The 133,260-nt window shown below is 41.3% G+C and overlaps 1 pseudogene across 1 annotated transcript; it reads right to left on the bottom strand.

The window, feature by feature from the left end:
- Positions 1-68,563: 68,563 nt before the first annotated feature.
- On the bottom strand, positions 68,564-133,015 carry LOC308513885 (mitotic spindle assembly checkpoint protein MAD2A-like; annotated as a pseudogene). The gene is made up of 2 exons: positions 132,917-133,015; positions 68,564-69,153 (listed from the first exon to the last, which is right to left on the bottom strand). The product of its transcript is annotated as a mitotic spindle assembly checkpoint protein MAD2A-like (transcript).
- Positions 133,016-133,260: the final 245 nt, after the last annotated feature.

Below are 133,260 nucleotides of genomic sequence, written 5' to 3'. Positions count from 1 at the left end.
GCAATCAGGGCATCCTGGGATTGGTTAAACCTATGAGGAGAAGAATAGACTTTGCTGGAAGATTCTCTTGTATTTGTAGCACTTTTCCAATTGTGAGCTCTCCACCATGGACCATGCTGCTTCAGGCCAAAATATTTTTTCTTGTGTCAGAGAATTATCTGACTCACCACTGGAATATTTCTAAATTCAAATAATTACAATGTCTATATGGCATTCCATAACCCCAGTCTAATCATGAGAGAAAACATCAAACAAATCCCAACTGAGGGCATTCTACAAAATGCCTAATCAGTGCTCCTCCAGATAGTCAAGGTCACCAAAAACAAGCAAAGTCTGAGAAACAGTCACGGCCAAGAGGAGCTTACAGAAACAGGATGACTAAATGTGATGTGGTATCCTGGAACTGAAAAAGGGAATTAGTTAAAAACTAAAGAAATCTGAACAAAGTATGGATGTCAGTTAGTGATAAGGTACCAATATTGGCTTATTTATTGTGACAGATGTTCATAACGGTAAACTGGATATGGGGTTTGGTGAAACTCTGTGTACTAGCTTCACAAATTTCCTATAAATCTAAATCTTCTCCAAAATAAAACACTTAAAAAAGTCAGAAAGAAAAAAATCCATTAAGAGCTGGGCTGCAGCACCAGATCCTGCCACCAGGTGCCATTTGTGATAATATAGGATAAGTTCAAGCCTGAAAATAGGTATTTTTAACTTCAGGCCAAACTATTTTATTTCCCTACTTTGCCAATTATTTGTCATATTCTGCATATCAACTTAATTAGTTCCCAAATATCATGGGAAATACTATAGAATTATAAAATAGAAATATATGCATACTATAAAATATATAATCATATAATAAAGATAATTAGAATTATAATAATTTTTATGAGTTCTAACAGAGGAACTCAGACAAAATTTTGAAAGCAGTCAATTTTTTTTAAAACAATCAAACCACAAAAATTCACTTAAAACAATCAGCATGTGTGTGTTCAACCCTACAGCACTTTTAAACAAAATAATTTTGTAGTGCTCTTAACTTACTTTTTTTTTCATTTTTTCTATGCAATTTTTGGATTTCACTTCAGTGGCAGATTCCCAACATTACATTGTTTGAATCATTAAACTAAAGATCTCCAAGAGAAAAGCAAAATGGCAATTCTTTAGCAGTTTGCAAAGCACTTTCATAAGCCTCCTCACTGAATTCTCACAACAGCTTTGTGAGATTGGGAGTGAGAGGAGTTATTCATATTTCCCCATTCTACAGAGAAGGAATGGAGGACAGAGAGATTAAGCAAGGAAAAGAGGTGAGCCAGGCTTTCTGGTGCTAAATTATATCCCTTTCCACTATATTACATATCTTCTTTAGTGTGGCTGCCATAACAAAATTTAAGAGCTGATGGCTTAAATAACAGGAATTTATTTCTCACTGTTCTGGAGACTGAAAGGCCAAGATCAAGGTGTCATCAGGCTCAGTGCCTGGAAAGGGCTGTATCCTTGAGTTGCATACAACAGTGTTCTCACTGTGTCCTTGCATGGCCTTCTTAAAGCGCAGGCAGGTGGAGAGGGAGATGAAGGGAGGAATCAAGTTTCTTGGTGTCTCTCCTTAAGGGCACTAATCACATCCTGAGGGCCCCCTCCTTCCTGACCCCATCTAAACCTTACTACCTCCCAACTGCCCCATTTCCAAACACCCTGGGGACTAGGGCTTCCATATATGAATTTGAGTAAGAGACAATTCAGTCCTTAGCATTACATCACTTACCCTTGGAAAATTTTTTCCTTTCTTTACAACTCTTTGTAACTTTTGAGAAACCATCAACTCAGATATTGACCCACCAAAAGGGCACTGTCAAGTTAATGGCTCTGGTAAGTGATATTTACACGTACTAGGCCTTGTAAACTGGTAGGATCTGTTAGAGGTCATTTAATCGAAATACAGAGCAGGTCGAGGGACAGAGATGAAGGGATCTCCAGTCACCAGTCACTAAGTTCCATGTGTTTATATTGCACCAGGGCTTAAAAGCTCATGTAAGAATGCTAAAAATCAACCTCACTCCGAGGAACACTTCAGCAAAATCCTCACTTGGCAGAGCTAAGAGTGTTTTGGCTTTTATTTCTTCAGGGACATGTGTCATTGATTTTTGTGTCTGAGGCTCAAGAGCCAGTTGAGCTCTTAAGAAGCATCCAAAGATTCAAAATCTAGTGCATTTCTGATGAGCGGTTGTTTAGAGCTTGCAGAGCACAGCCTGGGAGACCTCCAACTTACCAACAATGCTCGGTATACAACTTCATCTTTGCTTGGCGGTGTTCTGTGAATGGGGACGCTTTGTTAGGACTTAAGACATATAATTGGAGGAAGAGATGGGTGCCAAAAATCATAGTCTCAATCCTTCCATTTCTTTATGGCCCCAGACAAATATAAAATGAGGTCATATTTTAGAAAGACTCTTGATAACATGTCTTTGCCAGAGTTGAGTTCCCAAGCCATTTTTAGCTGCACTAGTCTGACCTCCTGTTTAAATGCGAATCACTGGAAAAAGAACCAGACTCAGAGCCAGGAAACTTGGTCCGGTTCCTGGCTCAGTAACTCGCCATTGGTGTCATCTTGGATCCTTCGCTTCACTTTCCTGGTTGCAAAATTGGGTCCATAATGGTCCTGCCTATATGAGATGTTTATGTGAAAACTCTAAAGTGGATGGTGCTGCATGAACACAAGAATTTTAAGAATGGCCCCTGGGAAGACATTATTTTGAACCAGTAATAAGGAGTTGGAAATTCTTACTTCTTGTAATGAGTTTCAGTCCATTATGCTCAGGGTAAGTTACTTACATTTTCAACCACCAACTTCACCTGGAAGATAGTTGCTAGCACACAATAGATGCTCAATCAATATTTATTAAGTGAAAGGTGGGTAATAGGAACACTCTTATTTACCAGGGACTGTGGCACGATGGCGTACTAAAACAAATTTGAGTTCTTCTCACTCTGCCACCGTGAATTTTTTAAACTGGTATTATTTGGAATATTGCTATTCTTCTTCTCTCTCTAAGCACATTTAAAGCACCTCTAAATGACTTCCAATAGCAACTAGAAATTCAAATGGCCTATTGTCTGGTAGAGGATTCCAGACCCGGAGAGTCAGCTACAGCTATTAGTCATTGTTGATACTTACACTGCTGAATTTTATACAGCACCACTGCGTAAGGATCTAACTTAAATTGCAGATTGGTTATAAATAACTTAATGAACGTCTCATAATATATCCAAACACTGAATGCATTATGACAGTAATTAGGCTGCTGTAATTTTCCCCTGAAGTGAATTGTAAGTACTTGTCATCCTATACAACTACTGAAAAACAATGTGTGTGTTTTTAGTGTGGATATTCTAGGCCAGGGGTGGGCAACCTTTTTGTGAGTGCATGCCAAAACCAGCAAAATCTCTGACTCAAAATTCTTCTGCGTGCCAACCCTAATTTTTTGAGAACGTTACGCCTACTTGATCTCTCTTAAGGAGTACGTATGGGAAGAACCTTGAAGAAATAATAAAATTCATTCAAGCGACAAAAACACAGTATGTGGTGATGAAAAATACATTTATTTTTTAAGGTATACATGTTATGTAAAATTGTTTATTTATCTAAGATGCACCTACACTGAATTTATCTGAAAAAATAAAAAAGTTGATATTAAGAAAAAAAATGTAAATGGAAGATTATAAGAGAGAGTTTTGCGTGCCAGCAAAAGTTACTGGCGTGCCATGTTTGGCACGCGTGCCAGGGGTTGCCCATCCATTCTAGGCTCTCAGGAGCAGCCTCTGGAATCATCCGCAGTAGAGAAGCTACTCAAGATTATGTCCAGAAGGAAAAGGCACTCAGTTCCCTTTGCCTCCAAGGAAACACTCCATATTCAACCGCAGAGCTCTGTAGTAGTCTGTTCATTTTCACTCACTCACTCACTCACTTAAGCCTTGGTGGAGGGTGATCTATGTGCCAGTGCGTGGCATCATTCCTGACCTTTTGGAGGCGTCCACCATCTGGTGCTCTAGCAGCACAGACACCGTTAGCCGTCACACAGTATGAAAAGCACGGTAACTGTGGCATTGGCATTGTGCCGTGGAAGTACAGGGAAGGGGTGCTAAGTCCTGCTCTCAGGGGGATGAGAAAGAGACTGGAGGTAGAAAGGGGGAGGTTTCAAGCAAGAAGAGACATTGGAGCTAGTTGGATCTAAAAGACTGATAAGTGTGTGTTGTTTTTCTTTGTGTGTGTATGTATTTAAATAGAGAAATGGACAAAAGGTAAAAGTGACATATGAATCCATTTTTTTTTTATAAGGAAGAATCTCATTTCAAGTGCCCCAGGACCTGCAAAGTGAATCATTACTGCCCTTCCCCGCTGGAGGCAGCTCTTCCGCTCGCTTTGCTTACAGGAGAGGCACTCCTGTCTCTGGGAAACACCTCTTACCTCAGCTCCAAGAGCCTGCCGTTTGTCCCATGAGACTCATGGAGACTGTGGGAAAAGCAAATCACACTGGGTGGGGCCTGGGATGACTCAGGAAACTGGCAAGGAGCTTGTGGGTGGGGAGGCTGAGCCTCAGGACAGGGACTGGCGCATCCACAGGTACCTGTCTCTTTGTGGCAGGGGTTTGATAAATATTTGTGCCGTGGGTGAGAGTGGCTGTCTATAGCATACACCTACTAGTGCAAGTTTTTTCGTCACTCTGACCATTTTAAAATAAAAGAGGTTTTCCATTCTACGGGAAGTTTACTTCTTATTTTTCAGTCTCAGATGTTCATGATGAGAAGAGCTGGGAGTATCTCTTAAAGTCCTCCCAGCAGGCCTTCCTCATTCTTCTGGTGTCAGCAGCCCCTGATTTTCTTTTGGCAAATAATCTGGCCACAGCTCTCAATCTCTATGAATCAGGTGAAGTTGACACTCCCTCGCTCCAGAGAGCACGTGACCCGATTCTGAGCAAAGAAAACATTGTGTGCCTTTGGCAAGGGTGGTTGGTTTAGGGGTAAGCATCAGATCCAAACCAGCCAATCAGAACCATCCCTGGGAGTCTGGCTGAAACTTAAGCAGCAACGGACTCTCTGTGGGAGTCATTAAGCTGGTGGGAGTCAGCCCGGGGCTGCCAACTTACCACCATGCTGATCGCCTGCCTGAGCATGAAGCTAGCACAAGGGAAGCAGAGATAGGACAGATTTCCAAGCCAGATATGCTCCGCCTCCCTCCAGGGACTTAGCAGTTAAGTGGGCTAATGTATTTCCATTTGGCTTTAGCCAGATTTAATTCGGATCCTGCCCCATAGCCAAAGGAATTCTGATGAATACCAGCCCTCAGCAAGAACCTTTGTACGTCCTCATTTGGGTACTGCACGGTGTCTTGCCTGCTTCTCTCTGCAAGGCCGCTTCATTCTCCCTCCCGTAGCTCAGCTTCTCTGTTCACTCATTTGCTTGCACCCATCATGGCTCCCCCATCTAAGATGTAGTCTTAGACCCCAAGCCTCCATCAACTTCCAACTTGGTCCTCCAGGCCACAGGACTCAGTCTCTCAAATTTCCAATTCCTATGAAGGAGATTCTGACTGGTGCAGCCTGGCTCAGCTGTCCACCTGCAATTTATTCAGTTGTTGCAGGTAAGAGGGCTGGGTGGTTTGTAGGGGTAGACGTGGATAGATTCTTTTTAAAAATATATATTTTATTGATTTTTAGAGAGATAGGAAGGGAGAGGGAGAGAGAGAGAAATATCAATGTGACAGCATAACAGATCAGCTGCCTCCCACACACCCCCAGCCAGGATCAAGTCTATAACCTGGACATGCATCCTGAATGGGAATCGAACCAGCAACCTTTTAGTGCACAGGATGATGCCCAACCAGCTGAGTCCCATAGGCCAGGGCTGGATAGATTCTTTAAGAAGGGGATGTGGAAGGGAAGGAAATGATGAGCATATTCAGTATAGCCTCTTTATCGCACTTGATTCCTATATTTCCGAGAGATATTATCATCCTCATTTCACATAACTATGGACCTCGAACAATGTGCTGCTATCCGTTAATGAAGAAGCCAACGAGACTGAGAATATTCTGTTGGGAAAAGTTCAAAGGAAAATGCAGTTGGAGAATGGCAGCCCCTGTGCGTGGGGCACCCAGGTGGCTCCTCAGCAGCTGCAGAGGTTTGGGCAATAGCCAAGGTGGTTGAATGTTTGATTTTTTTTTTTCCTTTCACATGATAATACTATATAGTACTATATTTTTTTGATAATATCCATTTTATTTCAATTTAAATTTTTTAAAATTTTATTTACTTATTTATTGATTTAAACTGAGGTGTAATTGACAGATAACATTATCCCTGAGGTAAGCTGTGCCATGATGTCTGGAGGAGAAAGAGAATTAAAAATAAAACAGGGCACTCTCCCTCCTGGGAGTACACCCTTGCCTCCCCCCGCCCCCCCCCCCAAAATAGAACTCAACCACAAAAAGTGTATACATAAATTTATAGGTTTAAGTAGTAAATGCCACCAACAAAAAGTGGCGCCTTGTTATGAAGTGCCCGTCTGGGCCTCCTATAAGCATCGTGGGTGGCTGAATCTGATTTATATTATGCTTCCACACATTTAGACTTTTCCATTCTATCCTTTCCTTCCCATATCCCACTAGGCTTGGGGTGGGGGGAGGAAAGCTAGCGTTAATTAATACAATGGCAAAATTATACTTCTTTGCCTCTGCTGTAACCAGCTGTGCAGAACTGACCCCCTCCCCCCTACCATCAATCCCACCCTCTCAAATTCTACCTCAAATACTTCTCAGCGTCCCTAAGGGTATGTCAAGTGGGCACAGCGGCCGCCCTTAGTTGAGATGTGACAGTTGCATTCTCCTTTTCGCTGTTGTGGCTCCTTGGGAAGGTCTCTCTGGTCACTACCGCTCACAATCGAGTGACCCCCACTGATACCGGCGAGGATGCCACAGCAGGTGCTGAAGGCGCTGCTGTGACCGGCCGGCAGCGTGTGCGTGCTGGCAGCCTCCGCGGGCCTGTGTGGATGGCTCCGCCTGCGCCGCCGCCACCAGCGCTGCTGGCTCTAACCAGGCCAGGGCTTGTCCTCCGCGGAGGCAGCTGGTTTTGGCAGCCTCCTCTGCCAAGGAGTTGGCCTTGTTTGAGTTCATGCCTCTTGGATCAGAGGATGATCTGAAGTTGGACTCGACGTTATTAGAGACATCTCCCAGGAGGCTGCATTTGCCCTAGAGGCCTCTACTTGCTCCCTCTAGGATGAGCCCCTTGGTCTCTTTTAAAAGGCCTTGGGGACTCACTCCATGGCCAGGCATGCTTGCATCGTGGGAGAACGTAGACGTTAGAACAAAATGTATATAGATGGATACAAATGTACGGCCACCTTCTGGCAGACTGTCCACTGTTGTCGGAGTGCTTTATGTAATCCCACCTCTGAGGTGGAGTAAACCCAACTCATACTGAACCTTTGTATGCAAATGCAGCTGCAGCCCAGCACACACAGCTGTCCTTCAACTCCCGTGTTCCTGGGCCCCGGAGGATGTAGATGGCCGGGTGCTCCCAGGCAACTGTCTACGCTTTGTACCAGGCAGTTGGTGCTTGGCAGCTCACGTCCCAAAGAGAGGGTGCTTTTGGCCTTTCCAAGACGACGGCATCCCTTCTCTCTGTGGCAGGAGCAAGCACACACAGAACACTTAGAATAGCCTACTTCTGAGGAGCATAGAACCCATCCGGGATAGTGTCCAAGTGAGGCGTTCTCCCCTCCCCTGACCCACTTCCACTCCGCGCGGACCGCTGCCCTTTGAAGTTTAGAACAATGCACAATTACTTACGTCTGTGCACTAATACCGCTGCAATGTGGTTTAGTTTTTCATTCGTTAGTCATAGACTTTCTGGAACAGACTGTTTCTTAAACAAACCAAATGTAAGACATCTATTTAAAACACGTTTTAAATCCAAATAATTGTGGGGGGCGTGTAAATAATTATTTACATATGGAGTCATTCCATTTCCATTAACACTTTGACAGGTTATTAATTAATTTTTGACCAGGAGAATGGAAGATGGAGAAAATGATAAGAAGGAATGTACATGTGTGTCTGTACATGGAATATGAGTTAAGCTCATGTAAGGGAGGGAAAAGTTTTCCTCCACCCTTTTAGGGGTGGAAAATGAAACTGACAAAGACAGATCACCAAGAGAAAAGCATACGTATGTATTGAGCGTAAGTGTTATGTGACTGGAGAGCCTTAAGGAAATGAAGACCCGAAGAAGCAGTTAACCCTGAGCATGTTTGTGGTGAAGAGCGGACAGTTGTGTAGAAAGGAACAGGTCCGAGTCCAGCAGTGTGGCCACCTGGGGAATCAGAAAGGCCTGCTTGCTCAGGCTCCTCTCAGGGTGTCCCTGTCTTCAGAGATAAGCACACTCCTTTCCTGCGGGTGCAGGAGGCACCTTTCACGTGGGAGTTCCAGAACCTGTTCAGACGAGAAGAGCCACCGGGGGGGCGGGGATTGGGGAACAGGTCCTCTTTCGCTGTTTTCTCAAACTCCTTCAGCTTAAAGTATTCAATGTACCCTATTTTGGGGGAAGCATGTCCTGAACCTATCACTTGCCAAATGGAAAGGGTCCTTCCATGCTATCTGCCCAACCCCTGGTGTTCTAACAGGTTCTCAGTTGTATTAAAAATCTTTTAACAGTTCAGAACTGATAGATATTCGGCCCCGTTTAACAGTGATGCGGGAAGCACCTACTATGTCTCACACAGCAGGGAGCTAATAAGCGATCTGTTTCTGAGAGGAGCCCCCCCACTCTGAGTTGCGGTCCTCAGGGGCCCTGAGCAGGAAAGATAAAATCTACTTCAACTCTACCTCGGTGGCTGCTTACATTCAGTCTCATATTTACCAGTCCTTCCCAAGGCCGGGACAGTTTCGTGTATGTGGGTTTGCCTCTTGTTGGCTCCCCTACCACAAAAATGGCCAAGGATTTTAGCAGGCAATGCCTCTCTCCAGTGGGCCTTTCCTGAGCAAAGGGAGCTCCTCTTTGGAAATAACCTGCTCGGCCACACCTGGCGCACCACCGGGACCCCGGGCAGGAGGATGTGGAAGCCCCTGAGGAGGCCCAGCCCTTTCAGTTCCATGTTCTAGGCCATTGGCACCATAGGAAAGGAAAACAGACCCCAGTGACAACAGGATGCCTTTGTTCCCAGCCTCCGAGCAGGGCTTCTCGGACTTGAACATGCAGACCACTACCCTGGGGACGCTGGGGAAATGCAGGTTCTAACTCAGCAGGTCTGGGTGGGGCCTGAGAATTGGTCTTTCCATCCAACTCTTGAGAGACGTTGATGCTGCTGGTGCGGACACACACGCCGAGTGCCAGGTCTTCAGGGTTGTTTTTTCCCAGGTCATCCCATTCAGTCCTCATGACAAGCCGGGGGGTACTTGACACATCCCCATGTTACAGAACTGAGACAGGCTGGGGAGGGAAACAAACCTGCCTACGGCTGTGCAGCCGGTAAGACCTCCACTCAGCCATCAGGACCCAAGTCCTGTGCTTTTCCTCCCACGTGACCGAGGCTCCTCTGCATCAGCCCAGGGCCTGTGAGGCCACTCAGGGAAATCGCATATTAGGGCTTTCGCTCTCAGAGCCGATCGAGCAGCACCCTGCTGAGTGTCCGCCCGTCCTGGATCACGTTAGATCTCCTTTGGGTTGCTTGCAGCATGTCTGGGTTGGTGACTGGCCATCCAACTTGCTATTCCTTCCTTCCCACTTCATACTTTATCCACAGGCAGGTGTACAATTCCTGGTTTCTCATCTTGAATGATAAATACAGGCTTTTCAATGATGATTGGGGGCTCAAGTATTGATGGACACATGGAGGACTGATCTATGAGAAGTAAAACAGATCATTGGAATAAGAGATTGAATATCTTCCCCTGGATAATAACAGTTAACAAAGTGGGAAAAGTGATAGTATCAGCCAGAAGTTGACAAAACAAAATGGGTCAACACAAAAGCTTGGGAGTTTTGAACCCAGGCTCTGCCTCTTACTTGACGAGTAACTTTGGGTCAGTTACTTAACCTCTCTGTGCGTTGATTTCCTTGCATGTTAAAAGCAGATAATGTGCGTTTTGTGACAACCAAGAGATTTTGTTCATTCACAACAGTGCCCAGCATGTAGTAAGTGCTCAGTAAATATTGTAAGCATCATTATTATCAATCAGACCAACCTCTTTATGTTTAATATAGAGCCATAGAGGCTCCCAAACCCTTAAGTGATTTAAACATTCATTAGCAAACAATTATAGAGCTCTTGCGATGTAGCCGACATTGACTAGTTGATAACTAGACCAACGTTATGAGATGGAAACTAGCAGAGCTGATAACTGAACACAGACCCTCCGATTTCTAGTCCATTAGGATGAGTGCAAGCCCATGTTCACCCCACTCACTGCCACTCTGGGTCTGAAAGAGTTCTTGGATATTTCGAACAGTTCCCTGGGCAGCATGGACGCAGTAGCCACCAACTGGAATCTCCTTTCCCCATTGTCTCCCTGGTCTGGAGGGGCCTGGAGTTGGACGGAAAGGCAAGGAGCCTGGAGTTGGGCCGCCGGTGTTGCAGAGCCCGCGAAGGGGGCGCCTGGCACGCAGGTCAGCGGAGCTCTCAGCGCCAGTGCTTGGTAGTGCGCTCTGCAGGCGTAATTTCCAACCGCACCCGGAGACTGTAGGTTTTAGAATCAGCATTGTTTCCCGGGCTGAAGTTAGTGCTCTTGGCATCTCTCTCCCAGGGATGATAAGGAATCTGGTTTCTCTGGGCTGGGGGTGGGGTGCGGGTGCGTACCTGACCCTCTGCCACATTCTGCAATTCTCTTTTTCAAGAGGGATTTAAATGTCTTTGTCAAAAAAAAAAAAAAAAAAAAGTCTTTGTCTCCAGGGAACTCTCTGGCTCTGAGCTATTGGTACTTTTGTTCGGAGCAGCCTCTCCCTAGTGTTCAAGTTTCAGGTGAGGCATCTGGTGTACAACTAAAGGATAAGCAGAGAGAAATAAAAATCTTTTCTTATGTCTGTGAAGCCAGGTATGTGCACATAAACAATGAAGAAGTGCAACTGAATTCAAAAGTGGGATTCTATGAACTCCCAAGGGCCTATTACCCATCTTTTCAAACCAATGGCTGTCTAACGTCTCACCTCGTTGTTTTCCTCTTCATTTAGAATGTAAATTTATGGTCATTGGTTGCAATTGAAGGAGTACATTCCCTTAAAAGCTAAGCTTCTTATTGCAAGTGCTTGTCTCGTATTGCAAATTGTTTCAAGGTTATCCAATAATTCTGCCTTCAACAATACTCAGTAACATCTCCTGTATGTGAGGTCTGTGTGCGCTGAAACCCAGAAATGTTGAAAACAGAGCTTCACAGTCACTTTAGCCCAGAGGAATTCGCTGCCCCAGTTACAGTGCTTTTGGCTTGCACACGATACAGGGCTCTGAACTGCGGAGTGTGCAAGATGGGCGATGCTGCGATCCTTTGCCTTTACACAGGGACTGAGAAGTTAGTAATACTGAGTTCCCCATGCACAGTATTATGAAATTGGACGAAGTTCAATGTCTTAAAATGTTCTTTTGTTGGACTAATACATGCATGTGATTTCAAAAATTGAATGGGACCTGTAAGGTTGTCACTAAAGCTATAGTTCTCTCCTGCACACAGTTCCACTCTCCAGAGCGGGGGTCCTCAAACTTTTTAAACAGGGGGCCAGTTCACTGTCCCTCAGCCCATTGGAGGGCCGGACTATAGTTTAAAAAAAAAACTATGAACAAATTCCTATGCACACAGCGGCGGCAAAAACACCCGGCGGGCCGGATAAATGTTTTCGGCGGCTGTAGTTTGAGGACCCCTGCTCCAGAGGCAACTACTTTCTACTTATTTAGATCCTTATTCTTGAGCTGAGTCCCTGTGTCTAAATACTATGCATAGGCTGCTATTATTCATCAATATTAGACATTAAAGTACATGAGGATTTTAGCTCTCTTGCCTTCTGTCCTATCCTGTAATATATTTATATCAAACTTTGTTAACAATTCATATTCTGTGTTTTCATTAATTTGAATGCAAATGTCATTCATAGGTGAGCCTAGAAGCATGATTATATTTTCTGAAAATGCTTCTTATTGTTTTCTGGGCTCCGTATCCTGCAGCTGTTGGGACATTTTCATCGGCCACATGTTCTCCTGACTGTATTAGGCTGATGATCAGAATCTGCCAGGTCTTGTGGTCCATGTTTCCATGACCAGCCCTCTTCTGGCAGCACATTTATAGACTGATTCCCTCCAGCTTCAGCCCAACCTCACTGGGCAGCAAAATGTGAGGCCCACAATGGCCTAAGAGTCCTAAGTAGGACTTAGAGGTAGCAAGAAGAGAGAACAATATGTCATATTGTAAATCAGAAGACACCTTAATCAATAAGCCATATTTATTTGGAGTCCTTTTCATTTCACTAGCGCTAGCGGGCCCAGAGGAAATATTGCTTCTCAAATTCTGGGGCCCAATATGGTGGAAGTCTCCCTTATTTATACGTTTTTTAGCTCTTTGTTTTCCAAATTTGGAACAAGACTTCCGGACCTTCTGAGAAAAAGTCCTGTGTGCTGGAAAGGGGCCATGAGACCACATCTCAAGGCCTGGTCTGGTGCCAGCACTGACAACTCTGTCTGGGCATAGTTGATGGCCTCTCTGGAATGGGAGTAGTCTTATTTTTCCCTATTATTTAAGCAAGCAAGCGTTTACAAAAGCCAGAATAGCAGGGTTATAATTTCAAACAGAAGTTTTTACCCAAGATAGAGGTTACTATGCTTCAAATATAAATAAAGGCAAGAGGCAATCTGGAACATGAAACTGTGTAGAAAGAGCTTTCTGAGAGCTTTAGATGTGTGCTATAAAATTTTCCCATGTGTGTATGTGGACACCGCATCAGGAGTCACAGTGGGGGTTTCTGTTCTGTTTATAAATGTGCTGAGTGCATTTAAACAGCCTAAATATTGAATTCACTCAGAAACATATTATTTGGCTCACAGAACTTGAAATCACTCACCCCATGTCTAACCATCAGGTCCCTTTTGACCGTGTCCTCCTACTCCTCCTTTTCTTGTCACTAGTTGAGAAAAGTCAAGCATCTGTCTGCAATTACCATCTAACCTCTGTCACACATCCCCGGAAGTGCCAAGCACAAAGGGAATCAAAGCCCATGCACCCACACACAGGTGTGCATGCACTTACAAACATCCACAGAAGTACCAAGCACAGAGAATCAAAACGTGTGCATGCATGTGCACACACGTGCACGTGTGCACACACGCACACACACTGATCTTTTCTGGATTTTTATTTAATCTTCTCTAATTTTTTTTTTTAAGACACAACAGAACACATTTTAAAACTTTGAGATGGGAATATGTGAGGAGACATCACACGACATACATTATTTGCCAGACTATTTTTATTCCTGTCTATGAGGATGAGAACCACTCCAAAATGCCTCTTCCTTTGTTTCTTTGTGGTTAGAGACATAGAAAAGATAATAATGGATGGAGAATTGGCAGGGAAGGAATGACGGGAAGCTTGAAGACCATGCCTGCTACATTTTTGCTTTCAAGCCCAGGATATAGAAAAACATCATTTACCATAACCAATGCAAGTTACTCCAGATCATAAGCCAAGAATGTTTTTTAAAATGCTGGTAAGTAATTTTAATAAGAACTGAAAATGTCTATATTTCAGTTTCCCTGTTCCAGGTCCCTGCTAAGGATGGAAATAACTCTCAAAAAATTAATGAAGTTGCCAGTCTTCTATGGACAATGGAGACCCCTAGACTTTCTTCTAGGCTCGTTACTGATATCTAGTCCAATATAGCATCAACTGAGATTTTTACTTTAAAAGACATGAATTCTGAAGGGGGAAAATAAAGCCTAGAGTGCATTTAAATTTTATCTAAAAGGAAAAGAAATGTTTGACTAGTCATTGAAATTAATATATGTGACGATAGAATTATGATTCATAAACCAAATGGAGGTGGTCCACGAAAGATCCAAAGATTGAAAAATTGTCAGTGAGTGTCTAGCATTATTCTTAAGAGAAACTACTGATAAGCTGGCATTGTAAGCACTAGGTCCACTTAGCAGGGGCATCCCCAAACCTGGAGATGGGCATCTGAGGATATCACTCTGAAGCATGGACCTTGCTCTCTTACTCCCCTTCCTCTGACTCCATATTTAACAAGAACACATCTGATTACAATCTGGCTTTCCATGTAGAATTTCTTTTGGGGAACAAATATTTGATCACCTGTCATGAACATCCCAAGCCTGGCAGCTTGGTTCTCATTGCAAATGAACTGGCCTTCTGTTTGTGCACCATTTGCTTGAGAGGTGGGTTTGCAGGAACCTCTCCACCAGAGAGCTAGTAGGTTATGCTGCATTAACAAAATCAATTTAATTAATTTGCAAATCAACTCACTTCCTTTTCCCCATACAGGCCTGTTCCTGCCATTTGCAGAGCCCAAGGCAAAAGTACAAATGGAGGATTCAAGCCTGTGTCTTACCCCTGCTTTTCTTCCCATAGATGGCTCTAATCTCCACATCGGGGGCTATGTGAGCATGCACAAGGATACCTCCATTGTCTATCCCGTCCCTGCCTACCCTATAGACACTCCTTGGCCCTTTCTCAGGCCCAGGTGTGTTTATATGAAAATGGCTGTTTTGGGGAAAACATACCCAAGGAAAAGCCCAATCAGGGCCTGTTGGCAAAGATGATTGGGGTGTAAGGGGTTGACCTTCGGGCAGATGCACTCCTTGGCTTTATGACTCCTCACTGTGTAAAGAGGAGTTTGGCCAGATGAAAGCTAGAGTGAGGCCCAGGGAAGCACTTAGCCCAGTTCTAAGAGTGATACTTCCCACATAACCATCTTTTCCCCACTCTGGGGACATTCGGGAGTGACTGTGTTACTCCTGATGTGGTCTTTCTATCTCAGCTCTCTAAAACGGCAATACTTCCTAGTTGAATGTAATCTGCCCAATTGTGGCCTAAGGGGGATCTGACCTAAGCAATAAGCAAAGCCTGTCTTGTTTAAAATTGCCTTCCAAATTTTCTAGAAGAAAATTTGGGGTCCTCTGTTAACATTTGTAGAGGTTCCTCAGGCAATCACACTAAATTCTGACCTAGAAATGTAGTCCCAGTCACAGCCTAGTCTGTCTTAATTACAGCGTCAGACACAGAGGAGACTTTACTTAACTGCTTGCTAATGGAAGTCCTTAATCTAAGGATCCTGAACCATTTGGCCAGGCATGAGAATTTGACAGGAACAATGTGGAACTTGCATGTAAGTGTGCTTCAGGGCAGAATAGTTTCAAAAAGTGATCATGTTTTGTTCCAAGAGATTTCACTGCTATTCTATAAACAGTTCATTCTCTAGCTTATAGAACAAAGCCACAGAAATGCATTAAAACTGGAGCAGGAGAGGATTTTAATCTGCTCAGCCAGCTGGTCTATCATTTAGATTATACATAGGGAGGAAGAGAAAAATTTAAAACGTAATGTGACACATATTTCATGTCATTATCACATAGAAGATGCCTTAAAGGGAAATGAATGGGAAATCAATATTTAAAAAGTTCTGGGCGGACTGAATTATTGGCCCTTCCTGATAATATTGAAATGGTTAAAGAGCTGTGTCCAAGAAGCAGAATGGCTTTCATGGCTGTTCATTTAACTTTATTTCATGTAGACCATTCATTTGGCAAATATGTAAATACTAGCCAAATGCAAGGCATTGTTCAACAAGAGACAGATTCTGCCCTAGCCAATTTTTCTCAGTGATTAGAGCTTTGGCCTGTGGACCTAATGGTCCTGGGTTCCCCCCAGGGTTCAATTCTGGTCAAGGATACATACCTTGGTTGCAGGTTTGATCCCAGGCCTTGGAAATCAATTGATGTGTCTCTCTCACATCGATGTTTCTCTCTATCTCCCCTCTTCTTTTCCACTCTCTCTAAAAATCAATGGAAAATCCACAGTGAAGATTAACAAAACAAAACACAAGAGACTGTTTCTATGGATTCCTTTCCTTCATGTCTTTTCCAATCTTCTCTTGTATTATATGTCTTCATCTACATCACTGGGGGGTAATATAACATAACAATTAGCTATGCAGGTCATGTAACCTTAAGGAAGTAATTTCACATCTCTGAGCCTTGGATCCCCCATCTATAAAATAGGGATAGTGATAGGGTTTAGCTTACACTGGTGGGTCAGCACACACTAAGCTACCACTAAATGTTAAATATGAATAATGCTGTGAAAAAATAATAATAATTTGCTTCCTAGGCTGTTGAGCTTATAAGCCACCTTTAGGAAAAAGCAGCATTAGCCAAAAAATAAATTAAGGATAATGTTTTAATGTGTTTTATATTTCTTGGGCATGAAGAAACCACCAACATTTGTTAAGCATGTACCATGCTAAGACATAAGCAAAACTTTTTGAACATGGGATATTTATGGGGAGGATTCTTTTCCTTAGAGTCTACCCTCTTAGGTTTAGTGGCTGAGACCCTGAAAAATAAGCTGATACAAGACTGATTACTGGGAAAAAATATTAATTTATATGAATACTAGGGGCCCGGTGCACGAAATTCGTGCAGGGGGGTGGGGAGTGTCCCTCAGCCCAGCCTGCCCCCTCTCACATACTGGGAGCCCTCAGGCATTGACCCCCATCACCCTCCAATCGCAGGATCGGCCCCTTGCCCAGGCCTGAGGCCTCCGGCAGAGGTGTCAGGCCTGGGCAGGGGACCCCCAGCTCCCCGCAGTTGCAGGCTCCGCCCCTAACCAGGCCTAACGCCTCTGGCCGAGGCATTAGGCCTGGGCAGCGGGGATCACCAGCTGCCCGCGATCTCCCGCTCTGCCCCTGCACAGGCCTAACGCCTCTGGCCAAGGCATTAGGCCTGGGCAGGGAACTCCCAGCTCCCCACAACCTCCCGCTCTGCCCCGCACGTGCTTCATCGCACATTTAATGGCACATGCAGCACAGAACACAGATAAACACGCGGGTACATGTCACAGTCACCCACACTGGCACCCGGATGGGCTCACCGCACTATTTCCACTGTTTCCGGGGCCACCAGAAGCTGCCAAGCGGCCTGCAGTGGCTGAGCCCTCCTGGCCTGGCTCGGGGTGTTGCTGGATTGAAAATGCATCGATGGGGGGGTGTCCGAGCCGGTGATTGGGGGTGTGGGCCACGGGGCCTGAGCTCAGGTGGTGGACTGCGCAGGGCGAGGCCCCCGCCGCCGGGACGTAGTCCTGACAACTTTATCCAGAGTCGTCTGGGACCCCTCCCCACTCGGGGCCAGGAGAGGCTCTGCAAACAGGACGCAGACCTGGCTCGGGCCCCGGCTCCGAGAACAGCGCTCACCCGCCTCGGCAAGTCCTAAACTCACGCATGAGGTCTCCTCCGTCCTGGGTGCCTCAGCCCGGCCGGCCGGGGCGACAGTGGGACCAACTGGCACCTGGCGAGTGCCCCAGACCCGACAAAGGCTTTCCAAGACAGGTGAGCGCCCGCCACTCCTGTAGGTGGAGGTCACCTGCAGGCGGCTCCTCCTTCCTGGGCGGCCCTGACCTGGAGCATCTCCCACAGGACCCCCTGGGGGTGGGGCCCTCTCTTCCCTCAGCTCTCGCGGGTTGAGGACGTGAGTGCGGGCGGACACCGCATCCGCCCCGCCGGCCCGCGTCCGGGTCTGCTGGCGGGATCAGGTCTCGGACGACTGCTGGCACTCATACCCCCAACCCGATCTCGGATGGCGCTGTACCATCCTGCCTGCAATATGCAAATTAGCCGCCATCTTTGTTGGCGGTTAACTGCCATCTTAGTTGGCAGTTAATTTGCATATCTTGCTGATTAGCCAATGAAAAGGGTATCGGTCGTTCGCCAATTACCATTTTTCTCTTTTATTAGTGTAGATTGGAAGTCTTCCAGAAATGAAGTAGTACCTCCAAAGAAAAGGTCATACTTGGAGGTTTATATACCACTTTAACAAAAAGTGAAAAATGTGGAGACATGAAAAGACAAAAGAAAAGGGATTTGAGTTTCTTAGGGGCAGTAAACTGTGGGAAGGTAAATATATGGGGGGAAGCTAAGGATTGTTAATTTTAGCAAGGTTTGTAATGAAGTTCCTCTCAAGGCCACCTCTGAATTGAAGGGAGTCTAGAGTTGTCTCCAGTGATTAAGAGTTACTCTGCTCTTCTTGATATAAGAGAGTGGGGCAGGGGGATACCTGACCAAAGGGAAATTTATGCCCTGCTTTTCAGTAAATAGGGCAAAAGTAGAGACCTTTGTTCTGCATCTGTTGTTTCTCAATTGACTTCAGCTCAAAATAATTCTTATGCCCAAGTGGCATGCCTTGGGTGGCATATTCTTATCCCCTTCACATTGTTTGATATTCCTTACATGACACCCTACAATTTGGGTACTAAACTGAGTTTAGAGGTAAAATACTTGCCATCTTTACATAGCTGGTAAGTGGTGGGACTGGAAATTAGATCTGTCTCCTGGAGTCCAGAACTAGCGCCCTCAGCTGTCACCTCCTTGAAACTCTCTCTAGACACAGAGATCATGAAACAGCCAGAATTACAAATAAATTTCAGTTGTAACTGTTAGATGAGGGAGAAAACTGTTTGTTCAGGAATTGGTCATTATTTAAAGGAATTCATGCTATAGTACCAAATGACAGATTCTTAATACAGTTAGAAGGGAGGCATGTTCTGAGATTCTGAATTAAGCCTCTGAAGTTACTCTTAGCAGTGCTTCCATAGTGACCAATTATTCCTTATCCTTGGTTTGCACCGGTTGGAGATCAGGAATTGTGTCTTTGGCACTTGGCAGAGTCCTTGTGCATGTAAGTGGCTCCCTGTTTGTGGAATGAGAAAATTTTGGTAGACTGGTGCTCTTCTCTGTAGATGAGACAAAACTACTGTGCAACTAGAGAAAAAACAATTAGGGCCATTAAAAATCTTTAAGGTGGACTAATCTGGCTTTATTAGCTAATCAGTGTGTACAAAATGAGCAAATAAAAACTAGTTACAGAATCTTGCCATGTATAGTGGTGTTTGTTTGTTTTTTTAAAAAAAATTCAACAAATCTAAATGCTCAAAGCCTAACTTCAACTCATCAAACTCAATTCTCAAGCAATTGGCTCTATTGTTTTGCCTGCAAATTAATCACAAGTCTTAATTACTTGGTTTGCCTTGCTACCAGAGGACCTCCAGGGTTCATTGATAGGCCCTTTGGTTTCCCATTAAATAGATCTAAACATTTTTCCTCTTAGAGGATGGGATTCTGAAATCATTTTGGGTTGGTGAACCGTTTGTAGATCAAGGCCTGGTCAAATAAGGTCAGTCCTCACCTACCAAAGTAGCTTGAGGCTGAAGCAAATGTAAAGGTAAGTTCAGAGTACTGAATACAGGTATCCTAATACTGAGGTACAGAAACATACGCTCAACTGATCTGTTACTTCCACACAAAAACTCCTCTCCTCGGGATAAAGTCCAAGCTCCTCGAAGTCTGGTGCCGTGGGTCAGAGTGCAGTGCCCGAGATTGCTGGCCCAGCCCCAGTCCTCAATGCTGCAGCCTCTTGCTACTAGGAGAGGGCCAGCCTGAGGGCGGGGCCAACTAGGCAGAAAGCAGAGCTAAGAGATAGTGGGAAACCAGGTCCTGAAGATGCTGTGGGGGCTCAAAACATGCTCCCCCAAAGTATGCCACTTTGGCATGAGGATTATTTTGAGTCGGAGGAAAGTAAGAATCAACAGTTGCATAAAGAAGGTTTCTTGGCGCTTTCCTTCTCTGACTCACAGCAGGGACTTCTGAGAGATGAGGACTGCCATCCACTCCCTCTCCTGGGGACGTTTTATGAAGAAGATGGAGAGCTGGTGCCGAGATGGACCTGCACACACCTTCCTCTAGCATTCTCCCCATATGTTTACTTAGCTTCCCACAGTTTGCTGCCCCTTGGAGACCTAAAACCTTTTCCTTTGTCTTGTCACTTCTCTAGGAATTTACTGTTCTTTGTTAAAATGCTATTATAAACCCCAAGCTCCAACCACCCTTTTGAATTATTCATCACTGAGCTTCTCCTATGTACATAAAAGCTTATTAATTATTTTTGTTAGTCTAATTTGTAGGGCTCTGGCTAGGGTATTGAGACGGGCAGAGAAAAAAGTGTTTTTTTCCTCCCTTACGATGCTCTTAGAGAGCCCCGATCAAGCTGAGCTCAAAGCCAGAACTATCCCTAGATTTTTCAGACATGTAAGCCAAACATTTCTATTTTCCCTAAACCATTTTACGTGGATTTTTCATCATTCACATTCTAGTCTCATGTATCAAAATGTCCCCCAATATCCAAGCCCAGTTCAAATGCACCTCTCTGTGAGGCCTTCCTTATTCTCTGAGGCTTTCCTTCTTCCCTCCAGGCAGAATGACATCTGCCTGCTTCTCACCCTCCTCCTGCTCCCAGATGGTATTCAGTTGGCACTTCCCTCAGTGCCCTTACCAATTATGGCTGGGGACTCTGGAGTAGATTGCCTCGGTTGGAGTCCTGGCTATAACACCTACTAACTGTAATGTCTTCCCTAAGAGAATATAAGGGGTTCGAGACAGATCTTGGCTTGAGTCATTTTCCTGTTGGGCCACCATCTTGCTGTCCCATCCCTGATGCGCAGGGACTGTCTGTAGACCTACTTTAGGATTCATGCATTGCCCTTCTGCCCTCCCTCTCATCAGAAGACTGGTGTTCCCTTGGCCTCCACAGTATGCTCAGACTCCAGGTCTTTGGCTGGCCCAGCATATATGTTGGAGTCCGGACTTCCTAAATCTTCTCCATTCTGTTGATGCCTAACCAGGGTTATGATATAAACACATGATCTCAGTGACTGACTCCTTCTCCTTCCTGGAATCTGGAAACCACGGTGCTTAAAGACAGATGAAGGGTGTGCTGATGGTCTATCTTGACTGCAAATGATTCATTCTGCAGAAATAAAACTAACTTCTATCCCCTGACTACTAAAATATGTGAGTTTCAAATCTTTTCTGTCTTGCTTTTGCCTTCCTTAGAGGCAGTCCAAAGGGTTAACTGTTGGCAAAAACCCTTCAAACGAACAGACTCTGAAGAGTTTGTGGAAAGAATATTAAATCCAGATGTTCTACTATGATGCTGTCCTTGAGTTAATGAGAAAATAAAAACAATATAATTTAATAGAGTCAAAATGCATATAAACAGAGAGCAGAAAGGATTAAAGGCTTTTAGACAATGGCCTGGGTTATGGTCCCATTTCTGCCACTTACTAAATATGTAACCATGGGCAAGTCACATAAGGAATCGGTGTTCCCTTCTGCACAATGGGATTACCGTAATAACAAGGTGCTTCATCTCTATTACGCTGAGCAGTGCTCATGATCAAACTGCCTGGTGGGTAGTTGCTTTGCTACATAAATAAGATATTGTTGCTAGTATTACTATTACCAAGTGATCCAAAATGTGGATTCTAATTTCTTAGTGAGAATTTTACACAGCAACATTTGGTAATCATTGAAATCCAACATCCTTGGAAAACTCAAGTTTAATTCTTTATGAAATCACCACATTTATTTTGCGGGTAAAGAAAGCAATGTCTGAATTTCTGACATCTATTCCTGCTATTTTCATGTTTAGAACTGACAACTGTCACTAGATTAGGTAACAATAATGTGTATAGCTACATAATTATGATTCATATGAAATAGAACAGAAAAGCAGATGGGAGTGTTGAACTGGAGGAGTCCAAGTTTGGGTGTTGGGTTAAGGTTCTTTAGGCTTGCTGTTGTACATTGGGCTTGTGCTTACACCATCCTAATCAGCATTGGGTTTCCCTGCTTTAACATCACAGAGCTTATACTCAGACTCCTTAACATGGTGTGAATTTAGATTCTTAGGTTCTATGACACTTGTCTCCCTATAGTACCCCTTAGCAAGACCAGTTTAGCTGAGGTTGGCTCGTAGACCGTCACTACGCTGACATTTGCACTGATGTTGCAAAAGCAATCTGGGTAAACCTGACAGTTCCTTAACACTAATCCAGGGATTAACACCACACCTTCCCAATAGACATTAATTCTATTCCTCATCATTAGTAACTCCAAATCTTGACTCCCTGAACACCTGCATGTAAGCAAGACCTCACATGGGATAGTCAAGAAGTGTGTTTGGGAGGCTGAACCACGGAGGCACTGAGGGCAGGCAAAGATGCCCTGAGCACAGCATGACAAGAACATCCGAACTTAGGTTTGGGCAACAGGGAGCTCAGGAGGAGCCAGGACACAGTAGAGATTAGAGGACCTTCTCCCAGTTCTGGGTCCCAAGAATTCTCCTGCTGCCTGATATTCGCTCTGGAGCAGATTCAGGCTCCAATAACCTCTAAAATGAAACCAGTGAGATGGGAACTTAGAGAAAAAATGAAGTTAATTTTAAAAGAAATGATAAAATACTTGAATTTGTAGATGGAGATGAGTATATGCTGCTACAATACCAGGCACTGCATTTGTATTCTCCCATTTAGGGGACTGCTCAGTTTATGGAAAATATGTCATTGAAGTGTATGTCTAGTTGGCATTTCTTTTGTCCTCAGGCCAAGCTGAAGTTTATTATGCTCTGTTGATCCACTAATGACTTGCAGGGTAGACCTGCTTTTAAGGCAATTGATGACACCACAAAAAAGAGCAGGGTCACAATTTGGAAAATCTTTGGCACATTCTTTGAAGAATGGACAAATATAAGCAGAAAGGAATCTAATGGGGAAAGAAGTGATTTATTAAAAGAGGAAGAGTAAATTGGGCAGGGAAGATTGACTTTACATACAACATTATCCACTTAGTCACTGGGTCAGAGGACAAACACAAATCAATAATTCCAGTTGACTCCTTGAATTCTAAATAGCACTCCTCTCACTTTAAATCTACTCAAATCAGAACTTTCCTTTTTGCTGCTGGAATCCACCTCATTCTAATGAACACACCTCATTTATTTTCTTCATTTGGAAAATATTTATTGAATACTTCCAGGTGCCAGCCATCATGATAACATTACACGATGTTTATTGTCATAATGAAAATAACCCAGTGTTGTACCAACCCCTTTTTTTTTCTTTCTAAGCATATGGTTAGATGGAAATAGGCTAAGAAAAGGTTAAATAAGTTGCCCAAGATCACACGGCAAACTTCAAATGTAGATGACAGGCTCAAAAACAGACCATTCCCTGTATTTAAATCCCATGTCTATCTGAATTTCACAAAAGACTTCACTAAAAACTACAGTTCATGAGGGCTGGCAAGCCTCTCTGCAGTTAAGTAGGCCACATGACTGAGTTCCGGCTAAAAGGATGTGGATGGAAATGATATGATGTATCACTTCCAGGCCCAACCCCTGGGCTCACCATCACCATCATCCATGGGCTCTAGTTTCCCTCATCTGCCAACCAAATGCTGATGAATTAGGAAGATCTGAGAACCTAGTGGATGAAGACATCACAGGATGGGAGGAACTGGGACCCTGAATGGAGTAAACCGCCCCCAACTAATTCCCATTAGACCATGACACGAGTGCTTCTTATACATATGGTGCTTAACAAAGGAGCAAAACACAAATGTATCAGGGGCCAGGTTTCTCATGCATAAACATGAGAATATGTGAAAAGCAGTCGAATGTGAGACAACAGGGAGTCATGGGAAGTGGGTCCAAACTAGAAAATGGCATGTCCATGCCCCCCCAAAATCATATTGACTCTTAAAAACTTTACTGGCTCAATATAAATGTCTACAGGTAAATTTGTCCATCAGAGCCATAATTATCATGTGGGAGATTTCACCACATGTCCATCGTGGCCCATTCTAGCTCTGATTGTCAAGAAGTTCTTGGGCGTATAAGTGTTTTTTAATTTTCCCTTTGGACTACCACCTTAAGGATAACCTTCCAGTCCAAGATGCTAGTGTTCCTGGATCTTAGCGCTTTATTACTTTGAGACCTGAAAGTTTTGATCTCTAAGAATCCAAATTATTAGCCAAATACATAATGATTGGCAGGACTAGTTACCTAATTTGTGGGTCCTTTTGCAAAGTGAAAATGTATAGTCGCATTCAGAAAGCAGGAAAAAAATGCAGTTAAAGGTACTGAAATATTGAACTTTTCTCTTTTTTGTGTGTGATTTTTCTCTTAATATGTCAAGTTGTTTTGTATTTGATGTTCATTTAATTATGTTAATTTAATTAGCTTCATTTTGCTATTTAATATCATGCTCCTTCAGGTATAGGAGTGTTCCTTGGGAATGCGGATCCTCACAGGTGCCTGGGGCTTGCCGATTTCAGGACTCGCTGTGTATCGCGATGTGTTTGGCCCTGGCTGGGAACGGGTAAGTCCTCCACATAGTAACCTCCACAGCAGGATGCCGTGGGCATCTGGATCACATATGGATGAGAGGCTTGATGTGGAGGCGCCCACTGAGTGCTCATGGAGCTGCCAGCCCAGGGAGCGCAGCTGCTGCCGTGTCCTTCCAAGAGATGCTGCGGACCCAGCCTCCACCCTTCAGCACCCAGGCCCAGACCCAGGCTGGAGTCCGAGTCCTCTTCACACCCACCACTCAATGTACTTGCCACCCAGGCCAGGACAAGTGAGGAGTGGGCAGCCAGGAACCCAGGGAGGCAGGAAGTACAGAGGTGGTGGAAAGTGGAACCGACCAAGGCTCCAACTATCCTGCCATGCCCCATTATCCCATCAGACTTTTCCTACAAAACACAAATTCAAAGATAAAATTATTAAGATGACAACAACAGAGCATTAACCCCAAGTGTGGTCCACTTCTAAAGTGGGGGCACTGTGCCACTGAGCTTAAAGCTGACCTTGATTATAGACCCTCTGCTCTCTGCCAGGACGAGGGGTACAGTTATGATAAAATAGACCAACTCCTTATCCTGGTGGAGTTTACATTCTAATAAAGGGGCAATTTACTTAACATTCCCTAAGACTGTGTCCTCACCTGTAAAACGGGGATTAGTAATACCCATGTCTATAGGCAGAGCCTAGACAGGCACATGTTCAAGGTCACTATTGTTATTTTGTAATAGTAGTCCTGGTTGTTCTAATAGCCATTAGCTTTAGCTAAGTGAACAGAAATAAAAGGTGTGGGATTGGAGACATGGGCGGGAAGGAGACTATTCAAGCACAGGAAGCACTTTCCTTATCTTACTGGAGCTAACTGAGCAGACTTCAGGTATTTGTGCTTATATGAAGGCAGCTGAATTCGACTGTCTTTTTTTCTTCTTCATTGAATTGAGTGATTGGGGGCTACACGAAAAACAATCTAATAGTATACCAGATAGCTTCCTTTTATCAGTACTAAAGAAAATTTAGGTTTTAAAGTTAAGTGAAGCACAGTTTATTTCTGATTTCTCGAGGCAAAGAAATGATCACGTGTGATGGAATTCCCACTAAACTATGAGTCATGAAATTCCACGTTTATGCTCAGGTCCCCAGGGACCTGTTAAGTGCATTCTCTTTAATCTCTGGAGAAGTGTGGCGGTAACACTTGCCACAGTTCCTACTGAAGCATTTGGAGGATTAGGTCAAATTCTTAAAATACTAGCCATTTAATGAAAGGCTCTTACTCAACGAGGAGAAAAAGCAATGCAATGCAGGAGCTCTGTTTCCTGATGTTAGAAAGAATCCAGAAATTGTTTGAAATACAGTTGGATTTCTATACATTTTGATGGTGACCTTCCAGAAAGGCATTCATACATCTGGAATGTCCCAGGATACTTTGCCAGGAATTAGTGTTGAGTTACCAGAAAATCAATATGACACTTTGTACGCACTTATCTAATTCAACACACACGTACACACACACCTTGCTCCGATTTTGGAGAAAAGGGAGTGTCCTAACCAGATTCATTTTATAAGTAGTTCCACATCTGGAAACATAGCTTTATCCTATCTAATAAAAGAGAAACATGGTAATTAGCCTACGTCCGCTACCCTTCCCATTGGCTAATCAGGGTGATATGCAAATTAACTGCCAGCCAAGATGGCGGCCGGCAGCCAGGCAGCTTGAAACTAACATGAGACTTGCTTGCTTCAGTGATGGAGGACTCCAACGTTCCCCGCCTGCCTTGCCGGCCTCTGAGCTTGCAGTTTGAAACATTGTTACAAATATAGAAGCTAAACAAAACCCCAGAAACCTGCTTTCAGCCAGCCAGGATCTCAGAGCTAGAGTTGAAAGAGTGTTTCGATTATAGAACCCAAACAAACCAGATACCTGCTTTCAGCAGCTGAGGCCTAAGAGCTGGAGCCAAGCCTCAGAGCTAAAGCTGGCCCAGAATTGAAAAAAAAAAGCAAAAAAGGAGCGGTTGGGAGCTTCAGTCACCCATCAGCCTGAAAACAGCCTCAGCCCCTCACCCAGACTGGCCAGGCACCCCAGTGGGGACCCCCACCCTGATCCAGGACAACCTTCAGGGCAAACCAGCTGGCCCCCACCCGTGTACCAGGCCTCTATCCTATATAGTAAAAGGGTAATATGCCTCCCAGCACCGGGATCAGTGGAGCCGCGAGGCCTCCCAGCACTGGGATCAGCATGACAGGGGGCAGGGCCCAAAGCCCCTGATCGCCCTGCGGCTCTGTGTGTGACAGGGGATGGGGCCACAACCTTTCTATCCGCCCTGCTCTGTTCATGACAGGGGAAGGCGCCTCAACCCCCTGATGGGCCCTGCTTTGTGCGTGACAGGGTACGGAGCCCCAACCCCCCTGATGGGCCCTGCTCTGTGAGTGACAGGGGGTGGCACCGCAACCTCCCCATCAACCCTCCCTTGAGTGTGACAGGGGGCGGTGCCCCAACCCCCCAATCGGCCCTACCCTGAGCATGACTGAGGGTGGCATCGCAACCTCCTGATCCGCCCTGCTCTGTGCATGACAGGGGCAGCCCCCCAACTCCCCAATCAGCCCTGCTCTGAGCCCGACCAAGGGCTGCACCTAGGGATTGGGCCTGCCCTCTGCCACCCAGGAGCAGGCCTAAACCAGCAGGTCGTTATCTCCCGAGGGGTCCCAGACTGCGAGAGGGCACAGGCCGGGCTGAGGGACCCCCTCCCCGCCAGTGCACAAATTTTTGTGCACCGGGCCTCTAGTTCATGATAATACACAAACTCCTTAGTATGCCTCCTCTGAAAAATAGGTTCTGTGTTTGCTGTCTGATTATTTTATTTTAGACTTATTTTTATAACCTGTCATGCAAGTCCCTTAATCCTGCCTAGTATCTCACTAAGATGAACCGCACCCAATCTAAATCATCTCCATTTCCCCTCCATCTTTTTCTCTCCCGTGTGTGTGTGTGTGTGTGTGTGTGTGTGTGTGTGTGTGTGAGAGAGAGAGAGAGAGAGAGAGAGAGAGAGAGAGAGAGAGAGAGAGAGAAAGAGAGAGAGAGAGGTTTCAGCATTTCCCTTGAGCATCAGTCTTTGTTAGAGGACCAATGTATAGTCCTTCCTGAGAGCATGGGGGCAGTCTCCACAAATCTGGTCAGGAATCACTCCATACTGTGTGTGAGGATTTCTCTTTCTTCCCTGGGTCTGCACATTTCCTCGTGGTCAGAGTCCTTTCTGTGCCTGGCTGAAAGCCCAAGACATTTAGACGATCTTGTAAACTATATCCTTCCCATCTATGGTCACTACACTCCCTGAAAACCCATGTGCTAGGAAGAGATCATAGGGTTAAAAACACAAAAAATTGGGGGGCAGGAGAGAAACAGAGAAGCAAGCAAGCAAGCCTGGGAAAAATGGATAGAGAATGTTTGGCTCTTCATCAGGCTGAGTTACTTAATCTCTGTACCTTCAACCAGATCCCAAGAGAATTCCTAGACTCTCTCAGGAAACAGACTACTCCATCCGAGGGAAATCTTCCTTGGAAAATAAATTGCAGAGAGAGAAAAAACAATGTTTCAGACTCTCATATGTCTATTTCACATGATTTATCCTCTCTCAGGGACAGTTGCGCTTCTTCATGCTTTGGGTTTATTTGGTTTAAAATAAAATTCCAGTGATTACCCGGAATTCAACCTAGATTCTGCCTAATTTTGGATTCTTTTAGAAATTAAATTCTTAGTAGTTGTCAGATACCACAATGGAATTTCCCTATTATGATTCAGTATCTCCTAATTTAAATTCCCTCCTGTTTTAAACAAGGTTTATGAAATCCATGTCTGTTTGTTATAAAGGTTCAGAGTGTCCAGAAATAAGCTGGGCACATTTTGCTGTGTCTGTTTAAAATACTTATGGCCTGCCTTCCACATTTGACAGATATGTACACACACACACACACACACACACACACACACACACAGGTCCATTTATATGCCCTCAACCATCACTGATGGTTCTGCCCACACTTGAAGGCCTTAATGGGGCTCCTCATTGCTAACTAGTCCTCAAGCGAGGAAGGTGGGAAGATGGGAGGTAGATGGGAAGAGAGGCAAACGTATTTATTTAGGCACTTCCCTCAGCATAAAGTGGGGAAGCTGAGGGTGTGCTTGACCCTGCACCTGCCACTTAGTAGACATGTGGCTTTGGTTCAGAGATTTAACTTCTCTCAGCCCCATTTTCCTCATCTGTAAAATGGGAGTACTTATGTGATACTAGCTACATTTTTTGAGTACTTTTTGTGCCAGGCACTGTTCTAAATATGTACGTGCACACAAAACCCAAAGAGGCAGGGACTAGGGAGGAAAGACAGAATTTAAGCAAAGTGTTTAGCAAGCAAGTGTCCAGTAATAGTTATTATCATGATAATAATACACGGTGTGGCAAAAGTAGGTTTACAGTTGTAAGTATGCAAAACAGAGTTTATTCTTGTATTATTATTAATTATTGTATTGTTTTCTATATGAACAACTGTAACCCTACTTTTGCCACACCTTGTATATCTTATTATATATCTTATAGATATATGTTTTATTTGGTTTTCTCAAAAGTCCTATAAAGTTCATATCATCATTGCTCTTTTTTACTCATGAGGAAACTCAAGGAGGTTAGGTAACTTGTACCTGGCTGCTTAGTTGCTAAGAGACAGAGCAAGGGAATTAAAATTAAGGTCTTTCTGATTTCACACTTGTTCTCTTTTGAAGATGCTGCAATTTTTGTTTATTTTTTACAAATTTATGATCTAGAAACACTGTTTCCTGCTCTGTGGATGAAGGATTTCTTATTGTCTGTGACCCTGCTTCACAGGGTTGAACTTAGTTCCAACAATTTATTGAAAGGACTGGCATTCCCCGGCACATGTGTCTGAGGTGACACGTGAGAAACTTTCCGCCGGTGAGTTTAGTTTCTGTCATTATACACCATCCCCAACCCCTTACCTAGGAGGGCGTCTGGTACCACCAGCACCCACCCCCCACTCCCACCACGCCCTGACTAACCCTTGCTCATCTTCTAAGGCTTGGATCAAACATTATGTTCTTATGGAGGCCTTCCCTGAACCCTGACCTTCCATTCTTTTAGTCATTCATTCAGCAACTATTTAACAGGGGCCAGTGGTGTAGCTGGTACTCTTCTAGAAGCTGGAGTACAGTATTGAAAACTCCCGCCTTTGTGGTGCTTTCATTGTTGTTTAGGTAGGGTTCCCCAGAGCGTCCTGAAATGCTCATTCATAACATCGCATGCTTGTGGTTATTTTTCTGCAAGAATTGGAATTAATGTCATTTTCCTCCACTAATTTCTAAGCACAAAGAGGACATAGACCACATGAAATTTTCTCCGTTAGCACAGAGCTTTGCTTGCACTGAGTAGGCACTCAATAAATATTTGTAGGATGTCTGACTAGCAGGGGAGCACATCAATCCATCCTTCTCTAGAAAGTCTTAGCAATGGGCATCCTCAGTATCAACTCCCAGGAGTTCCTCAGGCTCTGTGAGCTCAGGCATCCAGACTGGGCACAAGACCCAGAGGCCCACAGTCTACAAGTGAAGGACTCAATACGGTGACATACCTCTTGTAAGTGGCTCCGTTCTGGGGGTGTGAAGACAGGAGTTTTCACACAAGTGCACTTCACACAAGTACAGAATGGTGCAGCCATTCTTACAGGCAATCTTGTAGAATTTAGTCAAATTAAGTATACCCACATCCAATATTCCAATGATATAGCTCTTGGGTATATATCCCAGGATATTCTCATTTAGGTCAAAGGAGGACATATACACCAATGCTAAGTGCAGTTTTATTTGTGAGTGTCTCTTCATCACTGGGAAGACAGATGGGCGAAATGTTGTGAAGGCACATGATTGGACATTACTCAGCAGCTAGGAACAATGGGTTAGGTCTATGTGGAATCTAGCAACATACAGACATGCTCGTGTTTAATGGAAAATGTCGAAAACAGCATGAGATGTTTAGCATAACTATGTATTAAGTTAAAAATCCATGAACACAAAACAATGTTTGCAAAAACACATGCAAATAAAAATATTCACATGAAACCCATTAAAATGATTGCCTGCATGGAAAGGAGCATGGGGGTGGGTAGAAATGAAAAATTAATTTACATAATAATTATATAATAATGTAAGTTATTCCATAAAAATTTATAAATAAAATAAGGGAGAGGACTTGCACCGACTACTATTGTCCCTGAACAGAAAGTTCAAAAGCAAACAAACAAAAAATGTTTTCCACAGCGTCTGCCCTGCTCGTGGCACCGCTTGCTAGCTCTGTCCGTCGTGTCCATTCCTGATGCCACCTGAAGGTCATATGATTTGCAAAGTTGCTTGAAGTGTCTTAAATTTTTTTCTCCTTTCATGATAGTTGTTCTTGTTCATATTTTAAAATATATATATATATATATATTTATATATATATGTTCTTAATAATTTTTATAGACAGAGGAGAAGGGAAGAGAGAGAAACATCGATGAGGGAGAAACATTGATTGGCTGCCTCCTGCACGTCCCCCACTGAGGATCAAATCTGAAACCTGGGCATGTGCCCTGACCGGGAATTGAACAAGCGACTTCTCGGTGCATGGGATGATGCTCAAACAACTGAGGCACACCAGCCAGGATGCCCCATGGTAGCTCTTGAAGACTCTGAGTTCCCAATGTCTGCTTTTGTCCAGCTTACAGAGAAACTTGACAAAGCAAAGAGCATCATTGACGTCGGCTCACTTGTTTCTGCTCCAGGAAATTGATGTGAATGATCCCTCGCCCTCTGCTGAGAATGCTGAAGCCTCATTGCTGTCATTCAGGTGTGGCATCTGGCAGGCCTGATCCCCAGTCATGTGGAAATGTTGACATGACTCCTGCTTTTAGTTTGGAGCTCGATGCCACATCAATGCAGCTGCAGTGTTGGGCTCTACCTGCAGTACAGTCAGGTGTGTCCTTGGTCCACCCTAGCACTGTGGTTCCCCATCATTGACACCTTTGACTTGCCACAGCTCCTGAATCTGTTTCCAGAACTTTGGTTCTCCAGGCAACAGAGAAACCACAGCACCATGCGTGATGTTGGGCCGCCATATTTTTCACACAGGGCTTGACAGGCTCTCCAATGAGAAAGGCATTGGGTTAGAATAAGACTGTGAAGCCCTTCAAATGTATTTTGGGAGATGTAAGACCAGAGACTCAGAGTGTAGCCTAGGAAAGCTAGGATGAGGAGACAGTGGGGGCTGGAGAGAAGCATGCCATTGTCCTGAGCTAGTCCAGCATGGGACAGAGACAGAGCCTGCTACAGGAATGTACAAAGGCCCACGGGCACACTTCGCAAAGGGCCTCAAATTTTCGTGGATATTTTTATTTCCAATATTATCTCTAGAGGACTATCTCCTGCCAGGCCTAGAAACACGTCGACAGGACTGGAGAGGAAGCACTTCATCTTACCACTTTAAATGGTGGCCCAGTGGAGGTCTGCACCATCTGTAGTACCCAGCAAATAACACTGACCCCATGAATCCTATTTATTACATAGAATTACATAGGATGCTTTCTTGATGATAAAAGCATTAATTTGTTAAACATAACTAGTTTTAATAGAATAAATTTTGTAACCCTCTTGTCATTTCTTCTTTAAAAATATGTATAGACTAAGAGCCTCAAAAAAATAAAAATGGCCTTAATAGCTCAACCTCTGAGAACCTTATATCAGTGGACCAACTAGCAGATGTAAAGAAAAAAACTGTATTAGAATTAACTCGTGCTAAAACTGAAGGAGAAGGACAACCAGATACCACTGGCTAGTTTGGGGGAATTTTAGTTTATGTAAATATTTTTCTAATTAAGAAAATAATAATGCTTCTCCCTGCAAATTCAGAGAATATAGAAAAATGTAAAGATTAAAGTTATGCTGACACGACTTAGAAATAACTGCTATGGAAATTGTGCTGTTCATATTTTTGTCTGTGTCCTTGTGAATACACACACACGAACACACACACACCCCAACAGAGTCAGAGAACACATCATTTTTTCCCACCTAGCAACATGTGAATATCTACCTTTTTATGTCTATAAATATAGACCCAAATTATTCTAGTTAATGGCTTCAGGGTTTTCATTGTGTCATAATTATTTAATAAAATTTCTACCAAAAATATTCAGGTTATTTCAAATTTCTCAGTAGCATAAACTCTCCCATAATTAACACCCTGTTTGTTCATCCTCACACATTCATTCAGCTGTTTACTTTGGGTAAGGTCCTAGGAATGGGACTTCTGTGTCAAAGACTTTTAAAGAGGGCTTGTCTGCATGTGGCCAAGTTTCCCTCCAGCAAGGCTGCGTTAACTTACACGCCCACCAGAAGTGCATGCATGTGCCTGCTTCCCCAGACTCACCAGCCCTAGACACCATCCGTCTCCTGGATCATCCCATTCTGACATCTGGTTCTCCTTTTGAAGCCTGGGCTCCATCACCAGTAGCTTGACCTTTCTCAAGGTTAAGCAGGCATGGCCCTTGCTTATTTAAAGAGCTAGCTTCCCAAGGGGACAAATCAGCTTTCTCCACCAGCCAGGGAATGTGTATTCTGATCTTCAAGGTAGAACTAACCTTTCATTTAGAGGTGTGCCTGGATTTCTGAGTCTGTCAAGGATAGATTGAGCTTCTAGTATTTCAAAGCTGAGTAAAATTAATGGCCGAGTGTAGGGATTGCTTGCCGTGAGGGCTGACCTAAGTTGGAAAATCATTGTCAGGATAACATCCCCGACCACCCCTCTGGTTTATCTTAGAATTCAAGCTAAACAAAGTTATTTATGTTCTTAAAAATCTATCTTTTTTTTCTTCATACTATTTGTCGTAGGCATTTTTAAAAATTTGCTAATAAAAAAAATCTCAGATTTAACAACACAGGATTAACAGTTTACATGTGTTTCATCATATTTTTTATTAAAGTATATAGTAAAATTATTACAGAAATTATGACATTTTATCTCCTAGGATAATTTAACCTTACAATTTATGTGTAGTTGTTTTTTCATGTCTGAATATTCTGAATACCATTCCGTTCACACACACACACACACCAAACGCAATTTTATCCTGCTAGGAGTCACTGTGCTCCCAGAAATTAATTTTCTGCGCCTTATTTTTTTATGGTCTGAAGCAAAACTCTAGCCTTGTCCTGCCAGCTCCGAGGCAGAGAGGGATTTGTTAGCTGGCATGCACCCTTGTGTCAGTCAAGGGCAAAGCCCTGCCCGGGGACTCCTGTGCTGCTCAACCTGCTTCCATATTTTATGGAGCTCTTTTAAAAAGATAAAGTTGCAAGTGTGCCTTTACATATCTTATTATTCTTCTGAGGTAAGTCTGCTGAGGCTGTGAATTTTCTAGGGCCTGTGAGTGGGGAGAAAGTAGGCAAAGAGGAGCTGGCTGCACGTGGTGGTGGGAGGAGGATAGCTGAATGGGTTGATGACAAATGCTCAAGATTATTTCTTGAACACAAGACCCAGGATATAAATCGGTTAGTGTACAAGTTAGACAAAGTGAGCCCGACCCGAGCCAGCTCTGCCATGTTCCCACTGTGCGGCCTTGGCCATGTTATATTTCCTCTCTAAGCCTCAATAATGGCATTTATTTTGGATTGTTTTAAGGATTAAATGAGTGAATGTATATAAAGCTTTGGGATAATTATTGGTGCATAAACTACTCAACAACGAGAGTTGTTACCTCTATTCCCTGAGACATGGGGACCATCTATCTTTCCCATCTTTGACACTACTCGATACATTACACTCCAAGGCAGTGTTACGCAAACTCCAGCCCACGGGCCAAACCCAGCCCACTGCCTGATTCTGTAGAGCAGGGAGCTAAGAATCCTTTTCACATTTATAAATGGTAGAAAGATCAAGAGAATAATAATATCCCGTGACATGTGAAGATGGTATGACATTCAAATTTCAGTGTTCACAAATAAAATTCCGCTGGAACACAGCCACAGCCCGTGTTTATATATTGTCTGTGGTTGTTTCTGTGCTGCGAAACAGAGCTGAAGAGTAGCAGCAGTGACCAGATGGCCTGCAAAACTGAAAATATTGACTAACGGGCCCTTTAGAGAAAGTTTGCCGACCCTGCCTTAGGGAGTGTGGAGCAAGTGAGGACTTTCGTTCCTGCTCAGGATCAAGGAAGGTGTTGCTTTCTGTCCCCATCCACATGTCTCATCTCGGTCAGAACTGTCCCCTGCAACCAGAAGGATCACCCTTTGCAATGGTGGACTAGTCAGTGCTTAACCCCCAGCTCTACAGAAGGAAGGGAAGCCCTGATGTGTACCATTGGCTGATTTCTATGGTTTGAATCTCACACCATGATTTTTTTTTCAAACTACCAATATGTCATCGACAGCCCTGCAAAATTCTTAATACTTTCACCACTGGGTCTCGTGAGCCAAGCCAGCCAGCATCGCCCTTGATCTCCACTGAGAACCTCACCACGGCTTTGCAACCTGGAGCTCCAGAGGCCATGTGTTTACTACACAGGACGTTGTGACTGATTATTGAGCCACCAAGTAGGGGGTTCAACTTACATTTCTCTCAGGGGCTTACCTCAGGATTCATGTTATTCAGAAATGCTGATCGCCTAGGAGAGGTTTAGCACAGAGGGAAGCTGACACACATGTGGAGAGAGAAAGTGCTGTGAGTGAAGAAGTCAGTGAGTGATAGGGTAAGATATTTGGTACTTACTCCAGTCTTTGATTGGAAGATCTCAAGGATAGCATAGACCCTCCAGGCTCACCCGTCTTACCCTGTCTCCCTGATGCTGGCCCTTTCTGAGCAAGGCTGAGGGAGGGAGCCATGAGGATATCTCAGGAGAGAGCTTTCAACCAGACAGAACAGCAAGTGCAAAGGTTCTGGGATGATGGTCTCTTAACTCACTTCCTCCTCTGTTATTCCTGTCAGTCCTGACCCTTCAACGCTGCTTTTACTTTTGGAAAGTAAATGAGTTGCTTGTTTACACATGAATGAAACTGTGAGCTTCTAGACCAGTGGTTCTCAACCTTCCTAATGCCACGACCCTTTAATACAGTTCCTCATGTTGTGGTGACCCGCAACCATAAAATTATTTTCATTGCTACTTCATAACTGTAATTTTGCTACTGTTATGAATCATAATGTAAATATCTGATATGCAGGATGTGTTTTCATTGTTACAAATTGAACATAATTAAAGCATAGTGATTAATCACAAAACAATATGTAATTACATATGTGTTTTCCGATGGTCTTAGGCGACTCCTGTGAAAGGGTCGTTCGACCGCCAAGGGGGTCGCGACCCACAGGTTGAGAACCTCTGAGAATCTAGAGGCTAGAACTCTCTTATTTGTTTTTGCATCCTCAGTGCTTAGCACAAGGCTAGTCACATAGTAAGTGTGCAAGGAACGGGCACATCATCTCCACACCTGCTGAGCCCAGCTCCCTCCGCATGCCTTCTCTCTGTGACCTTTCCGGCAATCTGCTTAGGGTTTCTGAGGGAGAATCTTATTTCCATGAAGCAAACACTTCATGTGTCCCACTAAGTCCTTTCCCCTCCTCCGATTCAGCCCAGACCTTCCCTTTTCCAACATTCTTACATGTTGGGGCTGAGTTTTTCTCTTCAACCGCCCAGGCAAAGATAGGAAGTGCAGACAAAGGCCCAGCAAGGGCTTGGGCAGTGCTGCCAGCAGTGTGTGCAGAGCTTTAGGAGAGGCTCCAGGCTCCACTGGGGTTTTCCGCCTTCAGATAAAGTCAGAGGATGGAGGCGGGAAAGAGAGGGACTGCAGTACCCTCCGTGGCCATGTGTGAAACTTAAAGAAAACGATCCTGGTCAATGAAAACTGTCTAAAGATTTTTTATTTCGTCTTCGTTTCTTCAAATTAATTGCCAATCAGTTTCACACTCATCCCCTCTTGCTCCCTCATTCCTTCCCTCCACCAGTGATCTGTATGGCATGGAGTCAATCCCAGGCTTTTCCCCGATGCGAGCAGGGCTGTGCAAGGCCAGCTCTAGTAAGGACTCATTTGGGGCAGGGAATACACTGACTCATAAGGTGTTATTTTTGTATCGCTTGTTTTTCTGATTACAACCATACTCCAGAAACGTACTTGGATCGAAGCTGACGCGTGACGCATGAAAGCCCACAGAGTGTTCTGAACGCGGGATAATTTTAGTTCAGACCACTGGTCATGCTAACAAGCAAGGACACTTTCTACTTTGGGTTCCCATTCCTGCTGAGTTGGATCAGAAAGCAAACTTCTGACTTACCCGTGGTTTGTGTGTGAGATTGTTTTGCTCAGAAAACTGGAAGGCTTTGCTGGGTGAGGGAGGTAAGTAAGCCCTTGGTTAAAACAGGCCGACTAAACCAAATGAAAGATTTATTTTGTTGAGGTCAACTTTCAATTGTTGGCTTCTGCACAGACACTCTAACAAGAATCCATATAGGGCCAGGAGAGCTTTTCTTCATCATCATCATTCCCGTGCGTGTGTGTGTGTGTGTGTGTGTGTGTGTGTGTGTGTGATGTTGGTACACTAGAGGAAGGGATAAAGAATGGCCAAAGATCCACCCAAGGCTTACCTAAATTCATGGTTCAACGTCAATACTATATTTCATACATTCTGAGGCACACATCTATTTTCACATTTTGGTATTTCTAATATCAGAATGAGCTTCACAATCTGTGCTTGTCCCATCGCTTTGTTGGTAGTGATTTTTCACTTTCTTAGTGACAGTCAGTGGTGCCTTAGACTCGGTGACATGACATCTGACTTGGAAGCTCTGTGCCTGCAGCTGTAAAGGCAGAGTACACCCGTCAAAGTCTTCAGAAGACGTGAAGTCAAGGTATTGCTCTATGGACACTAGTGGTGTCCTCTCCAGGATGGCCTCTGAGTCCTGCTGTGTCTTCACACTCATGGAGCTCGCAGTTATCAAGGTCTTACAACAGTCGGGCAACTTTCTCAGCTCTTTACACATCCAGTCTCACGACTCCATGAGCAGGTGTTTTTATCCTTTCTTAGGCAGGGTCCAGGCCTGAAACAGAAGCCATGCTAGCTGTTTGAACAGAAGAAATGCAATAGGAAGAATTGCTAATCAGGTACAAAGCTGTAACTATGAAGTAAACAAGTAAAGGGGAGCTCTGAGGCATGGAGGGGGCAGCAGCTGCAGGAAGCAGTTAGCACTGCGAGGGCTGGGGGAACAAGGGGAGGAGGCTGGACTTACTAAAACCTGGAAATGCAGAGGAGGGGAGCTCCAGACCTGAGCCTGGGCCTCGGCTGGTGCTGGGGTCTCCAAGGAGGGCCAGGGAAGCTGGCTCTGCAGGTGCTGGAAAAACTGCAAACTGGGTTTAGTTGCTGCTGCTGAAAAGAACTGCGGGGTCTTTGGGGGGAGTGATGCTCCGAGGAGCAGGGGGCAGGAGGCAGGAACAGGCCCAAAGGTGGTCTGCAGAGTCGCAGCCCCCGCATCCCAAAGCAAAGTATGGGAGTTTGGAGGTACGAGAAAAAGAGCCAAATATCTAGAACATAGCCCTATTTTCACATGTGAAGAAGCAGACACAAAAATATCAAAAGTAGTAGGTACATTACCCCAAATCACACACATCTCAAGGTACAAAGCCAAGATCTGAATCCAGATTTTCCTGATTCCATATTCTATACTCTTAATAACTACACAGGCTTCTTTCCTATCTGGTGCCTTCTATGGGTATCTTTGTCTCGCTTTTCCATTTTTTCAGCCAATAGTTATTTCTTGAGCATATATTCTATGTCAGGCACAGTGTGTGACTCTGGAAAAAGCAGCAAACAAAACAGACATGGTACTCGTCCTCAGGGAACTGACAATCTAGCTCTATTTCTGAGGATAGTTCTTTCTCTCCTCTTCTATTGATCTATCTATCTATCTATCTATCTATCTATCTATCAATCTTTCCATCCTCCCTCTTCCCCCCCTACCCCCTGACTTTCTCTTTTGTCTGCCTGTCTATTTCACAGGCATACTAGTATATTGCTTTCTTTTTCAATTACTTAATGCCTGCCCTTCTCTGCCTTGCTGTCTCAATCTCTCTTATATCTTTGTAATCTGTCCTAGTCCCTTTCTCTTCTTATGTTACCTTCGTTTCCTCTCCTCACATTTCTCTTCATATTAATGACCAAAGCATAGACCCAAGTGTAGGTTCTATTTACATTTTCTTGTCTTTTGACAAGTTGTATAAGCTTTGTTCTCAAAAATGTTTACGTGAACGAGCAAAACAATTTGTATAGTTCTCTATATTAAAACAGACAAAATAAATCTAACTTAGTAGGCTTTTGCTTATTGGCCTTTCATTTTCTTATGCATCTAGCTCCTCCAAGGTAATCAGTCATTGAGAGACTAAAGCAATAGATCAAAGAAAGCACAACATTTATATTAGCTTATATAAGCACGATTTCCAACACATCTGTCATGAAAGCAGAATCCTTCCCATTAAGGAGTGACTGTGCATGGTGGTTAAGCCTGGGGGACCAGATTACCTGGAGTCTGACCCCCAAGTTTTCCATTTCTTAGTTGTACAGTATCAGGGAAAGTTATTCAACCTCTCCATGCCTCAATTTCCCTCCTCTACAAGATGGGGACAATAACATTAGCACCTACTTCATTGGGTTTGGGGGAAAATTAAGTGAATTAATATGTGAAGGCATTCAGAAGTGTATCATGCTTGTAATAGATATAATTAGCTATTATTATTATTATTATTATTATTATTATTATTATTTTTAACACAAATTTCATCATGGAAACAATGCCCTCACTCCCATAGTCCTTTTGTTCTGCCTCTCTATACTCCAGACTACTGTTCTCCAGCTTTTAAAAATATATTTTTTATTAATTTCAGAGAGAAAGGGAGAGGGAGCAAGAGATAAAAAACATCAATGATGAGAGAGAATCATGGATCAGCTGCTTCCTGCACGGCCCCCAATGGGGATCCAGCCTACAACCTGGGCATGTGTCCTGACCGGGAATCAAACCATGACCTCCTGGTTCATAGGTTGATGCTCAATCTCTGAGCCATGCCAGCCGGGCTGTTCTCCAATATTTTTTAGTGGTGAGCTCTCCTTTCTGTGGTTCTTCTCACACTGTACTGAGGAAATACATAATGTCAACACTATTGAGGCTGTCAGTTCATGCTGGTTGTATATGACAGAAAAATCAACTCAGTTTAGTTCAAACAGAAGGGTTACATAACTGGGAGGCCCAGGCGTAGAACAGGGCCTTCAATAAGCTCGTCAGGCGGTTCTCCCATTATTCTCTCACCTTGGTGGCACTGGCTTCATTGCAGTCAAGGCTTCCCAGGTGGGGACAATGTGTCCTCTGGTTCCATTTGCCTGGTAGCGTCACATTCTACTGAGAGTCTGTGGATATCTCAAGGGAATCCTGTCCTCCTGGGTAACTCCTATCCCTGGGGGTTGGGGCATCTAGGCTCTTGTTTATCTGGAATGTTGAGCCCAGTGTTCTGGCCCAGATGGCAATGTCCCCTTCCCCATTTCTCTCAGGCAGGTTTAGGTGTCAGCATACATATAGGAAGGACTCTTGGTGGCAGGTTATGCTAACCCAGTATTCCCAAGACTGGCCTGCGTGTTAGGCCCGCACCATGGCCCACCCACACAGCACCGGTACCACCTGCCTAATGGCTGACTGCATTGAGGAGAGGCTCCACGGGGCCGCATGGGCAGGGAAGAAGTGCAGGAAGGTGAGAAATTAGCAGACATTGGGCAATTTTTTGCCAATTCAAATTCTAGCATCGACAAACATCAGATCTCATTTCTTTCCTCTCCTCACTTCTCCTATCTGTCATTTTGCCTTTTTATGAAATTTTTTCCCCAGTGAAGCAGATACTGGGCCTTTGGTGAACATATTTTCCAAAGATCTGCTCTAATCTCTGAAGCTTTTGGGTCACTGAGTGAAGCAATATGAAAAGTTAGATTAAATGCCCAAGATGTCTAAAACTGGATAGAGATTTGCCATGGGCTTCAATGGTATCAATTGTTCATTTTAAAAAGTAGTTATTAAAGGGCAGGGGTTCGAACATAAGTCTCTAGTCACACAGCTCTTTGTGCTCATAAACATCAGAGAAGTTAATGAACAGGCCACTACTGTGTTTCTAACCCCAAAGGGCTGCTTGGACTTTGTGGGGGCGTGCGATGCTTTTCTGTGCTGTGTTCCCCCCTGGTCTTCATGGACGCAGCCTGCTCCCACCCTGAGCCACAGTCCCACACTGGCCTCACGGCAGTGCTCAGGGCCCTAGGGAAGGGGAGAGGGCAGATTCGCTGGGAAGGATGAGGCTGGAGTCCACGGAGTAGGACCAAGCACTGAGAATCTGGGTGGAACCCGAGGAGCTTGGCAAACCCCCCTCCCCCAGCCCCCCAATTTCCTGGTGGGGTTCTAGGAGGGAGGGAGGCTGTGACCTGGCCAGCAGGAGTGGCTGGGCTGGCTGGGCGCAGGGGCGTCTGGTCCTTAAAAGGCTGGGAGCTGGGACACCAAGGGCAGGGAGTTCTGTGAAAGGCCTCGGGCCAGAGGCAGCGGGCCTGGTGGCCGCACAGCTGTTCCCCAGGCTGCAAAGCCAGTGGCCGAGGCCTGCAGGGCGCGCTGGGCTGCACACGGGGCAGGCCTCCCACTGGCCCTCTTGCGAGGCTGTTTGCATGACTCCTTGGCCCTGTGTTGGTGCTTCTGTGTTCCTTGCCCCAGTGACTCTGGGCGTTTATTTCCTGTGAAGGTGGAGACTGACAAAGGCTGCTTGTCCCCAGATGGTTGCCCTTGGGTGGGGGGGATGGGGGGGTCTGGAGCTGGGAGCCCTTGGTGCAGGAAGAGGACCGAGGGGCAGAAAACCCTGTTTGCTGACCCGCCTCGGGCCACGCAGGCTGCTGCGGTGTTTACACACTGGGTGTGTGTGTGTTGGGGTGGGGGTGGGGGTCCGGGGGGGGGGGGGCGGCGCGGGGTGGTGGTGGTGAGGACAACGCCTGGCTCTCTGAGTGCCTTCTCAGGAGGTTGCAAAGGTGCCTGAGGAAAGTCATGTTTTATTTCTTGACAGAACTTGGCCGACAGCCACAAAAGTAATCCATTTTTGGTGGGATCTTTTTGGAAGGGAGAAATACAAAATGTTCTAATTCATCTGCTTTAAACTTAAAAGCAAGAACTATAGGAGAGTTCAGGAAAAACAACAATTCATTAAAAACACATATAGCAGTTCCCTCATCTATTAAACTTTGGACAAGGATGATATGTCCAAAAAATGATTTAAATGTTGCATAACATTTATTTTTGAGCTTTTAAAAACATGATGCATTTCTCTGCCTGCTGAACCGGAGTCTATGGAGGACACTGTGACTCTGCAGTGTCCTTACAGACATCAATTTCAGTAAACAGCTCCACACTCTCACACTTTCCTAATTTTCCTTCCTTGTGTCTGTTAGACATTTACTTATGGCTGCTATAAACGTTCTCTTTTAGAAGCAGTCTACATCCCCTCTTTTTTTTTGGTTCCAATGTTTTTGTTCTCAGGAGGCAGGAAACTAGATGAGCTGGTTAGAATCTGACCTAAAACAAAAGGCGGAGCAGGGTGGCCGCTGGAGTCCTTGGACCCCGACTTTTAGCTCTAGGTACAGAGACACACAGGTATGCACTGTGACCTGCCATTTTTTAAAATTGAGATTAATTCATTGAACATTTATGGGACACCTTCTGTATGCCAGGCCCTAAGTTAGACACTGGAAGGAAAAGGAAATCAGTCCCAGTATTTTTCCTTGAGACACATGTAGTTCATGGGGAGACAGACACCTATGACGGCCCCTGACAAGACAATCAAATGTTGTAAGTTCCAACACAATGCTACCGGTCTGCCACGAGGGGCTCTAGCACCCGGGGAGGAGGAGCTCATGGAGACGGCCTCCTCAGTTCAGGTCTCAAAAGTATATATTTATAGGACCTGCAGACCCTCCCTCCCTTTCCTCCCTGACCACAGCAATTTAATTTGAAATTCTGTAATGGAATTTTCTCCCTTTTGCCCCTAAATAGTTGAAGTCTGCTGGCTTTAAATGAAAAACAAGCTAATGCATTTTTAATATAACTTGACAGTTTGAATTCAGGCACAAAGGCCATGTTTGAAAACTGAGAGTGGAATCGGCATTTAATGAGGTGAATGTAACCACAGCCCTTGTAGAGAAGGGTTAATGATTAAAGGACCAGGTGCTCAGACTGAAGAAACCCACCAAACCCATAAAAACGGTATTGTCAGATGCTGGTTCCTTTTCCCTCCAGCCCGCTTGTCCCAGTTCTTTCCTTGATTCCGTGATCCCCACAGTATGAAGGCGTTCATGTAAATTCCAAAAACACATCACCAAATACTGTATATCTGTCTTGGAGCACGGTAATGGAGCAAAAGATATAAGTGGGATGGAGACACAACAACTTTACAATAATAGTGATAGCTGGGGAAGGGGCAGGGGAATAGGACTAGCAAGAGGTTTAAAGGGGCCTGTAATTCCACCTGTAGTCTTTATTTCCTTATTTTTTAAAACAAGAAATGATGTAAATATGCCAAATGTTTAACAATCACTGAATCTAGGTGGTGTGAATCAAGATATTTTCTATACTGGTGTCCATACTATTCAAAATGCTTCATTAAAAAAAAAAAACAACAACAACAAAAAAACACCTTTCTTTGAATGTGTCTGTTCTCCTTCCACTACCAGGGCCCTGGAACCTGCCATGTGTCACACTCAGCTGAGCTGTTGTGCGATGTGGCAAGCACTGTTATACGTCTCTGGTGTTGCGGTGGGTTTATTTTTGCCTGGACCCTCTCTTCTCTCCCATTGGATGGAAATCCTTCAAAAGCCAGAAGGAGAACTGTTTCTGCACATAGTAGATGGGCTCCTTCAGAGCAGGTCCCCCTGTTGTCCCCAGAACTAGCAGAATCCTGCTCACAGTCGGAAGTGAATGAGTGAGTTCAAGGGGACTTTCATTGAGCTCTGCTACTTCGGGACACTACCGAGCTCACACACTTGAATGGAGAGAGACACAGGCACGTAACTGGACTGGGTAAGAGGATGACCTAGAACAGCAGGGGCAGAGCCCAGGTGATTGATTCTGACCAGGATGGCAAGGGGAGGGCACACTGCGAGGAGATGTCCCACATATCAGTGTCCGTATTTGGGCTAAGAGGTTGCTTGCCCTGGAGGCTTGGTTAAAACAGAAATCTCTTATTTGGAGGGAGTAACTCATCATCCTCCATCACCACATCGGCAGGATGACTTTATCAGGTTGGCCCCAAGACTGAAACAAAGGAAAAGTCTGGATGTTCGAATAGAAGCTGGGAATACTGGCTAGGGGGCAGGCTTTGGGAGGTCCTGCCACTGAAAGGCGCTGTGAAGGCACCAGGTAGAAACCTGAGGGAAGGAGTGAGAAATAAGGTAGACAATAACAAGATGTCTGGACAAGGCCGCACATTTAGGGAGCAGGGTGGGAAGACAAGCACTGGCTGCTTTACCCTGAGCCTACGCCACCTGATCCTGTGATCTTTGTACAAAGGCCTCCGCAGTTTATAAGACAGTAAACTAGTAAAGGCCCACACCCTGCCTGAGGAAGACGCTGGTGGCAGTGATGACAGCGCTGCCCGAGGAAGCCTCTCAGTGTCTGTACTCCTCCCAGTGGCGGAGAGGGTGTCCCTGAGGTGCCTTGGCCCTGCCTGTCCACCCTTGGCTGCTCAGGCTCAGACCGAATGCTCTGGTTGTGTCTCCAGTCATCTCGTTCCCTCTGATACCGCCCACCTTACACTGTCTCGTCCACATGGTGGGTAAAACAGCTCTGTTGAGGATCAGCTAGAAGGGAATATAGTCCTGCTCACACTTCGTAGAACACCACAGATACACTCTTGATCCTTCCTTCCTTTCTTTTGTTTTACTCTTCAAGTCTTGGAGAGTCAGGTCACCTTCTCCAGGAATCTTTGCTGTGCCCCTTCCTGCTTCCTGGGCTGGGTTAGGAGGAGCCTTCCCCAGGCTCCCCACAAACCGTCTTTGTATGCTCTCCTTCCCCTTTCAAAGCTGTAGAGCAGTGGTTCTCAACCTGTGGGTCACGACCCCTTTGGCAGTCGAACGACCCTTTCACAGGGGTCGCCTAAGACCATCCTGCGTATCAGATATTTACATTACGATTCATAACAGTAAAACATTACAGTTATGAAGTAGCAACCAAAATAATTTTATGGTTGGGTCACAACATGAGGAACTGTATTTAAAGGGCCAGAAGGTTGAGAACCACTGCTGTAGCGTATTGACCTATTTGTGTGTCCGGCCTACTGAGAGCAGAGCGGCCCTCCCTTACTCATCTTCATCTCCACTGCATTTAGTGCAGTGCTTACCCTACCAGCTCAATGGAATCAAGCTGAGAATTTGCTGGAGATGCCTGTTCTCTGTGTGTTATACTCTGACCCACTGATTTTCTTTTTTCTGTTTGTTTTTGCTAAGCAATACTTGAAAGCATTTTTCTTATAAAAATTCAAGGAAAAAGTATATATATAGTAAAAGAGACAAATCTACATGTATTTAACCCCACTCACTGCCCCGGTCCCTCTCCCCTCCCCAGAGGCTGCCGCTATTATAACTTGGGTTTGTAGTCTCTCAAAAGTTACCACGCATTTATAAATATATCCATACACGAAGAAATATGCTATTTTGTTTGGTGATACTGCATTTTGCTATTATCATGCTATTATCATGTAACAGTGTTTTGGGCATTTCATGTCAGTGTGTATTACCTGTCCAATTCTTTTTAACTGCCACAGAGCAATCCACAGAGACGAGGTAAGAGACTAGTATTGGTTTAAAGATGAAAGAAGCAGCCCTACCTGGTTTGGCTAGTGGAAAGAACGTCGGCTTGTGGACTGAAGGGTCCCGGGTTCAATTCCAGTCAAGGGCACATGCCTGGGTTGCGGGCATGATCCCCAGTAGGGGATTGCAGGAGGCAGCCAATCAATGATTCTTTCTCATCATTGATGTTTCTATCTTTCTCTCCCTCTCCCTTTCTCTCTGAAATCAATACAAATATATTTTTAAAGATGAAAGAAACATATTAGCCAGTTCACAGAATTTGTGGGAGGGCAAGAGAGCTAGAGTCTTAAACCATATAACAAAGAATGCCCAACATCACTGTCATAGAGTGAACCTTTTGAGCTCAGCGTGTCAGCATTTTGAAAAACCCTAACTTAACTCTGGTGCCATGTCACATATAGAAATTTTTTGATATTTGCAACCATAGTAAGACAAAGACTTATATTTTTGATATTTATTTTATATATTTAAATGCCATTTAACAAAAAAAAAATCAACCAAAAAAATGAGTTCACGTGTCACCTCTGACACGCGTGTCATAGGTTCGCCATCACTGCTCTATGAATATGGGGATGGGGGGAGGTTCTGCAGTGAAGATCTCACTGCCACCACCTCCCAGTCCCAGTGGTGCTCAGGCATGCACTCCCAGAGCTCCTCCAAGACCACGTAGAAGGACCCAGCTACCTCTTCCCACACTTGATAAAAAATTACCACCCCCCATTCCTACCTTCTCCTCTGTCACCATCACAGTCACCATTCCATCCTCAAGGGGATCTAGCCTTAGAGCGATCTTTAAGAGAAGATCAAATATTGGGTTGCTGAAATAAGCCATGAAAATGTAGTGGTATAGCAATAACCAGTTAACCATTAAATAGAAAAATACACAATAGCAACAAAAACTGAAATATGAGGAAGGAGCCACAGGACTTAATTAGAATCCTGGCTTTCGGTACCCAGGTGTCATATGGAGGCAGAGCGGGTAGAGTCGGTGTCTGCAGAGTTCGTCCTTTTTGTTAATATGCCGGGAAAGGTGAAATATAATTTCACTTTAACACCTTTTATAGGCACTAAAATTTATTGACAGAATCATAATTAAAATGACAGGTAAGCTCTTGAATTAATTAAGTGCTACTTTTATGGTAAATATACTACAACATAGAACTTATTTTACTGTCTACTGCTCATGCTGGGTATCGCTCTACTGTCCTCCACCTCACTTACACACAGAGAAACTGAGAGAGAGAGAGAAACTGGCATATGGCTCTTCCAATATGACAACATGAATAAAAGTTCAGTTGTAAGAAGCATTTTTGCTGACTTCTTATTATCATATTATATTTACAGTCATTTCTTTTCTGAAACCTAACTCAAATGTATGGTTTGAGTAAAATATTTTGAGACGTTTACTCTTAATTTCATTGGTCCTCCTTTCTCATAGCCCTGAGCTCAGAATTTGGTCAGGATTATTTGTATTGAGTGCATTTTGCTGCCATATGCATACCTTTTTCTCAGAGCTCTTTATTTTTTTAAATTTCTTTATTGATTAAGGTATTACATATGTGTCCTTATCCCCCCATTACCCCCCAACCCCCCACTCATGCCCTCACCGCCCTGTTGTCTGTGTCCATTGGTTAGGCCTATATGCATGCATACAAGTCCTTTGGTTGATCTCTCCCCCTTACCCCCACCCTCCCCCACCTTCCCTCTGAGGTTTGACTGTCTGACTGATGCTTCTCTGTCTCTGGATCTGTTTTTGTTCATCAGTTTATGTTGTTCATTATATTCCATAAATGAGTGAGATCATGTGATATTTATCTTTCTCTCTCAGAGCTCTTTAATCAAATAACCAAGTCCACAAGTAGAAGCAAGATGGAAGAGCAGGAGAGGGGGAGGGCTGGGAAGCAGGCTGTGCTGGGCAGAGGCCAGATATTGGGATGCCCTGTGGAACAGAGACAAGAAGCTGAAGGACAGAACACACAGACCTGTGCAATGCCAGCCAGTAAACACACTGCATATACAATTGCACAGCCATCTCAGAGGCTTGGGCCCAACAGAGCAACCCATCAGTCCAGAGGTCAGGGGCCTCATTCCCTCACCTCATTAGGGACCTTATTGAAAAGTATTTTTCTCTCCTCCCATTCTTACTACCTTCCCATCACCTGTCACATAGCCAGCTGGAAAACAGGTTTGAGGTGGTGGGCCAGGTCCCATATAGGAGTGTTATTTTCTCCTGCATAGGCTGCCACAGGCCACTGATCTGCCTAATGAGGGAAGCACAGCTAAAACAAGTTCCTGCATGAACAACAGAGAGGAGCAGGCTCACCTTGCTCAACACATTACTTACCAGGTCAATTAGATGGAAGGGGTTCCTCTCTGGCCCAAGCTTCCCATGTAAATTTCTTATTAAGGTTCCACATTTAATCCAAAGACTCCACTGCAAGTATAATGCTCATTATAAACTTTGGATTGAGAAGATGACATCATGGGTATGAATTTTTAAAAAATTAAATCTATTCTTAGAAGTGGAATCACTGGGTCAAATGGCAGTTCCATTTTTAATTTTTTGAGGAAAATCCATGCTGTTTTCTATAGTGGATACACCAGTCTGCATTCCCACCAGCAGTGTAGTAGGGTTCCCTTTTTTCCATATCCTCACCAGCACTTGTCATTGGTTGATTTGTTGATGGTAACCATTCTGACAGGTGTGAGGCCATACCTCATTGCTGTTTTAATTTGCATCTCTCTGATGCTCAGTGACTGAACATTTTTTCATATGTCTCTTGGCCATCTGTATGTCTTCTTTGGAGAAGTGTCTTTTTAGGTCCTTTGTCCATGTTTTAATTGGATTATTTATCTTCTTTTTGTTAAGTTGTATGAGTTCTTTATATATTTTGGAAATTAACCCCTCATCAGATGTATCATTGACAAATATGTCCTTCCATACAGTGGTTCCATTTTCATTTTGTTGATGATTTCTTTTGCTGTGCAGAAACTTTTTATCTTAAGAACCCAGAAACACCAATCAGAAAGAATATACACACCCCTATGTTCATAGCAGCACGATTTACTGTAGCTAAGATCTGGAAACAGCCCAAGTTCCTACCTGTAGATGAGTGAATAAAAAATACATGGTACATTTATACAATGGAATACTCTGCAGCTGTAAAAAAAAAAAGAAGGATCTCTTACTCTTTGAGATAGCATGGAGGGATCTGGAGATTATTATGCTAAGTGAAATAAGCCAGTCAGTGAAAGACAAGTAACACATGATCTCACTTATATGTGAAATCTAATAAACAAACTGATGAACAAAATGGATTCAGAGACATAGAAGCATGGAACAGACTGACGAATCTCAGAGTGAAGGCAGGTGGGTGGGAAGAGATTAACCAAAGAACTTATATGCATATATGTATAACCCATGGACACAGACAACAGTGTGGTGAAGGCCAGGAGTCAGGGTGGGTGTGGGGTAAAGGGGGTAAATGGGGAAAAAAGGGAACATCTGTAATACTTTCAACAATAAAGATAAAAACTTTTAAAAGTTAACAATTTAAAAAAATTTAACTCAAGAATTTTCTCATGAAGAACAATCATATGGTTCCTTTTTTGAAGTTAAAGCATTAAATTGTTAAATATAAACAATTACAATATGCTATACTACTAAAAATCTTGTTTTGGCATTGTTTCTTTTTTTAATACAAAATTCTCTCTGAGACACTCAGCACATACTTTGGCTAACATCACTGTTCACTTTAAAATTAGGAAAGCAAGGAGATTGTTCATTTGTTCCTTCACTACTCTTAATTTTTAACATCTCTTCTATTTTCAAAGTCTATAATTATTTTATTATTTTTTACTTTGAATGATTTTTTATAATTTTTCAATTATAGTTGACACACAATATTATGTTAGTTTCAGATGTACAACCCAGTGATTAGACATTATATAACTTAGTAAGTGATCATCTTGATTAATCTAGTACCTATCTGACACCGTAGATAGTTATTAGACATTATTGACTATATTCCCTATGCTGTACTTTACATCCTATAGCTATTCTGTAACTACCAATTTGTACTTCTTATTCCCTTCACCTTTTTTACCTATCCCTTCACTCCCCACCCCCAATAGGGCAACCATAAAATGTTCTCTGTTTCTGTGAGATTGTTTCTGATCTACTTGTTTGTTTATTTTGGTTTTTTTTAGATTCAATTGTTGATAGATATGTATTTTTTGCCATTTTATTACTCATATTTTTTATTTCTTCTTCTTCTTCTTCTTCTTCTTCTTCTTCTTCTTCTTCTTCTTCTTGATGCTTTAACATTTTATGTAATACTGATTTGGTGGTGATAAACTTTAGCTTTTTCTTGTCTGAGAAGCTCTTTATCTGTCCTTCAATTCTAAATAATGGCTTTGCTGGGTAGAGCAATTGGTAGTAGGTACTTGCTTTTCATCTCTTTGAATATTTCATGCCAATCCCTTCTGGCCTGAAAAGTTGCTGTTGAAAAATCAGCTGACAGTCTTATGGGAGCTCCCTTGTAGATGGCTAACTGCTTGTCTCTTGCTGCTTTTAAGATTACCTGTTTGTCTTTAACCTTTGGCATTTTAATTATGATGTGTTTTAGTGTGGGCTTCTTTGGGTTCATCTTGTTTGGGACTTTCTGTGCTTCCTTGACTTCCTTGACATCTATTGTCTTCACTATGTTAGGGAAGTTTTCTGTCATCATTTTTTCACATGGGTTTTTATTTCCTCTCTCTCTTCTCCAGAGCCCCTGTGATGTGTATGTTGGTACACTTGAAGTTATACCAGAGGCTCCTTATACTATCCTCATTTTTAAAAATTGTTTTTTCTTTTTGCTGTTTTGATTGTGATTATTTCTGCTTCCTTGTCTTCTAAATCCCTGATTTGATCCTCTGCTTCATCTACTCCACTGTTGATTCCCTGTAATGTATTCTTCATTTCAGTTCATGTATTTTTCATTTCTGACTGGTTCTTTTTTATGGTTTTTAGTTTCATTTTTATGTTTTCTATCTCTTCGTTGAAGTTCTCACTGAGTTTATCTATTCTTCCCCTAAGTTCATTGAACATCCTTACAACCAGTGTTTTGAATTCTGTATCTACTAAATTGCTTGTCTCCATTTTGTTTAGTTCTTTTTCTGGAGTTTTGTTCTGTTATTTCATTTGAGACATGTTTCTTTGTCTCTTCATGTTGGCAGCCTTCCTGTGCTTGTTTCTATGTATTAAATAGAGCTGCTATGTCTTCCAGGGTTGGTAGAGTGGACTGATGTAGTAGGTGTTCTGTAGGGTCCAGTGGAACAACTTCCCTGATCACCCAAGCTGGGCTCTCCAGGTGCACTGGCTCCATGTGAATTGTGTACACCAAGCATGTACACCCTCCTATAGTAGTTGAGCCTTGATTGTTGTTGGAACATCACTAGGTGGGATTTATCCCTAGGCTAATAGGCTGCAAAGACTGGTTTTGATCTCCATGGAGGATCAGCTATGCAGGGCTCCCCTCCCCACCCCCCCGCACCCCCAAAGGGCAGGACTAACTTAAGCAGGACTCTGGTGTCCACTGAGTCTTCCCTTAAGTGTATCAGTTGTAGAGGTGGTTGGGTTGTGCTTCTACCACATATGCTGGCTTTAGGGCCTCCAGGAGGTACAAGCCAAGGTTAGCCACCACCTCTGTTCTGCTTGGGACCAGCCTGCATGAACTACAAAGTGATCTACTCATGGCTGCTACTTGTGCTGGGCTTGGAGGCTCCTAGGGGGTCCAAACTAGGAACCAAGGCCAGCAGCTGCTAGTGCCAGGCCTGGGGCTGTTTAGTGAGAACCACAGGGCACACTGAAGCCAGGTGCTGTTTGTTTGAGAGACTTTAGGAAGTCTGAAGCATGAGTCAAGGCAGGCCATTTGTATGCACAAGCCACTGGAAACAGCTTGGGTGGGCTTGAAAGTTGGGTGGTGCAGGATCTCAGGGAATCACAAGGGCAGGCAAAAGGTGTGAGCCAGGCTGATGGAGATTCCAGTATGGTGTTGGCCTATAACGACTGGTGGTTGGGGTCTCAGAAAAGGAACAATGGCCTCTGCCAGCTGTCTGGAAGAAAGCTGCTCTCCCTCCCTCTCTCCCCCAGCTCTGGCCCTGATGCCAGACAATTCAGTTCCTCCTCATATGTTCCTGGTGCCTTTCAAGCTGCTGCCCCTGAGTTGGAGCTTAGAACAAGTGAGTCCAGGAAGACTGTGCTCGAGCCCTTCAGGAAAAATGCCTGGAACTCCAGCAGCCCTCCATCTCACTCAGCCACAATCCCTGCTGGTTTTTACATCCAGAAGTTATGGGAACTTCTCTTCCCAGCACTGGAACCCTGGGCTTAGGGGCCTGGTGTGGAGCTGGAATCTCTCGCTCCTCAGGGTGGACCTCACAGTCCTGATCTCCCTCATAATTTTTATCTGCCACATGTGGGTGTGGTACCAACCCTTACCCCGTCTCCACCCCTCCTACCAGTCTTGATGTGGCTTCTTTATATCCTTAGTTGTAGGACTCCTGTTCAGCTAGAATTCAGGTGGTTCTGAATGATGGTTCTGTAGTTTAGTAGCAATTTTAATGTGCTTATGGGAGGAGGTGAGTACTGGGTTTACCTACACCACCCTCCTTATCTCTCCCTTCTTATCTCCTTATTATTTTTCCTTTCCCACCTAAAGCTATCCCAGGCCATTTTCACATCCCACCTAGTTCAGGTGTGTTCTCAGTTATTAACTAGACTATATGTATTTAACTAACTGTTTAATACTCCCCCAAATCTTTTTGAGGTGTGGAGTTTCTCAGGGGTCTTTGGGCTCTCACTCCATATACAGCCAGGAGTCCTAATTCTCTCCCCCGCTCCCTCTTTTCCCACAGTCCCACTGGCCTTCCTCCTCTGGAGTCTAAAACCTAAGTGAAGGGGAGAAAGTTATTTAACTTTGATTTTACTGCTTGTTTTGCCAGTTGAATAATCCCACGATGCTCAAAAGCAGCTCTGTCCAATATTTAGAAGCCATTGCATCATTCTTCTAGGAGGAGCAATCTGAGTTAATTAGCAGCAGCTGCTGCTAAACTGAGTGTGAGTACAAACATCTCTCTGGAAAGCAATTCAGGAGCCCTCAAGGAGAAAGGTCAGTGGAGCTGTGGGGAAGGAGTGACTGGGAGAGGGAGTCAGAACCCAGCTGTCTGTGGAGTGAGGGCTTAGGGTGAGACAGCCTAATGGCCCTGCAAGATTTCATATCTCACAAAGGTTTGCTGGAGCATTAAAAAGCTAAATACCTACCTCCTAATTGGCTTGCCCAGGACATAGCTGGAGTGGGTGGGATAGAGAAAAATGGCCTGGGCAGCCCTCAGTGGGAGGAGATTAATAATAAAATGCTTGCAGATCTTGAAAGAAGAAGATGTGTTAAAAGTTAAATAAGAGCAGTAAACAAACAAATGGCAGTCCTTCCTTTCCTAATTATAAAGTGGACAGTGATGTTAGCCAAAGTGCATGGCGCTTCTCAGAGAGGCTTTTTGTATAAAAAAAAAAAAAAAAAAGTGAATTAATGCCAAAACAGAATTTCAAAAAGTATAGTGTATTGTATTGTTTACATTTTAAAAATGCTAACCTAAACAGGATGGCTACCTGCACAAAAGAAGATTAAAGAGGAAACAGAGTCTCACAATGCAATAGTCCCAATGTCCAGGATATAATTGAAATCACTCGTCATTTAAAGAACCAGGAAATCTCAACTTGAATTAGAAGAGACAACAAACACCAACAAGGAGATGACACAGGCTTTGGAGTTGTTTGACATGATTTTAAAGCAGCCATCAGAAAAATACTTTAACAAGCAATTGTTAACATACCTGAAAGAAATTTAAAAAAAAATAGAGAATCTTAGAATGAAATAGAACATATAAGGGAAACTAAAATGGAAACTTTAGAACTAAAAACCACCATAACTAGTGTGTGTGTGTAAATAAAACCAATATAGCAAGCCTATTTTCTTTCCTGAGGATATGCATTCATGAATACACAAAATACGAAGACATAATGGGGAAGTAAGATGTACCAAGGCAATTCAAAGAATTACAATGGAATTTTACTAGCTTTGGCTAGTATGAAACCCAAATAAAATGGGTTAGTTTCTACGAAAATACAAGTTACCAACATTTTTCGATTGAAAAGAGATGGAAACTCTACAAATAACATCAGGGAAAACTGACAATTGTTTCAGATCCGAGAAAAAAAAATTGCAATCAGCTTCAGAATGTTTCGCTGGTGAATTTTTTTTTTACCTTCAAGGAATAGATGTGACTGTAACCCCCACATTATTTTAACTATTCCAGAGTATAGGAATGCTATAAATACTTCCAAAATGGTTTTTTTGTGGTAAAATATACACAACATAAAATTTACCATTTTAAAATAAATTTTATGTTGTGTATATTGTTCAGTAGCATTAAGTACATTCACATTGTTATGTGTCATCACCGTCATCATCCCAAAACTTGTTCATCTATGCAAACTGAAACTCTGTACCCATTACTTCTTATTCTCCCCACTGCCTAGCACTACTCTACATTCTGTCTCTATAAATGTGACTACTCCAGGTATTTCATATAAGTGGAATCACACAATATTTATATTTTAAAGTCTGTCTTATTTCACTTAGCATAATGTCTTCAGGATTCATCCTTATTATAGCAGGTGTTGGAATTTTGTTCTTTCTTAAAGCTGAATAATATTTCATTTCAGGTATATACCACATTTTATTTATCCATTCTTACATCAATGGATATTTGGGTCATTTCCACCGTTCTGCTACTGTGAATGCTGCTGCTATGAACACTGGTATACAAATATCTCTGAGTCCTGCTTTTAATTCTTTTGAGTATATACCCTCCAGATTAGTTTTTAATATATTTTAAAACCAATGTCATGCAAAATACTTGAAGAATTTTTATTAAAGCTGGAGCAATAAAAGGGTGGCCACGAACAAATTTATAAATTATTACTTTTCTGAAAGTACCAGCCAAGGCATCTGGACCAAAAAAAGAAAAGAAAGGAAGTGTAAATACCAGAAAAGAAGAAAAATAATTTGCTAAAATTGTCCATAAGTGTAATTATTTGTATAACTGAAAAACCCAAAATTTATCCAATAGGAATTATTACCGAAAAAAATAGTAGATTTTTAGTATATGCAAAGGACAATAAAATATACAATGAAAGAAAGTAAGCTCTGGTCATTAACAATGAAAATAGGGGGGGGGGGACTTGAACTATACTTAAGAAGGGGATAATTTACATAATAAAAGGTAGAACTCTTGATTGAGTGTTTAGATAATACCCTTTTCAGGATCTTGGCTCATCTTGACTAGGTAGTGACCTGTGCTCTCACTGCACTGATAAGCTACCCTCTACCAGTGCAAAACCTATGGCCTTGTAGCTACTTACACGTCTATCTCCTTCAATAGTCCGGGAATTCCATGGATAGAGAGGGAGTGATATTAGTACTTGAATCCTCTGAATCCAAGATCTCCAACTAATTGAAAGGCAAGATTTGCTTAACAAATGTGTTTTATTTGACCTGCACATTCTTTTACATTTAAATTTTAATTTCTTTGGGTAAGGTATGCACTCTGTATTTTACCATAGTGCCCGCCACTCTCTATTATTTTATTGCAAGCCCAACTCATCCATTTATATTATCAGTCTTATCTCTTTCAAAATTTTATTTTTTACCATTACACAAATCTAATGCATTCTTTTATGTTTAGTAAACAGTAAGTGTTCAATAAATATTATAAAAATAAATGAATTAATTAATTGGCCACTATTTTCAAATAGAGTATCTCACAAACTAATTCTACTACTCAAATATGTAAATTAGACTTGGAATTCTAAACAAATTGTTTCCAGATCAGTTTTTTGGTTTGTTTTGCATTACCAAAAAAATGAGTAATTTCTACTTTTTTTGTGTGTTCTTTTCCAAGTCACATTTGTGGGAACCGAACACCACGCTAAATGAAATAAAACACATAGTCTCAGTCCTATTCCCCTCTGTTTCTTAGCAAATTTTTTTCTTTCATTATATTTCTCACATTTAATATAGCTTTAATGTGATCAAAGTTTCTACAAATCTTCGTTAGTATATCTGTTATATAGTTGCCTTGGAGTTAAAACATAATTGATATGAAAAATTAATTGTGAGATTGCTAAGCTTGAGGGGATCTAGCAATTTGTCTTTTTGGGAGATTTTTCCAGGCTCCTCTAGCCAAAGAAAATCAACTCCTCTGAGTTCCCAAAGCAATCTTTATACAACATATATTATAATATATTACTATAATTTTTTCTATACCAGTCTTCCCTTTAATGTCCTTTTTTATATCCTAGTATCTAGCATAATGCTTGACATCTAATACATACACAATATCTGTCCAATGAATAAATGAATTCATAAAATGGATGAATAAAAAGAATCCTTTAAGTATGAGAAAAATGTGACATTGTTTTTTTCCATTTTATGATCTGGTTATGTAGCATATTATCTCTATATTTGTTATGGGGAAAGTTTGTCACACTGAAAAGTTAATGGGGTCTTAAATCCTTCCAAAAACATGAGATTTTAAAAGGCTGATAAATCTGAGTCTTGTTTGGATTAATAGTGGCTTCTCAGCTATTATTTCCAGATATGTTACTGCCACACAAGTGCATTGAGGCAAACGTCTTCATTAGCCTGAATCCTATGGGAATTCCTCATAGTGGGAACAGCTTCCGATGTCCCCTAGGTTATTAATGAGAAAGATTACTGTTAGTTTTGACAGGACCCACTCAACAAGGCTATGAGAACATTCTAGCAAACATGAGGTTCTCTATTTTCAGTTATTGGGAACAATATATGGTAGTTTTACAAATGACATGGGTGTTGGGTTTCAGGTCAGTGAGAAAACCAACCAATATCAAAACTGTTCTTGAATCCCTTAAGTCACCCATGATTTGGGATAAATCTCTCTCTCTCTCTCTCTCTCTCTCTCTCTCTCTCTCTCTCTCTCTCTCCATATATATATTTTATGCTGTAATTTTATGGAACAATTACATTTCTTCTTCTGACTTCAGAGCCAACTGAGAGAGAGATACAAAGTCCCTTAAATGGATATCAATCATTACCTTACTATTAAATAGATATTTGAAAACAGAATGTATGATTTCAATGAACTTCCTAGTACATTCCCCTTAATTAGACAGTGGACACACCTAGTCACAGGCTGGATAAACAACTGTAGGCCTCCGCACTGGGATAAGCCCCTAAATACAAGGTGGAGATAATTAATGAATTAATGCATCCCTCTTATAGTCAAGCTACAAATAAAGAGAGATGCCAGAATGTACAGAGCATGCTCAGTTCCTACAAATAAAATCTCCCAATCACATTAACTATCTTCCTCCTAAGGGAAGAATAAGTAAGCAGTGAGAAGAGAGGCCAGAAGTATCACTCTAGCCGACATTCTGTACATGGGAAAATTAAGCCAGGAGAGAGTTGGTTAGCCTTAACGGTGCAATACTAATATATAATAATTTCCCAGGTGGCTTCTTAAAAAATGAAATAGCCAAAGCATTTGATGTTTGCACCGCTTCAGGAAATTGCTTACTGTTTTAACTTGCTGATTCTACACATTTACAGTCATCATTGTTATTATCTGTAGACAACTAGTCAGTCCTCTAAGTTGTCCTTAATGTTCCTCTGGTATTCCACTAGTACTTTAAAGACGTCTTCCTGAAACACAGAATACAAAAACATTTCTCAGGGCTGAAGGAGCCCGAGATTCCTGATTGAAAGAGCCAACGGCATGCCCAGTGCAAAGGCTGGAAGAAGACACACAGCAACATGCATCCTCGTGAAGACACAGCGATAAGACAGAGGTCTTACCGTTCCTGATGGAAATGATTTCTAAGCTGGAATTCTATACTTACAGTGGAATTTTCAGACAGCAGAAATTCAGTACTTATCTCCCACGCATCATTTTTCCAGAGGCTGATCAGAGCATGAGCATGAGCCCCAGCAAAAAGAGGAAATGCATTAGAAAATAAAATAAAAAAACATGGTCTCCAGGACACAGGAATCCCCAGTGGAAGCGTACGAAGCCCATGGCATTAGCTCTGCAGCGGACCTGGAAGTCCAGACTGGAGCAGAGGGAGGGAGAAGCTGGGTGTGAGGTGCACGGAACAGATACTTTCTGGCACGTACAAGCACTTGAAAAATTATATATTCACGTATGTGACAGACGTTGGAATGTGTGGAAAAAATTAAGGTCCATAAAAACTAAATAAATGAATTTGTAAAACATTTATTAACTACCTGAAAAATTAAAAGTTGTACAAAACTGTCTACTCCTTGACTCAGAAGCAATTGCCATTTATATTGTCATAATAAGAGAAACACTAAATGTTGAGTAAATTAAAATTACAATTATACTGTGACGATAAGAGGAGGAGGAAAGGGAAGAAAGTTTCATCTTCATCTTCCATGGTAAGCAGTTAGTAGATGATGTCTAACTCCAGCAAATCCAACCTAACAACAAGCACATAATATTTAGATATATGGAGGGAAATATCCCGTTCACCAGCTGGGAGATTTCATTGTGATTATTTTGAAAATAAAGCAGTTGGAAAAAATACAATGCAGGGCAACACTGTGCAGGCCAAACAAAATACATGCACAGCCCTTTTAACCTGTGGCCTACCGTTGTGACTCTACCCTCTTGAAACGGGCACACTAGGGCTTCCACCAAGGCCTTTGGGTGTGCCCCTGAAGAGGGGGCCGGGGATGAGGAGCACAGAGCTGCAGGGCTCCAGGCCCTATCCCCCCATCATCCAGAGCAACTATCCTTTTATCTAGTTTACCTTTTGTTCTATCATGTAATAACATATCCGAAGAGTCTTATACTACCCCAACAAATACATGTTTGAAAAGTCCTGGCCATAAATGTGGCACTGGAGAGCACTTCCAAAGCAAACATACAAGCCAATACACCACCCCGCGTGGACTGCTGCTTCTGGGGCGTAGCTTTAGCGTGGCTGGGATAGCAGTGAGGAGAAAACACGGTCAGCTGCAGACAACAGCCCCGGCATTAGGCAGGAACAGTCGCAGGACATGGGGCTCTGGCGAAATAATATACCAGCCCTCAGCGTTATCACCTCCCCGCAGGTTTGGAACTCTGGCTTTAGAAACATAACGGAAGCAAAAGCCTCAGGCCCTGGAAGGCACATTTTAAAAACAGGGAAAGAACACACCCACAAAAACCAAGCATCCGCTGCACCCGGGTGAAAAAACTCATACATATAAGGGAAGCTCTGGGCAAAAAGAATGACCTTTGGAATCCTAACTCCAAGGGTAGCGGGAAATATTTATATTCATGGTATAAATAAAAATGTTTAATGTAGTCAAAAGTATAAAAGGCCAATGTTTATATGGAGGTTAAGCCAGAAATGAATTGAAAGCCTATTTGAAACTTAAGGTAGAGGATTGGAAATTTTCTGAGATACTTGCAGTTTCATGTATTTAATTTACTCTTTTCTTTCTTTCTTTTTTTTTTTTTTTAGCAAAGGTGGTTTGTTAAAAGTGACAGAACATGATTTAATTTTTATGCTTTTATGGGACTTTTCATATAAATAAATTCACAAATTTTAGGGGCAGTGTTTTTATCAGACTAAAGGTTGGGATTTGGAGAAACTGGAACTTGAACATCTCCCATGCATACGAAGGGTGAGATTCCACAAGGATGGGCAATACAGTCAGGTACTGGTAGGGCTGCCAGATTTAGCAAATAAAAACATAGTTAAATTAGAATTGCAGACAAACATCAATATGTCCCAACTGTATTTTATCTGGCAACCCTAATGACGGGAGAATTGACCAAACAATTACCAGAGCTTGCATTTGGCTGCGAGACAGATGTTTCAGTTCCAATGCATCTGAGTGGAGAGGCATAGTGGATACCCGGAGAGTCAGTCAAGACTCCAGAACATCCGCTCCCTAAAAACTGAACTGGTTTTAGAGTGTTGGTCCATCCAGACCACCCTAATGAAGCTTACAGAGACCAGATGAGACCGCGAAGGCAGTGAGCACACGTAGGACAGTGAGGAGGTCCCAAGACTGAGCCCTGGAGCCTCAATGGTAAGAAGTCTGAGAAAAAAGATGGACTCAGTGGAGGATAGTGCGAAGTGACTAGCGGCATGTGAAGAAAACGAGAGTATGTGGTGTCCTGGAAGCTGAGTGAAGAAGGTACATGAGAGAGAAGCATGAGGATGACTGTCAAAGGCTCCCGAGAATGAGCCACTGAGTTTAATGATGTGAAAGTCACTGATCGAGTGACGTTGATCAGAGGCGTTCCAGTGGAGTCATGGGGTCAAGAGCTTGACTGCAGTGAATTAGCCAAGACAGCAGTGGGCAAGTACAGACAACTATTTTGAGGAATTTTGCTGCTAAAAGACAGAAATGGGGCAGTAGCTGTAGGAGCGATTGAGACCAAGCGAGAGTTTGTTTACAATGGAAGAAGTAATATAATGTTTAGCAGTTTATGGGAATAATCCAGTGAGGAAGGAAAATATAATGTTGCAGGAAGAAGAGAAGAAAGTTATTGGAAGAAATGTACTGCAGCGATGTCTTTGCATAGATGTGACAGGGACTAGAGGTTCTGGCCTTCGATAGGGGTGTGGATAGCTCATCTCTAGTAAGAGGCCAAAGGACAGTGTATGTGGGTGCAGATGCTGCTAAAGGGTAAATGTGCAGCAGGGGCCTGAAGAAGTACTTTTCTGAGTGCTTCTATTTTCTTAGGGAAGGAGGAAGAAAGGTCATTGTCTGGGGCAAGGATGAAGGAAGGAGCAAGTGTGTCAAGGATTTGAAGAGATAGGAGACGGTAGAAAATAGTGTAGCAAAGCTGAATGGTGAATAGACCAGAGAAATATAGTGAGATTGCCAGGCAGCATTAGGCCCGTTTGATGTTTATAATTATAAATTTTAAATGGGGCTAATCATAGGGTAGTGTGCTTTCCTTCAGCCACAGGCCTTGCTGACTAGGTCTGTGGTTGGCAAACTGCGGCTCGCGAGCCACATGCGGCTCTTTGGCCCCTGGAGTGTGGCTCTTCCTAAGCCTTAGGAGTACCCTAATTAAGTTAATAACAATGTACCTACCTATATAGTTTAAGTTTAAAAAATTTGGCTCTCAAAAGAAATTTCAATCGTTGTACTGTTGATATTTGGCTCTGTTGACTAATGAGTTTGCCGACCACTGGACTAGGTGGAGAGCTAGATTAACCAGGGTTGTGTTTTTCTAAATCGATACAAGAGAGAGGCAGAGGAATTGAGGGTCTATACACAGAAACGATGATAGTGGTTGAGACAGTTTTTAAGAAGGCAAGTGAGAGAAGTGAAAGGGGATGACAGACAGGGAAAAGGTACCAGGACCCAAGGACTAGAAGTCCTGATGAGGTCAAAGGATTGTTAAAGGTGAACTTTAACAGGCCATCGGAAAAATTACACATGCTTCTAATGGAACTACCAAGAATTAAGACAGGAGAAGTGGAAAAAAATTACTCTGAGCCATGAAATGAAAGCCTTTTTAATTTGACCAGTTTATTATGAAAGATAGGATGACGATATACTAGTAAGTACTAGAGGCCAAGCCACTTGATGTGTTGGCAAAGACCCAGCCAAACGTATTCTGACAAGATGTTCTCAATTCTAGCTGGTTCTCGGGGGCTTCAGGTTTGCAGCAGTGAGAGGTACAGGTTCATTTATCTGACACTACCCCCTGGCAGGCTTCCTAGAGTGAGAGTTGGCTTCCTGCAGGGCAGGACCATTTGGTAAACATCCCAAGAGAATACTCAGGTGGAGGAACAGGGCTAGAGGCCTGTTCCTGAAAGACTTGGACCTGAAGCTGGAGGACTTGGACCTGAGCTCCTGTTCAAATCAGGAATGACCTGGCACTGTCCCAGCCATGAACACTGAGATGGCAGAAAAGGGAAGTCCATAGAGGTTCAGACCAAGGCACTTGTTACAGCTGAGCTGATGCTGGCGCTTCCTGAAGCATGCAGCGTATTAGTGCACAGTTTGGCCTACATCCTGCTGGGTCGTATTGCACTGTCCCAGAGAGCAACAAGCAAAGGAGGAAGTACATACCTGCTTCTCTTCCTGCCTCTGTGAGTTCCCCTGAATTAATGCTGCTGCAGGTCCAGTGTGTGTGGAATCAGGTCATTCATCCTCTGTGTGCTTCATCAGCAAACATTATTAAACTCCCCTCTATTCTTCTTCATAGCCCTATATTTCAAGAACAAAAAAAAATAAAGAAAGAAAAAGGTAATGCTTTTATCTTAATCACACAGCCAGTATCCTATATTATAATGACCTGTTCTGTAAGGATTTGAGGAACTGGCCTGGGAAGTCCAGTAGAAGAAGGAAACTCAGAGTGTTAAGGCATTTTTCAGTACCAGCAATGGGTTATAAGGCAGGGATGGAGAATATAAATTTCCCTTTGCATACATCATACTTCAAAGGCATAGCAGATGTCAAGGCTCTCTTTTCTGATTCACTCCCAAAAGAATTTTGCACAGTACTTCAGAGAACCACTGCAGTTAGTTGGAGTTAGCACTGAACACCCTTGTATGTGCCTTTTGTGATGAGGAATGAATTGATCATAATACAGGGTGGGGGAAAAGTAGATTTACAGTTGTGAGAATGCAAAACGGAATTTATTCTTGTATTATTATTTATTAATTATTGTATTATTTTCAATATGAACAACTATAGATCTACTCTGTCCCAGTCTGTACTCAAAGAGGATGGATTCTGGGCATCCAACACCAGCTAGAGATTATTGCAAGTCATCTGAATTTTTATTTAAAAACAACAACAAATTCTTGAAATTCTGTTTAATTCCCCGATAAATGCATCAATCAATAGGATCTAATAGCCTCTTGCTTCTACCTCATTGCTACTAGTCACATATCAGCAGTCTTGGCTCAACTACTGATTTATATTTAAAGCTCAATATGATCCAAACCATAGATTTGTAATCCACCATGAAACTGACCTATTATGAGATTACTGACAAAAAAAAGAGATACGATAGCATAGGACAATATTGTGAATCTCAAAGTCTAACAGTTGTGAATTTGTATCAAATTACAATCTCTTTGACCTTAAGTTTCATAATATTCCCAAGCCTCAGTTTCTCTTCTACAGAGTGGAGGCGATAATACTAACAACCTTGAGAGTAATTTTTTATACTTTCTTATTGAATTTATTGGAATGACATTGGTTAATAAAATTATATAGCAGTGATGGTGAACCTTTTGAGCTCGGCATGTCAGCATTTTGAAAAACCCTAACTTAACTCTGGTACCGTGTCACATATAGAAATTTTTTGATATTTGCAACCATAGTAAAACAAAGACTTATATTTTTGATATTTATTTTATATATTTAAATGCCATTTAACAAAGAAAAATCAACCACAAAAATGAGTTCGCGTGTCACCTCTGACACGCATGTCATAGGTTCGCCATCACTGTTATATAGGTTTCCAGTGTACAATGCTATAATACATCTTCTGTATACTAGAGGCCCAGTGCACGAAATTCATGCATGGGGGGGAGGGGTGTCCCTAAGCCCCGCCTGCACCCTCTCCAATCCGGAACCCCTGTGGGATTGGGCCCTAACCAGCAGTTGGACATCCTTCTCATAATCTGGGACTGCTGGCTCCTAACCACTTGCGTACCTGCCTGCCTGATTGCCCCTAACCACCTCTGTCTGCCAGCCGGATGCCCCTAATGGCTCCCCTGCCGGCCTGGTTGCCCCTAACTGCCCTCCCCTGCTGGCCTGATCCTCCTAACTGCTCTCCCCTGCCAGCCTGATCCCCCCTAACCACCTCTGCCTCAGCCCTGCCACCATGGCTTTGTTCGGAAGGATGTCCAGAAGGTCTCCTGGTGTAATTAGCATATTACTCTTTTATTAAAAATAGATTGTATTGTGCATTCACCACTCCAAGTAAAGTCTCCTTCCATCACCACTTATCCCCTCTATACCCTTTTCTTTCTATCCCCACCCCCTTTTCCCTCTGGTAATCACCATACTGTTGTCTGTGTCTATGAATTATTTGGGGTTTTTTTTGCTTAATCTCTTCATCTTTTTCACCCAGCCCTGAAACCTCCCTCTCCTCTGACAGCTGTCAGTCTGTTCTCTATAAGTCTATTTCTATTCTTTGGGGGAGGGGGGGTATTTTGTACATTAGATTGCACATATAAGTGAGTTCATATGTTGTTTGTCTATCTGACTGGCTTATTTTCACTTAGCACATTACCCTCTAGATCCATCCATGCTGTCACAGAGGGTAAGATGCTCTATTTTTTTTTTATGGCCAAGCAGTATTCCATTGTGCCATAGCTTTTGTATCCATTCAGCTACTGATGAACACTTGGGCTGCTTCCATATCTTGACTAATGTAAATAATGCTTCAATGAACATAGGAATTCATACATTCTTTCTGATTGGTGTTGCAGGTTTCTTCAGATATATTCCCAGAAGTGGAATTTCTGGGTCATAAGGCAGCTCCATTTTTAATTTTTTTTTAAATTTCTTTAAACTTTTTTTTAATACTCACCCAAGAATATGTTAGTAGTTGTTGTTTTTTCTTTTGTTATTATTATTTTTTTATTGATTTCAGAGAGAGAAAGGAAGAGAGAGCAATATCCATGTGAAAGAGAAACATCAATAGGCAGCCTCCCATACCTGCCCTGACCAGGGACTGAACCTGCAACCTAGGTATGTGCTCTGACTGGGAATCGAACCCACAACTTTTCCATGTATGGGACAATGCTCCAACCAACTGAGCCACCTGGCCAGGGCTCTTTTTGAATTTTTTGAGGAAATGCCATACTGTTTTCCACAGTGGTTGCACCAGTCTGCATTCCTACCAACAGTGCATGAGAGGACTCCCTTTTCTTCACATCCTTACCAACACTTACTGTTTCTTGATTTATTGATGAATGCCATTCTAACAGGTGTGAGGTGATATCTCATTGTGGTTTTAATTTGCATTTCTCTGATGATTGGTGATGCTGAGCATATTTTCATATCTATTGGCATCTGTATGCTCTCTTTGGAGACATGTCTCTTAGGTCCTTTGCCCCATTTTCTAATTAAATTGCTTGTATTTTTGGTGGTAAGTTGTATAAGTTCTCTATAAATTTTCGATATAAACCCTTTGTCAGAAGTATCATTGGCGAACATGTTCTCTCATTCGGTGGGTTGTCTTGATTTTGTTGATTGTTTCCTTTGCTGTGCAAAAACATTTTAGTTTTATGTAGTCCCATTTGTTTACTTTTGTTGTTGTTAGCCTTGCCCGAGGAGATATATCAGAAAAAAATATTGCTACGAGAAATGTCTGAGATTTTACTGCCTATTTTCTGGTAGGATTTTTATGGTTTTGAGTCTAACATTTAAATCTTTAATCAATTTTGAGTTTATTCTTGTGTGTGTAAAAAGGTGGTCTGGTTTCATTTTTTTTGCATCTATCTGTCCCAATTTTCCCAACACCATTTATTGAATAAACTGTCTTTATCCCATTGTATGTTCTTGCTTCCTTTGTCAAATATTAATTGACCATATGGACATGAGTTTATTTCTGGGTTCCTTATTCTGTTCCATTGATATATATGTCTATTTTGATGCTAGTACCATGCTGTTTTGATTACGATGGCCTTGTAGTATAGTTTGATATCAGGTAATGTGATTCCTCCAACTTTGTTCTTCTTTCTCAAGATTGCTATCGCTATTTGGAGTCTTTTGTGGCTCCATAAAATGTTTTGGAATATTTGTTCTAGTTCTGTGAAATATGCCATTTGTATCTTGATAGGAATTGTGTTGAATCTATAGGTTGATCTGGGTAGCATGGACATTTTAATTATATTCTTCCTATCCATGAACACAATATATACTTCCACTTATTTGTATCTTCTTCAATTTCTTTCTTTAGTGTCTTATAATTTTCTATGCACAGGTCTTTTACATCCTTAATTAAATTTATTCCTAGATATTTTTTATGCAATTGTAAGAGGGTAATTTTAATTTGTCATGAAAGTGTAAAGTATCTAGTACAGAGCTGGAACAGAATTAGTGCCCAATTAATAACTATTACTATAAATATATAACTTACTTGCTATAGATCTCATGCAATTTTCCTATGCTAAGGGTAGACTTTTCCACTCACTATCATTAGCAGAAAAAAAAAAATACAGGCAGCTGCTTCCATGTGGATTTCTGATCATGTGAGTCACTGTTAAAAACCTTGGCTCCCATGACCAAAAATTTGATAGATTTTCAAGCTGTTCCAGAAATGGGTCACAGTATTATTTTTCTCTTTTAGTGGGAAGATAGAAGGATGAAGCTTTTATGTGTGAATTTGTTAACCTCCCTCCTTCTTATAAACTTAAGATCTTCTAGAAAGAAGGAACTATGTTGATTGTAATAATGACCACATTCCTGTGTACAGGAAAGTGCCATTAAACTGTAAAGAATGTCCCCAGCCAACTATCCTAGTTCCAAAATAAAGGAGGGGGTTGTCCTCATGTTTGCCCCAAAGCCAAAAACCTAAAGTCACAGAGAAAACATCACCACAGTGGTAGACGCTCTCCTGAGTCAGAAAAAAGGGGGAGATATCCTAGCTTCTTCCTTTTGCTCACCTTCTAATCTCCTACCAGTCCCTTCTGTTGGCCAAACATGGAGAACCACCTGACAAGATAGCTTGACACAAGCTACAGGGGTAACACTGGCATACCGGGCCCAGGGGCAGGGGCAGGAAGTAGCCTAAGGACCAATGGGAAAACAGCTGAAATCTTCTTTCAGTTTCTTGAAAAGGCCAAGCTCTTTCCAATGTCAAGATATTTACATATTCTGTGCCCTCTGCCTATTATTCTTTTCCTACCACTATTCACCTAGCTGCTTCTTTCTCATTCTTCAGGTCTAAATTTAAATGTCATTTCTTCAAAGAGGTCTTCCCTGATTATCAATCTAGAGGAGCTTGCCCTATTATTCTTTTTCTAAAAAAACCTTATGTTCCTACAAACCTTATAATTGTATAGATACCTGTGTGATTATCTGTATAATGTCTATTAATCCAGGGGCAAGACCTATCTGTTTTGCTACCTACTATATTGCCAGAGTCTGGACAGTGCCTCGCATGTAGTCATCAGCACTCAGTAAAATTGCTAGCTATAATTATTACTATCTATTATTTTTTAGCAATAATTGAATAATCAAAAGGAGATATCAGCCCTTTGGAATATATATTAATTTATTTCTGATGCTTCTCTCTATTTTTTTCTTCCTAATATTTAGTTAACACAAGTTATAAGTTCCAGTTCTATAAATACTTTTTAAGCATTGTCTAGAATATCAAATTTCTACTTCTTGAGGCTTCAAAGTTCATTAGAGGAAAGTTGCTACATTCCTTGAACTGTCAAAACAAAAACTATGTTGGCAAACTTGGAATACATAAATTCTTTTCATCAAATTATCTGTAACTGAAATGAGAAGAATCTGTGCAGGAGAGCCATTTATCATCTGCACAATCTGTTTATGCTTCATACATTCTGGTTGGGATCTTTTGATTTTTGTTCTTTAAAACTATTGAATGATACATTTTTGGCACTTCCCAGAAGATCTTTATTTTTGTTCTGCACTCATTTTTTTTTTCCTCAATAAAATTGAGCTCCCTTTTCTTTCTTAGCGTTTTGTTCTAGTTGCCACATGTGGAGTGGAGGAATGCCCTACCCTTTGTAGATGAAATAAATCTGGACTCTACATAAGGAGGGGCTGTTTTGTCTTTAGAGACTTTTTAAAAAGTTGTTGACAGTATTACAGATGTCTCCCCCTGCCCTCCCCTCACCCAGCCGGTACCCACGCTCCCAGGTCTTTACTACTCTATTGTCCATGTCCATGGGCTTTGTATATAAGTATAAAGTTCTTTGGTTTATTTTTCCTTGTCCCTCCACCTTCACATCTAGGTAGAGACTTTGTCTCTAAGATTCCCAGGCTTTCTTAACCCGGGCTTCTCAACCCCATCTGCCACTATCTTCCATGTTATCATTTGTGTGTGTGTGTGTGTGTGTGTGTGTGTACGCACGCGTGCACACACACATACACTCACACACACACACACACAAATACACACAACTCTTGCAAGTTCAGGAAGGGAGGAGCTGGGAAAGTCGACAGGCTGGTTCTTTAGCCAGCAGAGGGGACTAAGGTGACCATCTTGGGCAATCGGCATATATGGAGCTAAAAGCCCACTTACAGGTTCATTTTTACCAACACTCTAAGATTTACCCATCGAATATTTATTGAATGCCTATTACGTGTTGGAAACCATGCTAGGGCTAGAGAGTCAATTAGAATAAGATGCAGTTCTTGCTTTCAAGGAGCGCACTGTGCAGCACAGGGAGTCAGACAGGTAACAAACATGTATGCATGCATTTCAGCATGCACATTTAACTTCATTTACCAATGCCATTTAGAGTTCGACTTTATAAAACAAAAGGCACTAAGAGTTCTGTATTACTGGGATTTAAACAGTACAAATAGTGATAGCTTTGTAAGTGTAAATTATATACATTAAAATAAAACAATTAGAGAGTTTTTCAATATGGGAACTATACAAATGAAATAAATGGCAAAAAGGACCTTCTAGGAATATTGTGGGTTATTAGAAACTTTAGGACGTAAACAACAAATCTGAATATTCAGACTTCTTTTGCTGTTTCATATTTACCTATTTTCTGAGTCAAGCTACTTGACCAAAAGGTCTGATTTAGGAAAGCACTTAGCTTTATAGCAAAAGGTTCCCATCTCCACTTACTACCTTCAAAGGAATTGACATTACAGTGCTGATGTAATCTGCTGGTTCTCTCTGAACCGTGTGCAAAAAATGTCAACCCTATGGAAAGTCAAACAGGTACCAAAAAATGGAACAAAAATGTACAGTTCAATAAAGTATAATGTTAGATTTTCCCAATCTAAAATTAATCAGTGAAATGAAACATAAACTGTAGTTACTTGGTCTCAGGAAACACATTTGAGAATTCCATTATTATTCTCTGCTCATCTTCAGCCACAGACAGGGATTTTGTCGGCCACCATGCCGTTTACCTTGTGGATGGTAGCAGTGAAATAACGCAGATGGACTTGCTCAGAATTGATAATGAACTGTGGTCCCAACTTTCCTACTTTTCAGATACAACCAAAACTTTGTCTGAATAGAGCAATAGATCAAATGAATGAGAAACTTCCAAGAGTGGCAGGAATGTCACCGTAGCTGTGATCTGTCTGATCACCCAGCGGATTTCATCTTGGATAGCTTTCTGAGACTGTTCTCTGGATGTACTGTCATCTTTGGCGGTCTGGTCACAATTAGCATCGAACTGCCATCTTTCAAGGACCTCACCACTTTCAATATTCGAGATGACTACCACCAGTTTCCGCACTGCACACTTGTATAACCAATCTCTTAGTTGTTCCACCACATTGCTTAGGTATTTCATGAGCTCAGGATCAGTGGTTACAAGCAAGGTGAGTCCACATTTCTGCACTCGAGTAAAGGTTTCAGATGGATAAATGCCACCCTGATGTAAAATGCTGTGGATGCCAAGTGAGAAGAACTCGGGCCCGATGTCGGCGCTCCAGCATAGGATGAAGCCCTACTCCCCAAAGAGCTGCCCCAGGATGCCAGGCCAACAGCCACAGTGCACGCCCACTACACACCATGACCGCAGGCTCGCAGCAGCTACCCCCCACCTCGTTTCAAAAGTAACCAAATAACAAATATTTAGAATTCATTATGTCAAATTCTCTAAGAAAAGTAAACACAAGGCACTATGGGAAAAGGCCACTAACCCAATCTTTGGGGTGAGGAAGAGGTAAGAGTAGGGATGCCACAGCAAATGTTTCAAAAAGGTGGTGCTTGAGCTGAAAGATGAGTAGAATTTTCCTGGACAAAGAGTAGAAGAATGTTCCAGAAAAAAAGGAACAGTATGTGCAGAAGTTCATAGCAATGTGTTATGAAGGAATTATTAGTAATTTAGGGCCAGGGCCAGGTCAGGGAAGGGAGTATGAGATGAACTAAAGAAGTCAGCACAGAACAGGATGTTGACAGGTTTTATATCCGGTAAGAATCCATTTTCTATGATCAGGTCCTTCTGAACGAACTCAAGTTAAAAGGAATTGATGATCTGTATGGAAAGAAGACAGACTTTTGGAGTCAGGCAACTTGGGTTTGAAACTTGGTTGGACCATTAGTTTTCGTCCTTGGCAAAATTACTTAGCCTCTCGAAGCATCAGTTGCTTCATCAATAAATGGACATCATATCTGCTCTAAAGCATTATAATTAGGGTTAAATAATATAATACATATAGTATCTACTGCAGTACATGATATAAAGTTAAATCTCAACTATGATAGAATAAACCTCTATAATCAAGAATATTCAGCCCCTGCTGGTATGGCTCAGTTGGTTGGGCATCACCCCATGCACCAAAAGATTGCTGGTTCAATTTCTGGTCTGGGCACATGCCCAGGTAGAGAGCATGCAAAAGGCAGCTGATCCATGTTTCGTTCTCACATTGATGTTTCTCTCTCTCTCTCTCTCTCTCTCTCTCTCTCTCTCTCCCTCCCTCCCTCCCTATCCCTTCCTGTCTCTCTAAAATTAGATTTTAAAATCTTAAAAACAACAACAATAACACAGTATCCATGGAAAGCCTTGAGTCACATAGTTAAGTGAACACAAACTAGTTCCGGTTTGTCTCCAGCAACCTAGGAGACATTTATCCTGCTTGGACTATTTGTATCCTTTTTGTCTGGGCTCTTTGTTTCTGTGCTTTTAAAAAATATATGTTTTTATTTATTTCAGAGAGGAAGTGAGAGGGAGAGATAGAAACATCACTGATGAGAGAGAATCATTGGTTGGCTGCCTCCTGCATGCGCCCTACTGGGGATCAATCCCACAACCTGGGCATGTGCCTTTGACCAGAATCAAACCAGGGACCCTTCAGTCCACAGGCCAACGCTCTATCCACTGAGCCAAACCAGCTAGGGCTGTGCTTCTTAAAAAGATATATTTTTAGTGATTTCAGAGAGGGGAGAGAGAGAGAGAGAGAGAGAGAGAGAGAGAGAGAGAGAGAGAGAGAGAGAGAGAGAGAGAGAGAAACATCAATGATGAGAGAGATATATCCCAAACTAGGGAACAAACCCATATCCCAGGCATGTGCCCTGACCGGGGATCAAACTGAGACTTCCTGGTTCACAGGTCGATGCTCAATCACTGAGCCATGCCAGCCAGACTGTCTCTGTGCTTTTAATGGTAACATATATATTTCACAATTGGGTGCTATTTTACTGCCTAATAAATGAGTTCTTTGGAAGTGAACTGTTATATCCTCAGACTCATTTTCATTTCCTTTACGCCACAGATTTTTGGGAACAGACTCCTATGTTGAAATAGAAACATGGCTTAACAACAAACAATTTGAATACCCCTCAGTCTGGAACTGGCTAAATAAACTTGTATCTTTATGCTGTGAAATACTATGCAGCAGCTAAAAGACATAGCTCTCTATGTACTAACATAACTAGGTCTCCAAGACTTAGAGTTAAATGGAAAAGCAAGCTACATGAAGATGTTTGCAGAATGATACCATCATTGTTTATAAAAAAATATACACATACATAATTAAACAAAATTATACGCTAGGGTTGTGTATGTAGTGTATAAATGTATAGGAAAAACTTTGGAGGGATACACACTAAAATGACAAGGGGTTATGTATGGTGACAAGAGAAGGTTTGTCAGGATGGGGAAGGGTGAGGAAGGACAGTTGTCCAAGGAGACATTAGCCTTTTCAGAAACACTTTAATTTTTTACAAGTAATACTCCCATTGTTTGTGTAATTCAAAATTTGTTTTCAAAAAAGAAACAAAGAAAGAACAAAGACTTAGAGGTTGCATGAAACTGGCTCAAATCCTGGCTCAGCAACTTGTTAACGCTCCGACTTTTGGGAAGACCTGACCCCTCTGTCTCAGTGTCTTCATCAGCAAATCAAGATACCACCGCCTGTCTCGTCTCATTGTAAAGACTAAAAGTAAAGCTCCCTGCACATGTTCAGCACTCCCATGTGTTAGTTGTTTCTTTCCCCTATTCTGACTCCAATGGCTCTTTCTTTCCACCTGAAACAATTTTTTTTTTTTCATTAGAAAAACCAAGTACAAAGGGATGAGGTCACTTTATCAAGATCAGACAGTTGGTTAATGTGCGAACAAGGGCTGTCACCCAGAAGTACCAGGAGTTAATACCACAGGAGTTGACAGCAAGCAGATAAATTCTTCCCCCTTTCTTTCTCAGGACTATTTTGAGATACAATTTAAGTGACTTCCTGGAGGATGATCCTGTGGACATGAACACTCTGTCTCACTTTGCAGCTGCCAACCTGATAACATAGTCTCACATTGGCTCCCCCTTTGCTTTTGCTTTTTTAAAAAAAATGTTTTTATTTACTTCAGAGAGGAAGGGAGAGGGAGAGAGAGATAGAAACATCTATGATGAGAGAGAATCATTGGTCACTGCCTCCTGCACGCCCCCTACTGGGGATTGAGCCCACAACCCGGGTGGGCATGTGCCCTTCACTGGAATCGAACCAGGGACTTTTCAGTCCTCAGGCTGACACTCTATCCACTGAGCCAAACCGGCCAGGGCGGCTTCCTCTTTTCTGCTACAATCTCCTTATCCCTCTCGACTGGAAATGCATTCCCTAATTCAGGAGAAGTACCATAATCTCCTTGCCTCAAGCTCTGCTTATTAGGTAACCCAAGCTAAGGCAATACCACAAAATTCATAGTCAAAATTATGTCAATTTCACCATAATTGGTAGCTTTTCCTCACTTGGGAATCCTTTCTGGTTTCTCATTCAGTTCTATTCTCAATGTGTGACTTTGGGAAAGTTGCTTAATCTCTGAGCCTCATATTCTTCATGGTATTATGGAGATAATAATGATGCCTATCTCATGAAGAGTTGGGGGAATTAAAAGTAAATAATGATTTAAAATCACTTAGTATAGTTCTAGGCATGTAGTAAATGCTCAAAAAATGTCAGTTTTGTTATTATTATAATAAAAATCAGTCTTATTTGCAACATGATGGAGCTCTAGGGGAGATGGAAAAAGGAAAGGGGGTTCACCTACAAATACATAGGGAAGTATGTTCACATACCTATGAACACATGTGATCATGCTACACAGTAAATGATTATTTTCACCATGGACACAAAATCTAACTCTGAAAAGAGAAGTAAACTTGGTATGTTTAAGCTGAATTAGGATCCCAGTGGTTCTAGGCTTCGTTGAACTTTCTCATCTGTAGCTTCAAGGAGCTAGCACAGCCCAGGGATGGCCGGGCTTCTCTCTCTGAAGCTCCGTCCATTGATTTTCATTTGTGACTGGGGTTCCCAACAGCAGATGGCCTGCCTCTCATATCTTGCCATCTTTTTTTAAAATATGTTTTTAAAATATGTTTTCATTGATTTTATTTATTATTTTTTAAATTTATCTTTATTGTTGATGGTATTGCAGGAGGTCTCTTTGTTTTTTCTTCCATTGGTCCCCCTCTACCTCGCACCCACCTTTCCCACACTATATGCATATAACATTCCTGGTTAATCTCCCCTTACCCCTGCCCTTGCTCTGAAATTCCTCCGTCTTGTTTTCATTGACTTTAGAGAAAGAGGGAGGGAGAGTAAGGGAGGGAGAGAGAGAGAGGAACATTGATGAGAGAGAAATACCAACATTGATCTCAGCTGCCTCTTGCACACCCCTACTGGGAATCTAGCCCAAAACCCAGGCATGTGCCCTGACCAGGAATCAAACTGGCGGCCTCTTAGTGCATAGGTTGAAGCGCAACAACTGAGCAACGCCCACCTGGCCCCCCTTTGGTCTCAGTCTCTCAATTGTGTTGTTTTGGGCTTTTACTTGTTGATGTGGATTTAATTTACTTTAGTCTCTGGCTGCCAAAGGTTTTGGTGCTTTTATTATTTGTAGGGAAGTAGATCAATTACAACCATCTCTTTGCTGGGTATAAGTTTCACAGCAGTGGATGTGCTGCCGCTGCCTGCTGCTCCCCCAGTGGCAAGTCTCTAGGGCACTGATGTGACAGAAGTCAAAGTACACGTCCGAGTGCATGTTGGCACACTTGTGAGTGAGTTGCACACTGCAGTCAGTCAATTCTTGGGATTTTATGTGCTTCCAAGGATGGGTTGCTCCTGAGCTTTGTGGTGCTAAATTCTGTCTCTGCCTTCTTGTTAGGAGAGAGTCTTGTTTCTCATATGGTTCATTCTGACAGTTTCGTGGCATTTGTCCTCCTCAGCCCTCCTGTTCTACTTGTGGTGTCAATTTTCATTAAAATGGTGGTAAATGGGCTTTAGGGTCGTTTTTCAGTCAACTTTTCCTCCATCTTGGATTGATCTGGTTTTAGCTAGCTCTTGTTAATTTCTGTGACAACTACAGGAATTTCCTGCCATAAACTGTTTCCCTTTGATCATGTGTGGAGGTGGGGGCTCTAGTGCGAGGACCTAGCAGCTTATCTGCCTGTGACGTCCATTCCTACTTCCTCATTGCACTTGTCGAGAGCCTTCCCTAACTTCTTTCTATCCTGCCTCTTAGAGTTCTGCCTATCATCATATTTATTAAAAGTACCTTGGTCAAAAGTAACTTGAATAAGTTTTATTTGCACCAGTACCTATTTCAGTCTGGTTATGCTGTTCATATGCAACTCAGTGGGTTCACTTGTTTTGCTTTGCATTCAATTTTAAGGCATTCCCCCTACATTTGTTGATTTTTTAAAAATATAGGGTGGCGCAAAGTAGGGTTACAGTTGTTCACATGGAAAATAATACAATAATTAATAAATAATAATACAAGAATAAACTATGTTTCATGTACTTATAACTGTAAAGCTACTTTTGCCCCACCATGTATGTATAACATTAGCATGCTTCCAAAAGTCAAAACTATACAAAACTGTGTACTCAAAGAAGTACCAGGTATTATTCACTCCTCTATCCCACCCCATTTTCCCCACCCTTAATTGGCAACCAATTTTATTTAGTGCTTGGCTTATCCTTCCTGTTATTTTTGCAAAATAATTTTTAAAACTATAAATGCAGGATGTTTTATTTCCTCGTTTCTTTTTTTGTTTGTTTGTTTTGTTAATCCTCACCTGAGGATATTTCTCCATTGGTTTTTAGAGAGAGTGGAAGGAAGGGAAAGAGACAGAGAGAGAGAGAAACATTGACGTGAGAGAGACACTTGGATTGGTTGCCTCCTGCAAGGGCCCCGACAAGGGCCTGGGATCAAGCCTGCAACCGAGGTACTTGCCCAGGGCCCTTCAGTCCACAGGCTGATGCTCTATCACTGAGCCAAACCAACTAGGGCTCCTCATTTCTTATAGGACTCCTCATTTCTATAGATATTCTTTTGTGCTTAGCATATCCTAGAAATCATATCAGTTCATAGAAATATGCTTCTTTTGAAAAACACATGGCTGTATAATACCACATTGTATATTATTATCAGAGTTTATTCAACCAATTTCCTATGTTTAGCATTTAGGTGGTTTGCAATATTTTGCAACTACAAATAATGTTGCCAAGAATAACCTTTTGCATATGTATTTTCATACTCTTGGAGGTGCACCTTTAGGGACAATTCCTAGAAGTGAGGTTACTGACTAAAAGGTTAAAGGCATATGTAGTATTGTTACGTATTGTCATATCCTCCTTAAGGTGTTTTCTGGCACCAACAACCAATTCTCTGATTTTCTAGACACCAACTGAGTGTCCAACAATTTATTTCAATTCTGACACTAACTATGCTCAGCGTAGACCCACAGGTTAAGGACTTAGTCTATAATATGGCTCTCCTTTCAGAAGCTGGTAGGAACTCCTGGGCCACCTTCTGACCTAGGGCTATTGGGGGTGTCCCACACCCCCTCCTCAGGTTTGATCATTTACAGGAGTGTCTCCCAAACTTAGGGAAGCACTTCATTTACATTTACCAGTTTATCATAAAGGATACAACTCAGGAACAACTCAATGGAAGAGATGCAGAGGGCAAAGTATAGGGAGAGGGGCACGGAGCTTCCATGCCCTTCCAGGGCATCACCCTTCCCGCACCTCAACGTGTTTAGCAACCCAGAAGCTCATGAAACCTCCTTATTCAAGAATTTTAATAACCCTTAATCTCCAGCCCCACTTTCTTCCCCTGCCCAGAAGTCAGGAGTGGGGCTGAAAGTTCCAACCTTCTAATCACTTGGTGACCAGCCCCATTCTGTAACCATTGAGGGGTCCCAATCTAAATCACCCATTAGCATAAACTCAGTTGTGATGTAAAGGGGCTTATTATAAATTACTAAGTACACTCCAGTCACTTGGGAAATTTCATGGGTTTTAGGAGCATTGTGCCTGGAAACCTCACACAAAAACCAAATATATTTATTATTATACCTCAGCCTTGTTAGGTCTTAAATTTTTGCCAATCTGATGATTGGATATAGTAACTGTTTTCTTTCAATTTGCATTTCTGTTATTATAAGTAAAATGGTACATCTCTTTATATATTTAAGGGCTAACATATAAACTGTATATATCTCTGCCCACTTTTTTCTGTAGGATTTTTGGTCTCGTTTTCCTTCAATCTTTATAAGTTTTTTTATATTCGGGAAATTAGTATTTTATCTATGATATATATTGCAAATATTTATTCTGAATTTGTTGTCTTTTGACTTTGCTTATAGTGTTGTTGTGGGTTTCTTTTTGTTTTGTTTTGGGGGGTTTGGGCTATGAAAAAGTTTTTAATTTCTGTGTAGTCAAATTTATCAACAAATTTTAATTGCATAACAACAACAAAAACAATTTTAAAAATAAAAATTTTATTTGCATTTGAAATCTAAGTCATATTTAGATAGCTCTCCCCTGCCTCCCCACCTAGGCTATAGAGACAATCATATTTTCTCCTAGTATTGTGTAGATCACTTTTTAAACATTTAGCTATCTGATTATTTAGAGTTTATTCTTGTGTGTGGTATGATGAATTGGTAATAATAATGGTAATGACAACTCAAAAGAACAATACAAAAATGTATGTTTACCCTTACATATATACATAGAAGACACATTAGAATAAAATGCACCAAAAGGTTGCACATTTACATCTGGTTAATAACATTACATGGAATTTTAAAAATATTTTCCATATGCTTTTCATGTTTTATAATAAACATGTATTACTTTATAACTGGAAAGAAAAACAGCACATTGTCTTTTAAATAGTAAAAAACTGGCCCTGCTATATTTTTTTGTAGTCTGAAAAAATAAGAATTAAAATAACACATAGCTGGTTGAGGTAAAGAAGAATGGAATTGACAAATACTTCTCCCTCTTTGTATCTCTGCCTCTCCACATGTTTTTGTTCTCTACCATTTTCTCACTCCCCATGACTTACGTGGAAGTAAAATACATGCAGAAAATGAGCAAGCCTTCCACAGCATATTATTTTATTGCTGCAAAAGCTACTTGGGGTTAATTCTTTCATAAAACACCAGTGCAGGTTATGACAAGAAGTCAGAGAACACAGTGCTAATGGATCATGCAAAGCCTCTAGCTTCCCCCTGAGCTAACGGTCTGCAAACCAGCAACAGGGTGACCTATTGCAAGGCTTTCTCTGTGTTATCCTGGAGGCTGTAAAATTCTAGGTCCTGCATTTTAGCAGTTGAGTGGTCAGAGGAGAATTATTGCTTCCTTTATTTTATGGCCTTAGTGATATGCAGCTTGTCCCCAGAATGTGCAGCTGAAAAATCAATGCCAGATGACTCAGTAGGAGACGGTCTAATGGTTCTGTGTTATTCTCCATCTCCCCAAGAGGAAAGCTATGCAGTGGAGGTACTCAGGATTGTCACTTCCAGTGGTTAATGAGAACGTGTTGAGTGCTCACAGTGTGCTGAGGTCTGCTGTGCATGCATTATCTCATGAAATCACCACAGCAACCTACAAGGGAGGCACTATTATTACATCATATATATTACACAGATGACAGGTGTTGATAAATAACTTTCCCTAAATCAGACAACCTGGAGGCAACGGAATGAGAACCCGAACCCATGACTGTTTGGCTTCAAAGTCAGTAATTTAGAAGCTATTCTGATGCCACTGGATGAAGTGCCAGTTTGAAGAAATAGCTTAACACATCTCAATCTATCATCGAAACCTACACATTTAGATAGGACAAGGCCTCCTTTGAAGAAATTTTCTAGCAGCCCTTCTCAGTTCAGGTTCCATAAGCAAATTAAACACTACCCAAAAATGACTTGAATATTATATTCTCACTTCTTTAAGGATAATAGTACATAACAGTTACATTCTAGATGCAAAGGAGGGAAGTTAATTAATTACATTCAATGGATGTCTTAGGTCATGGAGTCTCTCTCTCTCTCTCTCTCTCTCTCTCTCTCTCTCTCTCTCTCCTTCTCTCTCTCTCTCTCTCCCCCCCCCCCCTTCTCTCTCCCTCAGGTTACAAGGGTAACAAGGCTACATTACAATTATCAGCTGAATTCTCCCCAGTTCCATTAACAGTGCCTGAAGGAGGACTTTACTCAGGGCTTTACATTGACAATAAAAGGGTAAATGCTCTGTTGCATATTGCTCCTCCACTATTCATCTAAGCAAACACTGATGAAGCAATAGACTACAAACAGTATTTGGAATGCTTCTGGAATTTGCTCTAATCCTCTCTTGTTAAGGGACAGATGAGCTGGCAGGACCAAAGGAGAGTCCCCGCCCTCTCCTGCCTAGAGCCTCTTCTCTATCTGCCTTATTCTTCCTTTGCTTGGTGACCCCCTTCAGAGCTCCCGCTCCCTACCTGAGTGGTCCTCACACACTACCACTTATGTTAATGCAACTGCTCGAAGTGCAAACTTTAATTATAAAGTCTTTGTCAATACCCTTTTTTGCCTCTGGCCACTGTTGCTTCTAACTTCCTATTCATGAAATGAAGGCCCTTGAAGTAGTTTGTTTCACTGGTGCATGTTCTTTAAATACCAAATAACCAGAATTTCCTTCTCTCTCTCTCTCTCTCTCTCTCTCTCTCTCTCTCTCTCTCTCTCTCTCTTTCTCACTGTCCCTCAAACTTTCTTTATTTTTCTCAAAAGAGGTTAATGTTTAGGTTAACTATTTGCTGAGAAAGTATTTCTGTTTGATACCGATGTCCCCATAACTTACTGAGTCTCATGGTTCTTGGCTAGATGTCATGCTGGCAGTCATTTAAGCAAAACCAACGTCGTTAGCTGTCAATGACTGTTTGATGGTCCAGAAAAATATCCTCATGCTACGTAGTTCAATGCCAAAGAACATCTTTTTTCAAAGAGAGAGAGAGACAGAGAAAGGTTTCACTAATGTTTGTCTTTTTTATGGAAAAGAAAAAAAGCATCGCATTATTTTTTAAAATCAGATTTATAGGTGTGGTTTTTTTTACAGTCAATATTATTCTGTATTAGTTTCAGGTGTACAGCACAGTGGTTAGACAATCGTGTACTTTACAGAGTGATGCCCCCAACCACAATATTTCAAGTGTCCACCTGGCCTCATACATGGTTAAGATATTATTTACTATATTCCCTATGGTGTATATTTACATCTCCAATTTGTATTTCTTTTTTTAAAATACATTTTATTGATTTTTTTACAGAGAGGGAGAGGGATAAACAGTTAGGAACATCGATGAGAGAGAAACAACGACCAGCTGCTTCCTGCACACCCCCTACATGGGATGTGCCCGCAACCAAGGTACATGCCCTTGACTGGAATCAAACCTGGGACCTTTCAGTCTGCAGGCTGACGCTCTATCCACTGAGCCAAAGAGGGTAGGACTCCAATTTGTATTTCTTTTTTTTTCTTTTTTTTTTATTGCTTAAAGTATTACAAAGGGTATTACATATGTGTCCTTTATTCCCCCCCCCTGCCCTTGACAATCCCCTGGACTCCCCTACCCCCCAGTGTCTTACGTCCATTGGTTATGCTTATATGCATGCATACAAGTCCTTTAGTTGATCTCTTACCCCCCTCGCTCCTGCCCCCCAACACTCCCTGGCCTTCCCGTTGCAGTTTGACAATCTGTTTGAGGTAGTTCTGCCTCTGTATCTATTATTGTTCAAAAGTTTATAATGGTCTCTATTACCCATGAATGAGTGAGATCATTTGGTGTTTTTCCTTCATTGACTGGCTTATTTCACTTAGCATTATGCTCTCCAGTTCCATCCATCCCGTTGCAAATAGTAAGAGTTCCTTCTTTTTTACAGCAGCATAGTATTCCATCATGTAGATGTACCACAGTTTTCTAATCCATTCATCTACTGATGGGCACTTAGGCTGTTTCCAGATCTTCGCTATGGTAAATTGTGCTGCTATGAACATAGGGGTGCATATATCCTTTCTGATTAGTGTTTCTGGTTTCTTGGGATATATTCCTAGAAGTGGGATCACAGGGTCAAATGGGAGTTCCATTTTCAGTTTTTTGAGGAAACTCCATACTGTCTTCCATAGTGGCTGCACCAGTCTGCATTCCCACCAGCAGTGCACGAGTGTTCCTTTTTCTCCACATCCTCTCCAGCACTTGTCGTTTGTTGATTTTTTGATGATAGCCAGACTGAAAGGTGTGAGATGGTACCTCATTGTTGTTTTGATTTGCATCTCTCGGATGATTAGTGACTTTGAGCATGTTTTCATATGTCTCATGGTTTTCTGAATGTCCTCTTTTGGAAGGTGTCTACTTAGGTCCTTTGCCCATTTTTTGATTGGATTGGTTATGTTCCTTTTGTTAAGTTGTATGAGTTCCCTATACATTTTGGAGATTAGGCCCTTATCAGCTATGACATTGGCAAATATGTTTTCCCACGCAGTGGGTTTTCTTGTTGTTTTGTTGATGGTTTCTTTTGCTGTGCAGAAGCTTTTTATTTTGATTTAGTCCCATTTGTTCATTTTCTCTTTAATTTCAAGTGCCATAGGAGCTATATCAGTGAAGAAATTGCTTCGGCATATGTCTGAGATTTTGTTGCCTTTGGATTCTTCTAGAATTTTTATGGTTTCCCGTCGTACATTTAAGTCCTTTATTCATTTTGAGTTTATTTTTGTGTATGGTGTAAGTTGGTGGTCTAGATTCATTTTCTTGCATATATCTGTCCAAATTTCCCCAACACCATTTATTGAAGAGACTATCTTGGCTCCATTGTGTGTTCTTGCCTCCTGTGTCAAATATTAATTGAGCATATTGGTTCGGGCCAATTTCTGGGCTCTCTATTCTATTCCATTGATCTATATGTCTGTTCTTGTTCCAGTACCAGGCAGTTTTGAGAACAGTGGCTTTGTAATACAGCTTGATATCTGGTATTGAGATCCCACCTACTTTGTTCTTTCTCAGGATTGCTGCAGCTATTCGGGGTCTTTTTTTTCTTCCAGATGAATTTTTGGAGAGTTTGTACTAGATCTGTGAAGTATGCCATTGGTATTTTAATGGGAAGTGCATTGAATTTATAGATTGCTTTGGGTAGTATGGACATTTTAATGATGTTGATTCTACCAATCCATGAACATGGTATGTTCTTCCATCTGTTTATGTCTTCCTCTATCTCTTTTTTCAATGTCCTGTAGTTTTCTGAGTAGAGGTCTTTTACCTCTTTAGTTAAGTTTATTCCTAGGTAGCTTAATTTTTTTGGTGTGATGGTAAATGGGATTGTTTTTATAATCTCTCTTTCTGAAAGTTCACTATTGGTGTATAGAAATGCCTCAGATTTCTTGGCGTTAATTTTGTATCCTGCTACATTGCCAAATTCATGTATTAAGTCTAGTAGTTTTTTGATGGAGTCTCTAGGGTTTTGTATGTATAATATCATATCGTCTGCAAATAAGGACAGTCTTACTTCCTCTTTTCCAATTTGGATGCATTTTATTTCTTCTTCTTGTCTAATTGCAATGGCTAACACTTCCAGTACTATGTTGAACAGGAGTGGTGAGAGGGGGCATCCCTGTCTTGTTCCTGTTCTTAGGGGAAATGGTGTTAGTTTTTGTCCACTGAGTATGATGTTGGCTGTGGGCCTGTCATATATGGCTTTTATTATGTTGAGGTATAATCCTTCTACTCCCACCTTGCTGAGAGTTTTTATCAAAAATGGGTGTTGGATTTTGTCAAATGCTTTTTCTGCATCAATTGATATGACCATGTGGTTTTTTTCTTTCAATTTGTTTATGTGATGTATCACGTTTATTGATTTGCGGATATTGTACCATCCTTGCATCCCTGGGATAAATCCTACTTGGTCATGGTGTATGATCTTTCTGATGTACTGCTGGATCCGATTTGCTAAGATTTTGTTGAGGATTTTGGCATCTATGCTCATGAGGGATATTGGCTTGTAATTCTCTTTCATTGTGTTGTCTTTATCTGGTTTTGGTATGAGGGTGATGCTGGCTTCATAGAATGAGCTTGGAAGTGTTCAATTTGTATTTCTTAAGAGCATAACATTCTTGAAGTGTTTTCAAGGAAGTTTACTGTAGATTGCAACTTGGATTGAGTGGTCCAAATCCCAGTAACATTGGTAACAACATCAGAAAATTCTCATTTTTCACACTTGATACTTGATGCCAGAATTCCTGAACTGTTTCCTTGACTCATCCTTGCTTAACCCTCCAGATGCAGTAGGACAGTGGTTAAGAGTATGGGATTTAATCAGAAGGACACAAGCACAGCTCCATCATTCCCAGGTCATACTATCACAGGGTGCTGGGCAGGTAGAGGAAACAGAGATGACTTAGCCCAGCACCTGCACGACATACTAATAATCATTCTAATTATAATCATAATTGACATTTACTAAGTATTCAGTAAGTGCCAGATATTACAGTAATAACTTCTATGGTTTGGCTCATTTACTACTCATTGATAGCAATGGCAAAAAGAGGGCAGCTGTGCCCTTGTGGAATTGCTGAGGAGGCAAGCGTGCAGAATGCCTTCATGCCAACAGCACTCAGTTACAGTAGAGTCAAAATGGCAGTGCGGTGTGCTCAGCCAAGGAGAAAGCCTGGGCTAGGACTCCCCCGTTTCCATCAGCTCCTGTTTGACATGCAAGAGATCCAGAAGTTACTAGTGCCCGATGAGGATAAGAGGAAGGATGCCGCTTGGATTAAAGAAATACGATGTGACTTTTTTTTTGTACATCTGAGATGTAGTGTATACATTGTCAACTCTAATATACAGAGAATATTTGGTAATAATGACATTGAGTACAATAACAAAATAGACAAACTTCTAGGTAGACTGATCAAAATAAAAAGTGACAAGAAGGCAATACCAGAGATTACATATGCAATCATTTTAAAAATAATTAAATGTTTTAAGTAATTTTATGCCAATAAATTTGAAAATTTCAAAAGAATAAGCAATTTTCAAGAAAAAATTACCAAATTATTCTTCAAACATATCAGAAATGTTCCTGCTTTAGGATTGTTCAACTTCTGCTTCCTCTGCTTGGAGCAGACTTCACCCAGTTAGCTGCATAGCTGGGTCCTCTCACTTTCCACAGGCCTTTCCTCAAAAGTACACTTTTATGAAAACTTCCCTGGAAACTTATTTTAAAGTTCAACTCTTCTCACAGATTTCACAGCCCTTTTCTCTCTTTGTTCTTTAATAGTAACCACTACCTAACATACTATATATTTTACTTTTTAATTCTGTCTGTTGACAGCTTCCTTAAATATAATCTGAGGGCAAATATATTTCTTAAATTTATTTTGCTCACTGTTATACTTCTGTTGCCTAAATGTCTGGTACATAGATGTACTCAGTGAATATTTGTTAAGTGAATGATAATAATTAATTTAAAACTCCCAAAATTGCCATATTGTGTGTGTGTGTGTGTGTATGTGTGTGTGTATAATGACCAACTAATACTAGGAAGGCAATAATGATTTCACATGAGAAAAACCTATCAATATGGAACAACCTGAATATCCATTGATGAATGAATGGATAAATAAAATGTGGTTTATACATACAATGAAACGTTACTCAGCCTTTAAAAGGAAGAAAATCCTGTAATTTGCAAAAAACATGGATGGACCTGAAGGACACTATGCTAAATGAAATAAACCATTCACAGAAATACAAAACAAAAAAAAACATACACCAGCAAACCTATAAAATTAAGTCACTACATTTACTGCATTAAGAGATTGACGAGAATGCCATATATACGTCTCAATAAAGTAGGGAAAAAAAATACTCAAAACGTGTGCATAGAAGGCAACTTCTCCTGCCTGATTAAGTGAAAAACTAAAAATAAACATTAATCTAAATGGTGAAACTTTAGAAGCATTTTCAGTAAAATAAGAAATATGACAAGAATGTCTGCAATAATTCTACTATTTAACATTAAACTGAACTTACCAAAAGGAATAACATAAGAAAAAAAAAGGTACAAGGATTGGAAAGAAAGAGGCAAAATTTTTATTTGTAGACTACATTATTACCTTCCTAGAAAATTCAAAAGAACCTTCATATAACTTGTAAAGTTAAAAAAAATCCAGAATATTATTCAATTTAAATTTGATAGACAAAAAACAATACCATACTTAAACACTAGCAATACAGTGAGAAAACATAGTAACAAAAATGTTGAATTGGCCAACACATTTATGGGAAATATTGCAAAACCTAGTTAAACAATCTACACTAATAATAGTAGGTGGTGGTCACGCCTTCACGCATCACGCCCTAACATCGTCACAAAATGGCCATCACAAGGTGGCCATCACAAGGTGGTTGTGTGCACAGCTGAGGCAGGGCCCAGTGGAGGAGGCAGGTCACAGCAGGGGAGGGCAGTTGGGGGCCATCAGGTCAGCAGGGAAGGGCACTTGGGGGCCATCAGGCTGGCAGGTAGGCTAGCAGTTAGGCGCCAGCAGTCCCGGATTGTGAGAGGGATGTCCTGTGGGATCAGGCCTAAACCAGCAGTCAGACATCGCCCGAGGGGTCCCAGATTGAAGAAGGTGCAGGCCGCTGAGGGACACCCTTACCCATGCTCGAGTTTCATGCGCCGGGCCTCTAGTATAAAATAAATATACTACAAGAACAAAAATATAATTGGGATACATACACCAGGTGATGCTTACCTTTGGAAAAAGAAGAAATGGGTCTGGCAAAAAAATGTAGATTTTAATGCTTATTTAAAAACAAAAACTGAAGGTAATAAGAGTTACATTTTGTTCATTTTGTTGGCGGTACATATTTTTCATAGATGTTTTTTACATTTTCTATATTCTGGACTCCCTCCACCCAAAACAAATAAATATAGAGGATCTCATTAATTTGTAAAAGGATCTTAGGAAAAAATATTAAGAAAGATTCTTCATTGATTACTGAATCAATTACATTCTAGTTCTCATGGCCATTTATAAATATTTTTAGAAACAAAACAATATCCTTAAATACTCTTATCCTGGACCTTCTAGACATGATTTGCTTCCTGGGCTTCCTAAGCACTGGAGCCTGGTTGGCAAGGCTCAGTGGTTGAACCAGGAGGTCACGGTTTGCTTCCCAGTCAGGGCACATACCCAGGTTGTGGGCTCAATCCCAGTGGCAGGTGTACAGGAGGCAGCCAATCAATGATCCTCATCATTGATGTTTCTCTCTCTCTCTCTCCCTCTCTCTATGAAGTCAATAAAAATATATATATTTTTAAAGCATTAGAGATAAGAAGACATAAATTGCTGCAATGGTTCCTGGGCTTTATTCTAGTGTATCTGAAAAGTCTAATCTCAAGTGGGCTTTCTGCAGAATTGACACCCTGGCCTTTGAAGCTACACGTGGATTATGAGTATTAAATAGCCTAGCAGGACTTGGCATGCCTGAATATGGAGGAAGAACTTCCAAAGCTTGCATTTTTTTGCCTTTTGTCGAGCTGTTTGGCAAGCAATCTATGCCCAAATATTAAAGAGAGCCTTTTATTGGAAATGATTCAAAATTCTATGGCACAGTGAGGCAGCCTTACATGCTTTCAGAATCTTGAGTTCTTTCTTCATTTTGAATTATGGAAAATTTTGGTATGTGGAGAGAGGTTTTTTTGAACCTAGTTTTATTTTATTTAATTGTTCCAGAGTTCATGCACTGTTTAAAATATGCTTTATACACTAATTTATATGTTAATAACAACCACCCAAAGGGCAAAATTGATATATAAATTATTGATTCAGTTTGTCTTCGTATTTTGGGTTTGTTTGTTTATTTTTTGACACTTACTTTTTCCAAATAATACCAGCCAATCAGCCAACCGTAATTACTTCGTGCTCTCTAATCGAGGTCTCATAGAAAGCTGGCAGTCACAGGAATCCTTACCTGTGGCTCCAAGGAAGACTGTCCTTTGGAATGCCTTTAGACAAATGTTCCATTTAAACAATGAGAAAATTACAGAGTTTCTTCATCAGAGATTATAAATATTTTGACCTAAAATGCAAACAATGTGGTTTATTTCTTATGCACTGATCTGCTTTCATAACAGGCACCAACGTGGGGAGAGGATCGCACTCAGAGTGTCATTCCCTAACTCTTTACTAACAGGTTTAGCCCTGAAACACAGCCACTGTTTAGCAAAACTATGAGAGAGAGAAGCGGATCTGAATTCAGTGCCCTTCTCCCTCTTTTCTGGGCCCCTCTCCTTTTTCCTCTTACTTTGTAACCCAGATTCCCATGGCAGGCAGCACTGCCCTTCATCGTGTCCCACATAGAGTTGGGCAATGCCCAGGGTTTCACAATGATACTTCCTACCTCCCCCCACATCAAAATCTTACTTCTGTAGTGCTGAGCCCTGAGGCGTTAGCTCTGGAATAAAGCAGTTCCTCACGAAATTGTGAAGGATTGGAGAAGGCTACATGGGCCTACCCGCGGAGGGCAACTCTATGCGGGCTCTGCAGAGCTGCTCCTGCTCCACGGGCCCAGCTCTAACAGCACACCTTTCCTGGTAATCGGGCCATTCCAGGGCCTGAGAGTCGGCAGAGTTACAAAGCAAAGTCAAGGCCAAACTCAGCCAAGAGCCAATCCTATCAAACCTTGTGTGCTGGCTACCCTGACTAGGTGTGGGAGCCCCAAGTATTGGGGAAGGGGTACATGTTTCTGTGAGAGTGCCAAAGACCAGCTAAGTTATGTATGTTTAATTTCACCAAACCCCTTGGTATCTCTCAAATTGGAAAGTGTGAGTGTAGCATTATCCAGCTTTCAGATCCAAGAACAAAACAAAAAAGTACCCAAGAACAAGCCATGTTGACTTTGTCTTCCTGATTATCTTAGAGGACATAGCAGTAAAAATATTACAGATAACTCACAATATTGGAAAAATACTTTCTGCATCTCAGGACCCTGAGAACACTCTGACTGTCATAACAATTCAGACCTTTTGAGGAGATAATCCTGGAATTTGGGGGAGAGAGACACAGTATAGTTACTGACAGCCCCAAGAAGTCATTCCTTTGCAAATAACATTAGACAAATCTTTCCAATATTTCTTTTTCTGTTCACAATTTTTATTTTATTGCTAAGAAAGTTAGGTTTTAGGGAACCTTAGTATTCAGTCTCTATGCAGTCTCTACTGTCCGTCCTTGGTTATCAGGGTTCTCTCCAGCTAGTCTTCAATTGATTATTCAGGATGGTTTTTCTGTAATTTAGTTGGAATTCTAGTTTGTCCTGGGAGCATGTTAGGGCAGCATCCACTCACTCAGCTGCCATTTTGGAAAAACCTCCAATATTTTTAAAACAGATAACAATCAGAAAGATTATGGAAAATATTTTTAAAGTAGATATTGGAGATGAGATGAGATGGCTCCTGTTAAAATTTAAAGCATAGGGCTTGGCCAGTGTGGCTCAGTGGTTGAGCATTGACCTACGAACCAGGAGGTCACGGTTCAATTCCTGGTCAGAGCACATGCCCGGGTTGCAGGCTCGATCCCCAGTGGGGGGGGGGGGGGGCGGGGGGGGGGGCAGCGCGGAAGGCAGCTAGTCGATGATTCTCGCTCATCATTGATGTTTCTATGTCTCTCTCACTCTCCTTTGCTGTCTGAAATCGATAAAGATATATTTAAAAATAAATAAATAATATATTTAAAAGAATTTAAAGCATATAGAGGAGGCATCTCCCTAGAATTCAGAATAAAGCCTGGATGTCTAAAATCTATTCATTGTTGTTGTTGTTTTAAGCTTTAAAGACTTTACAGTCCATCTTTGAGAACTAAATCCAAAGTAAATCCAGCAGAAGGATTATATGGTAAATACACAGATGCTGGCAATGAGGCTGTGTGTGTGTGTGTGTGTGTGTTGTTATTGGTTTTGTTTTCTTGGTCCTTAGAAGTAATTATGTACATAAAGAGGTTTGACCACTAAAAGAACATGAATTTGATCTTACTACTATTAAAACTATCTATGGAATATTTTAGCTTCCTTCTGTAGTGTGTGTGTGTGTGTGTGTGTGTGTGTGTGTGTTTAATGCACTGTGAAGTGAGTGGGAATTTTAAAATGTTTAAGTGACTTTATTGTCCTCCATTAAAAAGTCATAGTCACCCATTTCCCACTGCAAACTTTCATTCTGAGATGTGAGTAAATAAACATATAACAAATTACCTTTAGGGAACAATTTACTATGTTTTCTACTGTTCCTTTTCAGAAAAGAGGATAGAGACTACAAATATAAGAGATTTAGATAAGAGCTCCAAGTTATTTCAGGGAAATTTTTTAAATGAATAAACTATGGATCCATATTTTTGCCCCCACAAATTTCTTGTTTTAATAGTTATTCTTAGCTGGTGAAGAAAATGAATACGAACTAGCAAAAAGGTCTCACATAATTGAGATGTACAGTTTTAGCCATAACCAGATCTAGGGGCTTAAAAACTGTCATTGGGACTCAGTCTTCGCCACTGATGGCTCTGCCTTTCCTCTGGGCTGGTTTTGCTCTCAGGCAGACTTTCCCTTTATGACACTCAGGTGGCCACCAGCAGCTTCAAACTGACATCTCTACCAGCACAACGACCTTAAAGGAAAGAGCAATTCTATTTTTCAATTGTCCCTATAAAACTCCAGGATTGAGTCTCATTAAATCATCATGGAGCCTTTAAATTCATCACTATATTCATCGGGGAATTACTGCAGCCACCAAGGTATGATACACACTGAAAGGCTTTTTCATGAAACTAGAAAGTTAAATGCTAGTGCTTATTATGTGGCAGCACACAGCTAGTCAATTGTCTGTTGACTCCTGGAATTCAGATAGCACACGTAATAAGACTGCACAGTCAGACACTTAGAAGGACAAATCTGGGTGTCAGAATGTGTTGACTCAATTTGAGCCTCAAGGAGATTCCTCCAAGAAGGTGAAATTTCTAACTGAACTAGAAATGGAGAGAAGGACATACACTTTTGCTCAAAAGGCTTTTTCTTCCTAATATTCAATATGAATAACAGCCTAGTAATCTGGAAATGTATAGGACTGGAAAATATTCATTTTCTCTTCTACACCAAGGCTAATGCCAGGAAAAGCATGGAGGAAAAACAACTTGGAAACAATTTTGGAGAAAATCTGATTTCCCTGGACCCTCCTAAACATCTAATGTTTGTTTATTTTTTTGATGGAGTAAATATATGATTGAGAAGTTGGAAAATATTGTATAGATGACTATGGCTTCCCAAAGATGTCCCCATCTTAGTCCCCAGAACCTGTGAATAAGAATAAGTTACCTTAAATGGCGATGGGGACTTTGCAAGTGTGATTAAAGTAAGGGCCTTGACATGAGATTATCTTGGATTATCCAGGGTCCTTAGAAGAAGGAGATGGGAGGGTCAAAGTGAGAGAAGATGTGACAACAGAGACAGAGGTTGGAGTAATGTTATGTTTTTAAGGCAAAATTCAACATTCTTTGCGAAAATTTAAAGTATAGTTGACAAGAGGTAGGATATGGAAACAGGATGAAAAGTAAAAAAAAAAAAAAAAATCACTGCATTTATACCATCATCTTAAGAAGGGGGGAGAGTTAAAAGATATTATTGAGAATTGATGGAACAAGAAATGGTGGGTTGTATATATGCATTTAAGTTCTAAAAATGTGCAGTAGAATAACTAAAAATAATATAAATATCAAACATGGAGGGGAGAAGAAAAGATAGGAATAATGTAAATGAGCTCAATTCTCATTTTTCTCATCAAGTTATAACTCATTTTTAACTTATCTATTTATCAACAAATACTGTTTGGTTAAGCAGCTAATATGCAAAAGAACTCAAGTCAGAGCTGGTTAAAACAGTTGAGTTGTGATAAAGGACAAAAGGTGAGATCAGAAGGGGAGAAGTTTTGCTGGTGGATTTTACCTGCATTTCAGGGAGAAAAAGTGGAAGTCCCACAAAACATAGAAAAGTAAACACAACTCTTCTTATGAGGCCACGTTATTCTGATACCAAAATCAGCGGGACACTACAAGAAGAAAGGAGTAAACATTTGAAACAAATATTATGAAATTTAATTTAGTAATGTATAAAAACCTCAGTACATCCTGGGGTTTGTTCTAGGAGTGGAAGGTTAATTTAATATTCAAAAGTATATGGATGTAATTCACCAAATTAAAGTAGAAAAGTGTATGATCATCACACTAGATGCTGAATAAGCATTTGACAAAATTCCAGCGCTGTGATGATAATCTATGGAAAACCTAAAGCTAACATCATATTTCATAGTGAAAGACTACACACTTTTCCCCTGTAATTGGAAAAAAGCAAAGATGCTTATTCTCACCACCTGTATTCTTTGTAACAAGGCAAAATAGAGCAAGAAAAAAAATAACACCATACAGGTTGGAAATAAAAACCTTTTTCCCTCACATACATGATTATTTATAAAGAAAATCCAGAATAATATACAAAAAAAAAAGCTATTAAATATCCTCAGGTGAGGATTAACAAAAAATTAATCTTTGTAGTCTTTGGTAGGAAAACAAGGCAGTAACTCTAGAACTCAGGTAAACTTGGCTTGACAGAAAGAGCTAATTCTGTCTTGTTCACCAAGTGTTTGGTAGAGAACTTAACCTATTGGGAGTCTATATTTTCCGATGACATGAACTAAGCAGAAATGTGAATACAAAAAAAAAAAGGGAGAAGCCTAGTTTTGAAAATCAAGGCCCTAAGACAGTAAATATTCTCTATCTGCCAGCATCTCCTTGTAAGAGAATCTACCCACACCACCAAACCTCTTCCCACATACTAGTAAAAACTCAGCAACAGAATTGGCTGCATAATTTCAGGGCCTTCATTAAAAATTAAGAATTTCATGACCTAGAAAGACTTTCGTGACAGCGGAACATTAAAGCAAGTGTGCAAATCTCTTCTGAGCCAGGACCCTGTGCAATCGCACATCTCAAACATATTTTACAGTCCTAAAGTATTTTTCTGAGTTTTTTACTTCTTGCCTTTATTTGGCCATTACAAAGAAAGTTGACAGATAAGCGAAAACCTGGTGGCAAGGTATGTGATGTCATAAGGGGGTTCTGATTCACTTTAGTTTTTTAAGGCTGATTCATGAATTGCCTCACCAGGTTGATTAATATTTATATGTCTCAAGGGAGATCACTTTCCCTAGTTTTTTGGAAGACAGTTAACCAGCTTTACTAGTCTTAATGTCAGAATGTAATATACCTGTTTAGTTCTCCTAAGCAAATTTTTCTGTAAAAATGAGCTCAGAATATTGCTTTAATCGCCTTCAAAATATTTTTAAGTTTGAGTGATGATGTGCTATTGAAAAAAAATCTTGTTTGGTCTGATTTAATTAAATCAGAAGTCCCATTTTATTATTTAGATACTAGTGACCCAGCGCAAAAAATTGCATGAGACCCAGACCCGAGGGAAATCGCGCGAGACCTGAGAACCCAGACCCCACCGCGCCACGGGACTCCCCCAAATCTCACTGCACTGCGAGAACCAGAGTCAAGTCCCCGTCCACCCGCGTGCACCTCGCTGCACATGCAGCCTCCTGGTGACCGGGCTTTTGTCGTTACGGCTATAGCCACTGGGTTTTTATAATATAGATGTAATCTTAGAATACAACCATTTTGATTTATTATCAATTTGAACTGTGTTGAGAAATTCATTTTTACTGTTAAAGAACCTGCCTGCTCTGGCTAGTATAGCTCAGTTGATTGGAGCATCATCGTCCCATACACCAAAGGGTCATGGGTTGATTCCCAGCCAGGGCACAAATCCAGGTTGTGTGCTCAATCCCCAGTTGGGGGCATGCAGGTGGCAGCCAATCGGTGATTCTCTCTCATCATTAATGTTTCTATCTCTCCCTCTCCCTTCCTCTCTGAAATCAATAAAAATATTTAAAATAATTTTTTTGAGGATTTGTTTGCAAAAGCACTATTTAAAAGAATAAAACCTCCTATGTGTAAGTTTGACTAACAGGCGTAAAAATACATCAAGTAATAAGAATAAATATTCACAGCAAATTACAAATAACAACCCCACTTCACTGGGTATCAATAAAACTGAATAATAAGGATAGATTCTATATCCTCCATGGTAAAGTACAATTTTCAAAAAAATAAAACTGTGACTCTCAAGAAAATATAAATTTAACACGTGTAAAAGATTTTTATTTAACTCATTAACAAATGAGAGAACCAGTAAGATGTTATGACTAGGTCAAAAAGCATTTAGGAAGCTGGGATATTTATAAGAGATGTTAAGATAAGATTAATGGATTAGATATAAATTCATAATGACTGATAGGTCATAAATATGGAATTACCAGGCTCCACCACCATTTCGACCTGACAAAGTCTTTGAATTACCTAAGTTTGGGCCTTTAATCAATAGTAAGCATTACTAGGAACTAAGTATATTCCCTATACAATTTTGTTGTTGTTGTTGACAGTATTGCAAATGTAATTTTCTCCAGTTTTGCCCCCCTCCACCTAACCCCGCCCTACCTGAGGCCTTCTCCACATGATTGTCTGTGTCCATGGGTTATGTATATATGCATATACGTTCTTTGGTTAATCTTTTCCTGTTCCCTCCCACCCCACCCCCACTGAGATATGTTATTCTGTTCCATGCATCCACGCATCCATGCCTCTGGACCTATTTTGTTTGTCAGTTTATTTTGTTCATTAGATTCCACATATGAGTGAGATCATGTGATATTTGTCTTGCTTTGGCTGGCTTATTTCACTTAGCATAACACTCTCCAGGTCCACCCATGCTGTCACAAAAGGGAAGAGATCCTTCTTTTTTATAGCTGCATAGTATTCCATTGTGTAAATGTACCACAGCTTTTTTTTTCCCCACTCATCTACTGATGGGCAGTTGGGCTGTTTCCAGATCTTAGCTATTATAAATAGCACTGCTAGGAACATAGGGGTGCATATATTCTTTCTGATTGGTGTTTCAGATTCACAGGATATATTCCCATAAGTGGGATTGCTGGGTCAAATGGCAGTTCCATTTTTCACTTTTTTAAGAACCTCCATACTGTTTTCCACAGTGGCTGCACCAGTCCAGTCCATATTCCCACCAATATACTAGGGTTCCCTTTTCTCTACATCCTCACCAGCACTTGGTGTTTGTTGATTTATTGATGGTAACCATTCTGGCAGGTATGAGGTGATACCTCATTGTTCTTTAAATTTTCATCTCTCTGATGATTAGTGGCATTGGACATTTTTTCAAATGTCTGTAGCCATCTGTATGTCCTCTTTGAAGAAGTATCTACTCAGGTCCTTTGCCCATTTTTAAATTGGATTGTTTGTCTTCCTGGTGTTGAGCTGAATGAGTTCTTTGTATATTTTGGAAACTGAACCCTTATCAGATGTCTCATCGGTGAATATGTTTTCCCATAAATAGGTTGCCTTTTCATTTTGTTGATGGTTTCTTTTGCCATGCCCCTATACAATTCTTGAGTGGCCTTTACCCCTGTTTTATATTGGAAGACATACTGCCTGCGTGTGTGTGTGTGTGTATGTGTGTGTGTGTGTGTGTGCGCACATGCGCCTTATTTCAAAGTTTTTTGGGGTAATTTTTCTGACATGTTTTTTCATTACTTAGCCTCTACAAGATCATAATCTAGGTGGGTCCTGAGGAAAGAGTGAAGATACGCAATATATAAATTATTTTTTAATCTTCATTGTTGAGAGTATTACAGATGTCTCCCTTTATCTCCCCCATTGCCTCCCTCCCCAGTTCCCACCCCACCCCAGGACTTCACTACCCTATTATCTGTGTCCATAGGTAATGCATATATCCATATAAGATCTTTGGTTAAACTCTCCCCGCACCATACTCTCCCCTTCCCTCTGAGATTCCTCAGTCTGTTACATGTTTCCATGCCTATGGTTCTATTTCATTCATCAGTTCATTTTGTTCATTAGATTCCTTGTTCATTAATTTTGATTTTTAGATTCAATTGTTGATAGATATGTATTTACTGCCATTTTATTATTTATATTTTTATTTCTTCTCCTCCTCCTCCTTCCCTTCTTCTTCTTCTTCTTCTTCTTCTTCTTCTTCTTCTTCTTCTTCTTCTTTTTCTTCTTCTCCTTCTCCTTCTTCTTCTTCTCCTCCCTCTTCCTCTTCATTAAGAATGCCCTTCAACATTTCATGTAATACTGGTTTGGTGATGATAAACTCCTTTAGTTTTTTCTTGTCTGTGAAGCTTTTTATCTGACCTTCAATTCTAAATTATATCTTTGCTGGGTAGATCAATTTTGGTTGTAGGTCCTTGCTATTCATCCCTTTGAATATTTCTTGCCGCTCTCTTCTGGCCTGCATAGTTTCTGTTGAGTAATCAGCTGACAGTTGTATGGGTACTCCCTTGTATGTAACTAACTGTTTTTCTCTTGCTGCTTTTAAGATTCTCTCTTTGTCTTTTGCCCTTGGCATTTTAATTATGATGTGTCTAGGTGTGGGCCTCTTTGAGTTCCTCTTGTTTGGGACTCTGCACTTCCTGGATTTGTAAGACTATTTCTTTGACCAGGTAGGGGAAGTTTTCTGTCATTATTTCTTCAAATAGGTTTTCAATATCTTGCTCTCTCTCTTCTTCTGGCACCCCCATAATATGAATGTTGGTATGCTTGAAGTTGTCCCAGAGGCTGCTTACACTATCTTCATATTTTTTTTCTCTCTCTTCTGATTGGGTGTTGTTGTTTTTTTTGCTTCCTCATATTCCAAATTGTTAATTTGATTCTCGGAATCCTCTACTCTACTGTTGAATCCTGGAAAATTATTCCTTAGTGTATGCGTAATTTCTGAAGTTGCCTTGTGTAGTGGTCAGCCTCTCCAATCACTTGAGCTGGCACTCTAGGTGCACCGTGTGGGCTGTGTGCATTGTCTTGTTGTAGTTAAGCCCTGATTGCTGTTGGCATCACTGGGAGGAGTTGACCTCTAAGCCAATTGTCTGTGAGGACCAGCTGTGACTACAGTGGAAAGCTGCTGTTTAGGAGACACCCCAATGGAGCAGGATTTGCTTCAGTGGGACTTTGGTGCTCACTGAGTCTGCCCTTTGAGTGTGTAGCTTGTGGATGTGTAGAGTTGTAATCTGGTATAGTCTGAAGCTGTCCTCTGGGTGTACTGGCTCTGGGACCTCCCGGGAGGTGTAAAGTCAGCACTTCCTGGGGCCACCTGGCAGGAGCTACTGAGCCATCTGCAGATGGCTGCTTTTTGTATTGGGCCTATAAGTGCCCAGGTGAGGCCAAGCTGTAAAGCAAGGCAGGCTGGTGATAGTTCTGGGTCTTGGGTCTCATATTGATAGGTATGGGCCATGCTGGCACTAGGTCAGTGATGGCGAACCTTTTGAGCTCGGTGTGTCAGCATTTTGAAAAACCCTAACTTAACTCTGGTGCCATGTCACATATAGAAATTTTTTGATATTTGCAACCATAGTAAAACAAATACTTATATTTCTGATATTTATTTTATATATTTAAATGCCATTTAACAAAGAAAAATCAACCAAAAAAATGAGTTCGCATGTCACCTCTAACATGCGTGTCATAGGTTCACCATCACTGCACTAGGTGCTGCTTGTTTAAGAGATTTTAGGAAAGTCTGAAGCCTGAGCCAGAATAGCCATTCATATGGAGAAACCACTGCAAACTGCTTGGGTGGGGCTGCAAGTTGGATGGGATAGGGTCTAAGGGAATTACCAGGGCAGAGTGAACAGTGTGAGCCCTGCTGATGGAAACTCAGATATGGCTACCAGTCAGCCCTGGGAAGGGGAAAGTCTCAGCCCAGGAAAAAATGACCCTTGTAAGCACCTCCATCTGGAAGTTCCTGCCCTGATGCCAAACAATCCAGTTTCTCTCTGTATGTTCCTGGTTCCCCCAATGCCACCACCCAGCATTGGAGTTCAGAGGGAGTGGGACTGTGTAAGTTTGTGCACTGGCCCTTTAAGAGGGACTGCCTGAGTCTCCAGCAGCCTCCACATCATTCAGTCACAATCCCGCTAGTTTGCACAGCCTAAAGTTATGGGGACTTCTCTTATAGCTCTGGAACCCTGGGCTGGGGGCTTGGTGAGGGGCTGGGACCTCTTGCTCCTCACAGGAGGCCTGTGCGCCAGAGATATCCCTCCTGATTAAAAACATGCCACACGTGGTGTCCAGCCAATCTGTTCCGCACCTCCGCACCTCCTACTAATCTCAATATACTTTCTTCTTTACTCCTCTAGTTGCAGGACAGGAATATATAAAATTTTAACCAAGCTTCTAAGATTATTCACATAATGAAGGTTGAGGCATGAGGAAAGACTCCATTCTTGTTCTAACTAGCCTGGGAACTTAAACTGTTTTTTGAACTTTCCAGTCCTGTGTGAATGCCTGAATATACATCTAAACCTCCAGATAAGCCTCTAATTGCCTCCTGAAGGACTTCCATATACAAACCACAAGACATCACCACCAGATGTGACCAGACTCCTGGCGCCCATCTTCTGGACCACCTGACATCCATCATCCAGACTGCCTGGCATCTGACTGATAACCATCCTGGACCAATCCTAGGCCTAAGAATACAGGACTAATACTTCTCAAGAAGGTATTCTTTATTATAGGAACTTTTAACTTTTTTTCTTCTTTAGTACATTTATAAGTATTTGCCTAGCTGTGTTTCCTGTTTACAAACACTAAAACCCTTGAATAAATCTTTATCAGTTTTAGCCAAAGCTTCCCAATTCTTTTTGAGTTTCTTTGACAGTCCTAACCAGTCCATAGGTCAGGATGAATATTCTAATTGATCAAGAGTTTTTATTCTCTCTGCCTGCTTTATTTAATAATCATTAAAAATACATAACTTTTAAACCCAGATACATAGATTTTTGTCAAATATATTTTCTAATGTCCTAGGTTTTCTGCTATTTCATTTTACACAAATCCATAGAATTAAGGAAATGTTGGGAATGTGCCCATTATTTGTGAACACTTTTCCTGGAAAATATCTGAGTGCCTTCTGCAATTGTATTTGGGGTAACCCTAAACTCACTAGCTGGAGGAAGCATGGAGAAAATATCTTTCAGGATAACCTCTAACTGAAAGACTTTCTCACATTACTCAAAATCCATCTCCTCTGTGGTTACTTCTTGTCTTTTCACTTTATATGTTCCCTTCCTACTTTATTTATTTGCTTTTTCCAAGTACAACCCAAGAAGATCTGGCCAGTTTTCTAGAATTTTGATGGTCACCTACTTTATAGCCTCTTACATATAAATCATTTTAAAAAGGAAGACACAGAGTGCTATTAAATAAAACTATAACTCAATCTGGAATCCCTCTCAGCCCCAAATGAAAGACGAGTCGAAATTTGAAAAGCAGTGAAAGAATCATTCTCACCTTGGCTGCTGTGAATAATGCTGCAATAAACACGAGCATGCACACATCTTGTTTTTCTTTTTCAATCACAGTTGACATTCAATATTATATTAGTTTCAGGTGTAAAGCATAGTGGTTTGGTTGGACATTTATATAAGTTATGTAGTGATCCCTTGATAAATGTTGCACCCACCTGACCATCTATAGTTATTACAATATTATTGACTATATTCCCTAAGCTGTACTTTATATCCCTGTTACTATTTTGTAGATGTCAATTTGTACTTCTTAATTTCTTTATCTTTTTTATTCATCCCCCAAACCCCTCATATTTGGGTGCTAATTATTGCTACAATGAATAACACATTACAGTATGTTAATGTATCAAATTAACAAGTTGAAGACCTTAAATTTATATGTTACATGTCAAATATATTTCAGTTTTTAATATGTACAAATATCCACTTTGTACTACATACCTAAATGTAAATGAAGTAGTTTAGCTTATGAACACTCTTTAATGCAAGAGGTTTATAAAGATAGGCATTGCTTAATCGTATAGTATGTCTTTCTTCCCAACGTAATGACAGATTAGATTTCTATATATATAAATTACAGGAGTGCATCACCCTCTTTGTCACTCAGCATTTAGGTATTCTTCTCTGCATTTCTTTTAACACAGCCCTAACCGTTAGCAACCTCTAAGAAAACACATCAATGTAGGAACTCTGTATGTGCCTGTTTGAAATGCATGCTATAATAAATGTGTTAGGTGTGGTGCTGGCAGAGCTTAGTTTTGCAAAACATATACTTAGTCCAATGACATACACAGTATTACTTCATAAGTCTATAAATCTGATAACATCTGCCCTCACTATCTATTCATACGTCTTCTGGGAATTCCAGCTCACTTTATCAGAATAAAACTAAACAGACATTCTGTTCTCATCCCTTCTTCCTAATGAGAAATGTTCTTGTTATTTCTGCAACCTAATTATTTTAAGTAATCAAACTCTGAGGCTCAGGTTAATCTTAAAGTCAAAACCAATGGGGAAGACAGTACCTCCAAAACGAAGGTAAAGTGGCCTAAATAATGGCCTTGAGTTCTAGATTGAATAGAAGCACTCAATTCACGATGGAAAAATTCAAATGAACCTTCTAAGGTAGAATATTTGAGAGCAGGTCATAGGAATTCAAACTGATATAAATCTGTATGCATCAATTTGCCCTTTTATTTTCTACACTACTTGTTCCATTAAAACCACATGAAAGGATTGTGTTTTATACTGTTGTTTATTTGGTTATTCTTTGTACTTGCAACATGGAACTATTTCGGGCATAACATCTGCCTTAAGTGGTTCCATATAAATTAAAACAATACTCAGGAAAAATGGTACAGAAAAGTTTCACATGTGGATTTTTAAACTTAGGAATATGAAATAGTTGACCCTCGTGTAATTCTGTTAATAAAATATCAGAAAGATACAAATCCCTGAGAGTAAACATTTGTCGCCATGTGGCCTTGGCCTAAAAAAATTGAGCCTAGAGAAAAATGACCTCGCAGGTGGAAAAACAATACCCTCAAAGTCCACTCAAAATTATTTTGTTTCACCAGATCGATATACATCATGAAACAAAGAGGCCTCATTGTGATTAGAAAGCTCTAGACCAGTGATGGTGAACCTTTTGAGCTTGGCGTGTCAGCATTTTGAAAAACCCTAACTTAACTCTGGTGCCGTGTCACATATAGAAATCTTTTGATATTTGCAACCATAGTAAAACAAAGATTTATATTTTTGATATTTATTTTATGTATTTAAATGCCATTTAACAAAGAAAAATCAACCACAAAAATGAGTTCGCGTGTCACCTCTGACACGCGTGTCATAGGTTCGCCATCACTGCTCTAGACTGAGAGAATCAAGAGATTCAGATTCTAAGCCACACTCTATTACTGCCAAGAAATTAAAACTTCACTTCTCCAAGCCTTGGTTTTTTTCATCTGTAAATTGAAGGACTTAACTTAGATCATACTTTACTTAGTATAGCTGTAGGGGCCAACTCTAATGTTCCAGAGGTCAGTGTTCCCTCAGAATATCATAATGTTCAAACTATGTCACCCATCTTAACCGGAAAGCTCTTAATCAGGGGTGGGGAATGTCTGGCCTCTGGGCCACGATTGGTCTGGCCCTCCCAACGCATTAGGGGTGTGTTAATTAAATGTTTGACCAAATATAGCAGGCTAATTTTAAAGTGATCATTTTGTATGGCCCATGAATGATGTTATAAATATCCAAATGGCCCTTGACAGAAAAAATCTTCCCCATCTCTGCTCTTAATGGATACCCTTCTTCTCATCAAAAACTCCTTTTGCAAAGGGCTCCTACTGGCTGGGAATTGGGAGCATTCAACACTGGCTTTTGTCTTTGCAATTTTGTCTAGGCATGCATTTCCCCTGCCCTTATGTGGTACAGTAGCATAGTGGCTTTGGGATCAGGTAGACCTGAGCTGAAATGTCAGCTTTGCCAGTAACTACTTTGTGGCCATCTTAAACAAGTCACTTAATTTCTCTAAGACTTTGTTTCCTCATCAGTAAAATCAGCATATTAATAGTATCGTTATTATAAGGTTTTGTGAGGAGTAAATGAGATGACACATAAAAAGCCTTTGGTGTGGTACTTGCCACATGTGTTCAATTATTAGTTCCTATTTCGACGTGTGGTATGAATTTGTGTGGATATGGGGATTTTGGCACACACTTCAAGGTAAGCAGGGATTGGTGCAGTGAAGTAAGTTAAAGCAAGCATGTCAAACTCGCAGCCATAGGCCGCATGCCTCGTTTATTTGGCCATGTTAGCCTTTGAGTTTGACATACTGGAGTTGGTTGGAGGAGGGTGGCAAATGTAAAGCAGCATATTTAAGCTTCTAAAAGAAAACCTGCAGACAGAATATTATTTTAAAGGTCTATTTGTAAAACTAAATTAACAGCTGCTAAGGGAACTCTTGTTTCGTTTTTATTTAGCAACCTGGCTACCAAATGCATGTTCAGAATGAAAAGAATTCTCAGACTAGGCTCAGTAAACCCCAAATTTGGATTATCCCATTAAAAACATCTTCTGCAAATGAAAGGAAATACGCCAAAATATTTATAGTGGCTATCTCTGGGTGGTAAGAATATAGGTACTATTTATTTGCTACTTTATATATACCTGATTTATTTCCCAAGTTATTGTTTTCTAAAATAAAGGTATTATTTTACATTCAGAAAATTAATCATTATAAAATATGTAATAACTGTAGAAAAAAAGGATCTGGATCTTTCATGAATTTGTATTTCAAAAGCTTTTAGATTCTCCAGCAGCTGTTTAGTATTTGCACTCCTCCCCTCTCCTCCCCTCCCCCCTCATAATAATGTAATTATCTAACCCTCTTCTGAGCCTGTAGCATCAAAGTTGCTGCCTCCAAGACTGAAATTCTAAGATGATTTTAACTCATCAAACACTCCCATTGGGACACAGTAGAAAGATTCAAGTTAGATGCAGGTGGGGGTTGTGGGGGGAGGGGGGAGAAGCAGGCAGAGGAAACAAGGCCTCTTTTTAAATGTTTGCACATTTACTTTCTGACATAGACACAGACATATATACAAACATACACAAAAATGCATACATATACAGGCATGCACATATATACACATACCCCCCCCCATCTCACTTCCTGTTGCTTTTTATACTGGATAAGATTTGATCATTGCTAATGACACCCAGCTGTGCCAATTCCTTGGGTTCTTTACCCATGTTTTCCTTTCTTTCAGATGTAATTTCTCTTGTCATCTAAATAGTCTTTCAAAATGAGGCTCCTGACAGGCCCTGATCTAGCATATGGTTGGCAAATATCCAATGAGTTCAGGATGCTTAGCCAGACAATTCAGATATCACAGATGTGGCCTCTGCTTAAACGACCCTAAATGGACTCCAGGGCCTAAAAGCTGAAGGCACCCTAAGAGACCAAATTAGAAGTCACAGTTAATGGGAAAGTGCATTCGCCCCAACCTTTGCATCTAGAAACAGACATCTGTTCAGAATGATTGAAGACTTCTAAGGAAAGTTAGCCTTATATATTCATTCCGTTTTAGAGTTAGAGGAGAAATTGGAAACCATGTAGTCCAATCACTTCCTTTCACACATAAAAAATAAGAGCAGAGATGCTAAGTGTTTCACAGAGAGTCATCATGTGTCCTGATACCTGGAGACATAGATCTTCAGCTGCAAGCAACAGAAGCCTCCTGGTTAACCTAAGCAAGAAGGAATGTGCTGGAAGATAATGCAGGGCACACAGGAATAAAGCAAAGTGCCAAGATCAGAAAGGACAAAACCCAGGCAGCGTCAGTAGTCTCAGGAATAGGAGCTGTTCAACTGTTTGTTGTTGTTTGTTTTTTAATATATTTTTATTTATTTTAGAACAAGAGGAAGGGAAAGGAATAGAAAGATAGAAACATCAATGAGAAACACCTTACAAGGGATCAAGTTCACAACCTGGGCACGTGCCCTCACCGGGAATAGAACCAGTGACCGCTTGGTTCATGGGTCGATGCTCAACCAGTGAACCACACAGGCCAGGCTGTTCAACTGTTTTGACAGAGAGACTTCTTAAAACCAGGGGAGCCAGCTGATGTTTTCCCTTATCACTTCATTCACACTAAAGCGTCAAAGAACCAGGAAGAGTCAGGTTAACCCTTGAGTCATCTGCCCATTCCTCAGCAGGTACCTTGATGTATAGGCTCATCAACTTTTCATTTAATTGGGGAGAGGAAATTCCACAAAAGGAAACTGCAATACTATTATACTATGTCTCAAAAAAGGAGACCGAATGCAGAAACTTCCTATGTTCACTACACTTACTCAGTGCTCATTATACCACATCAAACTGTCTTATTTTAGTGGAGAAAGCCATGTGCTCATTAAATTCCTTCCTCATACTGCTTACAGATTCATATATTTCTAAAATGATTATTGGTATATTCCTCTGACTTTGTCCTATGTCCTTCGTTGACAAGAAAATGTCCTTGAGGGAAGTAATACATTTGTAAATTAGAAGGGAAAAGCTTTTGAGTACCTTGTGTACCCAAGATGTTGGGAAAGTGGAGTAAAAGGAGAGGTCAGGAACACCAAAGAAAAATATTGTCACTTCACATTTTTATCTAGTTTTTACCCAAAAAAACATCAGGAATTCTACCCTCTATAGGTCATTATTAAATTAGTTTAATATTCTTTACAAGCTTAAATCTGTTCAGTCCATTTGCTATGCATTTATACATAACTAAAATAGGATTGTTTATGTATACCATTTTATAAATTTGATTTTTAAATTACCGTATGTTAGCAATGTCTCTTCATCATATTAGATCCATTTTCAAGGATGCATTGTATCCCATTATATGGATGCATTGCATTATTTATTTAATCAATATTTTATTGTTAAATGCTGACTTTTTTCATTTTTTCTTTCTTATCACTACAATGAACTTGTGCTACATATCCATGTGCACATATATGATCATTTACCTGAAGTAAATTCATGAAGTGGAATTGCTGGGTCAACTCAGTGAACACACTTTTAAGGTGTTTTTTTTAAGAGGCTTTTGATACCTAATACCAAATTGTCTTTGTGATCATGCCCATTTCTCCAAACTCCAACTAATAATAACTGGAATAAACAACCAATAGACAAATGTGCCAGTTTGGTAAGTGAAAATGGTATCTCCTTTAAGTTGAATTTCATTGCTCTCTAGAGTGAGGTTGAACAGTCCATGTATTGGTCAGCCATGTTTATTTCTTTTGTGAATTTCCCACTCAAGTATTTGACCCATGGAGTTCCCATCTTTTAATTATTGATCTGTTAGGTCTTTGAAAGTTAATATGAACCCTTTGTCACATGCAATAAAAATATTTTACAAATTATTTTTAATTCTTAACAAATTATAGCACAACTTAGTTTTATTTTTATTTAATTTTTATATGTTTTTATTGATTTGAGAGAGAGAGAGAGAGAGAGAGAGAGAGAGAGAGAGAGAGAGAGAGAGAAACATCGATGGAGAGAAACATCCATTGGCTGCCTCTTGCTCGCCCCCAGTCAAGATCTAGCCTGCAACCTGGGCACATGCTCTGACAGGGAATAGAACCAGTGAGTGACCTTTTGGTGCACAGGACAATGCTCAACCAACTGAGCCACACTGGCCAGGGCACAACTTAGTTTTTAAATGTAAACATGTTAGAGACCATAAAATATAAAATAAATTATTTTAATTAGTAATATTTCCACAAGGATTAGAAAATGACACTACAGTGGAGAAATGACATATGGGAGAACACCAAACATACACCTGGACCCAACCTACCTTTCGAGACTTCATTCCTGTCATTTCCTCACATGTCCTCTCCTGCAACATCCTTCAGGACTCAGCTGTGACCAAAAACCCCTCTGAGAAGTCTCCCCTGGCCTTATGTGTTTGTTTATTTAAATTAATAGATTTTATTTCTCAGAGCAGTTTTAGGTTTACAGAGAAAATGAACAGAAGGAACAGAGAGTTCCCGTATCCTCATTTCTCCTCTGCCCCTTGATCCTTAAAGGCAGAAACACGTAGACCCTCCCTTCACTGTGTGCTCATAATAGCATGTACATAATTCAGTATTATACTTGGCCCACATGGCAGTTATAACCCATAGTAATCGGTAGATTTCTGGACAACACGAGTGATGTTTATTAACCTCTGTTTTCCCAAGCTTTACTAGTAGCACAGTTCCTACTGCATATTATGTATATGATTGCAAAATGGAAAATTTACCTGGCATTTGCCAAGACTAATTCATATATTCTCACTTAACATAACAACCATGTGTATGGGCTTGGTACTAGTATTAGCTCACATTTTATGAATAAAAAAATTAAGGCTTAGAAAGCTGAGTGATTTGCCTAAGGTCAAACATTACATAACCTGATTCTAATCAAGCCAAATTTTGAGTTGTCAACCTCACCTTTACATTCCCCACCTTAAAGCACACACTTACAAATAATTAATTAAATGGTTTTTTGTTTGTTTCTGGTATTTTTTCTTTATTATCTTTGTTGTTGAAAAGTATTACAGATTTCCCCCTTTTTCCCCCCATTGACCCCCTTCTCCCCACTCCTGTCCCCTCCCCAGGCCTTCACTGCACTATTGTCTGTGTCCATGGGTTATGCGTAAATGCACATAAGTTCTTTGGTTTTTACCCATAAACTGGGGCTAGATAAACACACAGACACACACACACACACACACACACACACACACACACACCACCTACATACCTTGTAAGGTGGTTGGGAAAATAGACAGAATGCTTTCTTTTTCCATCTATTTTGTTATTAACATTTTCAATTGGTGAGTCTTTATCATGTCCCTAATATATGTTACTAGAGGCCCGATGCACAAAATTTGTGCATGGGTATGGTCTCTAGGCCTGGCCAGCGGTCAGGGCCAATCTGCGAGGTGACCAGTGGGGCGATTGGGGCACCCACTGACCCACCTTGGCTGGCTTGGGGTCTGTGGGCTTGGGGCAGCTCCTGCTTTGAGTGTCTGCTCCCTGATGGTCAGTGCACATCATAGCGACCAGTCATTCCCCCATTCAGTCGATTTGCATATTAAGCTTTTATTATATAGGATATCCACTATGCTAAACATAGGAAATGAATAAATGAAAGAAATAAGAATGCTAGAGAGTGAAGCTACCAACTTCCCAACACTCTTAAACTATAATAAATGCTTTTATTGCAGAGAGCTTTATCAACAATGTGAGATAGGAACTAAGTTCACCTGCAAGGCTCAGAGAAAGCTTCATGGAGGAGAAACGTTGGCCCAAAGGTACCCGTATTAGTAGATAAGAGCTCCTGGCCTTGACTCTGAATGCTCTGGATATAAATCTGAATTGTCACTTTACTACCCACATGGCCTTGAGTAAATTACTTAACCTCTTTGAATCAAACTATCTATATCACGAGCCTATTGTGAGAATTAAATAATGTAATATATGTCAGACGTTGAGAGTAGTAAGCACTCAGTAGGATTTTAAAAAATATATGAATCTTAACTAGCTTATTCTAAAAATTACATGGAAGAAAAAATTATAAATATCATTTGGTTTCATAAAAACCGATGTAGCTCAGTTGGTTGGGCGTCATCCATGCACCAAAAGGTTGCAGGTTCTATTTCTGGTCAGGGCACATGCCTGGGTTTCAGGCTTGATCCTAGTATGGGGGATGCAGGAGGCAGCCGATCAATTGATGTTACACTCTCACATCAATGTTTCTTTCTTTTTCTCTCCCGTCCTCTCTCTCTAAAAATCAATAAACTACTCTTTAAAAAAAAAATGAATAACAATAGGGAAGAGAATTTACCCTACTAGAAATCAAAACATACTACACCACTAGAATAAAACAATGGGATATTGATTAGCCTAGGACTAAATAAATCAAGGAAAAGAATAGTGTTTAGGGGGACAATTCTGAAGAAAATGTCTACAATTCTACAGGATTCCCCAGAGGTTCTCCAACGAAATAATTAAGCTTCAACTGTCTACAGCAGTAGCCCTTTTATTAACACACTCCTTATTGACTTTCTTCTCCTTTCCATCTCACTTACTTCACTCCTTTACCTCCCAATTAAAATACCTATTGTGGCAGTGATTTATTATAAGAAATACATATATTTGGTCTTCATTCTTATTCCTGGAACAAAGTCCCAAATCCTTGGAATTGCCTAAGTGAGAAGAGAGATAAAGATGTGTTTGTTACTCATAACAAGCTCTTTTCAATTACACTTGAGCTTATGTTAATGAGATTTTTGGAAAGCTCCAAGATAACCTCAGGTTAAGGGTGGTTGTCAGAGGAACCAGCAAGTGATTAAGAGGGTTAGAATTTTTAGCCTCACCACTCAACCTCTGAAGAAGGGAGAGGGGCTGAAATCTGAAGTAATCGCCAATGACCAGTGATTTAATCAATCATGCATTCGAGAAAACCCAAAAGGACGCGTTCGGGGAGCTACTGGGTTGGCACACACATGGTGGTTAGAGAGCTGTGAGCCTGGGAAGGGCATGGAAGCTTGGTGCTCCTTCCCTCATACCTTGCCCTATGCATCTCTTCCATCTGGTTGTTCCTGAGGTGTAGCTTTTGTAATAAATTGGTAATCTAATAAGTAAACTGTTTCCCTAGTTCTGTGAGTCATTCTAGCAAATTATCAAACTTCAGGAGGGGGTTGTGGGAACCTCCCATTTACAGCCAGTCAGTCAGAAGCTCGGGAGACAACCTGGATTTGCAATTGGCACCTGAAGTGGGGCAGCAGTCTTAACTTGTGGGATCTGATGCTATCTCCAGGTAGATAGCATCAGGATTTAACTGAATTATTGGACACCCAGCTGGTATATGCAGAACTCTGGAAAATTGCTAAGTATGGGAAAACACCACACACCCTGGAGTACAGAACATTTAGTGAGTGGTGAGTTGAGAAGAAAAACAAAGAGTTTCTCTCATTATACATAGTTATATTCAAGTCTCTTTCTCAGAATCTGCTTATGAGGGAACCCCAACTAAGATAAGAGATACTTAAGCTTTTACTCTGCATGTGTCTGTATAGTATTAATTTTTCATAATCACAGCATATTCATGTTGGACTGGTATCATTCAAAGAATATAATTAAAAATTATTAGCCTTGCCATGGCTAGGTGGCTTGGTTGGTTGTAGCATTGTCCCATATACCAAATGGTTTCAGGTTCAATTCCTGGTCAGGGCACTTACCTAGGTTACAGGTTTGATCCCTACTACCGGAGGCAACTAACTGATGTTTCTCTTTCACATCGATGTTTTTTCTCTCTTCCTGCCTCTCTCTCTAAAATCAATAAGTTAACAACAACCAGATGTCTTTGGGTGAGAATTAAAAAACATAGATGTTAGCCTGGCTAAATCAGACCTGTGAATTTAGAATACTGTTTTAGGGTTTTATCTTTTGTTTTACGAAGGGTAGACCTTGTAAATGTTTACCAGTGTCTGCATACTCTTATAAATCTCTCAAAATTTAAATTCAGAGTTCTCTATTTCCAGCTCATTCTGCTCTTGGTCTTTCACATTTAGAGACTGATAACATAGAATTATAGACAAAGATTCCTGAAGTGTATTTTTTATAGATTTATAAATCTACAAAGACCTGCCATTTATAAATCTGCTATTCCCTCAACAAAGAACATTAATGGGATTTATCTCTCTCATTATAAAATGTTTGAAGTTTCATGCACTATAAAACTTTAACTAAAGGACATTTAGAAACATTATCTCTTAAAAACATGTGAGTGTTAATCACCAGAAAGAATACAGGGAAGTGTGCAGAGCTGGATATGTAATCCAGGGAATGACAGAAGCATAGTCTCAACAATTGATGGAGCTCAGGAAATACCACTTATTTCAAGTCTAAACTGAGAACTGTTCTCCACAGGAAGCAGGAAATTGAAGCCAAGGATTAAAGGACATAAGCTTAGAAACAGAAAGAGTGTAATCTAAGGGGGATATGATACCAAGCAGAAAAGCTGGAGTTAAAAATGAAACTGGCCAAGGTATTGTATGGGCAATAGAGAAAATCAAAAGACCAGTATAATCTACATGCAGTGCCATTGCTGGGGTAAACCACACAAACCCCAGTGAGTCAGCAAATGGACAGCTCTCATCACAGCTGATGCTGATGGGAAAGTAAAAAAGGGATATTGATTAAACAATACACAAAATAACCACAGAATGGTAGGTTTGTGAGTAACAGAGAAAAAGTTTTTAGTAAACACTCATGTCAGACACTGACTACTCATCAAACTCCCTTGGTCCTTATAAAACTATCAAACTGGCAAAAAAGAAGATGCCTAAAAGGAGTTTTAGCAGGCATCCTTCCACAATGGAAGAATTATTCAGCCTGGATCTGTTCAGTATCACAAAGGAATAAACGTAGCCAGTACAATAGAAAAACCAAAGAGACATGGTAACCAATGTCATCATATCCTTCCAAAGCTCAGTAGAGAGGAAGCAGTTGTTAAAGCCAGAGCTACATGGTACATTAAACTATTAATGTGGGCTCCATTTTTCTTAATTATATATTTACTAGAGGCCTGGTGCACGAAATTCATGCACGGGGTGGGGGGGTCCCTCAGCCTGAATTGAGAGAGGACACAGGCCAGGCCGAGGGACCCCACCGGTGCATGATCGGGGCTGGGGAGGGATGCAGAGGTTGGCCAGCCAGGGAGGGCCCACGGGAGGACCTGCAGGAGGGCTCCAGGGCGTGTCCAGCCTGTCTTGCTCAGTCCCGATCAGCCAGACCCCAGCAACAAGCTAACCTACTGGTTGGAGCATCTGCCCCCTGGTGGTCAGTGCACGTCATAGCGAGCAATTGACTGGCCTCAGCCTATCATTAGCATACTAGAGGCCCAGTGCATAAAAATTTGTGCACTTGGGGAGGGTCCCTCAGCCCGGCCTGTGCCCTCTCGCAGTCTGTGACCCCTCAGGGAATGTCCACCTACTGGCTTAGGCCCGCTTCCCAGGGGATCAGGCCTAAGTTGGCAGTCAGACATCCCTCTGGCAGCCCGGGAACCCTTGAGGGATGTCCATTTGCCAGCGGGGAGCAGGCCTAAGCTGCAGTCGGACATCCTTAGCGCTGCTGAGGAGGCAGGAGAGGCTCCTGCCATCACCACTATGCTGGCAGCCGTCAGTCTGGCTTGTGGCTGAGCAGAGCTCACCCTGTGGGAGCACACTGACCACCAGGGGGCAGCTCCTGCATTGAGCATCTGCCCCCTGCTGGTTAGTGTGTGTCATAGTGACCAGTCATTCCCAGTTGTTGTGCTGTTAGGGTCAATTTGCATATTACCCTTTTATTATATAGGATTACACTTTGGTTGAACGGATGACTGGATGACTGACACTTAGGATATTAGGCTTTTATTATATAGGAAAACATATCAAATCAAAAATGTCCTTTTAATTATTAATGGTAGGTACTTGAAATACCAGGAATCAACAAATAGTAGTCAAGATTCTAGTGCTCAGGGCACTATCCTATATAATAAAAGCCTAATATGCAAATCAACCAAATGGCAGAACGACCAGTCTCTATGACATGCACTGACCACCAGGGGGCAGATGCTCAATGCAGGAGCTTCCCTCAGCCTGCAGACCCCAGGCCAGCCAAAGTGGGTACCAGTGTGGGGCCCTGGATCGCCCTGCCAGTCGCCCCGCAGAGGGAGGTGACCAGCAGCAATGGTGGGGGAGGGAGAATGGGGCCAGTGAGCAGGCGGCGCCAGGCCAGCCAAGGTGGGTGCCAGCAGGGGCCCCCTGATTGCCCCATCAGTCAACCCACAGATTGGCCCTGATCGCCAGTCAGGCCTAGGGACCCTACCCGTGCACGAATTTCGTGTACCAGGCCTCTAGTGTACTCATAATTGGTGATATATAAAGGTTCCTAAGCTGGGAATTTAGAGCATGTGCTAAAAGAAAACAGAAGTTTGGGACAGTGAGAATGGGCTCTGAATCCATCTGTTCCAGTTTAGTGGTGACATGTGCCTGATGGAATCCTTTCACTACTTTCTATTAGAAAGTAGAAATAATCTTGCAATTCTGCTGATAAACATATACTTCAAATGAAGTAATTTGAAAGTGGATGAAAGCTTAGTATATTGCATTCTGGCACCATTCGAAAGACCTCTTAAATAAGTATTCAGTCAGCACCTTCAAGGTCAAAGCAAGATGACATAATGCCCGAAAGAAAGATCTTTGGAGTCTAGCTAGTTTCTTCATGACCTCTTTGCTGTATAACAAACTTATGGCTTAAAATGATAAGCATTTTATTTGCCGATAGTTCTGTGGGTCAGAAATTTGAGCTGGTTTCAAAGGGTGGCTTTTCTGCTGATCTCACCCATTCTGCTGATGGTGTCTCTTTGTAGACACGAGCATCTGGAGACCATTAGGGATGCATGGTCCAAGTTGGCCTTATTCAAGTCTGGCAGTTGGTCATGGCTTTGGCTGGGCCTCTGTCTCCACGTGGTCTCTCAACCTCAGGAAGATTGCGGGGCTTTTCCACATGGTGATGGCAGTGTTCCAAAAGGAAAAGAGCAGAAGCTTCAAAAGTCTCTTAGAGTCTACACAATGTTACTTCCGCTCCATTTTATTGAGAGAGCAAGTCACAAGGCCAGCCCAGATTCAAGGGTTTGGAGAAAGAATTTGACCTCTTAATGCCATGGTCGGCAAACTGCGGCTCGCAAGCCACATGCGGCTCTTTGGCTCTTTGACCCACATGTGGCTCTTCCTAAGCCTTAGGAGTACCCTAATTAAGTTAATAACAATGTACCTACCTATATAGTTTAAGTTTAAAAAATTTGGCTCTCAAAAGAAATTTCATGCCCTGGCTGGTTTGGCTCAGTGGATAGAGCATCGGCCTGCGGACTGAAAGGTCCCAGGTTTGATTCCGGTCAAGGGCATGTACCTTGGTTGTGGGCACATTCCCAGGAGGGGGTTGTGCAGGAGGCAGCTGATCGATGTTTCTCTCTCATCGATGTTTCTAACTCTCTATCCCTCTCCCTTCCTCTCTGTGAAAAATCATTAAAAACTATATTTAAAAAAAAAAAAAGAAAGAAATTTCAATCGTTGTACTGTTGATATTTGGCTCTGTTGACTAATGAGTTTGCCGACCACTGTCTTAATGAGAGAAGTAACAAAGTCACAATTGCAAAGAAATACTAGTACATAGATAAGGAGAATCATTGCAGATATCTTCATGAACAGTTATCACAGTTAGGAAAATGCCTTTTCCTTTAGGATCTTGGGAAGAAGCTGAGAAGGCCACAAGAGGCCACACAGGAGAGGCTCTAGGTATATTTATGGTGGGATCTTAGAAGCAGTCTGGACCACTGAATACTTAAATACTAAAAGAGTTAGGGAAAATGCTTCACCAAGACAAACTGAAGCTCTTTTCATTCACCAAAATATTGCCAAACTTAGTCTAGGATATCCATATTTAACAATCAGATCATTTCCCAAATATTTACCTTGCTTATCCGAAATGTTTTTCTTCCAGATCTTCAGACAACTGACTTCTTCACATTATTTAAGACCAAGCTTTAAAAAAAATAAAATAAAAGAACAAGCTTAAATTTTGCCTCCTTAACGAAACCTTCCCTGATCACCTTAATCAAAGTTAATTTCTCTCATTTCACTATCACATTTTCTTCATAACAATATCACTATCCAAAATAACTTTAATATTTGTCTACTGGTTTATGATGTGTCCTTCACTAGAATGTAAGCTCCATGAGATTTAAGATTCTACTACTTTGTTTAGCACAATAACATCAAGTAATGAGTGCTTGCAAAGGTAACGAAGTGAGAACCAGATTTTGATAATTACTTCTCCACTACTATCCTAAACTTGGCCCAAATCTTAATCTCCGCTACCAAGTGTAAAGTAGATGACACCATTTCCTCATCCCTGGGCTCAGAGTTTACTAAGCTTTTCCTGTTGAAACATGCCTGCTTGGGACTTCCATTTATGTTACAGATACTAGTCTTTGGAATGCATCTAATTAACTTCTCTATTTTCTCCTTTTGTAAACCTGAGAAAATACTCGCCTCACTTATTATGCAAATTAAATGAGATTCCATGTGTTAAATGCACAGTACAGTACCTGGTATAGGTTAGAATTCAATAAATTCAATTGTGACTAACAACTTGTACATATCTCAGTTCCAATTAATATTCCATTGATTTTTTGGGGGGTTTGTTTTAAATTACCAATTCTAGTCATCTATTTCCGAAAGATTCTCTGACTCCCTCAGAAGGTCCTAGAAAAAAGTCTGATGGTTGATGTTTGCAATGTCCAAAACAGAATTACAAGACTACACCTACTAACATTCATAGAGTCAGAATAACACATAGAGTACCACCCAAGATGTTCTTTCACATGTGGCTGTTGGTGTTCTCGCCTGCTGAGCAATCTTTCCACTTTTCTTAACCTCTGGTATTCCAGCCAACCCTTTCCCCCTTCCCCACAAAACCTAGATCCTCATTCACCTAAGCTCACCTAAGCTTTTGTTGCTCATCTAGGTAGTGATGCCCCCACTTTCTCTACTCTTAGTAATGACATGTATTAGACTATCAGTGCCTCAGACATTTTATCATTTCATATTTATTAATATTATTGTAATGATTTCTAATCACATTCTGTAGTCACAGCATAAAGTCCTTTTCATTAAATTAAAATTGCATTAATGTAGCTGCTGAATCTAAAAAGCCTGCTGTGTTTGTTCTAGGAGGGTGTTTTCCCTAGAAACAAGAACATTAGTTTGCTCAAATCACAGGCTCTTTTTCATCCTGTTAAAATGCTTGCTGCTTATTCCTGTTACTATGTTAGATACAATCCCACCGGTGAGGACAGCATGTGGTCATGTCGTTGTCACCTTCCTCACTATTGGTTGGTCCCTCAGGATTCCGAGCACCATCTTGATCTCATAGAGTCATTTTGCTGCATTCATGTCTTATAACAAAGATTCTTATTTACATTTCTCAACTGTTCCAAAGAGTCCCTTTTTCTTCTTTATTCATCTCTGTGAGAACACAATTAATGGACAATTAGGTTCAGTTATGTCACTTAGCTGACATAAACAGCTAGAGACAGATTTAATGACATAGCCCAGTCTTCTTAATTTCCCCACACAGGGCTCCTGGGGAAAAGATATAGGACCTTGTTGGGTCTATCAGAGGAAGGTAACGAAATAATCTATTAACCTAAGAAAAATGGGATATAGCAGTTACCAAAGTAAATTCTGATATTTTTCTCTTGGTAAAGAGGATCAGTAAATCTGGCATAGGGATCCTTAGGAACATATATGTAGTGACGGTGTACCATGATGGTCAATAAGAGACCCCTGTCAATGATACCATAGTTTAAATTATAACACTGAAGAAACTATGGAACTTTAAAATCTTAATGAAAAACATGATCTGCTTTAAAGTCTTTGGATGTTTTATAAGCTATGACAATTCTACAAACAGGTTTTAAAAACTCAGGAGTATATGCCCTAGACGGTTTGGCTCACTGGATAGAGCGTCGGCCTGGGGACTGAAGAGTCCCAGGTTTAATTCCGGTCAAGGGCATGTATCTTGGTTGCAGGCACATGGCCAGTAGGGGGTGTGCAGGAGGCAGCTGATCGATGCTTCTCTCTCACTGATGTTTCTAACTCTCTATCCCTCTTCCTTCCTCTCTGTGAAAAATCCTATCTAATAAAAGAGAAACATGGTAATTAGCATATGACCGCTACCCTTCCCATTGGCTAATCGGGGCGATATGCAAATTAACTGTCAGCCAAGATGGTGGCGGGCAGCCAGGCAGCTTGAAACTAACATGAGGCTTGCTTGCTTCAGTGACAAAGGAAACCAACGTTCCCCGCCTGCCTTGCAGGCCTCTGAGCCTGCAGTTTGAAACATTTTAACAAATATAGAAGCTAAAAAAAAAACCCAGAAACCAGCTTTCAGGGAGCTGGGATCTCAGAGTGGAGTCAGAGCTGGAGTTATACATTGTTTCGAAACGAAACAAACCAGAAACCTACTTTCAGCAGCGGAGGCCTAAGAGCTGGAGCCTCAGAGCTAAAGCCTGCCCAGAATAAAAAAAAAAAAAGAAAAAAAGGAGCAGTTCGGAGCTTCCGTCACCCGCCAGCCTGAAAACAGCCCTCAGCCCCTCACCCAGAGTGGCCAGGCACCCCAGTGGGGACCCCCACCTTGAAGGGTGTGTGACCAGCTGCAAACAGCCATCATCCCCTCACCCAGGTTGGCCAAGCACCCCAGTGGGGACTCGCACCCTGAATGGTGTGTGACCAGCTGCAAACAGCCATCATCCCCTCACCCAGGCTGGCCAGGCACCCCAGTGGGGACCCCCACCCTGAAGGGTGTGTGACCAGCTGCAAACAGCCATCATACCCTCACCCAGGCTGGCCAGGCACCCAGGTGGGACCCCCAACCTGATCCAGGACACCCTTCAGGGCAAACCAGCCAGCCCCACCCATGCACCAGGCCTCTATCTTATATAGTAAAAGGGTAATATGCCTCCCAGCACCGGGATCAGTGGAGCCGAGAGGCCTCCCGGCACCGGGATCAGCGTGACAGGGGGCAGCACCCAAACCCCCTGATCGCCCTGCAGCTCTGTGTGTGACAGGGGGCGGGGCCACAACCTCCCTATTCGCCCTGCTCTGTTCGTGACAGGGGAAGGCGCCCCAACCTCCTGATCAGCCCTGCTCTGTGCCTGATACGGGGGAGCTCCCCAACCTCTGATCACCCTGCGGCTCTGTGTGTGACAGGGTGCAGCGCCCCAACCCCCTGATCGGCCCTGCTCTGTGGGTGATAGAGGGCGGCGCCACAAACCCCCCCCCACCCCCACCCCCACGGGCCCTGCTCTGTGTGTGATGGGGTAGAGCCATAACCTCCCCATCGGCCCTGCCCTAAGTGTGAAAATGGCGGCGCCCCAACCCCCTGATCGGCCCTGCTCTGTGGGTGATAGAGGGTGGCGCCCCAACCCCCTGATCCGCCCTGCTCTGTGTGTGACAGGGGGCAGTGCCCCAACTCCCCTATTGGCCCTACTCTGTGAGTGACAGGGGGGAGCTCCTCAACCCCCTGATGGGCCCTGCTCTGTGCATGACAGGGTGGAGCTCCCCAACCCCCTGATCGACCCTGCTCTGTGCGTGACAGGGTAAGGAGCCCAACCCCCGTGATGGGCCCTGCTCTGTGAGTGACAGGGGGTGGCGCTGCAACCCCCACATTGACCCTACCTTGAGTGTGACAGGGGGCGGTGCCCCAACCCCCCAATCGGCCCTACCCTGAGCGTGACTGGGGATGGCATTGCAACCTCCCGATCCGCCCTGCTCTGTGCATGACAGGGGGTGGCGCCCCAACACCCCAATCGGCCCTGCTCTGAGCCCGATCAGGGGCTGCACCTAGGGATTGGGCCTGCCCTCTGCCACCCAGGAGCAGGCCTAAGCCAGCAGGTCGTTATCTCCCAAGGGGTCCCAGACTGCAAGAGGGCACAGGCCAGGCTGAGGGATCCCCCCTTCCCCCTGAGTGCACAAATTTTTGTGCACCAGGCCTCTAGTCAGTATATATATAAAAAAACAACTCAGGAGTATGAAAAGCTATGTGACCTGCCCCTTATTGGAATTCATTTTGGTATAACACAGGGGTGAGGGGTAGTATCTAAGTTTCCTTTTAGTGCAGATATAAGATTATTTTTGCCTAATGGCCATATCCTTTGCAAGCAAAAAATATTTTTAATGATATGTCTTGAAAAAGAAGAAAAAAAATGAAGTTGGCTAGAGACTTATGTAAGGGATGTAGAAAAGATTTCTAAAGAAGGCCCATTTGTTCTGTTGAGAACTTCACTGGCCTTGGGTAGGCCAAGCTATACTCAGGCTGAGTTTGGCAGCAGGTGTCATAGCTAAATGACTCTGCCACTACAGCGTGGGAAACATTGGAATTTCGTTCCTCACATGAGAGGACAGAAAAGTGAGGAAGGTACAGAAAGCTGACAGCAAGCTGAACTGTGTTCTGTTACTGTGATGTAAGAGCCCCTGCCCATGGCCACCTTCAGCAAAGTCGTCTTTGCACACACGTAATGCCTCTGCGAATGTTTCCAGCGGCCATTCGGGAAAAGACCAAAATTGCAATCGGCTTAACATAATATGAAACAGGCAATGTGAGCAGAATGATGCATGATCTATAAACTAGACCAAGTTAAATGGAAGCAGGAGCTCTGAGCCAGCAACGATTATGAGATCACAAGACCTCGGGGAATACACATAAATCTTGAGGAAAATTTTGGACATCTACAATCCACAGGACAAGGGTGAATTAAGTCAATCTCACCCCTGTCTTAGGTGGGCCAGGGAACCAAGAGGTCATCTGAATTATGCAAGTTGAGTTTGACAACTTCATTAAAAATATACTTCATTAAATATATATAAAGTATTGCTTATAATCTGAAATACTACTCATAAATGGAGTTCTGAAAATAGTAAAATCCACACACATAAAGTGTGAATATAACATTACCCATGTTCTTTATCTTTCTATCTCTGAAGTTAAATAACTGTTGGGAAACAGTTTTTAAAAAAATGCCCATGAAAATGTCAAAATGTTAAGCATTTTAAGCACGTTAATAGATAATTTTATCCTTTACATTTGAAATGTCAACATGTCCTAGCAATCCTTTTACTTGTCCTTGACAAGTTTATATTTCCTCTCCTTACAGCTATTTCCAAATCTTCACTGCTATCTTCAAGCCCCCTTCTTGGTTCCCTACTACCCATACTTTTTGCAGATGACAACTTCCTGATTAATACAGAAACTTGAAGCCATCAGATATTATTTCCATAAACTTATTGCCGCTTCCTATAAATATACCTACATTTACACAGATCTAATTTAATCTCAGAGGAACATTTCACCTCTTTCAGACCCTGCTATTTTCTTTTTCTTACATTCAAACTTTCCTTCTCTACTAGCAACATGTTCTCAGACTATAATCAATTTCGCTCACACTAAAAAATAAACTCTGTTACCTCATATTCCACCAAATACCACTCACTATCTATTTTCCCTTCTCATACAAACTCATTGTAAGTGTAGTCTTTATTTTCTGTCTTTACTATCTCATAGCACACTTATTCCCAATTCAACAAATATTTCCTGAACAGCTACTATTCATCAGACACCATGCTGTGTGAAATTATTACAAAATTGCTCTGTCCTCACGATTCCACTGAAACTGTACTAGATTACCATGGCCCCCTAATTGCCAAATACAAGGAGTATATTTTGATCCTTGGTTTTTTGTTTTGTTTTGTTTTGAAAATTTCTTAAGAATTTATTTGAGCTAAATTGATGACATACTGGGAACCAAGATCACAAGTACTCTCCCTTGTTTTGTTTTTTAAGTTTAGTTTTATTTTTCAATATGTCTTTATTATTTTATTTTTTAAATATATTTTTATTGATTTCAGAGAGGAAGGGAGAGAGAAAGATAGAGACATCAGTGATGAGAGAGCATCATCTATGGGCTGCCTCCTGCACGCCCCCTACCTGGAATCAAGCCAGCAAACTGGGCATGTGCCTTGAAGGGGAATTGAACTATGACCTCTTGCTTCATGGGTCAATGCTCAACCACTGAGCCACACCAGCCAGGCAAGTCTTATATTTCTTGACTTGTCTGCAGCATTTGATAATTTATTCACTCTCACCTTCTTGAAATTCTGGTAATCTGTGACAGCTCATTTTCCTCTTTGATTTCTTTACATAGTCTTAGTGGAAAAGGCAGCAGAGAAAGGTTGAGTGAGAAGTACTAAGGGGAAAAATTATTTTGCCAAATTTTCCCTTGGAAAAAGAGTGGTAGGACCCTAATTTATGTACAGTCTAGGGATATAAGCTTAGACTCAATAGATACATCTTTTTTTTGTAAGCTTTTTAAGAGCATGGGCCTAGATGTCTTCACTAAATTATTCCCAGCACTTAGAAGAGTTTGCAGTGCACAATGAATTTTTTATAACAAGCTTTATTGAGAAATAATTACTATACCTTAAATTCCACTCTTTTAAAGTGTAAAATTTATTTTAGCATATTCACAGAGTTATGCAACCATCACCACTATATCATTTAATAATATTTTTATCATCTCAAAAAGAAATCATTTACTCATTAGCAATTATTCTTGATCCTCTTTCCTCCTCTCAGCCCCTGGAAGCCACTATTTTCTACCTCTATAGGTTGCCTACACTGGATATTTTATATAAATGGAATTACATAATATGTGCCCTTTTCTTGCCTGTTTTCTTTTACTTAGCATAATGTTTTCATGATTCATCCATGTTATAACCTGTATCAGCACTTCATTCCTTTTATGGCTGAATATAATATATTCACATACCTATTATATGAATATATTTTGTTTATTCATTCATCAGGTGATGGGTATTTGAGTTGTTTCCACTTTTTGGCTATTATAAAAATTCAGCTACTAACAATCAAAAATAAGGTTTAGTTGGACATATGTACTCCATTCTCTTGGGTAGATTCCAAGAAGTAGAATTTCTGGGTCATATGGTAACTCTATGTTTACATTTTGAGGAACTGCCAAACTGCTTTTACAAAGGGGCTGAACAATTTTATAATCCCACCAACAATGAATGAGGGTTTAAATTTCTCCACATCCTCACTTATACTTGTTACTGTCTTTTAAATTTATTTATATTGATTTCAGAGAGAAAGGGAGAGGGAGAGAAAGGTAGAAACATCAGTGATAAGAGAGAATCATTGATTATTATCTTTTTTATGCTAGCCATCCTAGTACATGTGAAGTGATGTCTTGTGGTTTTAATTTTCATTGCTCTAACAGTTAATAATGTCAGCATCCCCTTATGTGCTTCTTGGCTGTCTGTATAGTCAATAAATATTTTATGAATGAGTCTATACAATCACAGACACTGAAGCAAGCTCTCAAGAATGCCATCTATAGCTATTCAGATAGTTACTGTTTAATAGAAATGAATGAATAGCAGGGGTAAGGAGTATATTATTGATCAGATAATGGAATACCCAAACACCTCACTTAGTTAATGTAGCTGATGTCTATGTTTGCTTTGTTCAATACTGACATTTGATATTTAAGCTGTCAAAGATGATCAGTGCCTCTCATTCTGATTCCAAACTCTTTCAAGCAAATGCAAAGAGAAGGAAAGGTCAGAAGTTATATAGAAAAAAAATATATTGTCAGAGGGAATGATTGTCTTACATCATTTGAAGGACCAAGGGTCAGGAATTATTATGGCTCTAAGGTATCTTGACTTAGTTGTTCAAAATGCTAATAAGCCATGTGTATAGAAAATCATTTTTGAGGTAACTGTTTATCTATCTTGATGTTAGAATATTATAGATCTCAGGCAATGGTTTAATAAATAATCCAAAAAGCTCATATATATGTAGTAAAAACATGTTTTATTTATAATCAGAAGGTACCATAATATTTATTCTTTTGAAATATTAATCTTTTGAAAGCCTTGTTTTTGTTCTTATAAATATTAAGTGTTTAATTAGATACACATATTCTTACTTGTAAAGTCATTTAAAAATGTGTTAGTTTCCTAGCTGACTAAAGTTTAGAAACTTCTTTTGAATGGTTTTGCTTCTATGATAGGTTTAATATATATCACATCAGGATTATCTCAAATATTTAGGACAGTTGTATTGTAATAAAAAAAAGTAGTGGGTTTGGTCTGCCTACCAGCCACTGCCCCCTTCTGATAGCAACTCTATTTCCTTTTGGTGAATAACATCTAACCCTATGCACACAATCTGATGCAATGTAATTCCCCTAACCAGCAGATACCCCTGTACTCCACACTAGGCCAGTTGGAAATGTCTTTCCTGGAATGTTATGATTTTTTTAATTAGTCTTTTTTGTTATAACTTAAAGCACAGATATAAAGAATTACACAAAATAAGTGTACGATTTAGTAAATTATTAAAACAACCACCGCCAACATAAAAACAAACAAACAAACAAACAAAAAAAACCTTTCCAACCACTCCAGAAGTTCTTTCTTGTTGCCCATCACAAAGGCTGTTTCTCTTGCTATAAAAATAATAATCATCCTGCCCAGGCCAAGTGGCTAAATTGGTTGGAGTACACCAAAGGTTACAGGTTCAATTCCCCGTCAGGACACATGCCTAAGATACAGGTTTGAACTCCAGTCAGGCGGCAACTGATCCATGTTTCTCTCTCACATTAATGTTTCTCTCTCCCTTCCTCTCTCTCTAAAAAAAATCAATAAAAACATATCTTCAGGTGAGGATTAGAAAAAAATAAAATAAAATATAAATCATCATCCTGATTCTTATAGTGATCACTTCTTAAGTTTATGATTTAATCATTCAGGAAAGTGTCCCTGGATATTATAATTTAGTCTTGCCTATTTTTAAAAAATCTGGTATTTTTTGTTTTGTTTTGGTTTTTGTTTTTTTATTTCTTAAAGTATTACAAAGAGTATTACACATGTCTCCTTTTTTCCCCCCCTTGACATTCCCCCGGCTTCCCTCACCCCCCAGTGTCTTGTGTCCATTGGTTATTCTCATATACATGCGTATAAGTCCTTCGGTTGATCTCCTACCCCACTCCCAACCCTCCCCAGGGTTCCCACTGTAGTTTGACAGTCTGCTCAATGCTGCTCTGCCTTTGTATCCATTTTTGTCCATTAGTCTATAATGGTCCTTATTATCCATAAATGAGTGAGTTCATGTGGTATTTTTCTCAGCTTCCCAGGGGCCGTCTCAGTCTCACAGGGGCCGTCTCAGTCTCACAGGGGCCGTCCCAGCCTCACAGGGGCCATCTCAGCCTCACAGGGGCCATTGCAAGCTCACCGGGGCCGTCTGGTATGTTTTTTAATTCACAGGCTCCCTCTCTACATTTCTCTTCCCTTAAGATAGATTTGTTGAAGAACTTTAGGACCATTTGACCTTTAGAGTCTAGATTTTGCTGATTACACACTCATGGTGCAGTTAAACATGCTCCTTTCTCTTATTTTCTATAAAGTAGCAGTGGGATTCAGAGACTTAGTCATATTTGTCAGGAAGCACATAAGGTCTGGTTTTCTCTCTTTCTTTATGTAAGTAGCCATTGATGCTCAATGTATTGATCTATTAATTCATTGAAAATTTTAAAATGCTGATATTTTAATTCTGTCATTTCATTTTCATATATTAGTTGAAAAATTTTTATATTACTTTATTACCCAGTGATACAATTCATATAGGAAATGCAGATTAAATACATGATTCTTTTATTTTCCTGGTTTTCAAGATAATGAATTGGTTAGCTATTTGCCTCAGAAAGTAACCAATTGGGATTTTCCTCCCAATATCATTCTGATAATTCAATATCACATATTTAAACTTATCTAATGGATTTTGATCCATTGTAATTCTTATCTTCATTGAAGCTCAGTTATCTCATATTTGGCCAGTGGGAGCTTATTCAAGTTGTTTCCTGCATCCTATTGACATTATTCTATTTTTTTTTTCTAGAAAGAAGATATTTATTTTCTGTATGTAAATTGCATATTTTATAGTTTAGTATTTTGTTTTTATTTGAGTTACTCCTTGAGGGAGAAGCACCATAATATTTTCTGTTAGTCAATGCTAATGGGCCATAATCAAGACCCACACCATAACAAAAAGGCAAAATTGGAGAAAAATCTGCAGAGTTCAGTCAGTCTACTAGTATACCATCCCACTCAACCCCACTACCAGAGTTATGTAGATTGATAACTCCAGGACAATTCAGGGGCTATCATAAATTTGTGTGTCTGGCAGTTTAAGATTAAATTCAGGTTATGATTTTTGGTAGAAATACTACAGAATGTTACAAATATAAATAATGGTATTTAAAACCAAATCTTGGCTCAGATGTTCTCACTGTGACAAGCACTCACTGCTTTTAGACCCACTCAGTAGAAATCAAAGATTTCTAAAATGAATTCTGCTTCCAGTGATAACAGAGTAGCATATGAAGACATACAGGTGAAAATTTCCCAAGAGAGAGTGGAGAAGTACAGCACACTCCAGGGAGGAGAAATAACAAACAAAATCTCAACTACGTACATTATAGTCAAACTGCTGGAAAACAAAATTTTAAAAAAAAAATCTTAAAAGCATCCAGAGATAAGAAGAGAAGTAACACTCAGCAGAACAATGCTATAAATGGTAGATAAGTTTCATTAAGAAATTACAAAATCAGTTCTTCCCCACTGAGAATCCCATTTCTTAAGAACATGGGTCAAAATAGATTTAGAATACTCCATAATTATTTACTTGTTTTATCCCACATTACATACACATTAGTTTCAGGATAACAATACTGATACCATCACTGCCAATTGAGAGCATAGAAAAGTTAAAAATGTGTGTTGTGCCTACTTTCTCCACAGTATATGTATACTATATTTATATTGTTGGACAACATAAGGTTTACATATTGGGTCTTTTTTACCTGTCTTTAATATTCTTTTAACTCTAACTTTCTTTCTCTTTTTCATTTCCTTTTTTCTTTTTAAACTTTGCATGCTTTTTATTTCTTTTTCTGTTGAGGCATTATTTGTTGTACTTACTCTTTTGGTTAGTCTTTATTTCTAAAATTGTATGTGCTTTTTGCTTTTAAATTTATCTTGAGTCTGTCACCTTATTTTTGAGTTTCTGTAATTTTTATTTTTTGTTGTTTTTCATACCTTGTATCATTTTAAATGTCTTTTGTTTTAAAAGAGAATATTACAGTTCTAACCTTATTATTTGTAGGTTTTTCATGATTTTATTGTCTATAAGGATTCAGTTGTTCATTTTATTACCTATCGTCTTTATTCTTCTGTCTTATGGTGACTTTGTAAGGGATTTGAATGATACTTTTCTGTTCATTTTTATATCAATTTTGTGTTTCAAACTCTAAGAAGGAGGGTTGTTGCAGATAGCCTTTCTGACTACATGGAGCTCCTTCTGTTGTTTTTTTCACATAATGTTTAAACACTTAGAAGTTTTCTTCTCAGATTTTCTGGCTCCTCCCCCTCCATTATTTTCTGGGTTGTCCCTCTTTTATTTACTTTTGTTTAAACATATTTTTATTGCTTTTAGAGAGGAAGGGAGAGGGAGAGATCGAAACATCAAGGATGAGAAAGAATCATCAATTGGCTGCCTCCTGCACACCCCAGCCCGCAACCCAGACATGTGCTCTGACCAGGAATTGAACCATAACCTCATAAGTCGATGCTCAACCACCAAGACACACTGGTCAGACTAGGTGGTCTCTCTTTTAAATCCCCATTGTCCCTCAATATTATTTCACTCTAAAAACTTTCTCCTTCAGTGTGGAACCCAAGAGAACTAGGATAGACTATTCCAGCAGTACTTATACTATGCCTCATCATCTACTATGCTCAGCAAAATACCTCTGTTTCAACTGATATTCCCCAATTAGTCTAGTGCCATTTCTGGAGATATCTGTTGGCTATTTGAGTATTTTTCTGTTCCTAGGTTTGTCAGATACACTATTATTTCCCCCAGTTTCTTCCACCAAGACAGTAATAACACATAGGCCTGTGGACATTGCTTCTTTGGGGTTTGTGGGAACATCTTATAATTCTCTCCAGATAGTTTTTCTATCTAGTTGCTTGCTCTACTTTTATGTAAAAATTCAAGAAAACTGAAAAAAACTCTGCTATACTCATGGGATCTTCTTCCAAGAATTCCTGAAATTTGAATCTTGAGCAGACTAATAAAGGTACTGAAAATAGTTGAAATCAGTGGAGATGTTCAAACCAAAATTTTGCTGATAAAACTTTTTCTATAGTTTTTATTAATTGATGCTCAGAGCTGCCTGAGTCTTAATATCTTTCTGACAAATTCTTTTTTACTTAAGTTAGCCAGAGTTAATTTCTTTTGTTTGAAAACAAAAATTCCAAACTGCAATGAAAATTTAAGTCAGTAATGAAACTTCTAGTTCAGCTATGACATGTAAAAAGTATGGATGTTATCACTGCTGTCAACAAAAAAAAGGGGGGGGGATGGTCCTAGTACCATTGTAATGAACCTAGTTATTAATAACAGGAAAGGAGCGAAGGGAAGGCCAAATATTATATGTCTTTTGGGCAGCTTCACCAGGAAGCTAAAGCTTTACACTCCCCAGGGAGCTACCAGTCTATTCCCCATAGATCACAAATTGCTGAGGGAAGGGACTGAACAGGAAAGAGAATAAATGCATGCCCAGTAAGGATGGGGGTACTATAGAAGGTGCTTGCTGTCAGTCACACCTGGGAACAGTTCATTGACAAGAACTGGCATGGCCACTGCACGCACAGGAAGATTTGGGATACTTAATTCCCTGAACAAAGAAACTCATTGTCTTGGTTACTCTGGGCTCTCTTGGGACTCCTGTTGCTTGGGGTTCTCTCTTGACTCCCCTGCATTAGCCCATATGGCCCAGGGCCATATGGACCCTACACACAATGGACTAATAGACTGCACTAGCCTGATGCTGAACTGGACCCAGCGCATATAGAATGGAAACTCTGGATACTGACTTTGCTTTGAGCTTTACTGAGACCCCAGCTGCACTTCTGCTATGCCTGGAATTGGACTTTAGAAACCCAAGGATGTCATTTCACAAAAATAAAGCTTCTACCATATCTCATCCTCCATTGGGGACCCTCTGGAAATGCTTATTCCAGTGGTACCCCAAGAACCCCCTCTCTCTAGCAACGGAGAAAGACCACCCACATTTTTCTCCAATATCGGTTCTATGAAAAGTAACCTCACAGGGCGCTCTGTTCATAAATTCCTAACTGGGCAAGTCATGGTGAGTAGTCACGCCCCAGGCATATAACTTTTTTAGTAAAAGGTTTCTCTTTGCCTTAAGCAAGCCCTGTCCATTGTTTCTGTGCATCTAGGATAACACACCTTTGAAATAAGTGTAACCACCCTCAAGAAAGTACATAATCTTGGTAATTATCCTGTAATCCAACCCTGGCCTTGATGTCTGCCACCCCCTTATAGTTTTCCTCACATTCCCTCCTTAATTTCAAATGCATAAAAGAAATTGCAAAACTTTCATTCTCCAGAGCATTGGAGATTGTGCTTCCTGGCAATTTTTGTCAGTTTGGCTCCAATAAATTCTTATTAAAATTCTCTACAGTTTTAGATGATTTTATGTCAACAAAGCTATTAATTAATAAAGGGACAGAAATACTTATAAAGGCCACAGCCCCAAGGCACAGGCCTGCTAAAAGATTGAGACTCAATTAGAAGATAATAAAATGTTCCTCCTCCCACACACTCTACCACCAACCCAGCACGTCTCTAGTATAGTAATAGTGGGTTACAGCTGAAGGAGCTGCCAAAGGACAGTCTCACATCTCTTCAAGAGAGGAGACAAAACCCCTACAAGAATACTAGAGTATTGAAGCCTCTGACACAAAGCTATAAGAAACAGTAAACAGCACATCTACCCAAATTAACATACGTCCTCTCTCTAAAAGCCTACTTGCCTTAGATACTATGACCTGATACAGTATGTCTGACTTTTAACATAAAACTACAATGCATGCTAAAAGGCAAGAAAAAGCATAGTCTGAAAATATAAAGCAACCATCAGAATATGATTCATGTATGTCACAGATATTAGAATTATAAGATAGGGAATTTAAAATATATGTTAAGGACTATAATGGAAAAATGTGAAAACATGCAAGAATACATGAGTAATACAAGCAGAAAGACAGAAACGTTCAGAAAGAATCAAGAGAAAATGGTAGGAATAAAAAACAGTAACAGGAATGAAGAATGCCTTCAGTAGACTAAACATGTGTCAATTTAAGAAACATTCAAACCTGTAGAAAATTTTTGTGAGTTTGAGCCAAACTGACAATGATTGCTGGGAAGCACAATCTAACAGATTGAGAAAATGCTCTAGAGAATGGCAGTTTTGCACCTTATTTTATACACTAGAGGCCTAGTGCACGAATTTGTTGCATGGGTGGGGTCTGTCTGGCCTGTCCCAATCAGGTCAGGCCAGCCCGGAGGAGGGGCCGTGGGCGGTTGCCTGGCCATCCCTGTCCCCAATTGGGGTAAGGGGGGCCAATTGAGGGTGGGGGTGGTAGGGGGTAGGGGCTGTGGCTGGCCCGGGGGAGGGGCCATGGGCGGTTGGCCAGCCGGCCCCAACCCCTAGTTGAACTCCTGGTAGAGGGGACAATTTGCATATTAGCCTTTTATTATATAGGACTAGAGGCCCGGTGCACAAAAATTTGTGCACTAGGGGGGGGAGGGGGGTGCCTCAACCCGGCCTGTGCCCTCTCGCAGTCTGGGACCCCTCGGGAGATAACGACCTGCTGGCTTAGGCCTGCTCCCGGGTGGCAGAGGGCAGGCCCAATCCCTAGGTGCAGCCCCTGATCGGGCTCAGAGCAGGGCCGATTGGGGAGTTGGGGTGCCGCCCCCTGTCATGCACAGAGCAGGGCGGATTGGGAGGTTGCGATGCCACCCTCAGTCACACTCAGGGTAGGGCCGATTGGGGGGTTGGAGCACCGCCCCCGTCACACTCAAGGCAGGGTCAATGGGGAGGTTGCGGCGCCACCCCGTCACACACAGAGCAGGGCCCATCAGGGGGGTTGGGGCTCTGTACCCTGTCACACACAGAGCAGGGTCGATCAGGGGGTTGGGGAGCTCCCCCCTGTCACGCACAGAGCAGGGTCAGTCAGGGCGTTGGGGCGCCGCCCCGTCACACACAGAGCAGGGCGGATAAAGGGTTTGGGGCGCCGCCCTCTATCACCCACAGAGCAGGGCTGATCAGGGGGTTGGGGCACCGCCACTATCACACTCAGGGCAGGGCCGATGGGGAGGTTATGGCTCTACCCCATCACACACAGAGCAGGGCCCGTGGGGGGGGGGGGGGGTTGGGGCGCCACCCTCTATCACCCACAGAGCAGGGCCGATCAGGGGGTTGGGGCGCTGCCACTCTCACACTCAGGGCAGGGCCGATGGGGAGGTTATGGCTCTACCCTGTCACACACAGAGCAGGGCCCGTGGGGTTGGGGCGCCGCACCCTCACACACAGAGCAGGGCTGATCAGGGGGTTGGGGCGCCACACTCTGTCACACACACAGCCGCAGGGCATTCAGGAGGTTGGGGAGCTCCCCCCTATCAGGCACAGAGCAGGGCTGATTAGGTGGTTGGGGCACCTTCCCCTGTCAGACACAGAGCCGCAGGGCGATCAGGGGGTTTGGGCGCTGCCCCCTGTCACACTGATCCCGGTGCTGGGAGGCCTCTCGGCTCCGCTGATCCCGGTGCTGGGAGGCATTACCCTTTTACTATATAGGATAGAGGCCTGGTGCATGGGTGGGGCTGGCTGGTTTGCCCTGAAGGGTGTCCTGGATCAGGGTTGGGGTCCCCACTGGGGTGCCTGGCCAGTCTGGGTGAGGGGCTGAGGGCTGTTTTCAGGCTGGCGGGTGACGGAAGCTCCCAACTGCTTTTTTTCTTTTTTTTTTTTTTTAATTATGGGCCAGCTTTAGCTCTGGCTCCAGCTCTGAGGCCTCTGCTGCTGAAAGCAGGTATCTGGTTTGTTTGGGTTCTATAATCGAAACAATGTATAACTCCAGCTCTGAGATCCCGGCTCGCTGAAAGCAGGTTTCTGGGGTTTTGTTTAGCTTCTATATTTGTTACAATGTTTCTTAAACTGCAAGCTCAGAGGCCGGCAGCAGCAGGCGGGGAACGTTGGGAGTCCTCCGTCACTGAAGCAAGCAAGCCTCATGTTAGTTTCAAGCTGCCTGGCTGCCAGCCGCCATCTTGGCTGGCAGTTAATTTGCATATTGCCCTGATTAGCCAATGGGAAGGGTAGCGGTCGTACGCTAATTACCATGTTTCTCTTTTATTAGATAGGATTATAATCAAAAGAGAAGACATAAGTGGATTGCATGAAATCTATTGGTGATAAATTAGGGAGGCAGGAGAAAGCAAAGCGGGGAAACCCCTGGGATTTGGATGAAAAGTAAAATAATAGTTACATACTTCTTTTACTTATGTGGGTATAGGATAGTTAACAGTCAACAATTAACAAGATAACAATGAGGGGATTTGTGGTCTCTGTTCTGATGTGCTACCTGTGCTTTGAGGGGTCTGGAAAAAAATTACTTTGACATTCCAAAGATATGTTATTGTATATGCATAAAAATAACAGACAGTCTTAGTTAAAGTGAAAATTGACCTTTGTCATGGAAGAGTCTAGCCTAGGACATGATTACCTACCATATAGTTTTTCTTTAAGAAAGTTTTAATTTCAGACCATCCTTTTGGTTATTTTAGGTTTCTGAGTTTGTAAGGTTGCCAAGCAGGCCTCCCCTGAGCTTAGTATATGGCCCCTTTCCTTCTACACCTGACTGAGAAAAGAATCAGTGAACTTAAAGTTAGGTCCATAGAAATTTTCCAAACTGAAATGCAAAAGGTGTGATACCAAGAGAAAAAAAAAAAAAACATAGCAGAAGAAATATTTGTAGCAATAATAACCAATAATCTTCCCAAATTAATGACAGATACTAAACCACTTATCCAGGAAGCTCTGGAACATCAAGCAGTATAAATACAATTTAAAATAAAAGCAAACAAATAAAAGCCACACCTAGGTATATCATATTCAAATTTCAGAAAATCAAAGGCTAAGAGAAAATCCTGAAAGAATACAGGGTGGAGTGTGGGGGAAACTTAGTTATAGAGGGATAGGCTTCTCATTAGAACCTATGTAAGCAAGAAGAGAGTGGAGTAAAATATTTAAAGTGTTAAAAAAAGTCAATCTAGAATTCTAAATTAGGTGAAATTACCCTTCAAAAGTTAAAGAGAAATAAAAATGACAGTAGTATGGCTATATGGGGGATTACAGGTCTTAAAACCTTCCTGCCACAGGACATCACAAAAGGAAACAAGCCACCAGAAACAAGAGTAAACAACATCCCAGATAGCCAGACCCTGGAATACTTCAGATACTGGAATTACCACATGACAATACAAAATAACTATGTTTAATATGTTTGCAGAAATATAAGAGATTAAAATGCATGTGCAGTGAGAAAAAGGCAATAGGATTTATTCAGAAGATCTGAAAACTAATCATACTAAACTTCTAAAAATGAAAATGTAATAAATGAAATTTAAAAGTCAAGCATGGTTTTAAATTTACAGTTGATTTTGTTAACAGATTGAAAAGCTTCTGTCAGTAAGACCTTACAGTGCTTTCCAGGCAATATACTTAAAAAAACAAACAACAAAAACCCACAATGGTTTTTTAAAGGTTACTAACTGGGGTGAATTTTATATTGCTATGATCCAAGGCACTTGCTTTTGGCTAACAAGTACATTTCTAGAGCAGCTTGCTCTATCTGCATCAGAAAGCAGAGAAAAGAAGCAGGTAAACAGGAAAAAACAAATGTTTTCAGTGGAAGAAAACACAAGAGGATCGAGTCACTGTAAAGGCAAGTGAGGACATTAGTTGTTCATAACATGCACATAGTGAAATAGAAGGAAATATTCAATATTTGCATATGGATTTCCTGATAATTTATACAAAAGAACCACTGATACACATGCATAATATTGTCCTGAAGGAAATGAAAAGAAAACACATCTGAGTTTCACATTTGCAGAGAAAGGGTCTTTACTGGACTGTGGATCCTAATGATTATTTTTGTTTGATTGCCTTCCCATTAGCCCAAAGCTGGGTGATATTAGAAAATTGGAGAGATTTGCTTACTAAAATGTCAGGTTATAAATCTTCATTACTGCAATTGATGGCAGGTTATTGTCAATCAAATTATTCAATTGGGCAATAAAAAATGTCATAATTTTGTTTGTTAGCGGCAACATTGTGAAGAAGGCAATAGTTTCACCCACCTGTACCCTACATTAACAATTAGTTTTTCTTCTTTCATCATCTTCCCCTGGAAGATTTGATCTCCAGAGCCAAAATTACTGACCTTGGCATTTTAAAAAAATACACTTTTATTGATTTTAGAGATGAAGGGAGAGAGAGTTGGAAACATCAATGTTGAGAGAGAATCATTGATTAGCTGCCTTCTATATGTCCCACACTGGGGACTGAGCCTGCAACCCAGGCTTGTGCCCTGATTGGGAATCGAACTGTCAACCACTGAACCACGCCAGCCAGGCTGACCTTGGCAATTTTGATTGGTATAACCTTCCAGGGCTGCATTTCTAAAAGAATTCTTCTTAACCAGAATGAAGCATTAACTAGCAGACTGCCTAGCAATGTGGCAAACTTATGAACATCTATTATATCAAGATGATATATATCAGCTCATTTAGGAAAGAACATATTTTAGGGAAAATTAGCTAGCCATTTGAGGGAAAAGTGAAATTAGATCCCTACATAGACAATAAAATATTCAAGATTAATTATAAAGTTTAAAATAAAAGCATTAAATAAACAAACAAATAAAAATTCAGAATAAGATATAGTAGGAGAATGTTTTTATTATTCTTCATAGTAAGCTTTTCTTAGTATGAAACAAAACTAAGTAAAATTTTTAATAGTATTGAAACTTGACTACATAAAATTTTACTTATTTATTATTATTTTTAATTTCTTTATTGATTAAGGTATTACATATGTGTCCTTATCCCCCCATTGCCCCTCCACCCACCCGCTACTCATGCCCTCACCCCCCTGTTGTCTGTGTCATAAAATTTTAAATGTCTATGTAGTGAAAGATACCATACACAAAGTTAAGATGATAAATGGAAAATGGAGAAAATATTTGCAAAATATATAGTAGACAAAGCCAATATAGGTAATATGTAATAGCATAGGCTCAGGAATTAGGTTGCATAGCTATACCTAATACTAGCTATACCACATTCTAGTCTTTTGACCTTAGGCAAGTTACTTAACACCTCTGGGCCTCAAGTTTCTTCATCTATTAAGTGGAGATAATTAAATCTACTTGAGCTAGCTGAGAGCTATTTTTATGTAAAGGGTCAATTAAATAATAAGAAAAGGCTAACCAACCCACTAGATAGTCAACATCAATAAATACCTTTTGATCTTATTTTCACCTACTCCCTGGCAGCATTTCAGTGTACCAGTCAAACTAGTCCCAGTCGATATTCTTTTTAAAATGGCTTTTTACCTCTTTGTTCCATGCCTTACTGTCACGGCTATCTCAGTCTAAAAATTCTCCATCCAGTCACATAAAAAAACCAACCCATATTTTATTTATTTATTTGTTTGTTTGTTTATTTATTTATTTATTGGTTTACTACCCATATTTTAAATCCTAACTCAAATCCTGTCTTCTCTATAGACTGTTTCTGGTTAGTCAGTCAAAATAGCACATTCTTTTTCTCTGAATTTCTAAGGTGCCTATAATACTACTTTCTACATATAATCAAACCTTGTGAAAGCTTTACTTCCTATAGAAATTTGTGAATTTTCACAGGCTAGAATCACATATTCTATTTCAATGTCCTTATTATAGTGCATAGGAGGTATTGTATAAAAATGTTTACTGTGATTTTTTTGTTTTGTTTTGTTTCCCATAACATTGATCTACTACAGGGCAATCAGTGAGAAAATATATGGAATTCTCACATACATATCTATCCATCACACACACACACACACAGAGAAACATTTCCTAAGCAGCACATACTTTCTTTATTTATTTACACTAAACTATAAATAGATAAGACTGATTTAACAAAAGAATTGTAATATAACTCTACTGGAAGGATGAGGGTAGGAGAAAAATTACAAATATCTAAATTATAAATAAATCCTCATTTACCATAATAGCAAGTCAACAGATGAAGTAGAACATTATCAAATTAAGAAATAGGATTACAAAGTTAGAGGCGCTGCAGTCAGAAGAGCAGAGATGGCTGTGACCAGACTAGGGGCCAGGTGGTTGCAGTGGCCCCCAGGCTGCCAGCTGTGGACCATGTGGCCATGGTGGCCTGTGGCCATGGAGGATCTTGTTCAAGATAAGGTGGCTTCTCCAGCCACTTCTGGAAGTGGGAAATCTAAGGCAAAGAGAATACTTGACTAGCAGGCTCCCTGAAGAGTGAAGGCTGGAACATTGGTCAAGGAAGATCTTATCAAGATTGCCAAGAAGCAAATGATGCTAATACAGAAAGTAAGTCAGGATGTACAGAAGGGAGAAACAAACAGAAGTGATCAAATCAAAACCTGTTGCCGGAGGAACGGATGATATTATTAAGATGGACTGCTGTGGCAGGAGCCAGAGACAGGTCCTCCCAGAACCCACGGCTGCCTCGCCTGTCCAAACACCAGGCGATATCCTGGGCTATGTTCCAGACCTTGGCCTTAGCCATGTTTTGAATTTTTAGTCCTATGAGAGGAAGTGCACTGCATGAGAGGAAGTACACTGCCTGCGGACTGGTGGAATATTCTTTTTTCATATCATCATGCACTTTGTGTCTGCCTCCATTGATATGCCTGAAGTGAGCACTCTACACAAGATCACCTACAGTCAACGGCTGCTTATGTTGGACCGATCTATACACCATCATGTCATGGAGAATCAGTATTGCTCTCTGTGAGGGGTCACTGTGAGCACAAAAGCCAAACACCGGAGCATCTGCAAATGCACCGCTGGCTTTGTCCATCATTGCCAATGGCTCAAAACTGCATCAGGAGCAGGAATTACTGGTGGTTCTTCAGCTCTGTGGCCTCTGCCTGGGTTATTGTGCTTGGTTATCATCCTCTTATACATTTTAATCCATCACGTCAACTTGTGGGTGCTCCAATGGAACTGTTGGCAAGCAGAACACGTGGCTGTTGTTCCTGCCATATTTTCACCGAAAGGCCAAGACTGCAGTGCTCATGATAATCAGGGTGTTTGTGCTGGTGTTCGGCGTCATCTGCCTCCTGTTGATTGAGTGCCTGTTCATCTTCCATCTTTATCTAATGTTGAACAGGATGAGAACGTTTGATTGTGTGACATGGGGCCACAAACAACAGAGGTCAAGAGCCTCATCAAGGAACAAAAATAGGACCCTTCGAATATAAGTATTGCCACAGCAAAGAGGTCACAACCCAATCTGATCTGCACGTAGGTGCCTGGAACTTTGTTCTATCAGCATCGAAGACGCCTTGTGAGGAAAGGATCAAGCCAGCAGGTTCTGTCCGTTAGACCCAACCAT

Source organism: Myotis nattereri (genome assembly GCF_964212035.1).
Source record: "Myotis nattereri genome assembly, chromosome: 2".
Lineage (NCBI taxonomy): Eukaryota > Metazoa > Chordata > Mammalia > Chiroptera > Vespertilionidae > Myotis > Myotis nattereri.
Note: the sequence above shows the minus strand (reverse complement) of the source record. Positions and strands in the feature narration are given on the sequence as shown.